We start from the raw sequence: 142247 nt of genomic DNA on the forward strand, positions 1-142247 counted from the left end.
AATCACCTGTGTTATTTGGTGCTGAGTTGTAAAGGTTGGAATATACCGCAGCCAAGTAAAGTCATGGAGTAATTAAAGGAAACAGGTGTATTTACTGCTTTTAATACTTTTTAAGGAATTCTCTTACTATTTCCTATGATGGTCGACTGAATTCATGTATTGCTTTTAAGTCAATGAATCAAGGAATTTTGCTATTTGGATATGGTCAGAAAATAATTGGATTTTTGGATTTAGCGTACTTGCATATAAATTCTATAAAAATGGGAGACTTCAAAAAGCTCTGGAAGAATGGAATTAAATGATGTGTTTCCATTAGAAATCCATGTCCTGTTTTTTTCATAATACTTATTTTTCATTAATTTCTGGGAGACTTCCCATAGGCATGAATTTCAACTTATATTTTACTTCAATTTTTACTAACTTTTTAAAAGTTTGTTAAGATTTATTCATGGAAAATAAATGAGGGCAATGTCAAATGAATTTGTGGTTGATCCCTCCCCTAAGTTGGAGGCTTAATCGATTAGTTTCATTTAAAAGCAAAAAACTGCTATATCACAAGTTCAAGAAAATATAGTGAAAGCTTCCATCTGCACTGATTTAGCAACTTTTAAATGGCATTGACCCAAATCCACAAGCAACTGAGGCCCTCGCAGTTAATATCGTTCCTGCCTGGGAGAACACCTGTTGAACAACAGAAGCCAGGAGACGTTAGAGTCCTTGATTGGAGGTCACAGAGCTCAGATTTTCCAAGCTTCAATCCATAGCTTTACTGTACTTAGTGAGAGCAGGGTCTGTGCCATCCTGCTGTTTCACTAACTTATGATTGCACAAAGACTGAAGTACATACAAAGAGAAACTTCTGTCTTGATGTAATAAAGACTCTCAGAAACTGATAGGCACAGTAGTCCTGGCTGGATACAAAACTGTGTGTAGCTTTGCTTTGGTGTAGGAGGGGAGTTGAGGAGTAGGTGAAACCAAAAGGCTAGGGAGTGGACTTCAGTGTGTTGTGTACCTAGTACTTACTGCTGTTCTGATACTGACAGGGACTGTTTAAAAACTCAGTGCACATTGTGTTCTCTAAAAGCTAGTTTGCAAAGAATTGATATTGAGATGGATGTTTAATATGCTATATTTGCTTTGAGAATGTCAGTACATAGTGAATGTTTATATAATCCTTGGGGAAGAACTTTGCCAGGAAGTCTGATCAATAAAGACAGCTAATATAAATAACCTAGATCATAGATTTGCAGATGTGTGTGTGTGTATGGGTGTATGGGTGTGTGTGTGTATTTTGGGGGTTGGGTAGAGAAATCAGAGAAAGATGGCTTCATTAATCAATTTTGACTATTTACACAGTTCAGATTAGAAATTGCTCCTTTTTTGTTGATGAAAAGAAACAATTTATGTTTTCTTCACTTTATCTCATGAAAGAGAAGGGAAATGTAGTCTGTTGCTTGTGTCTGCAGGCAGAGCCCCTACATTTAGAAAACAGGCCATGCTGAGTCCTCTCCCCTAATCTATATCTCATACACATCTACATTACCTTAGAATCTTGATCTTATAGTGCTCACCATATTTGTAATAGCTTAACTAATATTTTTTAAAAATATTTATTTATAATCATATATTTGTAAAGATTTATTTTATTTATTTGAAAGAGTTACAGAAATAGGTAGAGACACAGAAAAAGAGAGAGATCTTCCATCCACCAATTCATTCCTCAAATGGTTGCAATGGCTGGAGCAGGGCTGATCTGAAGGCAGGAGCCAGGAGCTTCTTCTGGATCTCCCACATGGGTGCAGGGACCCAAGGACTTGGCCATCTTCCACTGCTTTCCCAGGTGCATTAGCAGGGAGCTGAAAGAAAAGTGGAGCAGCTGGGACTCAAACTGACACCCATATGGGATGCTGGCATCTTAGGGGCAGCTTTACCTGCTACACCATAGTGCTGGCCCCAATCCATTTTCTTGATTAGGTGGCTCATTATGTGTTGTACACTAGCCTCGACCACCTCCACCACTGCCAGTGTAGAAAATGGTGGTGTCAGCTATTCAAACTTGTCTATGCAGAATTGGCTTCAAGCTTGCGTTATAACTGTGTTCTTGTGCCAAATTTCTGCTATCATTATCATTATTAGTGAGAACCAAACCATTTTATAAATACTAAGAAAGAACTGAAACTTCACTGTGTTTTTCCAGTGTGGTAAAATAATGAATTATTTAGATGGCTTAATATAAAGTATAGAATGAGTTTCCAAGCTTTGAATATGGTGCACTTTTTTATATTCCCACCATGAGAAAAAGTTCTGTAGATGCTGCGAGCTGAGGGGTTTTTTCTCCTCATTGTTTCTTCATGTTGTGAGCAAGAAGCCCAGTGTTTTATGCTCCCTTGCAGGCTGTGCAGCTGCAGATAATTAACACTATGTCTAGATCAGTGTTTCTGGCACCAATCGATGCTGCTGATATTAAAGAGAAAGATTTGGCATAATACAACAGAGAGGATAAGGCTCAAGAAGTTGTAGGACAAAACTAGCCATGTTAATTTCTGCTTCATTTACACTGAAGAAAAAAAAATCAATAAGGAAATGCTTTTGGCCTCCTAAGAAGGCATTGCACAACAAGAAATGATAATATTTATCTAAAATGCTTCTTATCAATGATAGGTACCAAAAGAAATGGTTCCAAAATATCTCATGTACTTTTTGTGATTCATATTTTGTAATAACCATATTAATTGAAAATTGAAATGTTTTTGTGGTTATTAACTGTGTAACTGTGTTATTTGCACTTCTATTGTTCTAATCTTGGAATATTTGAGGTGAGAAGAGTCAAACATGGGGGGTTTCCAAGATGGCGGAATAGCAACTGGACTGTCTGAATCACAAGGGGCAAAATTAATGTTTAAAAAGGGTTAAGGGGGCAGCACTGTGACATAGCAGGTAAAGATGCCACCTGCAGTGCCAGCATCCCATACGGGCTCTCGGATTCAAGTCCTGGCTGCTCCACTCCCAATCCAGCTCTCTGCTCTGGCCTGGGAAAACGGAAGATGGCCCAAGTCCTTGGGCCCCTGTACCCGTGTGGGAGACCCAAAAGAAGCTCCCAGCTCCTGGCTTCAGATCAGCCCTGCTCTGATCACTGCAGCCATTTTAGGAATGAACTGGCAGAAAATAGAGGAAGATACAAAAAAATGGAAAAATCTTCCATGTTGATGGATTGGAAGAATCAATATAATCAGATGTCCATGCTACAGAAAGCAATTTACAGATTCAATGTGATACCAAACAAAATACCAAGGGCATTCTTCTCAGGTATAGAAAAAACTTTGTTGAAATACGTATGGAAACACAGGAGACCCCCAAATAGCTAAAGCAATCTTATACAACAAAAACAAAGCCAGAGACAGCACACTACCAGATTTCAAGACATACTACACAGCAGTTATAATCAAATTAGCCTGGTATTGGTACAAAAATAGAAGGGTAGAAGAATGGAACAGAATAGAAACACCTGAAATCAATCCAAGCATCTACAAATTACTTATCTTTGACAAAGGAACTAAAATCAACCCCTGGGCAAGGACAGACTCTTCAACAAATGGTGCGGGGAAAACTGTATTGCCGTATGCAGAAGCATGAAGCAAGACCCCTACCTTACACCTTTCACCAAAATCCATTCAAAATGGATTGACTACCTAAATCTATGACCTGACACCATCAAATTATTAGAGAACATTGGGGAAACCCTACAAGACATTGGCATAGACAAAGAGTTCTTGTAAAGACTCCAGAGGCACAGACATCAAAGCCAGAGTCAACAAGTGGGATTATATCAAACTGAAAAGCTTCTGCACTGCAAAAGAAACAATCAGCAAGTGAAGAGACAGCCGACAGAATGGGAGAAAATATTTGCAAACTGTAAAATTGATAAAGGTTTAATAACCAGAATATACAAAGAGATCAAGATACTCAGCAACAATTAAACAAACAGCCCAATTAAGAAATGGGCAAGGCCGGTGCCGCGGCTTACTGGGCTAATCTTCTGCCTTGCGGCGCCGGCACACCGGATTCTAGTCCCGGTCGGGGCACTGGATTCTGTCCTGGTTGCCCCTCTTCCAGGCCAGCTCTCTGCTGTGGCCAGGGAGTGCAGTGGAGGATGGCCCAAGTACTTGGGCCCTACACCCCATGGGAGCCCAGGAGAAGTACCTGGCTCCTGCCTTTGGATCAGCGTGGTGCACTGGCTGCAGTGCACCGGCTGTGGCAGCCATTGGAGGGTGAACTAACGGCAAAGGAAGACCTTTCTCCCTGTCTCTCTCTCTCACTGTCCACTCTGCCTGTCAAAAAAAAAAAAAAAAAAAAAAAAAAAAAAAAAAAAAGAAAGAAAGAAAAGAAAGAAATGGGCAAAGGACTTAAACAGACATTTTTCAAAAGAGGAAATCCAAATGGCCAACAGATACATGAAAAAATGTTCAGGATCACTAGCCATCAGGGAAATGCAAGTCAAAACCATAATGAAGTTTCACCTCACTCCAGTTAAAGTGGCTTTCATACAGAAATCAACAAACAACAAATGCTTGTGAGGATGTGGAAGAAAAGGTACCCTAACCCACTGTTGGTGGGAATGTAAACTGGTCAAGCCATTATGGAATACAGAGTGGAGATATCTCAGAGATCTGAATATAGACCTTCCACATGACCCAGTCATCCCACTCCTGGGAATCTACCCAAGGGAAATTAAATCAGCATATAAAAGAGCTATCTGTACCACAATGTTTATTGCAGTTCAGTTCACAATAACAAAGACATGGAATCAAACCAAATACCCATCAACTCAAGAAATTATGGGCTATTTACACCATGGAATACTACACAGCAGAAAAAAAAACCTGAAGTTCAGTTATTTGCAAGAAAATGAATGAAACTGGAAAACATCACACTTAGTGAATATATATATAATATATATATAATATATATAATATCAAATTGTAATGAACTGTAATAGTTGGCCTTGATGTAGTATTTTATTTAAAGCTATGTCTTCCTTTTCTTAATTTTTTATTTTTTTTGAAGATCTTATTTATATGAAATTCAGGGAGGGCTGGAGGGAGGGAGAGAGAGGGGGAGAGAGAGAGAGAGAGAGAGAGAATCGCTATCGAGAGGTCTTCCATCTGCTGGTCTGCTACCCAATTGGCTGCAATGGGCAGGCCTGAGCGGATCTGAAGCCAGGAGCCAGGAGCCTCCCCGGGGTGTACCGCATGGGTGCAGGGGCCCAAGGATTTGGGCCCTCTTCTGCAGAGAGCTGCACCGGAAGTGGAGCAGCCGGGAATCGAACCGGCGCCCATGTGGATGCAGGCGCTGCGGGCGGTGGCTTTACCCGCTCCCCCACAGCGCCGGCCCCTCCTGGGAGCCTTTCCCCGTGGGATCCAGCTGTCTGCTGCCATGCCTGGGAAAGCAGAGGGAGACGGCCCAAGGACTCAGGCCCCTGAACCCAGAGTGGAGCACCGGATACAGTCCCGGGCTTCTGCTTCGGCCTGGCCCGGTCCCGGCCTTAGTAGCCACCTGGGGGTTGAACCCCCAGAGGGACGATCCGTGAGAGAGAGCAAGAGGCAAGAGGGCTCGCGATGCCCGGTGCTCTGCTTCTCTCCCCAAGCGGCTCCAACGGCCAGCGCCGGGCCAGGCAGAAGCCAGGAGGCTTGACCTCCATTCAGGGCGCCCAGGAGGCCGGGAGGCGTGGTCCCTGGGTCACAGGCTGGAGAGGCCGCCCCGCCTGCAGCCCTGGGGCTTCAGACGCTGGACGCGGCAGGCAGCGCGCAGGTGCGTCTGGTGGCGCCACGGCGGCCACCCGTGGGGAGTGCGCCTGCGCCCGGCGCTGTGACCCGGAAGTGACCCCTTGTGCCCCGGAAGTGGCCCCTTGTGGCCCGCGGCGCTCAGGTAGGAGTCCTCGCGGGTCCCGTCCGCTGCTGCCGGAGAGCCCGCGCGAGCCGTCGGGAGCCGTCCTGGACGCTGCCGGCGGAGCCTGCGGGAGACCCAGCGCCCCCGGGGTCAGGCCGGGCTCAGAGAGGCTGCGGCCCGAGGCTGCCGCGCCGTTTCCCGGGCGCGGTTCTCTTCTTCGGCCCTTCGTGGAAGCAGCGGCCTTCGCGGGCCCCTGTGCCGCCAGCAGACCGGGCCCCCTTGGCGGTGAGTGATGCGGGGGCTGTTGGGGTTTCCCGCTGCGAGTCTTCGCGGCCGGCGTGCCTGTTGCTCTCGGGTCCCGAAGGCGCGGGTGGAGTCGTGGTCTTGCTGTGCGGACGGTCGGTCTGGAACTTTCCCCAGTGTGCGAGCAGCTGTGCCAGAGCAGAGGGGCTCCGTCTCCTCCTGGAGCGGCCCTGCGTTCCCGTCTGTTTGCGTTTTGATGGCCCAGCCGCCCTGCTCGAGACCCCCGAGACTGCTGACGGGGAGGAATAAGAGCGAAAACGCTCATCTGTTTCCTGGTCTAGGAGGACAGTTTCCGGTTAACTGGCATTTGGTGTGATGTTAGCGCTCTGTGGGTTTTCAGTGAGAGGCCATTGTCAAGCCGAGGTTTACCTTCTGTTCCTGATTTGATGATTCCTTTTTATTTTGATATCGCCAAAATGGTGGGAGTTTTTGTGAAATAGGTTTTCTGTGTCTATAGGGATACTTTGTGGGCTTTCCCCATGTTTATTCTGTTCTGTGATATATTGATTGTGTATGGTAGCCATCCTTGCATTCCTGGAGTTGCACCCAGCGTGCTAAGCTTTGGTTGTGCTTCAGGAGCGCGTTTGGTAATATTTTGTTAAGGAATGTGACAGCGCAGTCATGACAGATACGTATGTGCCGTTTTCTTTATGATGCATTTGTTTTGGATGTTGGGAAAATGTTGGTCCGAAGGGATGAGATGGAAGATTTTTCCCCTTCATCTCCTTTTTGGAAGGGTTTGCAAATCACGGGTTTTAACTATCCTTCCCACAGGAGTTCTGTGTTAATAGGCCAGGTGATGCATATAGTATCAAGTTCGATATAAACTCTAGTAGTTGGCCGTGATGTAGTATTTTATTTATAGCTATGTCTTCCTTTTTTTTTTTTTTTTATAAAGTTCTTATTTGTTTATTTGAAATTCAGAGTTACATGCAGAGAGAGAGAAAGAGAAAGTAAGTCTTTCATCTGCTGGTTCTCTCCAAATTAGCGCAATGATGGGAGCTGAGCAGATCCGGAGCCAGTATTCAGGAGCCAGGGGCCCGGTGGCAGGTTCTCAGAATGGAGCACCAGATAAAGTCCCTGGCTTCTGTTTCAGCCTGGCCCAGCCCTGGCCTTTGTAGCCACCTGGGAGGAGGGCGAACCACCAGATGGGCAATCACTGAGAGAGAGCAAGAGTGCTTGCGATGCCCCATGCACTGCTTCTCTCCCCAAGTGGCTTCAAAGGCCAGCACCGGGCCAGGCAGAAGCCAGGAGGCAAGAACTCCATTCAGGACTCCCAGGAGGGAAGGAGGCAGGATCCAAGTACCTGGGCCATCAGCGGCTGCCTCCCTGGTTCCCAACCTGGAGTAGCGGGATTGGACTCGGCTCTTGGGCACCCCACACTGGACGTAGCAGCATGCAGATGTGTCCCATGGCGCCATGGCAGCTGCCTGTGGGGAGTGAATTTGCGCCCTGCGCTGTGACCAGGAATTGTACCCGTAGGTACATCTCCTGCTCAGCCATCCTCAGATGGAAGTCTGCTCCTCATCTGTTCCTGCCCAAAAGCCTGTTCAAGTCTTGAGGAGCCGTCCTCGATGCTGCTGGCGGAGCCTGAGTGAGACCCAGTGCCTCCGGGGTCAGGCCTGAATCAGAGACACTGCAGCCCGGGACAGCCGCATCAGTTACCTTGCCCTTCTGGAAATGTGTAGGCGCGGTCCTCTTCTTGGGCAGCTTCCGGAAGTCTACCCCTCGGGCCTCGGCTCCTGTTCCAGAGGAGCAGAAACGCTCTTTGGTGAGTTGGGCGCGATGGCCTTGCTGTCGTCACGGGGTAGGTGGGGCCTGGGGTGCAGATAGCAGGCAAGGGGTGTGCATGTGAGGGGTGGAGGGGAGAGGAGGAGGAGAGAGGCGGCCAAGGGAGATTCGGGAGGAGAGAGGAAGGGGGAGAAGGAAAAGGTGGCGTGAAGGTGGGGTGGCGTGGAAGGAAGGGGAAGGAAGGCGTGTGGGGCAGCGTCGAGGGAGGGCGAGTGTGACAGGAGTGCTGGTGGGCGGGTGGAGGCGGGGGTTGGGAGAGGAAGAACTTTTCCCACGGCCCGGGTTCCATTTTGGAGGTTTCCTGGCCCTGGCTGGAATCAGTCTTGGCCACGTCCGTGAGAAGCGGCCTTGACTCCCGGCCTCTCTTCTCTGGGTGGTTCTGAACCGTAATGTGTGTGCGGGAAAACTGGCCTGGGGCACTCGAATTAACTTGCACGTAATCCGGTGAATTTTCACAGACTGCACACAAGGACTAGAAAGCAGAAGCTTAGAGAAACCCCAGGAATCCCTTTGTGCTCTGTTCCAGCCTGTCCAAGGTTCTGACACCTCATGGTAAGTACTGGATTGTTTTTTCTTTTTAAAGACTGGTGTGAAAGGCAGAGTTACTGATGAGGCAGTGGTGGAGAGAGAGTCAGTGTATGGGTTCACACCCCAGGTGGCTACCATGTCCTGGGGCTGCGCCAGGCTGAAGCAGAAGCCAGGTACTTTATCCAGGACTCCAGTGTGGGTTCGGGTGCCCAAGTCCTTGGGCCTCTTGCTCTGCTTTCCTGGGCTTGTTAGCAGCCAGCTGGATCACGAGTGCAACAACCTGGGCATTTGGGGGTGGGGGCGGGCCGAGCCGTGGCAGAGTGGATGAAGCTGCTGCCTGAAGTAGCAGCATCCCATATGGGTGGTGGTTCAAGCCCCAGCACCTCCACTTCCGTCCCAGCACCTCCGCTTCCATTCCAGCTCTGCTGTGGCCCGGCCCAGCAGTAGAAGAGTACCCAAGTCCTTGGTCTCCTGCAACTGTTTGGGAATCCTGGAGGAAGCTGCAGGCTCCTGCTTCAAATCTGCTCAGGCTGAAAATGGAGAGAAGTGGAGAAAGTTTACAGGTGGCACTGATGGCTTGATGGAAATGAAGGCGTGAGAATGATGCTAGGGTTTGACTTGAGCTGCTGGTGAAATGGTGGGTCAGTTATTGCAGGGGAAGATAGGGGGCCAGAGCAAGAGGTTTCATGGGGAAATCAGCAGTTTGGTTTTGATACATTGAGTTTCCTGTGTGTGTGGTTGTGGTTGTGTAAGGACAGATGTTGATGGAATGGTATGACTTTTTATTTTAGACGATTGGGATAGATTTAAATCCAGAGTGAATTTCTGGGAGCAGCTATTGCAGTTATGTAGGTGACACGATGAGACTCTGAACTGGGACAGTGGCTGTGCAGGGGGAGGATGTGCAAGGTCTGTGTGAAATAGGACCAGTTGGCCTTAGTGACATCAGTTGTAGCTACTGGTACAACTTAAGCAATTGAACTTAGGTAACATTGGTGGTTCAGGATAACTCTTAGTTCTAATGCTTGGTGATTAGTGGTGCCGGCCTGTCAGGAGAAGGAAGAAGGGAGTGAGTGAGCTCAGCCCAGGAGGTGTGGAGTTTTCCGCCTGTGGGCTCTCACAGGGAAGACACCTGGCAGCCTGCCTGGGCTGTGAGCATGGAAAGGGAGACTCACTGCTCCTAGGATGTCAGATGTGTGTATGATTGCTTTGGAACCTTAAGAGTTGCTGGTTTAGCTTCAGACTTAGTAATCTGGGGTTGCATTGAGAAAAACAGCATTGAAAGAAATGCTCCCAAAGGAAATTAGATATTGCATTCTAGGATCACAAAACAGTTAGTGCTTTATGATCCACTTGTTCTGCAATCTTCTACTCTAAAGAAATAAAAATGCAAACAAACATTCACGTGCAAAGATGTTTAAAGTCACCTTAGTTGTAATGAAGAATGGGATAAATGCACAGAAGGTAATCCTCCGTGTTAGCATGCTCATTCTAGTGAAGGGGTTATGGTGGCTTTTATCCTCTCCTTTTTGAATGATTGTGATTTACAGTTTTTCAAACCTGAGCATGTCTTCCTTTCTGATGAGGGAGGAAAAATGAAGTTAGGAATAATATATACATGGAAAAGAATAATATATAAGTAAGTAGCAAATTCTGCTGCATCCATAGAGTAAAATGTTAGAAAGCTATTTAGTTTTTTAAGATTGTATGGATGTAAGTAGGTATGTATGTATTTGAGAGGCAGAGTTACAGACAGTGAGAGGGAGAGACAGAGAGAAAGGCCTTCCGTCTGGTGGTTCACTCCCCAAATGGCCACAACGGCTGGAGCTGTGCCGATCTGAAGCCAGGAGCCAGGAGCTTCTTCCTGTCTCCGGCATGACTGCAGGGGCCCAAGGACTTGAGCCATCTTCCCCTGCTTTCCCAGGCCATAGCAGAGAGCTGGATTGGAAGAGGAGCAGCTGGGACTAGAACCGGCGCCCACATGGGATGCAGGCGCTGCAGGCAGAGGATTAACCCACCCACCCACAACGGCAGCCCCGAAAGCTATTTCTTTTGTTATGAAAAGTTTTTAAGTAGGTGGGTAAATGCTTATAAAGTGTTAAGGATCACCTCTTAGTTGAGCCTGTGATTATATGAGCATATACGTCTTCTGTTGGCAAGCTGGCATCAAAAGGGGTTTTCGTGGGATTGATTTTGAATACTTGTTTTCTTATTTTCCAAAATAGTTTTAAATACATTTATTTTCCTTTTTCTTTTTTAATAGATTTTTTGACCTCTTTTAACTTGAAAAATTTTGTTCTATTCCTGTTGATGCTACCATTTGAGAAACTACACATATGCTCTACTGTACCAACATACACACATACTTTAGTTTTTCAACTTCTATTTAATAACTATAAATTTCCAAAGCACAATGTTTGGATTATAGCGGCTTTTCCCCCAGTAACATCCATCCCACCCGCAACCATCCCATCCCCCACTCCTTCTCCCGTCCCATTCTTCATCAAAATTCATTTGCAATTCTCTTCATGTATAGAAGATCAAATTAGTATATACTAAGTAAAGATTCCAACAGACTGCACCCACACAGACACACAAAGTATAGAGTACTGTTTGAGCAGTAGTTTTAGCATTCATTCACAGAGTACAACACATTAAGGACAGAGATGTTACATGGGGAGTAAGTGCACAGTGACTCCTGTTGTTGATTTAACAATGGACACTCTTATTGATGACGTCAGTAATCACCAGAGGTTCTTGTCATGAGCTGCCAAGGCTATGGAAGTTCCTCTGGAGTTCACCAACTCTGATCTTCTTTAGACAAGGCCAGAGTCAAAGTGGAAGTTCTCTCCTCCCTTCAGAGAAAAGTACCTCCTTCTTTGCTGGCCTGTTCTTTCCTCTGGGATCTCACTCACAGCGTTCTTAAATTTAGGTCATTTTTTTCTTTTGCCAGAGTGTCTTGACTTCCCATGCCTGAAATACTCTCATGGGCTTTTTAGCCAGATCCGAATGCCTTAGGGGCTGATTCGGAGGCCAGAGTGCTGTTTAGGGCTTTGGCCATTCTATGAGTCTGCTGTGTATCCTGCTTCCCATGTTGGATTGTTTTCTCCTTTTTAATTCTATCAGTTAGTAGAAGCAGACAGTAGACTTGTTTATGTGATCCCTTTGACATTTAATCCTCTCATTATGATCACTTATGAACTGAAACTGATCACTTTAGACTAGTAAGATGGCATTGGTACATGCCACATTGATGGGATTGAATTGGAATCCCCTGGCACGTTTCTAGCTCTACCATTAAGGGTAAGTCTGAGTGAGCATGTGCCGAACTGTACATCTCCTCCCTCTCTTATTCCCACTCTTATATTTAACAGGGATCACTTTTCAGTTGAATTTAAACACCTAAGAATAATTGTGTGTAAATTAAAGAGTTCAGCCAATGGTAATAAGTAGAACAAACAAATACTAAAAGGAATAAAGTAGTAAGGTGTTCCTGGACAGTCAGGACAAGGGCTGATCAAGTCATTGTTTCTCATCTGAGATATTTCTATCACCAAACATTTTCTACCAGTGATATTCAACCTTTTTTTTTTTTTAAGATGTATTTATTTATTCATGTGAAAGGCAGAATTACAGAGAGGCAGAGGCAGACAGAGAGGTCTTCCATCTGCTGGTTCACTCCCCAGATGGCCACAATGGTCAGAGCTATGCCGATTCAAAGGCGGGAGCCAGGACCTTCTGGGTCTCCCATGTGGGTGCAGGGGACCAAGGACTTGAGCCATCTTTTGCTGCTTTCCCAGGCCACAGTAGAGAGCTGGATCGGAAGTGGGGCATATGGGATTCGAACCAGCACCCATATGGGATGCCGATGCTGCAGGTGGCAGCTGTATCTGCTACGCCACAGCGCCAGCCCCTCAACCTCTATCGTTTTTACCTTCAGCTTTTGGAACGTTTTCGGCCGTCATTACTTCCAATATTGCCCCTGTTCCTTCCTTTCTTCTAGTATTCCTGCTTTGTGTGTGTCATACCTTTGTAATTGTCCCATAATCTTAGGCATTCCATTAGCGTTTTCCCCATTTCTTTCTTTGGCTTTTAGTTGAGGAAGTTTTTATTGATACACACCCGCTCACGGATTGTCTTCTCTCTAGTGTCTAGTCTGATAATGAGCCCCTCCAAGACATTCTTCGTTTCTGTCTCAGTGGTTGTTTTGATCTGGCGGCCCCTTTTGATTCTTTGAGAGTTTCCATCTATCTGTTTGCATTATTCATGTGGTTCTGTATATCGTCCAATTTTTCTATTACAGTTGTTTTAATAACCCAGTCAGACAGCTCCAGAATCTTTGCCGTGGTAGGGCCTGGTTTTGATGCTTGCTTTGTCTCTTCAGACTGCATTTTTCTTGCTTTAACTTTTTTTTTTTTTTTTCTGAAAGCTGGACACAATGTATCAGGTAATAGAAAGCAAAGTAAGCAGGTCACTTAGTGTGAGGTTTATGTTCCTCTGGGTGGGAGTTAGGCTATTTAATGTTTGCTTTGCTGTAGGTATCAGAGGTTTCATTTTCCTTTTGGGCCTTTATTTTGGTGTCTCACACTCTTTTTTGGGGTTTCCCTAGAAATTGCTTCTTAAATAGAACCTGTGTCTGGTATAGATCTGGAGCCCGGGTGATGTGCTAAAGTATTGAAGGAAGAAAGCATGTATAATCTTAGGATTGAATATTTGGTTTCATTGGCCTTCACCCCTAGCCTGTAGCTTTCACAATACTTTTCTAGCCTTTTTCTTTGCTCTTTTATCCCCTGTGTAAGACAGCAAGTCTTCAGGGGCAGGAGTTGGTTAATTGCCCTTCCTCAAGGTCGATTAGGCTCTAAGGTAGAGTGGTCTCCTTGTTCTCAAGTGGAGAACATATAGGCAGGGCTATTTCAAAATGATGGCCTTTCCTCTCCCCTGCGGTCTGTATATGTATGTGTGGTGTACATGGCCCGTAATTTCTTTCTTCAGTCTTCAGGAGAGCGGCATTTTGGTTTATTGCCTATCTTTGCTGTTGTGAAATGAGCTGCAGTAAATATGACTCTTCCATATGCTGATTTCCTTTCCCTTGCGTATATTCCCCGGGGTGGAACGGCTGGTTTGTCTATATTCAGGTTTCTGAGGTTTCTCATACTGTCTCCCACAGTGGCTATACCAGTTTACATTCCCACCAACAGCGGAGCAGGCCGCCTTTCCCCCCCCCCCCGACATCCTCAAGGCTGTTGTAGTATTGCTGTGCATTTCCCTGATGGCTAGTAACCCTGAGCATTTTTGCATGTGTTTGTTGGCCATTTGGATTTCCTTTCTTGAACCATGCCTGCGGAAGTCCTTGGCCCGTTTCTTGAGTGGGTGGTTTGTTTTGCTGCTGTTGAGTTTCTTGAAAACCTCTGGTAGTGAATCCTTTACCAGCTGCATACTTTGCAGATAATTTCTCCCATTCTGTTAGTTGCCTCTGCGCTTTGCCGAGTGTTTTGCTTGCAGTGCAGAAGCTTCTCAATTTGGTTTTTTGCTTTTTGCCCTCTTCTATTCCTTTCTTTAATCTGTTGTGATTCTCAGATAGTGGACATCCTTGGTTGAAATGGTCCCCAGAGCCTGTATTTTCTTTGTAGCTATGTGGACGGGATTGGTCCTAGACGTTCTTTCTGAGCTACGGCACTGTCTGCGTATACAAAGGCTGTTGATTTTCTATCCTGCCACTTTACCAAACTCTACTCTGAGTTTCGATAGTCTCTCAGTGGAGTCGTGTGGATCTCCTCTGTATGGAATCATGTCCTCTGCCAATAGTGATAGTTTGACTTCCTCCCTCCCAATTTGTATCTAAGGTTGAGAAAGGAGAGAAAAAGTACCAACGTGATAACGTGCACGTAGAAAATGCCAAGAGGGACCTCAGACGCTACATTTACGTATTCTATCGTGCTTTGTGGAAGACACGGTTTGTCCTAGTTCAAGCATGCTCCATCCATTAAATGCAGGCCTAGACTGTGGAGGGCGGAGGTTGGGGAGCAGACCTGTGTTCAGTGGAGAACTCTGTAGATCACAGGTGTCTCAAGTCCCTGTGCGAGTGGGTACCCAAGTGTCTGAATAAATAAACTACATTGATTTCCTCATGCGTAAGTCATAGATAATACCACACGGAACGTTTCTAAGGTAGAAGAGAAAGAATGGGTACCAACACTTTTTTTTTTTTTTTTTGGACAGGCAGAGTGGACAGTGAGAGAGAGACAGAGAGAAAGGTCTTCCTTTGCCATTGGTTCACCCTCCAGTGGCCGCCGCTGATCCAAAGGCAGGAGCCAGGTACTTATCCTGGTCTCCCATGCGGGTGCAGGGCCCAAGGACTCGGGCCATCCTCTACTGCACTCCTGGGCCATAGCAGAGAGCTGGCCTGGAAGAGGGAGCAACCGGGACAGAATCCGGCACCCTGACCGGGACTAGAACCTGGTGTGCTGGCGCCACTAGGTGGAGGATTAGCCTAGTGAGCTGCGTTGCCTGCCACCAACACCTTTTCTAAGAGTGAGTTAAATTCCTTTTCAAATTCTATGTTAATAGGGTAGGTAATGTATATAATATCAAATTGTAATGAACTGTAGTAGTTGGCCTTGATGTAGTATTTTATTTATAGCTATGTCTTCCTTTTCTTAATTTATTTTTTTGAAGATCTTATTTATATGAAAATCAGGGAGGGAGGTAGGGAGGGAGAGGGAGAGGGAGAGGGGGAGGGAGAGAGAGAGAGAGAGAGAATCGCTATCGAGAGGTCTTCCATCTGCTGGTCTGCTACCCAATTGGCTGCAATGGGCAGGGCTGAGCGGATCTGAAGCCAGGAGCCAAGAGCCTTCCCGGGGTGTACCGCATGGGTGCAGGGGCCCAAGGATTTGTCCCTCTTCTGCAGAGAGCTGCGCCGCGGAAGTGGAGCAGCCGGGAATCGAACCGGCGCCCATGTGGATGCAGGCGCTGCGGGCGGTGGCTTTACCCGCTCCCCCACAGCGCCGGCCCCTCCTGGGAGCCTTTCCCCGTGGGATCTAGCTATCTGCTGCCATGCCTGGGAAAGCAGAGGGAGACGGCCCAAGGACTCAGGCCCCTGAACCCAGAGTGGAGCACCGGATACAGTCCCGGGCTTCTGCTTCGGCCTGGCCCGGTCCCGGCCTTAGTAGCCACCTGGGGGTTGAACCCCCAGAGGGACGATCCGTGAGAGAGAGCAAGAGGCAAGAGGGCTCGCGATGCCCGGTGCTCTGCTTCTCTCCCCAAGCGGCTCCAACGGCCAGCGCCGGGCCAGGCAGAAGCCAGGAGGCTTGACCTCCATTCAGGGCGCCCAGGAGGCCGGGAGGCGTGGTCCCTGGGTCACAGGCTGGAGAGGCCGCCCCGCCTGCAGCCCTGGGGCTTCAGACGCTGGACGCGGCAGGCAGCGCGCAGGTGCGTCTGGTGGCGCCACGGCGGCCACCCGTGGGGAGTGCGCCTGCGCCCGGCGCTGTGACCCGGAAGTGACCCCTTGTGCCCCGGAAGTGGCCCCTTGTGGCCCGCGGCGCTCAGGTAGGAGTCCTCGCGGGTCCCGTCCGCTGCTGCCGGAGAGCCCGCGCGAGCCGTCGGGAGCCGTCCTGGACGCTGCCGGCGGAGCCTGCGGGAGACCCAGCGCCCCCGGGGTCAGGCCGGGCTCAGAGAGGCTGCGGCCCGAGGCTGCCGCGCCGTTTCCCGGGCGCGGTTCTCTTCTTCGGCCCCTCGTGGAAGCAGCGGCCTTCGCGGGCCCCTGTGCCGCCCGCCAGCAGACCGTGCCCCCTTGGCGGTGAGTGATGCGGGGGCTGTTGGGGTTTCCCGCTGCGAGTCTTCGCGGCCGGCGTGCCTGTTGCTCTCAGGTCCTGAAGGCGCGGGTGGAGTCGCGTTCTTGCTGTGCGGACGGTCGGTCTGGAACTTTCCCCAGTGTGCGAGCAGCTGTGCCAGAGCAGAGGGGCCTCCGTCTCCTCCCGGAGCGGCCCCGCGTTTCCGTCTGTTTGCGTTTTGATGGCCCAGCCGCCCTGCTCGAGACCCCCGAGACTGCTGACGGGGAGGAATAAGAGCGAAAACGCTCGTCTGTTTCCTGGTCTAGGAGGACAGTTTCCGGTTAACTGGCATTTGGTGTGATGTTAGCGCTCTGTGGGTTTTCAGTGAGAGGCCATTGTCAAGCCGAGGTTTAGCTTCTGTTCCTGATTTGATGATTCCTTTTTATTTTGATATCGCCAAAATGGTGGGAGTTTTTGTGAAATAGGTTTTCTGTGTCTATAGGGATACTTTGTGGGCTTTCCCCATGTTTATTCTGTTCTGTGATATATTGATTGTGTATGGTAGCCATCCTTGCATTCCTGGAGTTGCACCCAGTATGCTAAGCTTTGGTTGTGCTTCAGGAGTGCGTTTGGTAATATTTTGTTGAGGAATGTGACAGCGCAGTCATGACAGATACGTATGTGCCGTTTTCTTTATGATGCATTTGTTTTGGATGTTGGGAAAATGTTGGTCCGAAGGGATGAGATGGAAGATTTTTCCCCTTCATCTCCTTTTTGGAAGGGTTTGCAAATCACGGGTTTTAACTATCCTTCCCACAGGAGTTCTGTGTTAATAGGCCAGGTGATGCATATAGTATCAAGTTTGATATAAACTCTAGTAGTTGGCCGTGATGTAGTATTTTATTTATAGCTATGTCTTCCCCCCCTTTTTTTTTATATAAAGTTCTTATTTGTTTATTTGAAATTCAGAGTTATATGCAGAGAGAGAGAGAGAGAAAGAGAAAGTAAGTCTTCCATCTGCTGGTCCTCTGCAAATTGGCTCAATGATGGGAGCTGAGCAGATCTGGAGCCAGTATTCAGGAGCCAGGGGCCCGGTGGCAGGTTCTCAGAATGGGGCACCAGATAAAGTCCCTGGCTTCTGTTTCAGCCTGGCCCAGCCTTGGCCTTTGTAGCCTCCTGGGAGGGGGGCGAACCACCAGATGGGCAATCACTGAGAGAGAGCAAGAGTGCTTGCGATGCCCCATGCACTGCTTCTCTCCCCAGGCGGCTTCAAAGGCCAGCGCTGGGCCAGGCAGAAGCCAGGAGGCAAGGACTCCATTCAGGACTCCCAGGAGGGAAGGAGGCAGGATCCAAGTACCTGGGCCATCAGCGGCTGCCTCCCTGGTTCCCAACCTGGAGTAGCGGGACTGGAATCGGCTCTTGGGCGCCCCACACTGGACGTAGCAGCATGCAGATGTGTCCCATGGCGCCATGGCAGCTGCCTGTGGGGAGTGAATTTGCGCCCTGTGCTGTGACCAGGAATTGTACCCGTAGGTACATCTCCTGCTCAGCCATCCTCAGATGGAAGTCTGCTCCTCATCTGTTCCTGCCCAAAAGCCTGTTCAAGTCTTGAGGAGCCGTCCTCGATGCTGCTGGTGGAGCCTGAGTGAGACCCAGTGCCTCCGGGATCAGGCCTGAATCAGAGACACTGCAGCCTGAGACAGCCGCATCAGTTACTTTGCCCTTGTGGAAATGTGTAGGCGCGGTCCTCTTCTTGGGCAGCTTCCGGAAGTCTACCCCTCGGGCCTCGGCTCCTGTTCCAGAGGAGCAGAAACGCTCTTTGTTTGGTGAGTTGGGCGCGATGACCTTCCGTCGTCGCGGGGTAGGTGGGGCCTGGGGTGCAGATAGCGGGCAAGGGGTGTGCATGTGAGGGGTGGAGGGGAGAGGAGGAGGAGAGAGGCGGCCAAGGGAGATTTGGGAGGAGAGAGGAAGGGGGGAGAAGGAAAAGGTGGCGTGAAGGTGGGGTGGCGGGGAAGGAAGGCGTCTGGGGCAGCGTCAAGGGAGGGCGAGTGTGACAGGAGTGCCGGTTGGCGGGTGGAGGCGGGGGTTGGGAGAGGAAGAACTTTTCCCACGGCCCGGGTTCCGTTTTGGGGGTTTCCTGGCCCTGGCCGGAATCAGTCTTGGCCGCGTCCGTGAGAAGCGGCCTTGACTCCTGGCCTCTCTTCTCTGGGTGGTTCTGAACCGTAATGTGTGTGCGGGAACACTGGCCTGGGGCACTCGAATCAACTCGAGGTGATCGTACTGCTGTGGCTTGAACCGACGTCTCTATGAGACTACCTGCCAAAGCAGTGTCTCCATCCTCAGCCTCTACCATGGGATCTACATCTCTGTTTGCATTGCCTCTTAGACACACACTTGAGTGTCCTGCAGGTACCGCAGACTTCCTGTTCCATTCAAACCTGCTCCACACATTGCACTGATCTCTGTATTGGCGGCTCCATCTGACTTGCCTTCCAAGTTGGCAAGCTTGGCAGCACCCTCTTTACCAGCATCTGTCTCCTAGTAGTCACCGAATCTATGTCAGTGGTGGCTCAGGTCCTACACAAGCCCTCAGGCCGAGGCTGCCTGCTGCCAAGTCTCATTGCTCTCCGGATTCTTTCTTCCAGGCTTTTCTGCTTCAGGCCTGCATACCACCTGCATTTCCCTAGAAAGCACAGGGGACTGTCTGATCTTTTCTCATCTCCTCTTGCATACTTTCAAAAGCCCTAATCCCTTAGGGGGGCATTCCAAGGCCTTGTTCTCAGGTCTGTTCACAGCTTCCTTTTCCAAGCTGCACAGCCCCTGCTTCTGTCATGCCAGACTTGCCACTGCTCTGCAGATAGGCAGCCACTACTTGATGTTCCTCAGTGTTTTCAGCTTGAGAAAGTCGTAGCCATGTTTCAAAATATCCAACTCAAGGGTCTTCCTTCTCTGTGATACTTTTCTCTCATCCTCCCAGGCAGGGATACGTTTCCAGAACTTGCATAACACACTGCTTATCTTCGTAAAGCGCTTAACCCATTTTATCAGCATGTATTTGCTAAATACCTGTATCTCATAGAAGACTGTGAGCTTGTCCAGGGCAGGCCTTTTCTCTCTGCTTTCATTCCTATAGTCCCTGGTACACAGTTGGTATTCAGCCTATGCAGAACTAACAATACACTCACTGGTGGGTGTTGGGACAGGAACTGATGGTTTATGAAGGGTCTGGTCTCAAGAACAAGGGCACGAGGGCCAAGGAAGGGGACAGCAACAGAATCAGCATTCTTGAAGCACTTTCACTTGTCAGGGTTCTTAGTGTACCATCGTCTCATTTCTAAATAACAGCACAAGGAGGGAAAGCAAGAGTTTTATTTAATTATACCACATTGTACTGTTTAATCCTCTTCAAAGCTCTGTGAGGAAGGCACTGCTGATCCCCTTTGAAATAGGAGGCTAAAGGAGGTGGGGACCTGCCCTAGGCCATATATCGAAAACAGTAAAGCCCCAGTTTAAAACCTGCTCTGCTGTGTCCCTCCTGGGGTTGGAACCCCAGGTTCCAGTAGTTCTAGAGGTGGCGTATCAGAGAGGTGTAGCTCATAAAAACCAGTGGTACTTTTCTTTTGGGCTTGTCTTTGTATGGAGCAGAACCACAGGGACTTGTCCTATGTTACTAAGGACCCTTCTTAATAACTCTGTGGCCTCATGCTGTGATTTGTTAATATAGGTCCTGTGTCCTGGTTCCCACCAGTGGTCATCTTTCTTTGAGCTATCGGAGGAGTCTGAGGTGGGCATCTTGCCACCCGGGGACTGGAACTGACTTTTGAGAGGGACCCTTAGGTATGAAAGGAGATTTGCTGGTAGGGTTAAGACCAGAGGGTTTGAGGGGTCCACAAGGTCCCTGGCGATTAATCTTTGTTTCTTATTTCTTTATTTCAAAGGAAGAGAGAAATATTTCATCCCTTAGTTTCCTTCCCTAGTGCCCACAACAGCTGGAACTGTATCTGAAGCCAGGGCCTGGGAACTCAATCCAAGTCTCCTATGTGAGTGGCAGGGATGGAAGTACTTGAGCCTTCACCTGCTGCCTCCCAGGGTGGATTAGCAGGAAGCTGGAATCAGGACTTCAGCCAGGACTTGATCCTGGGCACTCTAACATGGGCTGTGGGGATTCCAGCAGTAGCTTAGCCACTATACCAGAAGCCATTCCTTGATTAGTCTTCCGTTCCCTCCTTCACAGGGTGGCTGGCTGCTTGGGAGGGGTTTGCATCACCACTGCTAACAGGGCCTGCTGCATAATTTTGTGAGCGCCTTGTTCCTAAGGCAGGGATAAAGTGCCACTAAAGGTACTAAGTCATAAAGCTCTTTCCTTTCTCCCGCATACCTCCTTGGCTCAGCCTCATGTTCTTTGGACTCGCTTACAAACCGAGGATTTTGAGTCACCACCAGCAGAGGTTTACACCCAGTGAAGGCCCTTCTGAGTACCAGCGCTGTGTGATGGCTCCTTTGTGACCATGTAGGCTGCGCTCGTGAGGTTGGCCTTGGCTGCTGAGTATAACCCATTGGCTGTGACTGTATAAGATTACATTGTATTCCAACATAAGCGGTTGCTATTTTGTATGATAATTCTGATATTTCACCATTAAAGCAATGCTGCAGGGAGCAACGTGGATTATCCATACCAGAGCATTCCTGGAACTGTTTTGATGACTTGTGTTAGTTCAGAATCACTAGGTCTTTGCTAGCATTCTGCAGTAGGCAATGGCATTGCAGGCCAGCTCTCTCCCTAGCACAAGGCTAACCGCGTTGAAATTTACACAGGTGTTGAACAGATCTCCGCACCTGCAGTGTGGAAAAGACTAGAGCAGTGCCCTCTTGTGCCTGACTGCCCTTCTTTCTGCCTCTTTGCTTTGTACATTATTAAATGTGCTCTCAAACCACTAGGACTCACAGCTGAAAATAAAGTAGGTTGGTGGACAGTCACAGACAGCACTGTCCACTCACCAGGCCCGGGTTGTTTCTCCTTAAGCACTGTACCAGATGCCCTACTCCACCCATTAATAACTCTTGTCCTTTCCGAGTTGTTAGCTGTGTCATAAAATTTCTAGATTTCTGAGGGGTTTTGTAAATCTTAAAGTAGAAGATAAGAACTTTTGCTGCCAGTGTTTTGGCTTAGCTGGTAAAGACACCCCCCATGATACCAGCGTCCCATATGGACGCTGATTCAGATTCCCAGATCCACTTCCAATCCAGCTCTCTGCTAATGCACTTGGCAGGGCAGCACAAGATAGCCCCAGTGCTTGGGCTCCTGCACCCACGTGGGAAAGCCAGAAGAGGCTCCTGGCCATTGTGGCCATCTGGGGAGTGAACTAGTGTATGGAAGATCTCTCTCTTTCTCTTTTCTCTTTCTCTTTCTCTTTCTCTCCCTCTCTTTCTGTAACTGTGCCTTTAAAATAAATAAAATGTTTTTTTTTTTTTAAAAAAAGAACCTTTAACCATTCAAAGAAAGCCTCAAGTAGAAAGAAGAAGAATCTTGCAGACCCACAGTACTCACTGACCTAAAATCTTGCCTGAAATTCTTGTTGAAGTTTGCTGATATTTATAATTTCTGATGATTATAATTTCTGATGATCATCAGAAATGACACATACTGACTTGTGTGAAGTGAGCTAGTAGATATTCTTGGCCTGTGTAAAAGTCACGTCTGCTAGTTTTACAAGATGTAACTGCTACGCTCCTGAGCTACTCGAGAGCTGTTGGGTAGAGATGTTATTACTGGCAGAGTCGTCACACTGCACAGCCCCCGTGGGCATCGTTACGCCCTGTGACTGGCATTTCCAGGGCTAGTGCTGTGCACACTGGGGAGGCCTTACCCACAGGTGGTGTGGTGTCTGCACAATGTCTGCATGATGGTTCTCCCTCATTTGGATGGCTGGTAGGGTTCTGTTAGTACACAGCCCCTCAACTTGTGACTTTTCAAAATTGCTCAAGCACGCGTTTTTGAGTCACCTCGGAGGGGAACAGTTGGGGCCCTGGGGGATTGATTGCCCACTGTTCTGGAGACTAGAACAGACCTACCCTTGCCTCCTGGAACTTTCTCTGAGTTAGAAACCTCTTAGAGTTATTATAAATCCTTGAAATATTTTATTTCATGGTGTATCTTTAAGTAGAGGTATCTTAAATTAGTGCAGCAATCATAGACTTATTTTTATTATATTTTTATTAAGTAGGAGGGAGGAAAGCATTGTTGGTCAGCGCACATGGTGCTTAACGTGGAATCTGGAGGTGGAGATGGTGTTTTCTTACTTCAGAGTTTGTGATTTCCAACTCTTGCCAAGGGTAAACACTAGAATTAGGTCTAGGCTGTGGTTCTAGCTGGTATGCCTCTGTTTCAAATTTCATCTCGCTTCTGCTTGGCATCAAGATTTCCAGCTTTCCAAGGCTGGCCACAAATTCAAATCAAGTGTCTAAACCAGTAGTTAGAGGAAAAGATCCCGCAGTGGTAATGGTACTGCTAAATGAATTATTTGTTGTATATCAGACTCCTCATCACCTAGTTGAAATATCTTTGTGTTTTCTTGTTTTCTGCAATAAAAGTCATTCAGACTTACCGAAACTATACATTTGCATTCCTTCCACATGTGAGACAGTCTTTTTCTAAATCATTGGGCTTCTAAATTCCTGTGGGTAGGGGCTAGTGTTGTGCAGTGGGTCAAGCCACCACCCGTAATGCCAGCATCCCATACTTGTTTTCTTTCTGTAATCCAGTCGTTGAAAAACAAAACCACTCCCAATGCATGAGTCCTATAAAAGCAGTTTCACTTTATTTGAACACTCTAGGGAGAAAATCAGAGGAGTATGTACTGTACCTAAAGAGAAAAACTGTCAAATTTTAAATCGAATGGTGGAATAAATTCCATGGCAAAAGTGAAGCAAACAGCTGACCCGCGGCCCCACCGCACTGGAGCCTGGCCTCGCTGTCTACTTGGTACAGACAGCAGGAGCTCCGGAGAAGCCTGGAGCCACATCCCGTGTGCAAGCCTGTGTGGGCTTGGTCTTTGTTTTCTGATTGGTTGGTGCCTGAAGGGAATCCAATCAGAATTGACACATGCTGTCGAATACCGAGTTTATAAAAAGGGTGCTCAGTGTTGCTGTTTCCCTTTTCTCTTCTTAGCATCCAGTGTCGTGGAGTTCTTTGTTGGAACATGTGCTGAGCACTGGCGCCAAGCCTTCAAACAAGGAGGTGAGCAGCCAAGAGCAACACCTGCAGGAAGGGCTGGGCTGCTGGTGTCGGAGGAGTGGCAGTAGGTTCAACAGGACCCTCAGGTTTGTCCCTCCTCGCCTGGTGAGTCTTCTTGAAATGTTTGTGCATATCATATGCCGGCCCTGGCCACAGGCAGGGGACACTCGGGCCTTCAGGAGCCAGGGGAAAGGAAGGATAAATTGTGTATTATATTGTATGTTATAAATTGAATGCTGTATATTCAATTTGTATTATATATTATAAATTTCATGTCACATGTTCTAAATAGGCTTTACATTGTATATCGTAAAATGTGTATGTGCTCGGAGGTATCACATACGGTTCCAGAAGGAATGGGCCTACCTGGCTGAATTGTCATGCCAGGATGGGTGAACCAGCAGGTGAGTCATCTTCTGTCGGGTGGGCACTTACGATGCCCAGCGACTGCGTTAATTTCCAGGTTTCTTGTGTTATTTTCTGGATTTATAGTTCTGCTTGGTGGATAGGAGCTGAGAAAACGGATCTAGTCATCCAGAAAGGAAGTTCCTGCTCACAGGCTTTGACTCCTGTTTTTCCTAATTTGCTAAGCTAGTTTATCTCAGTTTACATGGAAGGTTCTGCAACACAGCAGTGATAGCATTGACTGGGAAACCCCCCAAAATGGTTGTATATCGATGTCATTGCCCCACTGAATTCTAATTCTGCCTCTGTGATATCCAGTGTTGCCCTAATTTTATGAAAAAGTTCTTTAGCAAGATATTGTTAGATCGTCTTAACGAATGCGGCTATATGGGGAGACATACGATGTAAACTTCACATATCCCAGTCATATTATTACATTAGCTAGGACTGTGGGGACTCTGTTTATCATCAGAGGCAAGTAGATCAGAGGATGGCACCGAAAGTTTGAGAAGGAAGCATTATTCCCTAAGTATATTTGTTGCAGGTATAAAACTATAAGGTTCTGAATAACTCAATACTGGTTCTTTTTATTTCTAAGTTAGATTTTGAAATATTGAAATCACTTGGATTATGATATTTTTCGGTCGGAGAGGAGAGGGGTATTGTTTCTGCACAGTATCCACAATGGTTGCCATGCCATTGGTTGTGAAACTTTGGTTGACGAAATGAAATCCCTGTTAGTCCGTGTGTTTAAACAACACAGAATTTGAGAATCCCTAGGTATTGTGTTTTGTGGTTTGGTTCTTATAGTATGTGGAGAATCGAGTCTTCCTTCCTGCTGGTTAGCATTCACTAGTGTTGACATCCAAGGATCATTCCTTGATTTTCATTTTAGGAGATGCTGAGCAGGGACTAATCGGTAACAACCCCTTGAGGCGAGTCATCATGGATGTTCCAGTTTCCTCATTATCCACTCTTGGTGTTCCTCTTAGTCCTGATTATTCAAATCCAGATGTTGAAATGACCCCATGTTCATTCTAAGTGTTTGTTCTCACTGGTCTTCTCATCCTAGACAGCCTCATCTCTGTACCGTGTTTCAGGAGGGTCTTGGCTTTTTCTCCCATCATTAGCTAGACCTGTTTATGTTGCCCACGGTTTTCTCATTTTGGCTATTTTCAAACTTGATTCCTTGATTCCATAATTCTTTTCCCTCACACACAACAAACCAGGAAAAATCTGTTCTCTTGTTTTCTCATGCTCCCAGTCCACACATGTTCTCTGATAACATTCACCAGGCATCTCAAAGGCTGGCTGGTCCCCACACCCTTCTGGAAGCCACATGAATATGTGATTCTTTGGCTTTTCGCTTTTGTGTCTCAATTCCGTCACCTTTTCCACACCTCTGCTCCTGTGACCACCATAAAACTTTATCATCTCCCATAAGCCTAGCCTCTCCCTAGGCTAGCAACTACTAGTGTACTACTAACAGGAAGTTAAAATTTAGAAACTTTCTGGGGAAGTTCCAAAATTAAAGTGGTTTACGCCAAACGTCTTAAGATGCTTTCCCTGTGTTTGACTAGAATCGTATCTATGGGGGGGGGGAAACTAGATGGAGTGTTCACCTCACACAATGCCTTTGTTTTGTTTGTGAGTTATGTATACCTCAGTAATTATGAATGGGAAAACTAAAACTGACTTGCAGTTCAATGTTGCAAATATTTGGGAGTTCTGTAGTGAGAGAACAGGCATGGAGTCCAGGAAATCCTTCAATGAATTGGTATATCTGTGGTTTTCAGAGTGCTACTTTAAAGACATTTAAATTATGTTAACATTTTCTTGCAGTGTCACTGGTCACCTACTGATGAAGCAGGCCCTGCATTTTCCATTCCATAGTTTAATTGGGCTAATTCACAACCTGCCTATAATAGTAGCTATGTTAAATGCACATAGGAATGTGCACACATTGGTGGGAGAATAGCACATAGTAATTTAGGATTCTCGTTTCACTTTTCACTTTCCTGGTTTCCTTCAGATACATTTCCTTTCATGTTGTATTTCTGAGTTTTCAGTTTGAGGGAGGTGGGGTGGGGCGACAATGCATTATGTTACTTGGATATTGTCTTAAATATTCTCTTGATGGAATTCCCGAATCTTTATTTTCAAGATATAAATCTCCTGAAATTTAGTTTAGTCAAGTTGTGAATGTTCTTTTTAAGGATTTATGTATTTGAAAGTCAGACTTCCACAGAGATAGAAGGAGAGGCAGAGAGAGAGAGAGGTCTTCCACCTGCTGGTTCACTCCCCAGTTGGCTGCAAGGGCCGGAACTGTGCCAGTGTGAAGCCAGGAGCCAGGAACCTCTTCTGGGTCTCCCACGTGGGTTCAGGGGCCCAAGGACTTGGGCCGTCTTTCACTGCTTTCCCAGGCCATAGCAGAGAGCTGGATTGGAAGTGGAGCAGCCGGGACTTGAACTGGTGCCCGTGTAGGATGCCAGCACTGCATTTGGTGGCCTCACCCGCTATGCCACAGTGCCAGCCCCAATCATGAATGTTTTAGCATCATTTCTGTCCCATGAAGCCTACCAAAACCCCACAATATTAACCTAAGTTCCTTAACTTTTATGATGCATTTTAAGTATAGGAACCTATTTTTGAATGCTTTATTTTTTCCAGCCTTTTCACAGTGTAACTGAGAAACAAAAATTCTATCTGTTCAAGGCACGTTCTCTGTGTTTCGATGTGAGTCTGATCTGCATATTGCATTTTCACACAAACCGTTCGACTCTCCTGGTACTTACAGTACACTATGAAAGGATTAGTACAATGAGGCCACTTAACAGATTTATCACTTTTACCGTGTTTTGTAACTTTTTCAAATTTTATTTCTTTATGTATTTTCCCAGACAACTTTTATTTAAGGTATACATACTTTATGCATTCAATAATTGCAGCTTTAGCAGCTGTATTTATTGGTAGCAGTAATTCTTCTACCGTACCTGCCCTCTCATTGACACTCCTATGCTTTTTTTTTTTTTTTTTGACAGGCAGAGTGGACAGTGACAGAGAGAGAGAGAGAGAGAGAAAGGTCTTCCTTTTGCCGTTGGTTCACCCTCCAATGGCCGCCGCGGCTGGCGTGCTGCGCTGATCCAATGGCAGGAGCCAGGTACTTCTCCTGGTCTCCCGTGGGGTGCAGGGCCCAAGCACTTGGGCCATCCTCCACTGCACTCCCTGGCCACAGCAGAGAGCTGGACTGGAAGAGGGGCAACCGGGACTAGAACCGGTGCCCATATAGGATGCCGGGCGTCGCAGGTGGAGGATTAACCTAGTGAGCCACGGTGCCGACCCCTGTACATTTCTTTTGAAAGGCAGGAAACAGAGAAAAGGGGAGAGAGGGATAAAGAGAGTAAGGCAGAGACAGACAGGGTGAGCGAGAGGATGAGGGATATCTCATCTCATGCATTATTTCCCTCCTCAGATGTCCTCAGTGGCAGGGCTCTGCCCCAGGTCTCCCACTTTGGCACTGGGGCCCACGTCCTTGGGTCATCTTCTAGTGCTTTCCCAGGCACGTTAGCGGGGAGGGGAATGGTAAGTGGAGCACTTGGGACCTGGTCTGGTGCTTACACGCGATGCTGGCAGTGCCGGTGGAGGCTCAGGCTTTTTTTTACACCCCAGCTCCAGCCCCATCACCATATGTTTGTATCGTTTGACTGCCCTCTCTTCAGTTTCATGCTCCCAGTTCATCACAGACACCATCCTGCTCTCTGACTGTGTTAGTTGGACGTTGTATATTCCACATGGAAGTGTGATCGTGTCATAGTGCTTATTTCTGTGTGTCTTGTTTCCCTCATGGTCATGTCCTATAGTTCCATACTTTTAGATCCATCTGTGACAAGTAGTAATATTTCCTTTCTTTTTAAGGTTTGGCGAGGATGCCACTGTGCGTGTATCCCATTTTTCCTTATGGGTCCATCAGCAAACATTTGGATTATTTCCATATCGTGGAATTGTGAATGATGCTGAAGTGATGTGGGGATGCGGACAGTTCATTGAGATGGTGATTTTCTTTTGGATTCATGGTCAATAAAGGTTGTTCCTTTTTAAATTGTATTTGAGGAACTTCCATATTGTTTTTCATAATGGACGGTACAGTGTACCTTCCCTCCAATAATGTGTGTTCGTTTTCTCTATGTTGTGCCCAATACTTGTTATCTTTTAGCTTTTTAACAGTAGCCATTTAACAGATAGGAGATAATAACCATTGTCATCTTGGTTTGCATTTTGCTGATGTTAGCAATGTTCAGAACTTTTTCACATACCCACTGGGTACATTGTATGTCTTTGCTGGAAAACATTGATTCAGTCCTTTGTCCCTTTTTAATTGTATTCTTTGCTTCTTAGTGGTGCACATTCCTTGTATTACTCCCTTGATCGCACATCTGGTTTGCTAACATTCTCTCCTATTCATTGGTTTGCCTTTTCATTTCATTGATCCTTGCTTTACTAGTTTGTTGTCGTTTCATTTCCTTATATTTGCTCATGTGCTTAATTGTTAACACATGAGCAACCACTCTTGAGGCTAATGTCAAGGATTTTTCTATTTTATAAGTTGTAAGGGTTCAGATCTTCTGTGTGGACTCTCAGTTCATTTTGAGTTGATTTTAATATGTGGTGTGACAGTGCCGTGCCACAGTTTCAGTTTTGGACATGTGGATAGCTAGGTTGCTTCTGCCTCAGATGTGGGCCCTTACGTCCAGTGACTGCATGTTTGGCAGCCCTGGTGGGCCAGGGTTCCCAGTGTCTTCCGTTGGATCCGTTTAACCAGATGCTGTGGCTGGAGTTGAGCAGGAGCTTGGCAGAAGCTGGCAGAAGCCAGGTTGGCCCGTACTGCTGGCTCGTGGTCTGAGTCCCGTGCCGCCGTCCTAGCTTCAGTGCTCTGATGTTCTGTTCTATCTGTGGTACTAGGTCCCCAGGTGACACTGGGCCTCATTGCACACTGGGGTTGTTAAGTGTACACTCAGCAGACCCGGGTACCCATATCTCAGGCAGAACCAAACTGAGTATCCACATACAGATATCTGAAGCTGTATTATGATGTGGCCCTTATGCCAGAGAAGACAGTGGGCTGGTTGAAGTAGGGAGGTTGTGGGAGGCACACATGGGGGCATGTGTGGTGATTGGGGAGTAGGAGACCATGCAGTGATGGGGTCAAGACAGGGGACTGTGGCCTCCTCCTCTGGAAGCCAGGGCTATATGAGGCTATGTCAGAGTTTTTTGAAGGATGGATGTTTGGCCTAGTGGGAAAGACAATGCTCAGGATACCAGTGGCAGCAATGATGGTTTAAGTAGTGGGATTCTTGCTACCACCTTGGAGACCATCTCCCAGCTCAGCCTGGGTCAGATCAGCCCTTGTGGGCATTTGGGTAATGAACTGCTAGACGGGTGGGTATCTTTCTCTCTTTGTCTCTCCCCCTCTCCCCTTTATTGTTTCTCTGTGTTTTGCTTTTGAAACCAGTTGCGATATTAAAACGAGGTGGAAAAAAGGGTTTACGGATGATGCTGTATCCTAGTGGCAGTAGATCATTGAGTCATTTCCTAAAGTCACACAGTGGGCTGTGTGTAGCTCACAGTAATCTCTGTTAGATCTTTTATTAGCAAACCAAGTACACGAGCTCAAGGCTCTAAGCGTAAAATAATGTCCAAAGAGAAATGTAGATTTGATCAGTACAAATTTTATATAAGTATTGAAATGTCACACTAGCCCATACATATGTACAACTCTTGTGGATTAAATGTAAGTAAAAATACCAACATGTTACTTGGTGTATAAGGTTAAGGGGTTTTAAATGATTAATGTCACAACTAATATTATGGTATTTGAAAAAGGTTAATCAATACAAAAACATAGCCTGTAAATGACTGAATGGTTCTTTCTTGATGTGCTCAGTCAAAAGGCTATTATGCTGCATTTTAAGTTGGTGATGAATATTTATTTTAGATTGTTTCCTTTAATTAAGAAAATGGTAGTATGTTTTCACGTGTATGTGAAATTGAATAGCATCAGAGCAATACAATGAATACGAGATAAGCTTTTTTTCATAATTGAGATTTTATTGGATTTTGAGAATCCCTACAGAGACATTTCAGTTTGTATACTATTCTTAACAAACCAAAAATTTAGAAAGTAAGGGCTTGTCATTCTCTTTAAATCTTTTATTATTTTTGAAATAGTGTATTTTTTTTAACTTGCCTCCTAAGAGCTTTATATTTCACTCATAAAGAGTTCAGCTAGTAAGGAAGAATATAGGCAAGGGCCATAAAAATTATCAAACAAACGAAGTCCCATCTTTAGGATCAGTTGTATACTCGAATTGATCACTTTTACTAGTAAGATGGCATTAAGTGTCAAAGGGATCACATAAATAAGACCAAGTGTCTGCTAATAGTAATAGAATTAAAAAGGAGAGAATGATCCAACATGGGAAGCAGGCCACACAGCAGACTCATAGAATGACAAATACCCTGAACAGCACTCTAGCTCAGAGTCAGCCGTTAAGGCATTCGGATCTGGCTAAAAAGCCCATGAGAGCATTCCAGGCATGGAAAGCTGAGACACTGTGGCAAAAAGTCACCCACATGAAAGATCTCTGGGAGTAAGATCCCAGGGGAAAGGAAGGGCTGTCAGAGCGGTCAGTACCTATCTCTGAAGGAAGGAGAGAACTTGCACTTTGATTATGGCCTTGTCTAAATCATGTTGGAGTTTGTGGACTCAAGAGGCTACCATAGCCTTGGCAGCTCATGACCAAGAGCCTAGGGTGCTCACTGATGTCAAATATAAGAGTGTCAGTTGTTACATCAACAACAGGTGTCGCTGTGCACGTGCTCCCCATGTAGGACCTGTGTCCTTAAAGTGTTGTACTATGAGAATTAATGGTAAAACTAGTCCTCAAACAGTACTTTCAACTTTGTGTGTCTGTGTGGGTGCAGTCTGTTGAAATCTTTACTTTGTATAGAGTTGATCTTCTGTATGTAAAGATAATTAAAAATGAATCTCAATGAAGAATGGGATGGAAGAGGGAGTAGGAGTTGGGATGGTTTGTGGGTGGGAGGGAGGGTATGGGGGGAAGAATGACTATAATCCAAAAGGTGTCCTTAAGAGATTTATATTTATTAAATCAGAGGTTTGTATAAAAATGTCAGCTACGCTCATACACAGTAAATTTTAAAACGATCATGAATTATTAAAATTATAGTAGCATATCATTCTTTTCTCTCTCTCTCTCTCTTTTTTTTTTTTTTTTTTTTTGACAGGCAGAGTGGATAGAGAGAGAGGAGAGAGAAAGGTCTTTCTTTTTGCTGTTGGTTCACCCTCCAGTGGCCGCCAGGGCCGTCACGCTGTGGCCGGTGCATCACGCTGATCCTGATCCGAAGCCAGGAGCCAGGTGCTTCTCCTGGTCTCCCATGCGGGTGCAGGGCCCAAGCACCCGGGCCATCCTCCACTGCACTCCTGGGCCATAGCAGAGAGCTGGCCTGGAAGAGGGGCAACCGGGACAGAATCTGGCGCCTGGACCGGGACTAGAACCCATGGTGTGCTGGCGCCTCAGGTGGAGGATTAGCCTATTGAGCCACGGCACCGGCCAGCATATCATTCTTAAGAATTTGTTTGACAAAGATATAAAAGAAAGTGTGACAAAACTGTATTTGCAGCAATACTGATACACACAGGCATTATTTTCTTTTTTGTATTTTTTGTTGTTTTCTCATTTTTTAAAAGAAAATTTTAGCTCCCATATATAAAGGAGAACATCTAATATTTGTCTTTCTGTGTCTGGATAATTTCACTGAGCGTGAAGTCCTTCAGTTGCAACGATTTTGATAGAAATAACAGCGTTTTAATTTTTTTATGGTTCTGTAATATTCAGTTCTACATATATGCATCCAGTTTTGCCAGCACCATTTACTGAATAGATTGTACTTTTTTCCAATGTATAGTCTGGGCACTTTCATGAAAAATCAGTTGGCTCTCCCTGTGTGGATTAATTAATTAATTAATTTTCCATGATCATGCTGCTTTGATTGCTATAGCTTTGTAGTAAGCTTTGAAGTGTGGTATTCTGACGTGTCCAATTTGATTTTTTTATTTTGCTAAGGATCATTTTGGCTGTTATTGATATTTTGTGATTTCTTATGGAATTTAGGATTATTTTCTCATTCTGTAAAAAAAATGTCATTGGTGTTTGATAGGAATTTCATTTAACTTGTAGGTTGCTTTATAGGTATTTTAATTATACTAATTCTTGCAATCCATGAGCAAGTTCTATTTTTTTCCATTTTGGGAGTCCTTGATGATTTATTTCTTCAATGTTTTAGAATTTTCATTGTAGATATCTTTTTACTTATTTGGGTACATTTATTCCTAAATGTTTTATTTTTGTCCCTATTATGTATGGGATTAATGTTTAAATTTCATTTTTGGCAAGTTGGTTATTAGAATATAAAGAAGCTACTGTATTTTGTATGTTGATTATGTAACCTGTGACTTTACTGAATTGGTTTTTCATCTTGAAGCATTTTTTGGTGGAGTGTTTAGATTTTTCCATGCACAACATCATGTATTCTACAATGTTGTTGAATTCAGTTATTGTTAATAGTTGTGTTGAGGAATATTTCATGTTATGAATATAAGAGCATGTCATAGAGGCTTAAAAGTTTACCTGTGGAAAATTTCTCTGTTGTTTGCCATGGGGGAATTAGAGTAGTACCTGGCAGACTTGTGGACTGACATTGCTGATGAAGTGCATGGGTTCACCCATTGGTTTATCACTGCTTTCTGTGCCCCCCCCCGACTCCCGGTGAGACAGTGAGGCTTCTTACAAGGTTGTGTGCTGAGTGTTGCTGTCCGCAGCATATAAGTAACATGATCTCATGGGATCATTTCAGACATTTGTACCTGCACCTGGGTGATGCAGAGTCTTGTGTGCTGTGAGATGGTGAGTCTGGCTGCACCAGATGACTGCCGGCTGCCCCTCACATGCTGCCAGGCACCACCCAGGACATGTAAGAAAGTAGTTGCCTCCTCTGCAACTGTCTCAGATGGTGAAGTTCCGTATCTCAGACACCAAGGAAGTCCACATAGAGGTACACACCTTGCTGTGGATGGAGACACAAAGCCTGCTCAAAGACTGGACAGGGACGCATTGAGAAGGGCAACCTTGCCGTGTTCCTGACAGGAAGTAGTCTATAAATCACCGGGCAACAGAGTTGGCAGCTGGCAGCTCTCACGGAACTACATCAAGATCCTGTCCGACTTGTCTGGAAAGCACAAACAGATGGCGTCATGTTTGCACAGAGGGTGACCATAAACTGTCCCTTTTTCTACTGCAGTGGGTGTCCAGAGCATGTTAAACACCACACTACAGAAGGAGCCTCTATATTTCCGTGTATGGCGTACAATTAAGAAAAAAAGAGAGCTACTGAGGCTGTTAGGCATTCTTCAGTGACTATGTGCAGCCCCCACTCCTGAATGGCAAAGCTGCCCGTAGGACAGTCCCATACAAGGTACCTTGGACCCAGTGGAATTATTTATTCACTTACTTAAGCGTTATTCATTGTTTCATTGAAAGACAAGAAGACAAATTTCCCATTGGCTGAATCACTCCACTTGAGTGGCAAGGGCCCAAATATCTGAGCCATCCTCTGTTGTTTCCCAGGGTATGCATAAGCAGGAACCTGGATTTGAATGCACGACCAGGTGTTGATCCTCTGTAATTACTCTGTAATGGGATGCTGGCACCAAAGATGATGTCTTTAATTGCCATGCCAAATACAATGTATTGATGCGTTTATATTCTAATTTATTAGAATGGCAGTGTGAGATAGAGAAAAATGTTTCCATCTGTTGGCCTCAACCCCGGAGCCTGCAAACATTATGGAAGGGCTAGGCCAAAGTTGGAAGCCAAGAGCTCCATCCACTTCTCTCACGGGGGTGGAAGAGACCTAAGTATCTGACCCAATGCCTGCTACCCATCAGAGTGTACATTAGCAGGAAACTGGACTGCAAGAAGATTGTACGGAAATCCAGGCACTCTGATATGGGGCGTTGATAACCCAAATGGCATCTTAACAACTCTGTCTCAGTTCCTTGGCTATTGTTATATTGTAATGATTTTTTATTTGGGAAAAAAAAAAAACATTATGGAGGGAGAGATATCGGGATATTGTCCAATCCACTACCTCGCTCTCCAAATGGCTGCATCAGCTACAGATTAGCCAAGGTGAAGCCAGGAGCAGGAACTCCATCTTCTTCTCCTACATGGGTTGCAGAGGCCTGAGATCTTCAGACAGGATCCACTGTCTTTCCTTGCACCTTAGGAGGAAGCTGGAGTGGAAGCATAGCAGCTGGGGCATGACCCAGCACTACAATATGAAATGGAAGCTTTGTTAGCTGACACCTTACCTGCAGTTCCACAACGTCAGCATTCCCGTCGGTATTTGTAAGAGCGGTCCCACCACAGGACCAAGCAAAATTTCTGGCCCTGTTGGCGTCCACTTCAGAAGTTAATCAAGCTATGCAAACGCTACGCACCCTGGGAAATAGCAAGGTGGACACGTAGAGTGTTCACAGCCAGAGTTTCGTTCAACATCTCCCTGCAGTCCAGTGCTATGTAATCGAATGTGGTGCTCTCTGACTTGCTCTGATCCATTGTGTACATGATGGGACCTATTCTGAGCATCAACAACAAAGCCAATGGCTTTGCAGGCTGCACTGCTGCCTACTGGCTCACTTCAGGCAAGTCTCATGAGTTTCTCCAGACCCTCTGGACACCACGGATGCCTTCTAGACAGAAGACCACCAGAGATTCAACAATGGTAGGCTTCTTCTGCACACGAAGGTAAGCTGTCATCACCAGGCAACTTTATGGATGGCAACCACCGTGTAGCAGGGTCACATTATAGAGCCTTGTGGATCATTGGGCACTAACTCCTACGGCATTGTGATCTTTCCCAGTAGAGTGCATCTGCCCAGCAATATTCATTGACAGACTATGGAGAGGACATGCCCTTGGGTCGACTGCCATGGCCATCATTAAGACAGGACCCAACCTCTTCCCATGAGTCCTTGTGTTGCTTTTGCCCACTGCTCAGCTGTCATTTCTGTTCCTTGGTATGGACAGCCTAACACTTCTGTTCTTCACCTAGATCAAGCCCAAGTCTTTTGTACTGATGTGGCATGCTTGCCTAGAGCCTGGACATTTACCACACACCTCCTTATATTGTCAGCACCCTAAAATAGCCACTCAGGCAAGACAAGTGGGGAATTGACATAGCTGTCCCTGACGTCTAGAAGTGTTGTCTGAAATACACTGAGTCACCTATTAACCCACTCATCAAGCACCTTCTCAAAGCTGGTGGATGGGATTGGAGGCATCCTGCAGATTACCACGACCTCAAGAAGGTCATGCCTCGCTTTGAATTTGCCTTACTTGACATTACCAGGCTGCCCCTGAGAATTTTGCCATTATTGGTGTGGCAAGCATTTTATTGTGTCCGGTGGAGATTTGGGGCCATTTACTTTTTAACTTGAAGGCCAACACTGCACCTTTCTGAGACTTCTGTGGGCTGCCTCTGGTCCCCCAGGGCTCGTGGTCTGTGTTAACAGGCTCTGGCTGGCCTTCAGTTGTCATCTAGCATCCATGTTGAGGACATTGTTTCAACTGATAATCAAGAGGAGGAGGAAAAATGGGCCTCAAACATCAGCATCTGACGACTTGTGCCAGTCAGTGTGGACCTTAGTCCCATAGGAGGTGAGAGCTTGCAACCTCAACTTTTTGGTGTACGTTTTGAAAAAGGAATTCAGAAAAATTCCTCAGCAAATCCCCATATAACTCCTTCTCCTCAGTGACTCCGTTTCAACCAAGGAAGCCCAGCACATTTTCACTTTGTGATAACACCAACATCCTCACCTCTGGTGAACCCTAAGACCCACCTATCTCACCAGTCACCCACAAGGCTGCACCTTGGCGGATAGTTTGTGGTTCTGAGGCTCACATGGGTAAAGGACTTGAACTTAGCTGTGAGCTTTTAGTGACACTACTGTTTGACTCACAGAGAGTTTGGACTACCTCACTCAGCATCATGAGCTGTGTCCTGGCCTCCAGCCACTGGGAATCTCAAGTTAGATGGAAGTGGGCAGAACGTGTGATCATCCTACTGGTCCTTGAGCAGCCCACCCTTACTCAAGGCCATCTTGAAATTCACATGTCCACCAATTCTTGGGACATCACCAATTGCTAGTGGCCTTTGTGTGGCCTCAAACTGGATAGTCCATACCCTTACATTGGAGTACCCCCTTTGGTGGGACACTGTTGATATCTGTGCTACGGGCCTAACCTCACTGACCAACTCTCAGCTATTTTGATTGCCAAAATTCTACTGCCTTTTAATGTAGCAAAACCGCACTATGTATTATCTGCATCCTTGCTTTCATAGTGGAGTCTCCCTGCCTTATATTATTTGGGACATCATAGGCCTGTCGACTTGGATTTCAGCTTGTAGCTTTCCTATTGTATCCAAGTCAGTTGTGGAAGTCCCCAAGGAATGCCTGCTGTGTAGACAAAACTGTCATTCCTCTTTGTTGCACGGTTGCACTTGGAGTGGTGATTATTCACATGCTACCTGGCAAGTGGATTTTATTGACCTGCTGTAGCAAATGGCACGTGCTTCCTGTTATGTAAGCCAACACCAGACTTCTCCTTGCTTCTTTCTTCATGGCTGAAAATGTCATCAGAGTCTAAGTACGTCATCCCTGGTGCATTACACATGGGACCAAAAGTATCTGAAATACTTAGTTCCTGTCCATTTGGTGTATACACAGCGATGGAGTTTCTAGTTCATGTGAAGGTTATGTTTTTTTTTTTTTTAATTTTGAAGTTAACAATAATTGTACCTACTTAAGGGCTGCTGTATGATGTTTTGGTACATGTCTGTAATGTGTCCTGATTAAAAATGGGGTGATCAGTATTTCCCTTTGTTTGTCAGTACTTATGATTGAAGTCTTGGGATTTCTTCTGTATGTTCATACAACACATACTCCGTTATCGTGAGCTATCCTCTCCATTATTCTGTGTAACATTAGGAAGTTATTTCTTTGATCTTACTCTGACTTGGTACCCATCATCCAAACTCCTTGCATTTTCCCTCCAACCTCTTACATCCTTTATTAATTATTATATATTCAGATTGATGTATTTTAAAGATTTATTTATTTTTATTTGAAAGGCAGAGCTGCAGAGAGAGGGAGAGACAGAGAGATGTTTTCCTTCTGCTCCTTCACTACCCAAATGGCTGCAACAGCTGCAGCAGAGCAAATTCAAAGCCAGGAGCCAGGAGCTTTTTGTGGGTCTCCCAAAGTGGATGTAGGGGCCCAAGCACTAGGACCACCTTCCATTGCTTTCTCAACCCATAACCAGAGAGCTGGTTCAGAAGAGGAGCAGCAGGGGTAAGAACCGGTGCCCACATGGGATTCTGGCACCACAGGCAGAGCCTTAACCTACCATGCCACAGCACTGGCCCCCGATTGTTTTTAGGTTGTGTTTGTGAGGGAGTGGGTACAGTATTTGTCTTTCTGTGTCTGGATTGTTTTCACTTACTTCCAGTTCCATACTTCTTGCTTCAAGTGACAGGACTTCATTCTTTTCAAATGGGCTGGATAGTATTCCATTTTGCATATATACAACAAACTCCTGACCACTTCGTCTGATGAACTCTCCGCTCATTTTGTTTGCCAAGATACTATTCCCTTTTAGTGAGACAGAAATGCAGTCTACTTTATCTGCATCCTTGCCCTCCTAGTGGGGACTGTGGTATGAGAATGAGTTTCTGCTCCCGAGCATATCTGATTTGGGGACATCTTATGCCTGTCAATTTGGATTTCTGATTGTGGTTTTCCTATTCCATCCAACCCAGTTGGAAAAGTCCCCCAGGAATGTCTGCTTTGCAGACAAAACTTAAATCATTCCTTTTTCTCCCACGGTGGCATTTGGAGAAGTGGTTACTCTCACATGCCGTTTGGCAGGTGGGTTTTATTGGTCTGCTGTTTCAAGAGGCAAGTGATTATCGTTGTTGATGGGCACACCAGATGCTCCTTGCTTTTTCCTTCATGGCTGAAAATGTGCTTCAGACATGGGACTGTAGATGTATGAACTGCTCCCTGGTGCTTCAGACACGGAGCTATAGATACACAGAACTACTTACACTTAGTTCCTTTCTGTGGGACATGTACCCAGTGGTGGTGTTGCTGGTGCACGGTATGGTTCTGTTTTCTGAAAATTTTGACATTAGCAATAATTTCACATACCTAGGGTCTACAGGATGATGTCTCGGTGCATGTCTGCACTGTGTCCTGTTGAAAAATGGGATAATCAGCATTTCCCTTTCTTTGTCACTATTTTATGACAGAAGGCCTGGAATTTCTTCTGTGTGTTCATGTAACATATACTAGGTTATTGTGAGCTAGTCTCCTCACTGTGCTGTGTAACGATAGGAACTTATTCCATTGATCCGACTCTGATATTGTGCCCCTCGTCGAAACTCCCTTCATCCGCCGCAGTGCCTGCCATCCTTTATTCATCATTATGCAGTCAGGTTCTTAGCTTGCGTATGTGAAGCGTGCACGTGTTACTTGTCTTTCTGTGTCTGGCCTTTTTCACTTAACATGATATCCTCCAGTTGCATACATTTTGCTGCAAAGGACAGGATTTCATTTTTAAATGGCTGAATAGTATTCCATTTGGTAGATACACAACAAATTCTTGATCTCTTTATCAGATGATGGATTCGTTGGTTGATTCCATAATTTGGCCGTTGTTAACAGTGCTGCAGTAATCATGGTGGAGCAGGTGTCTCTTAGATCCAGTGATTTCATGTCTTTTGGATGTATACAGAGTATTGAGATTGTCGAGTCATATGGCAGTGCTATTCTTAGTTTTTAAGAGATCTCCACGGTGTTTTCCTCAGTGCTTGTACTCATTTGGATTCCCACACTCAGTATAGGAGAGTTCTCCTTTCTCCATATCCTTGCTAGAATTTTTTACTTTTTCTTTTTGATAGGCATTCTAGCGTTATGAGGTGATATCTTTTTGGGGTTTTGATTTGCATTTCTTCTTTTAAAAAAAAAAAAGATTTACTTGAGAGGCAGAGTTACAGACAGAGAGGTAGGCACACAAAGGTCTTCCATACACTGGTTCAGTCCCCAGATGGCCACATTGGTGAGAGCTGAGCCCATCCAAAACCAGGAGCCAGGAGCTTCTTCCCAGGTGGTTGCAGGGACCCAAGCACTTTGGCCATCTTCCACTGCTTTCCCAGGCCATATGCAGAGAGCTGGATCAGAAGAACAGCCAGGACATGAACCAGTGCCCACATGGAACGCCAGCCCTGTGGGCGTAGGCTTAGCCTAGAATGCTGCAGTGTGGGCCCCTATTTTCATTTCTCTGATGGCTCGTAATAGTTTTTTTCATATATTTGTTGGTCATTTCCTTTTTTTTTTTTCTTTTGAGAATTGTCTTTTTAGGCCCCTTGTGCCCATTTCTTAACTGTATTGGATGCTTGATTTTGAATTTGTTGAGTTCCTGATATTCTGGCTATTAATCCTTTGTTGGATAAGTAAGTAGTTTGCAAGTATTTTATCCCTTTCCATTGGTGGTTTATTCACTCTGTTACTGTTTTCTTTGCTGTACAGAAGCTTCAGAGTTTGATCTAGTTTTACTTTTGCTACCTGAACTTCTGGGGTTTTAAACAAAAAGTCATTGCCTCTGCCTCTTTTAAGAGGTGTCTCCCTATGTTGTATTCCAGCAATTTCGTATTTTCGGGTCTTTGATCCATCTGAGTTGATTTTTATATGTTGTGAAAGACAGGCATTTAATTTCATTCTTCTATATATGTCTATCTAGTATTGTCAGCACCACTTATTGAAAAGACTTCGGGATTTTCATCAAAAAATCAGGTAGCTGTTATGTATGTATGTTTGTATTTATATATTTTTTTCTCTTTTCATTGATCTTTGTATCTATTTTCATGCCAGTTTCATCCTATTTTAGTTACTATAACTTTGTGAAATCAGGTATTGTTATGCCCCCAGGTGTGTATAGGATCACTTTGACTTCTCTGGGCCTTCTCTGGTTCCATATGAATGTTAGAAGCTTTTTTTCTGACGGTTTAAAGAATGTCATTGGTATTTGGATAGGACTTGCATTGAATCTGTAGATTTCCTAGGGAATATGAAGATTTTAATGTTAATTCTTCTAATTCATGAACAGGGGATGTCTTTACATTTTCATGTGTCTGACGATTTATTTCAGCAGTGCTTTATAATTTTATTGTGATCTTTCACTTATTTGGTTGTATTTATTACTAAATATTTAATTTTTGTAGCTATTATAAATTTAGGTTTCTTTTTTCCTGTTTCGTATTTTTTATTTAAAATATACAAATTTCATATACTTCATATATAGAGGTTCAGGAAGATGGTGATACTTTCCATTCAACTCTCCATCCCACCTCCACCCTCCTTCCTTTTCCCTCTCCTCTTCCCATGCTTACTTTTTACAAAGATCTTAAACTAACCTTTTCAGAGGATCATTATTGGTGTGTAAGAATGCAACTTTTTTTTTTTTTTTAACATTGATTTGGTATCCTGTGACTTATTGGTTTATCACTTCCAACATATTTTGACTGCGGTGTTTTAAGTTTTTCCGTCTAAAATCAGGTCTTCTGAAAAAACAGGTATTTTGATTTCCTCCTTCCCAATTTTCATCCTTTATTTCTTTACTTTACCTGAGTACTCTGGTGAGTACTTGAGATACTGTATTGACTAAGAATGGTCTATGTGGAGTTCTTATCTTGCTCCAAAACTCTGATGAAATATTTTCAGCTTTTTCCCATTCAGTATGATATTGGCTATTGTTTATCATTTAGCTTTGATAATTTTGAGCTATATTTCTCCTGTACCTTGTTAGTAGAATTTTTTTTTATCATTAAGGGATTTTGAATCTTGTGACAGGAGCATTCCCTTAATCTGTTGAGATGTTCATTTATTTTTTGTTGTTCGTTCTGCTGATGTGATTTCATTGATTTTTTTTTATAGATGCTAAACCACACTTGCATTCCTGTGATAAAACATACTTCTTCATATTACATGTTGTGTGTGTGTTTGTATATATGCATATATCATACATATGTGTATATATGTATATATCATACATATGTGTATATATATATCATACGTGTGTGTGTGTATATATATATATGGTATCTTTTTGATGCATTGTTGCATTCATCACGTTTGCAAAGCCTCACAGCCTAGAAAGTGGTTGAAATAAGAAAGCTTGAAATCACTACCCATGCTTTTTCAATCCCAGAAAATCCAAAACATTTTCCCTAGGCCACAGAGTGACAGACTATACTAAAGAAAATATTCAAAACCTAATTCCAGGGACTGGCACCGTGGTGTAGTAGGCTAAACCTCCACGTGCAGCACTGACATCCCATATGGGTACCAGTGCATGTCCTTCCTACTCCTATTCCAATCGAGCTCTCTGCTATGGCCTGGGAAAGCAGTAGAAGATGGCCCAAGTGCTTGAGCCCCTGCACCCATGTGGGAGACCCGGAGGAAGCTCCTGGATCCTGGATTCAATTCGGCCCACCTTTGGCAGTTGTGGCCATTTGGGGAGGGAAGCAGTGGATTTAAAACCTTTCTCTCTGTCTTTCCCACTCTTTGTCTATAACTCTCTCAATTAACTAAATAAATCTCCCCCCCCAAAAAAAAATTGCTTCCAATGACAGTAAACCTTTCTGTATAGATAGAACAATGTGAAATTCCTTCTGTATGGATAAGAATAAGTTGCATGGTCTAGTTTTGTATTCATTCAATAAATGTTCATATATTTCAAACTGAACCATTAAAAATTCATAAATTGGGAATTTAAGTCAAATGAATACAGTCTCATATAAATTTCAGCCTATCAATGGACTTCCTTGGATGCTGGAGACTGCCCCTCTGCACCTGGATTCTGGAATCCTTCAGGCGGGCACCCATCCTTCTCTTCTCTGACTTCTCTTTCTATTTACACTCCCCAGATCATTGAGATGATAAATAGCATAGGACTCAGGGGAGATTCTCTATCTCTCTGAATTTCACATGTCTCATCTGTAGAATTATTTTTAAGTTTTTTTTTTTTTTAAGGTGGAAGTAATTTAAAGTATAATACCATGATGTACACACTAGGTGCTCCAGAAATTAAAAAAAGTATGTTTACCTCAGGAAAATAAAATTAGGTTTAACTAGGAAACTGAACGTCAAAGAAGGAAAACAAATCATCACTGAACAACAGAACAGCCATTGTAGTTTTTTTGTTTATAAGCTGGGTCCCCTTTTTGTTTTTGAAATCCTTCTTGTGATTCAGCTGACCTTTCCTTTTTTTATTTTAAGGGTTTTATTTTATTTTCAGTTAGTCTTAACAGATTCAATATAGTTCATAGATACAGTTCTTGGGAATAATAGAGGAAGGAGGAGAATGGGTGGGAGAGTGGATGGGAAGAAGGGTAGGGTGGGAGGTATCACTATGTTCCTAAATTTGTATGTGTGAAATACATGAATTTTGTTTACCTTAAATGAAATCTAATGAAAATGTTAAGTGAACAAATGTCATGTATTTAATATATATGCAGACTTAGGAGCATAGTAATGTTTCTTCCTGGTCTCCCACATGGTGGGCATAGGGGCCAAAAAACCTGGGCCATTCTTTTCTGCTTTCCAAGGCACATTAGGAAGGAGCTGGATCAGAAGTGGAACAACTGCTACTCGAACCAGCACTCATATGGGGTGCCAGTGCTGCAAGTGGCAGCTTAACTCCCTACACCACAAAGCCAGGCCCAGTTCCCCTTTCATAGCAGCTGTCACAGTTACAGTTTTCCATTTTTAGTGGGGTGATTGCATAAATAACCATCTCCGGTGCTCTTCTCTAGCATCAGGGTGTTCATAATGCACCCGTCATCCAGTATTTTGTGTGGTATGAACACTGTGAGTTTTTTAAGAAAGATTTTGTTTAATGAATACAAATTTCATAGGTACATCTTTAGGAATATAGCAGTTCTTGCCCCCATACCCACCCTCCCACCCCCCAGTCTCATCCCACCTCCTGCTCCTTCGCCCATGCCATTCTTCATTAATACTAACTTTTACTTATCTTTATATACAGAAGCCCAACTCTATATTAAGTAAAGATTTCAACAGTTTACCCTAATGCACACACACGAAGTATAAAGTACTGTTTGAAGACAAGTTTTACAGTTAATTCTCATAGTACAACTCATTAAGGACAGAGGTCCTACATGGGGAGTAAGTGCACAGTGACTCCTGTAATGTTGATTTAACAGTTGACACTCGTATTGATGACATCAGTAATCACCCGAGGCTCTTGACATGAGCTGCCAAGGCTATGGAGGCATTTTGAGTCCACAGACTCTGGCAGTATTTAGACAAGGCCATAAGCAAAGTGGAAGTTCTCTCCTCCCTTCAAAGAAAAGCTCATCCTTCTTTGATGGTCTCTTCTTTACCCTGGAACCTCATTCACAGACATCCTTCATGGTGATCTTTTTTTTTTTTGCCACAGTATCTTGGTTTTCCATGCCTGAAATGCTCTCATGGGCCTTTCAGTCAGATCCAAATGCCTTAAGGGCTGATTCTGAGGTCGGAGTGCTGTTTAGGGCATTTGTCATTATGTGAGTCTGCTGTGTGGACTACTTTCCATGTTGGATCATTCTCTCCTTTTTAATTCTCTCTATTGTCATTAGCAGACACTTGGTCTTGTTTATGTGATTCCTTTGACACTTCATCCTATCTATATGATCAGTTACACACCTAATATGATCACTTTGATTAGTAAGGTGGCATTAGTACCACCCAGCTTCATGTGATTTGGAGTCCCATGGCAAGTTTTTAGCTTTACCCTTAGGGGTAAGTCCATGGGAACTTTTTGCTGAACTGTACATCTCTTCTCTTTCTTATTCCATTTCTTATTTTTTTTTAACTGGGATCTATTTTCAAATGGATTTAAACATCTATGATTAATTCTATGTTAAGTAAAGAGCTCAACCAGTGGCATTAAGTAGAAAAAGAGCATAGTGAAAACAATAAAAGCATAAACTATTTCTCGACAGTCAAGACAAGGGCTGTTCAAGTCATTGCTTCTCTTAGTGTCAATTTCACTTCTAGAGGTTTCCTTTTAGGTGTCCTGTAAGTTGTCACAGATCAGGGAGAAAGTGATATTTGTCCCTTTGGGACTGGCTTATTTCACTAAGTATGGTGTTTTCAAGATTCCTCCATTTTGTTTCAAATGATGGGATTTTTTTTTTTTACTGCAATGTAGTATTTCATAGAGTACATATCCGTTAATTTCTCTATGCAGTTTTCCATTGATTGGCATTTAGGTTAATTCCATGTCTTAGCTATTGTGAATTGAGCTGCAATAAACATGGAGATACAGATAGCTCTTTTGTGTGATGATTTCATTTCTCTTTGGTAACTTACAAGGAGTGGGATGGCTGGGTCATATGGTAGGAATATATTCAGACTTCTGAGGTTTCTCCAAAGTGTCTTCTATAGTGGTTTTCACCAGTTTGCATTCCCACCAACAGTGGATTAGGGTACCTTTTCCCCTACATCCTCACCAGCATTTCTTGTTTGCTGATTTCTGTATGTGAGCCATTCTAACCAGGGTGAGGCAAAACCTCATTGTGGTTTTGATTTGCAGTTCCCTGATGGTTAGTGATCCTAAACATTTTTTCATGTGTCTGTTAGCCATTTGGATTTCCTCTTTTGCAAAATGTTTGTTTAAGTCCTTGGCCCATCTCTTAACTGGGTTGTTTTTTGTTGTTATGGAGTTTCTTGATCTCTTTGTAGATTCTGGTTATTAATCCTTCTTAAATCATATAGTTTGCAAATAATTTCTCCCATTCCTTTGGTTGCCTCTACACTTTCCTGACTGTTTCTTTCGCCATACAGAAAGTTCTCAATTTGAAGTAATCTCATGTTTAATTTTGGCTTTGACTGCATGCACCTCTGGGGTATTTTCCAAGTACTCTTTGCTTGTGCCAATGTCTTGCAGGGTTTTTCCACTGTTCTCTAATAATTTGATGGTGTTGGGTCATAGATTTACATCTCCAATCCATGTTGAGTGGATTTTTGAGTAAGGGGATAAGGTAGGGGCCTTGCTTCATACTTCTGTGTATGGAAGTCGAGTTTTTCCAGCACCATTTCAGGAAGAGACTGTCCTTGCTCCTGGGATCGGTTTTTTGGCTCCTTAATCAAATATAAATTGGGTGTAGATGTGTAGATTGATTTCTGGTGTGTCTAGTCTGTGTGTTTCATTGTTCTATCCATCTGTTTTTGTACCAGTACCAGACTATTTTGATTATAACTGCCTTGGAGTATGTCTGGAAAACTGGTATGGTGATGCCTCTGGCTTTATTTTTGTTGTATAAGCTGACTTGAGCTATTCGAGGTCTCCTGTGTCTTCATATGCATTTCAGCATCATTTTTCTAGATCTGAGAAGATTGTCTTTGGTGTTTTGATCAGTATTGCATTGAATTTTTAAATTGATTTCAGAAGAATGGACATTTTGATGATATTGCCTCTACCAAACCATGAACATGGAAGGTTTTTCCATTTTTTGGTATCTTCTTCTATTTCTTTCTGTAATGTTTTGTTATTCTCATTGGAGAGATCTGTGACATCCTTGCTTATATTTATTCCAAAGTATTTGACTTTTTGTAGCTATTATGAATGGGTTCGATCTTAGAAGTTCTTTCTCAGCTGGAATTGTTTGTGTATACAAAGGCTGTTGATTTTTGTGTGTTGAATTTATATCCTGCTACTTTACCAAACTCTCCTATAAGTTCCAGTAGAGTCTTGGTGGCATTTTTTTGAATCCCCTACGTATAGAATGATGTCATCTGTAGCTAGGAAATTTTGATTTCCTCTTTTCTAATTGGTATCCGTTTGATTTCTTTTTCTTGCCTTAAGGCTCTGGCTGAAACTTCCAGGACTATATTGAGTAGCAGTGGTGAGAGTGGCCATCCCTGTCTGGTACTGTATCTCAGTGGGAATGCTTCCAAGTTTTGCCCAATTTGCTTAGAGTTTTCATCATGAATGGCTGTTGTATTTTATCAGATGCTTTCTCTGCATCTATTGAGATAGTCATATGGTTTTTGTCAGCATTTTTCTAATGTGATGTATCACATGGATTGATTTGTGAATGTTAAGCCATCCCTGCATACCAGGGATGAATCCCAGTTGGTCTGGGTGAGTGATCTTTCTGATGTTGGATTCAATTGGCTAGAAGTTGTTGAGGATTTTTGCATGTATGTTTTTCAGGGAAATTGGCCTGTAATTCTCTTTCTCTGTTGCATCTTTTTCAGGTTTAGGAATTAAGGTGGTGCTGGTTTTGTAGAATGAATTTGGGAGGATTCCCTCTCAACTGTTTTGAATAGCTTCAGAAGAATTGCAGTTAATTCTTCTTTAAATGTGTGGTAGAGTTCAGCAGTGCAGCCATCCAGTCCTGGGCTTTTCTTTGTGGGGAGGGCCTTTATTAATGATTCAACTTCTGTCTTGGTTACGAGTCTGTTTAAGTTTCCTATGTCTTCATGCCTCAATTTAGGTAGCTTATATGTGTCTAGGAATTTCTTCTACATTTCCCAGTTTGTTGGTATACAGCTCTTTGTAGTCATTTCTGAGGATTTTGTTTTATTTCTGTGGTGTGTGTTGTCCATTTCCTTTTTCATCTCTAATTTTATTGAATTGGGTCTTTTTTTTTTGGTTAGTTGGGCAATGGTGTGCCAGTTTTGTTTATTTTTTTAAAAAAATTAGCTCTTCGTTTTGCTGATCTTTTATATTTTTTAATTCAATTTTGTTGATTTCTCCTCTAATTTTTTTCTTGTTTCCTACTAGTTTTGGGTTTGGTTTACTGTTGTTTTTTCCAGATCCTTGAGATGCACGTAGCTCATTTATTTGGTGCTTTTCCAGTTTTGTGATTTCGGCAGCTATTGCTATAAACTTTGTTTTTAACACTGCTTTGCTATATCCCATAAGTTTTGATATGTTATGTTGTTGTCTTCCTTTGTTTCCAGAAATTTTTTGATTTCTCTGTTGACTTCTTGTTTGACCCACTGTTCATTCAGGAGCATGTTGTTCAGTCTCCATGTTTGTATATGCTCTAGAGATTCCTGAGTTGCTGATTTCCAGCTTCATTCCATTGTGGTCTTAGAAGACACATGGTATGATTTTGATTTTTTTGGAATTTGCTAAAACTTCCTTTATGGCCTCATATGTGGTCAGTCCTAGAGAAAGTTTCATGCACTGCTGATAAGAATGTGTATTCTGCGACTGTAGGGCGAAAAGTTTTCTAGATCTCTGTTAGGTCCATTTGGTGTATAGCGTCGATTAAATCTGCTCTTCTCCTGTTGATGTTCTTTCTGGTTGATCTGTCCATTGCTTAAAGTGGAGTAGTGAAGTTCCCCATTACTATTGCACTGGAGTCTAAGTCTCCCTTTAAATCCTTTAACATTTCTTTTAAATAGCCAGTTGCCCTGTGATTAGGTGCATATATATTTATAGTAGTTACATGTTCCTGTTGAATTGATCCCCTAATCATTACATAGTGCCCCCCCTCTTAAAGATTTATTTATTTGATAAAAGATCTGTCTGCACTTCAGTGTTTATTGCAGCTCAATTCACAATAGCTAAAACATGGAATCATCCTAAATGCCCATCAACAGTAGACTGGCTAAAGAAATATGGAATATGTACTCTATAGAATACTATACAGCAGTAAAAAATGAAATTTGGTCATTTGAAACAGAATGGAGGAATCTGGAAAACACCATACATAGTGAAATAAGCCAGTCCCAAAGGGACAAATATCATATGTTCTCCCTGATCAGTGACAACTAACTTAGCATCTAAAAGGAAATCTGTAGAAGTGAAATGGACACTATGAGAAACAATGACTTGATCAGTGCTTGTCCTGACTGTCAAGGAAAAACTTACTGTTTTATTCCCTTTAGTATTTTTTTTCTACTTAATACTATTGGTTGAACTCTTTCATTTACACACAAATATTCTTAGGTGTTTAAATTTAACTGAAAAGTGATCCCTGTTAAATATAAGAGTGGGAATAAGAGAGGGAAGAGATGTATAGTTTGGCACATGTTCTCTCAGACTTACCCCAATGGTAGAGCTAGAAATGTTCCATGGGATTCCCAATCAGTGCCATCAAGGTGGCATGTACCAATGCCATCTTACTAGCCAAAGTGATCAGTTTCAGTTCATAATTGATCAAAAAGATAGGATTAAATGTCAAAGGGACCACATAAACAAGACTAGTGTCATAAATAAGAGTGTCAATTGTTATATCAACAACAGGAGTCACTGTACACTTGCTCCCCATGTAGGATCTCTGTCCCTAATATGTTGTACTATGCAAATTAATGGTAAAACTAATCTTCAAACAGTACTATATACATTGTGTATCTGTGTAGGTGCAAACTGTTGAAATCTTAGTATATACCAAGTTGACCTTCTGTACATAAAAATAATTGAAAATGAATCTTGATGAAGAATGGGATAGGAGAGGGAGTGGGAGATGGGAGGAAGGTTATGGGGGGGAAAGCCGCTATAATCCAAAAGTTGTACTTTCAGAATTTATATTTATATTTAAAAATAAAAGTTTTTAAAAAAGAAAAAAGAAGATTGATTTATTTGAAAGAGTTACATAGAGAGAGGCAGAGGCAGAGAGAGAGAGATCGGGAGAGAGAGAGAGATCAGGAGAGAGCGGTCAGTCAGTCTTCCATCTGCTGGTTCACTCCCCAATTGGCTACAATGACTGGAGCTGCGCTGATGGACTTGGGCCACCTTTCTCCTGCTTTCCCAGGCCATAGCAGAGAGCTGGATTGGAAGTGGAGCAGCGAGGTTTCAAACCGGTGTCCATATGGGATGCTGGCGCTTCAGACCAGGGCGTTAACCCACTGTGCCACAGCACCAAGGCTATCCTTTGTCTCTTTCAACAGTTTTTGTGTTAAAGTCTATTTTGTCTAATATTAGGATGGCTACACTACCTCCTTTTGGATTCTGTTGGCATGGCATATCTTTTTCCACCCTTACACTTTCAGTCTGCATGCATCTTTCTTGATGAGATGTGAATCTTGTAGGCAGCAAATAGATGATTTTTTAAATCCATTCAGCCAGTCTGTGCCTTTTAATGGGGGAGTTGAGGCCATTTATATTCAAGGTGACTATTGATATGTAATCACTTTTTCCTGCCGTTTTTCCAAAAATATTCCCATTTTTTAGTTTGAATTTTCTTTGAGCTTTCACTGATTGATTTTCTTCCTTCACCTTCTTTCATAGTGATGACAGTGTTTCTGTGTGCGACTCATCCTTAAGCATTTTTTGTTGGGCTGGACAGGTGGCAACAGATTGTTTTAATTTCTCTTTGTTAGGGAAGATCTTTATTTCATTTTCATTCATAAATGAGATCTTTTTGCAGGGTATAATATTCTGGGATGACAGTTTTTTTCTCTTAAGACTTGGACTAAGTTTCACCATTCTCTCCTAGCTTGTAGGGTTTCTGATGAGATGTCTGCTGTGAGTCTAACTGGAGATTCTCTGAAAGTAATCTGGCGTTTCTCTCATGCATGTTTTAGAATCTTCTCTTTAGGTTTTACTGTGGTGAGTTTGATTACAGTGTGTTGTGGTGAGGGTATTTTTTGGCCATGTCTATTAGATTTCCTGTATGTTCCCTGTACTTGGATGTCTTTTTATCTCTCCAGACTAGGGAGGTTTCTGTTAATATTTCCCTAAAAAGGCTTTCTAATCCTTTCTCTCTCTCTCCATGCCTTCAGGAACTCCTAGAACCCAAATGTGTGTGTGTGTGTGTGTGTGTGTGTGTGTGTGTGTGTTTATAGTATCCTGTATATTCCCAACCGTGTTTTTTAGGTTTCTAATTTCCTCCTCTTGTCTTTGGTTTGACTGTATTCTTTCCTGTGCTTTGTCTTCTAAGTCTTATAGTCTTTCTTCTGCTTCACCAATTCTATTGTTAAGGCTCTCAGTTGCATTTTTGTATTTGTTCTGTTGAATTCTTCATTTCGTTTGGATTTCTCCTTCTGATCTCAATTTCATGGGAGAAATTTCCTTTCATATGCTGTATGGATTTCAGTAGTTTGTGCGTTTGCTTCTGATTATTTCTGTGTAATCTTATGATCAATTTTTTGAGCTCCGTTTCTTGCATTTCTTCCATCTCATCATCTTCACAATCTAGCATGGAAGCATTGTGTTTTTTTGGGGACTTCATGTTGTCTTCCTCCTTCTTGTTTCTTGAATTGCTGCATTTGTTGTTTGGCATTTGTGGAGATACTCATTGTTCTTTTTTTTTTTTTTTTCCTTTTTTGCTCTGGTGTGTTTTATATTTGTACTGTGACTGTGTAGATAAGTGGAATGTCTGCTTTTGAATCTCTATAGAGGCTTGTAGTGGATGTGGCCGGAGAGCTCTGTTCAGTTCTCCAGGGTTGAGGGCATGCCTATGTTGACACACCCAGGTTGGGCATGATAAATCTCGCTCTCTCTTTTTTATCAGAAGGGAAAGTTTTTCTGCTCAGCTGAGCTCCTCTCCTTAATGGAGTCCAGTACCTCAGCGCTAGCCCCAGTGGCTATAATATTCATCCACTCTGTCCCAAGGAGCACACAAAGGATCTGTGCAGTCCTCAGTGTAAGTTCAGATTCTCCAGCGATGTCTCTCTCCAGGTAACCAGGAAGCCCTGAGCGTGTGGAGTCTCCCAGTGTGAGTGCCCAGAGTCCCAGCCATGCTCCCTCCCACACTCCCTCAGTTTTTTTCACAGTCCCAGTAGAGAAGCCTCACATAGTCACAGGCTCCTATCCCCCTGTTAGTTCTCCCCACCAGTCAGGGTCTCCACTCAACTAGTTGCTGGGCATGGACACGAGCTGGCACAGCTGTTATAAATGTCCCTAATGGCACCTGCTCTATCGGCTTGTTACAGGATGCCATTGTAAAGTGATTGTCCTTTTTCATTTCCCTCCTCTAGTTTAGCCGGTACACTATCCCCCATGGGGTTCCAAGCTGGGTTCCCTCTAGGTTCTTCTTGCAGCTATTTTTGCCACTGGCTTGGGCTGCTGCAGTCTGGTCTCACCCCCACCCCCTTTCCAATGCTGGTGTGTAGGCTCTGCTGCTGGAGTCCTGAGCCTGGGCACCCACACTCTCTATGTCCACCATGTCCCTTTAATTTTGGTAGTGTTTCCTTTGCTGTTTTCTCCCTAACTCGTCTCTGAGACTATACTCTGTCCACTTTTTTTAAAGCCATCTTCTCCTGGGCTACTCCGCCATCTTGGAACCCAAGACCAAGTACTGTGAATGTGAAAACCAGAGCTTGGCCATGTATGGGGCAAGTTTTCTTGCTTTTGAAAGGAGATACAAAATAACAGTGGTGGAAATGTGCTGATGGTGGAATGTGGGGCATGAGAAGAGTGAACACAGAGTACCTGTGTTCAGTCCTGCCTCTGCCTCTGCTTCTAATGCAGTTTGCTGCTAATGCGCATTCTGAGAGGCATCCATTGTTGATTCAAATACTTGGACTCTGCCACCCTCCCAGGAGACTTGGCTGGAGATCCAGGCTTCTGAACTTGGCCAAGTGTAGCCACAGCTGCTGTGGGCATTTGGAGAGTGATCCTGCAGATGGAAAACCACTTTCTTTCCCTATAGATTTCAAAAATTAGAGATAATTGAACAATGTAAAGGAATATGTTGCTGTGTGTTATGGATTGGTTATCAAAGTATTCGGCTCAGGAACTGGTGGGAGTCACCTCATATATTAAAAGTGGTTGGGGTCAGGCTGGTGCCATGGCTCACTATCTAATCCTCTGCCTGCAGCACCAGCACCCGGGTTCTAGTCCTGGTTGGGGCGCCAGTCCAGTCCAGCTCTCTGCTGTGGCCCGGGAAGGCAGTGGAGGATGGCCCAAGTGCTTGGGCCCTGCACCCACGTGGGAGACCAGGAGGAAGCACCTGATCCTGGCTTCGGATCGACGCGGCGCACCAGCCGTAGCAGCCATTTGGGGGGTGAACCAACAGTAAAGGAAGACCTTTCTCTGTGTCTCTTTGACTGTTTAACTCTGCCTGTCCAAAAAAAAAGTGGTTGGGGTCCTTGAAAGATGGCACTTTGATATTGAGTGTGATCAGACTGTGATGATGAACGGTTTGGCAGGAATAAGAGTATCCTACTTTGGTAATTTCCTCCTAAATTTCCTTTTATTACCACACGAGTCCTAATTATTTGGAATTAGATTCATATGAAGTACCATTTGTTTCTCAGGTATGTTTTATGAGATATGAATTTTCTTCTGTAAACATTGCTTTGTCTCCTTTAGACTGGCAGAGGACAGTGCAGCAGCCAACACACAAAACTACAATTTGCACATGGCTAAAGTCCGTGGTTATCTTACAGCATCCTGGGCACTTGACATCCGTGAAGTGGGAATTGGGTCTCTGCAGCAGGTGCTGCTTCTTGCATTTCCTGTTCATTTCTGTAGAGAGATGGAGGAGCTCCTTTGCTTGAGGTGAGTTCACCTGGAGAGTCATCATGGCTAGAAAGGCTAGTGAGTCTGTCATTTATTTATCTAGGTAGGATACTTTTAACATAATTGCTTTTAGTCTATAGCATTGGATTTTGAACTTAACTATTCATATACGCGTGGTATACTAGATGGCCCATTTAATCAATTGTTCAGACACATTTTTACCTATAAAGGATGATTGCAGATGCTTTCCTAGATTGACATGTATCGTTATGATACTCATACTTCATTTAAATGTATGAAATTCCCAATATATTGTGTAAACTTCTGAAGGTCTCAGTCACCCTGGGTGGAGAATGCTCATGCTTCTATGAACATTATACTGTTGAGCATCATTCTAGACATACTTTGCTATGAAATCAGAGCATTCCTCTTAGTTACTTCGGGAGTCTTTGAATAACTCCGAAGATACTTTCAGTTGATTAGATAAGTGTTAATTTACATCCCCCTTCCTCTCCTAACAACAGTTTTAAAGTATGCATTATTTTGAAATAAAAAATGTTATTTGGGTTTTGCTTAACAAATGTTGGATTGCAGTGCTATTATACACCTTTAGTCTTTATGTATTTAAACACCATGCTTAATACATTGCCTTCATCAATAGTGTCATAAGGTTTATTCTTTCTGTTATCACCTATTTTTTCCAAGGTCACTTTAAAATAAATTTTAGAATGTCTATTCTAATCTCTATTCTAAATCTTATCCATTTGATAATATTTTACTATAATTTTTTTTATATTTTATTTTTTCAATTTTTTTTTAACAGGCAGAGTGGACAGTGAGAGGGAGAGAGAGAGAGAGAGAGAAGGGTTTTCCTTTACTGTTGGTTCACCCTCAGTGGCTGCTGCGGCCGCTGCACTGCGCTGATCCGAAGCCAGGAGCCAGGTGCTTCTCCTGGTCTCCCATGCGGGTGCAGGGCCCAAGCACCCGGGCCATCCTCCACTGCCTTCCTGGGCCACAGCAGAGAGCTGGCCTGGAAGAGGAGCAACCGGGACAGAATCCAGCGCCCAGACTGGGACTAGAACCTGGTGTGCCGGCGCCGCAGGCAGAGGATTAGCCTTTTGAGCCACAGCGCCGGCCAATATTTTACTATATTAATGTCTTAATAATAGATGTTGTCCTAAGGTCTTCATGTATGTAACTCATTTAATCTTCACCTTTATTAAGCAAATGCACATCCATTCATCAAAAATGACTTATTGAGCATCTGTGAGTGTGCAGAATACTGTGTGCCAAGTGCCAGGACGAATTCAGCAAGGTCCTGGCCTCTCTGGAACTTGAGATCTGAAAAGAGGAAAATACGTGACTGAGGATCATGCAGTAAGCAAACTGGTTCATTTAATTATGCATCTTTTTCTGTTTGTAATTATGCAAGATTGTGGTTTAACCGTAATTATAGCCAAATAATTATGGTATTAACCAAGATTACGGTTCTAATCCAATTGTGTGCTTTTTAAGAATAGAGGGGAATCTCTTGCATTCCTTCATCTCATAGTGCTAAACAAATAGATATCAATATGTAATGATGGTTACAGGAATGCTTTTATGAAACACCATAACCTGAGAGTTGTTGGAATTACCTAGTGGGATTTCAGGGGGCTAGAACAGATCACCCAACAAATGGAGTTTGCTGATAAGGGAATTACTCATACACAAATGGAAGTAGCGTTGATTAGGAGCAGTCAGACATCTAGGTTTCCAAATAGCCTCAGTGAGCTCTGTTAAGACTGAAACATTCAGTTGAACTCTAGGGCTGTTCAGTACCTCTAACACTTGAAACGTGGATTCGGAAGGAAAGCAGGCATGGTGTTTTAGTAAAACATGGAGATAAAAATTCTGGTAGTCTTTTTATGAAATATGTTAAAAAATTCTTCTAGAAAGCAGAGACTGCCTGAAACATTATATGTCAATTTGGTAAACAATGGCAATAATGAGATCTTCCCCAAAACACTCCATGACACTTTAAATGTCAGTCTTTCCTGTCTATATTTGGCAAAGCAATGATCTTATTATTACTACATATATGATTAATTATAGTAGTGCATCTAGAAGTGAAGTCCAGAAAGTAATGCCCTAGAATGAAATGTTGGTCTCAGTAGTAGGAGATGGCAACCAGTCTGTTGTTTCCAGCTCCTTCTGTAGCACCGGTTTTGCTTTAGCTGAGCCATTCACCTTTAAAACAGCCCAAACTGGGTTCAGAAAGGTAGCAAAAGGAATGACAGGAAAGGCTGAAAACCTGAGAGCAAGGGCAGCTTCTGGGTTCTCATTGCAAATGTGTGGACCCTGAAAATCGTTATGAAGTAAGGGAGCTATTGACGTTAGTGAGCTTGATCATTTCAGGAAAAGTGGCAATGAAAGCTCTGTATGCCTTTTCACATCATGAGGTGTTTCACTAGGCATTCTGTGAAATGACATTTTTAAAGGTTGACATGCATTTTGTTCATTCCCTGTCAGCTAGCATCTTTAGCACAAATTCTTAGAGCTTTATATCATCTATGTGTTGCTGTACACTCTTGTGGGGTTTTCAATGTCCTATTTTATTTATTTAGTTGAAATTTAGAATGACTAAGGACAGAGGGAGAGAGAGGGATGGAGAGAGAGAGAGAGAGAGAGAGAGAGAGAGATATGTATACCTCAAAACCAGTGGTTCACTACCCAAATATCTACAATAGACAGCACTGGACCAAGTCAGATCAAGATCCTAGAACTACGGCAGGGCTTCCCACGTAAGTAGCTAGGGGCCCAAGTCCTTGGACCATAGTCCATTGCTTTTCTAGGTTCTCTAGTAAGGGGCTAGATAGAAGGGCAGCTGGATCTCAAATCAGCATTCCAATATGGAGTGTGGCATCACAAGTGGTGGTGGACTAATCCACTGCAACATCAAGCAAACTTGTCTCAACCTCCTGTGCTGGGAGGCTTCCCTTATGTAGAAGACATTTAAACCAAACGCTGAGGAGTCACAGCTGACATCCACACATTGCTCTACACAGAAAATGCAGCATTCTAAGAGTGTGGTGGGCCGCTGGTCTGGATTAGCTATCACTCAGTTTTTCTTATCATAGGTAGAGGAATGAACACCTGTTGCAGTTGAGCCCATCAACATCAGAAGTTGAGACTTAAACCACACCTGAACTTTGAGTGAGATGCTTTTCCTAGTGTTGTCAATCTGAGAAGCCAGCCTCTATGGGAAAGCTTAAGCAGAGTATACTCACCCATGAAATTTGGATTTTGCTACATTCAAACAGAGAATATCAACAGTAAGTATTTTTTGTTCTGTCTGTTTACTTTTTGAAAGTCCGAGTGATGCACATATGCATACATATACACATATATGCACACACGGAGGGGATAGAGAAAGAGAGGTAGGTAGATAGGTAGATAGATAGAGATATCAAAAATCTGTTCCCTCCTCCAAATGCCTGCAACAGCTAGGTCTGGGCCAGGCTGAAAAAAAGGATCATGGATCTACCCCCGGGTCTCCCACATGGGTAGCAATGAGCCCAAGAGCTTGGGGCATGATCCATCAGTCTCACAGGTACGTTTGCAGGGAGCTGGATTGGAAGCAGAGCAGCTGGGACTTGTACCACCATTTTGACTTGGGCATCACAAATGGTGGCTTAACCCACTGTGACACCAGGCTGACTCAATGAGTGTTTTGTTTCTCATGCAAATTTGTAGATAGCTAGAGTGGGTCTCTTTCACAGTTCTCATTCTGCCATTGGAGGGCTAGTGGCTACCCTGGACTCTTAAGATTAACTCAGAATCATTCACACTACCTTTCGCCAACGTTTCCATATTTGCCATGTCTCATGGCCAAGCCAGAGAGTACAGTTGTCTCTCTGGTCCTTGAGGATCGGTTGCACTCACCTGTGGATAATAAATTCCAAAGATACTCACATTCCTTATGTATAATGGTATATTACTTCCATTTCATCTGGTCATATATTCCTGCATACTCTAGACCAACTCTGGATGACATTATAATATCTAGTACAGTGTAAATCGTTAACTATTTTGGGGGGAGGACTGACAAGAAAAAGAATCTTTACATGTTGTTATCTTTCACTTTACTTGGGTAGGCCAAAACTTTACCTTGTAGCCTGAAACTGTCAGAGACAATATTGTGTGAGTGAATGACCATGGGTAACGTTAAGTATTTGACCTGTTTTTGACCCAGTAGTTGTCATTTGCCAGCCTTGTAACAGATCACAATTTACTCTTGGGCACCACTATTGAAGACTCCCCCAGCTCAGAGAGTTGTTGATTTCTTTCAAGTTTAAGCTCTCTTGAAAAATATCATGATTTGTTTTCATCCATACCATCTCACGTTGGAGATTTCTCCAAATTTATGTCAATTCCATATTTTTCTAAACCACAGCTTGCCATTTCTTTGAGGTATTATCTGGGAGAATTTTGATCTGAAAACTTGGGCAGGAAGGTTTTTAAAAATGTAGTATTTTGCTTAGAGTGTATAAAAAGGCTCATAGTAGAACAAGGGTTCCACACCTGTCTTGTTAATCATTTTCTCACTATATAAACATACGTGCTGAACGGAAGCTGCCTTTATAATTAGAATGCAGTGAAGCTTCTTCTGATCATTATCACGACCCTGTTTTAAAATATAGGCTCAGAGACCATTAGCATCATAGGGTACATATTCCCACAGAGACATTTTTCCCTTCTGCTTCCATTTGCAATTTCATTTCAATTGTAGTGTTTAATATTTTCCCCATGTCTTGTATGTGAAAGAACAGAATGGTGGTAGAATGCTACGCTGTAACGCCTAAATTCCCAACCAGGTGTGACTAATGCTGTCATGTTTAAATTAAGATGAATTTCTTCAAGCTCACTAAGACTGTGATATTCAGCTTTTCGAGTAGGAAGTTCACATGGGGGATTTCTCAATTCAAGAATATTAACACACTGAGTAACACACTGCTTTGTTGTTTCTAGGTTCTTTATTTGAGTAATTTCATTTAATGTCATGCATTACTGAGGAAGCTGAACTGTGGGCTCGATGGGTATCCCAGTTGTGCTGTAGTTTGACATTTCCATGGTCCCTCCCTTCATTCCCCAGCCAAGGAAGTTCATCCTGTGGCTTCCCAACAGCACATCCAATAAAGTGTTTCTGAACCATTTTCTTTTCACCTTTTGCATCCTTTGAGCAATTGAGTGTCCAGGACACAGGAGATTCCCTTCACATGCTTTCAAAATTTACCCATGTCTGATTGTGTGATTTCTATTTACACTTTCCTCAGGTGTTCCACTATTAGATGATTGACTAAAGATTGGAAGGAAACAGAAGACAGAAGCCTTTATCTTAATCTTTCTTTGCTTAAAGAATCCATCAGGTAAGATCTGTGACTGGTGTGAAACTGAATTTTCTATCTACTCAGAAAAGTATTCAAATGAGCATCAGATCCAGAGAGTCCTTGAGGAATTTGAGGAATTCTGTTTTGATTACTTGTAAATAATCTGTGAAATATCTGAAATTGTATTTCAAGTAATTTTGTTCACTATCACCATAATAAGCATTTATGTTGGAATAACTGTAGAATGGATACTCTCCTCTCTCTTTCAGATTTTTTATTTATATTTTGTAAAATTGGAACAGTAGGGATCCTTCCATTCTGCATCATTGAAAGCCAGCAGTATTTGCTGGTGCCTGTTTTTAAAGTGTACATAGAAAAGCTACCTTGTGTCTATGAGTGTTGACAATTGTGTTCCAGTCTGGCCAAAACCTTGTGACCCAGCAATAAGATCATAATAAACCAGCTAGGTAGGAAAATGAGTTGACCTTCTGATAACCCAAGTCAACTTTTGTTACCATGTTACCTATTTTTGTCCTCTATCATTGGATCTATTTTTAAATAAGAGAAACATGGTGTATTTTCAGTTATTTGTATGAAATACATTTTCATCTATGTTTATTTGTGCCCTTTGCTATGCAACTTGTCTCCACAAAGGGACTTAACCAGATCAAAATCTTTTTTTTCAGTTGTCATTCATGTTCTGTGTTTGAAAGACAGAGAGGGTAACAAGTAGAGTTCTTCCATTTGCTGGTTCTTTGCTCAAGTTCCTGGAGTAGTGAGGGGGTAGATCAGGCTGATGCCAGGTTTAAAGAACTCAGCTCAGGTGTCCCACATTGGTGGCAGGGATCCAGGCACTTGAGCCAGCAGTCCTGCCTCCTAGAAGGAGTATATGTAGTAAGGTGGAATGGGCAGTTGATCTGGGACTTGATACTGGCACTGTGGTAGAAGATGCTGGCATCTTAACTGCTGAGCCAAACACCCGTTCTGAATCTATGTTGTCTTAGAATATTATCTGTGTACCCAAAACCCTGCAAGTATAAACTGGACAACCCCTAATCTAAGTCCATGCAAGAATACTATCTCAAACACCCTTGAAAACTGTCTGCATATGGATATACTTGCTGGAAGCCAAGAGGTAGGTGTGTATTTCTTTGTGATAAAGCAGCTCTTCTGATACCCAGCGAGCCCCAGAGGGGGAACCATCCAGCAGAGCGGCAGAGAAACCCTATCTAGACACTGAGAGAATACTTCCAGGGTTTCTGGAGTGCTGTTTGTGGGTCAGGCAGGCATCAGGGATTGAATTATCTTATTCCATGCTTTATCTCACACTTCATCACAACACTTTGAAAGTCATTATCTTCTTTTTACAGATATAAGAACTGAGATGCGGAAATATGAAGTAGTTTGCCAAAACTCAAACATCCATAATCTATCTCCAGTCCCAATTCCAAAGACCCTACTATTTTACCATCTGCCCTTGCCTCCCAGAGGTGAGGTGACAGGAGAGGGTCCCCCGCATCAGCACACAAGCTTAGCTGCAAGAAGAATAGAATGCTATGTACATCTCATTCCAAGTTGGAGAAGTGAAGACCAGGCAGTTACAATATTTGTGTATCCAATTGCCAGTCTACTCTATGAAGACATAAGGAATGGAGTAACTAACACCCTGCTCCCTCAGCACTGTTTCAATAGGCAGTATTGTGGCCGGCGCCGCGGCTCAATAGGCTAATCCTCCGCCTAGCGGCGCCGGCACACTGGGTTCTAGTCCCGGTCGGGGCGCCGGATTCTGTCCCGGTTGCCCCTCTTCCAGGCCAGCCCTCTGCTGTGGCCAGGGAGTGCAGTGGAGGATGGCCCAGGTGCTTGGGCCCTGCACCCGCATGGGAGACCAGGAAAAGCACCTGGCTCCTGGCTCCTGCCATCGGATCAGCGCGGTGCGCCGGCCGCAGCGCGCCGGCCGCGGCGGCCATTGGAGGGTGAACCAACGGCAAAGGAAGACCTTTCTCTCTGTCTCTCTCTCTCTCACTGTCCACTCTGCCTGTCAAAAAAAAAAAAATAGGCAGTATTGTGAGAAAATCTTTTTCGTGAGACGTTGCCTTGAGTAGTTTATGAGCCCAGGGTATTATAGTCATAGCATCACTACATTTCTTCCATCATGATTTTCTTCTCTCATTCCTTTATGCATTTTTGTAGCCAAATAGTGTGTTTAATTTGTGTTTACCGTATTATCCTATCCCCCTCTACTCTGTTTCAATCAACTTGAGAAACAGACATGGGAACTAGGAGATCTGATTTAATGTGTATGTTATCATCACCATTATTCATTTCTTTAGGAAGGCTGAGTAGGATATGCTTTATCGCTTTATCCTCCATTTTGTGATTTCTTTTGCTCATTTCTATAAACTATGGGAATGATGATTAATATTGGGAGCCTGATTTTCCACTGTGATGTTGGAACTCTGCCTTGAATGAAAAGATAGAGGACAGATGCAGCTAGAAGCAGCATTTCAGGGTGCACTTAGATATTTTACAATGGTTTTGATTTGTTCAAAAATGTTCTCAAATAGTATTCATTTTATGGACTTAGTTTTGTGACAGCACTTCCAATTTGGTGTTCCAGAATTGACTCATCTCAATGAAGTACCTGCCCTGTGCCATGGTCCTGAGAGGTAAAATATGACTTCCTATTCTTGCCAGCAGAGGGCAGCAAGGAACACTGGAGCAGGTGCTTGATATCAGCTACTGAGGATGTTTCCCTTGGTGGAGGCAAAGATGAGGGTGTTCAGAGGACCAACATGAGAAAGGATAATTACAGGGATTCAGGAGGGAGACCAGAACATATGGGGAGTGTAAGGGTTCTCCCAAGGGCTCATAACTGCCAGCACAAGTAGACATCTGGAGAGTCATTGATTATAACCTTTTCTTGGTATTGACTGCTATTCCCAGCCTGTCTGATGCCAAGGTGTGGCTGGCTGCCTAAGGTAACAGGCAACTAAAAGCATATCTGGGCACTAATACAGACTGGCTGCCTGTGAGTTATCAACAAGCTGCCCACAGAGGCCGAGGGGTCCAGAAGCAGCCCTGTGAGGGTGAAGGATGAATGGGTGTGAGGGCTCACCAAATCCAGCTGCAGAAGATACTGAGGCCCCGGGTACATGCCAGGAAGATGATTCTGCAAAATATATATACATGCATATGTATATAATACCAAGGATATTTTCCCCTTGTCTTGGGGGTGGGGGGTACTGCTTAGCTATGGAAACACTGTGTGATTTAGGACTTAGAGAGTTCTCACTTTACCAACTGTTAGGTATCTGGCCCCCAGTCACACAACTTCACTGAGCTTCAGTTTCTCCACCTGTCAAATGGAATTACTAATTTTTACCCCAGAAGCTGATGTTGAGGCAAGGGGAGGCTATATATAAACTACCTTGCAAGAAGCTTGACGTTTTGTCGTTGCTCAGTGGATTTGATTGCGTGACATATTCTCCCTCCTTTCTCTTTGGCCATGGACAAACATCCATGATAGTGTTCACTATTTTGGAAAATAATGTCTCCCTGTCTTTTCTAAGCAGCCTTGGTATTAAGCAAGAATTATTCTGTGAGTTAGCTTGCTAAATTTTCTATACTGTTATCCCATTTTATAGTTGCAGCAATCCTTTGAGGTGCACTATCATCTCTGTTGTGCAGGTGGAGACACTGAGACTCTTCTAGAATAACTCCTTTTACCAGCACCCTCTACATGGCGAATGCTGAAGGAGGGGGGGTTCAAAAACTACTTAGTTTGGTTGCAGCCCTCCTGCCAGTGTTGCTACAAAACCTTCTTTCCTGTGTAGATAGTTCATCACCATTTACTTTTTTAGAGGTTTAATTTATATATGTATGTATGTATGTATATATATTTGAGAAAAGCAACTTTGAAGAACCCAAGCATAGTGCATCCTTTGTGAGCACTTAGACATTACTATAGCTTATGAGACATAGATAACATCCTCCACTTAATACATTAAAATGAAGTAAATCTTTGCAAACAAGTTTTACTATTAACTCTCATAATCCAACAATTTGAGGACAGAGGTCCTGCATGGGAAGTTAATGCACAGTGACTCCTGTTGTTAATTTCACAATTAACACCCTTATGTGTGATGTGAGAGATCACCCATTTAAACACTTAAGGGGGGAAATTGAATAAAAGAATTTTGTGTTTGTGATATGTTAAAATAACCTTATAATTGACACAGCATCACATTGATACTATCTCTCCATTTGGTATGTAGGGCCGAAAGGTCAGTGTTCAATGACAGAAGTGAAAATAGACTGCTATGGTCAGAGTTCTTCCCCCACCCACCCAGTTCTCCTGTTGAAGCCCTTACCTCCTTCTCTTTGTGTGCCATGCAAGGACACAGTGTGAAGATGGTTGTCTATAAGCCAGGAAAAGAGGCTGAGTCAGTGGGGCCCCATGCTCTTGGACTTTTCAACCTCCAAAACCGTCAGACAAGTAAACTTCTTTCTTTGACACATTACCTAGCCTAAGGGGTTTTGCTACAAGAACAGAAAATGGGTGAATCATGTATTCATTTTAATGTTGTACATATTATTTTTGTATAAAAAATTATATAATTATACTAAAATATGCAAAGAAATAATATTGCACTATAGCTTTGAAATATATTGCCGCTTGGGCAAACTGGAGGGAAGGTTGCTGAAATCTCTCTGTGTTTCTTACAACTGCATGCAAATGAACCATCATCTCAGTTTAATTTTGAAGAATTGAATGATGGTGCCAAAATCTAGAAAACCACTATATCAGTTTGAGAGTTTGTCAGTTATGGCATGAGCCTTAGAACCTTGACATCACAATGATGGGTGATCTTGACTACTGCGGAACCCACAGTCTTCAGGGACTTGTTCATGGTCTCTGTTGAATAGTGTCAACAGAGTCTAGAGTTGTAACACATGGAAAGTAATGTTGTCAGAGCTTCTGGAAGTCATCCGCCAGTCCCCAGCGCAAGGTAGCCTTTTCCTGTACTACTTGTGATCATTTAAGCAGACTGGTCACCCCAGGAGGAGTTCTGTCCTGTTTTCCTTAAAACAGAGGAAGTAATTCCTGACTTTGGTGCTGGTTTCATGAGAAGCTACTTTTGTTCTTTGGTTTAGTGCTACTGAGCTCAAAAGAGCAGGCTTTGTACTGTCAGGGGAGACACTTCCTTGGCTTCATGGCAAAGAGTTTTCTCTGAAAAGATCTCGAAAGAGGCTGTCCTGTTTATGAAAGAGTTTTGTGTTCTGCTCAGTCTAACTGGTTTTACCTATTATGGCCACAGAGCCCCATTGGTACATGGTCCCAACTCAACCAGTTATATCTAAGCCTGGGTGATGTTAAGAAATGTTTGTGGATGTGTCCAGCATTATTTCATGTTGTCTAGCACTTCTCTCCCCTCGCCTCCCAATTTGAACACTAATTTAGATAAGATAGGAAGCATTTTACTAAGTGGGAATCAATGTATCCCTATTATGTAAATTGTCATGCTAACAGGGGACCACGTTACAATGACTTCTTTACCAATCGCTGTGTCATTTTGTTTTACATGTGATAGGCTGAAAATTGCCTTGTGTTCCCTCTTCTGAAACCATGTTGTAAGAGCTTGGTGAGTGACAGCTGTGGTGTCCATCTTAGTGTTCTTTACAGAGGGCAGTGTGGTAGTTGAATGGAAATACTCTTTAGAGATGTAAACTGCTTTAGAATATCAGGGGTATGTGATTTAATTTTCCTTTGAAAAGGCAGAAGACATGCCTGTTGCTTTTACTTAGAATGAATTAGCAGCAGATATGTATGGAGAACTTCACAGTTGAAGATTGCTTTCGATATTTTACTTTAACTTGCACTAAAACCAGGCAGATTGATACTATTGTTCCAGATTACATGTTCTCTTTTATGATACATGCTCCCTTTCATACACAGCCAGTTAGAAACAGTCAGACTTTGAAATTTTCAATAATCTTCAGTACTTTCTTTTTTTATTCTTAAAATCTATCTATTAAGGGATACAAATTTTCATAAGTGCAACTTTAGGAGTATAGTTATTCTTCTCACTATATCAGTCCTCCCACCCACACTCCCATGCCTCATCCCCCTCACTCTCCCCTTCCCAGTTCTATTCTCCATTAAGATTCATTTTCAATTAACTTTGTACATAGAAGACCAACTCTATATTAAGGAAAGATGTCAACAATTTTCACACATACACACACGCACACATATGCACATACACAAACTGTTTGAAAACTGGTTTTACAGTTAACTCTCAATACAACTCATTGAGGACAGAGGTCCTGCATGGGGAGTCAGTGCACAGTGACTTCTGCTGTTAATTTTTTTTTAACTTTTATTTAATGAATATAAATTTCCAAAGTACGATTTATGGATTACAATGGCTTCCCCCACATACCGTCCCTCCCACCCACTACCCTCCCCTTTCCCACTCCCTCTCCCCTTCCATTCACATCAAGATTCATTTTCGATTATCTTAATATACAGAAGATCAGCTTAGTATACATTAAGTAAGGATTTCAACAGTTTGCTCTCACACAGAAACATAAAGTGAAAAATAATAGATGATATTTTTTAAATGATGATGAAATCAGATCAGACCTATTGTCATGTTTAATCCCAGTGAGAGTCAAGTTGGGAGTTGATAATTTTTTTTTTTTTTTTACAGAGGATCAGTTTAGTATACATTAAGTAAAGATTTCAACAGTTTGCACCCCCATAAAAACACAAAGTGAAATATATTGTTTGAGTACTCGTACCAGGGGATTCCAATTCTGCTGTTAATTTAACAATGAACACTCTCATGGATGACGTCAGTGACCACCCGAGGCTCTTGAAATGAGCTGTCTAGGCTATGGAAGCCTTTTTTAATAGAAAACGTTTATTTCATAAATACAGATTTCAAAAGGAAAACTTTTGGATTATAGCGGTTTTTTCCCCTATGGACAAGGCCATAAGCAAAGTGGAAGTTCTCTCTTCCCTTTAGAGATAAGTGCACTCTTCTTTGATTGCCACTTTTTTCCACTGGGGTCTACAGAGATCGTTCGTGTAGACTATGTTTTTGCCACAGTGTCTTGGCTTTCCATGCCTGAAATGCTCTCACAGACTTTTGATCCTCAATACTGCCAAGTGCACACCAGCAGAATCTTTCGTATGCACATTTCTGCTAACTGTGTATTCCACAGAATTTCAGCTTTTTCTTTCTCATGCTCCTCAGACGTGTTGCAGCCTTCGCTTATTGCTGATTGCAAATCCGCATTCCAATTTTTAGATGCTTATGGCAATGGCACCTAGTTTCAGGAAGCAACATTCTTTTTGTTAAAATAATAGAGGTACAACAATGACCAGAAACGGAGAGATTGAAAACCACAGGAATTCCTTGTTACGGACCTGTAGGGCACAGGTTTATTTGGGATTCTCTGGGTCCACTTCATAGGGTCCTCTAAGCTTGGTCCACATGTTGGGAGATTGCTCTGGGCTAGGATCTGCTTCTGAGCTAATTCAGAACATTGTTTGAATCCCCTTACTTGTAGTTGAGGTACCTTCCTCCTCCAGCTGTCACCTGGGGGCTGACTACATCTAGTCTCATGTTTCTGTGTAGCTCCTGCCCATATGACAGATTCATTCTCCCTTGCCCTTCAACTCTTTCTGGCTTCCCCTTCTGTGCCATGTCCTGAGTCAGTGTAGATGATAATCTCTGATTTGGGGACCTCTTGGGGGTTAGTTTAGGCCTCCTAAACTAGGGAATGTACTCTCCCTATTTGAAGGTTCATCACATTCATTCTGTCTTCACAGTCTCTTTTTGCAGATAGCACAGTCATAGGCTGCAATCATTAGGGTGTGCGGCTTTTGGATGGGTTGTTTTAGAACCCTCTGTGTACCACAGACTTTGTGGAAAACATCCCTTCCATCATTCCACCAGCAGTTGTCCATGGTTACCAAGACCTCCGTGTTAGTAAGTCCAATGATGAGTCCTCAGTAACCACCTGCCTTACCTTCCATAGCGTTTGATGGGAGCGATGGCTCCCTTCTTGTTATCCTCTCAGTTCTCCACTTACCTGACACCTCTTGGTCTGAGCGGCTGTCTTCTTTGGCACGCCTGTAAGACGATACTTGCCCTAGATTCTCCCTTGGATGTGTTCCCTGTCCAACTCTCTCAGTGCCACCTGCTCTTTGAGACCTGTAAAACCTGAAACCCCATTGGCATCTGTAGTTGGAGAGCCTTGTCTGAGGAATTGAGATGACAGTTTTATCATGTGTCACTCCTAATGACCGGCATCAAACTAGTCTGTGACCATTGACTAGCTACTCTTTGGTGTTTGCTGTTGAGCAGGGACGATGATTTTCAAGAGGCTGGGACTTCAGAGGATGCAAGTGCTTCAAAGGGACGTGAACGAAGACTACTGGTGCACGGTCCGATAAAGTTAAGAACGGGTAATAAGAAAACAAAGCATCAGGCTTTTTTGTACAAGGACGTACTGAAAATCTCGAACATTCGGTAGGTGCATATGCTGCATGCTGTCCTGATCATCGTGAAATATATTGTCTCTAACAAAATTCATTTTCATGCACTCTTTCTCAGCAAGTAGCATGTTTTTACTTTGTTTTTGCCAGTGATTTCATTCTTCACTTATTAAACAAGTAGTCATGGAAGTTTTATTCTGTATTGTGCCCCTGTAGACAGTGGAATCAAGAATGGGAGAGACAGGGTTCCTCTCTCTCTCTCTCTCTTTGAACATTTATTTATTTATTTTAAAGGAAGAGTTAGAGAGAGGTAGAGGCAGTGAGAGAAAGAGAAGGGCGGGGGAGAAAGAGACACAGAGACAGAGACAGTCTTCCATCCGCTGGTTCACTCTCCAGATGGCAGCAAATGCCGAAGCTGCACCAGTTTGAAGCCAGGATCCAGGATCCAGGATGCAGGATCCAGGAGCTTCTTCCAGATCTTCCACATGGGTACAGGCGCCCAAGGACTTGGGCCATCTTCTAATGCTTTCCCAGGCCATAGCAGAGAGCTGTATTGGATGTTGAGCAGCCGGGACTTGAACTGGCACCCACATGGCATGCTGGCACTGCAGGCAGTGGCTCTACCTGCTACGCCACAGTGCTGGTCCCAGGATTCTTCTTTCTTGAGTCTTGCCTAGAGATGATCAAACTAAGAAAGAGACAATTGAAGATTGTAGTAATGTGCATCTGATAGTAGGAAATAAACAGTGCCATGTGGAGAGTGTCAGAGAAGAGTCCCACTAGGGTGCCTCTGTGAGATGCAACATTGAAACCATTCCTCTGGTGTGAGAAGCAGCCACCTGTTCTATAGACTGGGTGTCCCGATTTGCCTGGCTGAGGGGACTGCAGGCCATCGTGTATGCAGCTTGACCCTTTGGGAGCAGGGCTTCAGCAAGGCTGATGTTTCTGGAGCTCATTGTAATTGACCAGGTCAGAGGTGAGACTGAATAAGTGCTCAGGGTTCTGGTCACAGAGGATCTTGACAGATCCCAGTAAGGGGTTGAGAAATGCCTTTGAAGGGGTTTCCTTATGGAAATGGCCATATCAGGTAAATATTGTAGTATATCATTGTGGCTGCTGGGAGATAATGGATTGGAGAGCTGGCAGCAATATAGGAGGGAGACTATGTCCTGGAGATGATAACCCAGATCACTGATACCAAGGGCCCCAATTTGGGAGGGACAGTGAAAGCAAAAGGTACAGGAGGCAGATTTGGTGTGCCGGTTGGAGATAGACACAAGTGGTCACTCCCACTGTCAGCCTTGAACACAAATGCAACCAGTACACAGCCTGGAATAAGGCAACTGCTTAATACACGTGTGCAGGGAAGGAGTAGGCAGGAATAGACTGATCTGGACATCTGCTTATCTGCTCCACCTGTGTTTTCATAATTTATGAAATATTATATAAGACAAAGACTAGTTCCACAAACAAAATCTCACCAGGAAGTGAGTAAAGAAAAATAAAAGTTGCCAGTGCTGCCCTCCCCTTGGCTTCCAGTTCTGCCCTGTCCTAGAGCAGAGAAGCAAGACTCAGGCCCAGTTTTATAAAATGCAGTCTCATCTTAGTGACAATCATATGAGGTATGTTGGATCAGGGGTGTGTTAAGCGCAATCTGTGTGTTCAGGATATCTTGTACCTCCTCTTGCCTAATCCTTGCTTTCGCTATCTGAGATGGGTCTGTATTCTTGTTTTCCAACAGGCTCTGATGCTAAGAGAGCCCCAGTGGCTGCCTCAAGGTCACCACAGTAGTCGTGGGTCCATGATTTTTTTTTTTTTAAGATTTATTTTATTTATTTGAAAGTTAGAGAGAGATGTAGAGACAGAGAGAGAGGTCTTCCCTCCATTGGTTCACTCCGTAGATGGCCGCAACAGCCAGAGTTGTGCCGATCTGAAGCCAGGAGCCAGGAGCTTCTTCCGGGTCTCCCACATGGGTGCAGGGGCCCAAGGACTTGGGCCATCTTCTACTGCTATCTCAGGCCATAGCAGAGAGCTGGATTGGAAGAGTAGCAGCCGGAAGTAGAACTGGCGTCCATATGGGATTCCGGTGCTTCAGCAGGCCAGGGCTTTACCCACTGTGCCACAGCGCTGGTCCTGTGAGCCCATGTTTAAAACTAGATCTCTTTATTATAGTACCGGCTCTCACCCAGCTGCCTCAACACTTTGTATTCTTTTGGATCCCATGGCAGATTTTATGACAGTTTCATTTCAATCGCTTTAAATCATAGGGAGCCCTGTGGCCAAATCCCTGAACATCCTCCTTAAGGCTTAGAGCTCTTCACGTCTACCACTCACCTGAGAGTTAGATTTGTAAATGAACAAGGCAGCATGCCAGAGGGCGAAAGTGGGGTGGACCAAACCAGTACTGAGCAATATCACTGCTGAAGCTGCGATATTGTCACCTTGTGCTCTCTGCAGAAAAAAATGGGAGGTGTTTTCTTCCCTTATGGATAAGACGTTGAGCACTTGGACTAAGGTACATTTTGTTTTGTGCTTTTATTTTGGCTGCAGTCTGTAGGACACAGTATTTTTTTAAGCCAGAATCTGTGGGGCAGATGATCTGAACCAAATCTTAAGAAGGAAATTTGAGCTGGTGTCATGGCTCATCTGGCTAATCCTCCGCCGGCGGCGCCGGCACCCCGGGTTCTAGTCCCGGTTGGGGCACCCAATTCTGTCCTGGTTGCTCCTCTTCCAGTCCAGCTCTCTGCTGTGGCCCGGGAAGGCAGTGGAGGACGGCCCGGGTGCTTGGGCCCTGCACCCGCATGGGAGACCAGGAAGAAGCACCTGCTCCTGGCTTCGGATTGGCAGAGCACCGGCCATAGCAGCCATTTTGGGGATGAACCAACGGAAGGAAGACCTTTTTCTCTCTCTCACTGTCTAACTCTGCCTTTAAAAAAAAAAAAAAAAAAAAAAGGAAATTTGAAAGAAGCTGTCTTTAGAGAAGGAGTGGAGAGGGTCCCCCCACCCCGCCAGGATCATTTTGAATATTTATAGCACCTTTCACGGGCTGGAGAAAATCATCAACTTAAAAATTTAGCCTGTTACGGATTTATTGAATTTTGAATCCAGCTTGCAGTTAGTTGCCTTGGCAGTGCCAGCCTCAGTGACTTCACAGGCTTTGTACAGCCCAGGGACCAGACATTCACCATCCCAGCTTTCAAGATGCAAAATTTGTATAAGAATTAAGATTCAAAGGTATTTGTAATATCTGAAACTAAGGTTATTCCGAGATTATGTATGTATAGTCTATCTCTGTGAAGAAGAAAATTTTATAAATAATTCATCCATGATTTAATCTTTGTTCAACCCCTCAGCCACTCTGTTGAAGTCAATCAGATGTGCATGACCAGAGAGTGAGTGATTCTCTTAAGATGTAACACCTTTAAAATACAGAGTATGGCCTCAAGTCCATAGTCAGCATTCAGAAACAGACCAGTCCACCTGTTGCCACTGGCTGCCGTTAATCTTGTGTGTGTGGGCCCCTTGTGGGCCAGCCTTCACTGAGCACATGATTTTGTCCAGGTCCACCTGACTCTTGCCTGTGCTGTGCACTGAGAGGGAATAGATGGATGTGAGCTTTTCTTGGTTATGGAACATGGAGGATTGGGGTTTGCTCAGGAGAGGATGTGCTCTCATTACATTTAAGAAAAAAACATCTTGCTTGATGATCTTTTTAGGTACAGCAAAAATATTTACTACAAATATGTCATCCCTGTCAATGAAATATGGATTTCCAAATGCATTGTTGAGGAAGGTGATACCAGTGCCTCCAGGTGCCTGAATATTGGCTGGCCCATGGCGAATTATAGGGCCAAGTTCTTGTAAGTATCACTGCTGAGTCTTGTAATTTTACTTTGATATAGAAGGATATAACCCTTATTGCCTTTTCTAGCAAAGATAGAGAAATGCACCTAAATTTTCTTCCAAACTTGTTTTTTTTGGGGGGGGGGGATTGGTAAGCATTTTAATTTGACCCTATAATAATCTGCTGCCTCATGCTTTGACTTCCAGCCATGGCACTTGTATGACACATATTTTCCCCAAGAGGTTTTTATGTGCCAATATGTGTGGAGAGAATGAAATGGGAACTGTTGGAATGATTTGCTTTGGTCTGAAGCAATGGTTTTCCAAGGGCTCCATGAGCTACTTGGGGAGTGGGTATTTTGGATTAATAAAAATAGATTTGAGAGAGCAAGGCTCTGGGGCCCCTCTCCAATATCCTCCAGCCTCTAGGTCTAGGCTTTTGTGTGTTTCAACTAGTAGAGTAGATCAATTCAGCTTGAAAAAGTCCTTTTATTCTCCCAAAGTAATGACCTAAAGAAATAATACTTGATATACAAATTAAATTATATCCTGGGTTGCTAGAATTGCTATTTGGTGTCTTCAGTGATACGGCCACCTGAAACAAAGATTTGATTCATGCGATGTGGGTGAGTTTTCCAAGGCCCACTTTGAGGCTGGTATGAGGAAAGGAAACGGGGCTCCATTTCCTAGACATCTTGTGTGTCTGTTTTTGTGTACGCAGGTACCTTGCAACCTCTGCCTGCTGCTCTGAACAGGCACAAACCGAATGTCCTGTGTGTTTTTCACATAGACAGTTCATCCCAGGTGCTTGGTGCTCTTTTTTGCTCTCCTCCTCTCCTCACTCCCTCCAGGTCTGTCAGGTCATATTGAAGTTGATACAATGGAGATATATCCAAACTGTTAATCAACTCAGTTCTGTGATGGAACTGCTTGCAAATATTACTGAGAACAAAGCCATGCTTGTACCACTGTCTGCATGTCTTCTTTGCCATGACAAATTTTCTCCCTAGGTTCTCAGATTCTATTGCTTAATGTCTTCTTAATCTTGCAGGTGATAGGAAGCTGCCTATTTGTGGTGCCTTTGATGAGGAGTTCCACTAGACAGTTTTTTGAATGAGGGAGAAGCGTGGGCACGAGGTGGACATAGGCTATATTGGCTGTGAAGCTATGTAAACACATACAACACATTTACAACAATGCCCAGCACCGAGTACATTTGCTGTTGGCTGTTATCACTCTTATGCAAATTGGCATAAGTAACCCGTGGTGTTCAGGTCCATATGAAGGTGGAAAGCCAAGGAAATGTCCACTTTGCTGTGGAAGCATGTCCTGAGAAGGCATAGAAATGCCGCGTGGGTGAGCTCTCGCTGGTAGAAATAGGAAATGTGGCAGCCCCTGCAGAAAAACCTGTTGCTTCCGTGAGTTCAATGTAGGACGACTGAGCAGGACTGAGCAATTCCACTGTGGAATATAGGTCCAAGAAAAGTGTAAACATACATACACTCTGTTTGTTCCTAACTCTGACTTTTGGGCACAAATGTTCCTAGCAGTGTTGTTCATTAGAGCCAGAAGTTAGCAACAAATTACATGTTCATGACCTGATGAATGGATAGTTATGACATGGTGTAGGATCTGGGGGTGGTGGAGAATAGCGTGTGGCTGCTTACTAGAGATTAGGGTTTACTCTCGGGATAATGAAAATATTCATGAGCAAGGTATTACAGGTGCTGCCGGCACAGGACCCAGTCATATAAATGGTCAGTTTTATTTTCCATGTAGTCAATCACTCCCCAGCTGTTTTGAATGCTAGTAAATTATAAGCCCATGTATGTTTGCGACTGCAGATCTTTTTCACTTTGGATTTCAAATACATTAATGATGTAGCAGAAAGGATATAAAACATTAGTCACCAAACACTAGGTGCTTTGACATCCTTCAGCACATCATAGCACTAAAATAATTTTCTAGGTATTTATTTGACATCTGACAATTCTGCAGCCTCTGTGAAGTACAGTGGTATGGATTTCCCCCCTAAAGTGAGCCCAGAGCATTCCATTCACATGCCCAGTCTCTTCAGTGTGACATAATCTGATCATAATGCTTTTTCCATTTGAATAGCACTTCAAGCTACAGGAGCACTCTGAGGTTTAATGACCTCCACTTTCGATGGTGGATACTGAGACTCCTGTCAGTTCAGTGACTCCTGTGATCACTGAGCTAGCATCCCATAGTTGCAATCCAGGGTTTCATTTCAAGTCAGCTTCTCCTTCCCTTGAAGAACTCTTTCCCATCGCTGTAATGTTGCTGTACAAGAGCAGACTCCACCCAGAGCCCTTGTGTGAGAGGGCACTACTTACGCCTGAGTCCCCGTCACCCACACTTGCCTGCTGGTGTGTTTGTCTGCAATGGTAGTCTTAATCAGATGGAATTAGTCTTTTATGTAGCTTACTATTTTCTCTGACTTCTCTGCTTGCAGTTCGAAGACATTTATGGAAAAATGGGAACGTCTGCTGGACAGGTATTTCTCTAGCATACACATTTTGAATCTTTCGTTTGTGATAGCAGGCATAAATCTCTGCAAGCAGTGCCCCTACATGATTCCCACTTAAAAATGCTCTTCCCACTTGAAAATACTCTTAGATGATCTTGCAATCCTTGGTTTCTCTACATGTGCTGTAAGTCATGTTCCCTCATTCACATGAATGTTCTGTTCACTGTTGAAGTTCAAGATGTATCTTTCATCTTTCCCTCCATACAGCCTATGGATCAGAGCTAACAATATTCCCAATATGTATTAATTGTCTATAAATGTAGCTAGTACTGAGCTACTCAGTAGCTGAGTGGATCTACTCAGTGCTCTACTGAGTGAGTCTGAAAGCACCTGTTGCTTCCTACACTTGAAGCCATGAAGGCGGTCCAGATAGGAAAACGTTGAGGGGTGGATCTGCTGCCCAAACCACACATCAAGACACTCCCTGTTATTTTCCAGGCCATGCCGTCTTTCCCAGAATTATTTTCCTACTCATCTGGTTTTGTTGTTGTTCTTGTTTTGGCTTTTTAAAGATTTATTTATTTATCTGTTTGAGAGGTAGAGTTACAGAAAGAAGGAAAGGTGGAGGGTAAGCTCTTCCATCCACTGGTTCACTCCCCAAGTGGCCGCAATGGCTAGAGCTGGGCTGATCTGAAGCTAGGAGCCAGGAGCTTTTTCCTGGTCTACTGTGGAGCTACAGGGGCCCAGGCCTTGGGCCATCTTCTACTGCTTTCGCAGGCCATAGCCAGGAGCTGGATTGGAAGAGGAGCAGCCGGGCCTGGAACCGGTGCCCATATGGGCTGCCGGTGCCACAGGCGGTGATGTTACCTCGTATGCCACAGCGATGCCACTCCTCATCTTTTGACCTTGCTGAGAAGTTCTACAAATCTAAATCTAAATAATATAAAAGTTATTTATAGATGAATATAAATATTTATATCCTGTAAGTATGCTATAGATATCTGTGCACAGAAATGCATATGTATGTCTCTGTATCAGTATATGTATTAGCTACCTCAAACAAGAGTTTCGTGTGTGTGTGTGTGTGTATATATAGGTACGTATCAATGATGAGAAATATATAGAACATTTTGCCACATGAATTGATTTGAAGAGAAACATTAGCTAATTCATTAATTTTTGTTTCTTAATGATTTTGATTAGGTGTATAACTGAGTCGAAAGAGAAAGATCAAAAGCAGACGACAGTTCTACAGATAGAGTCAGATACCGTTAGCAACGTTCCTTATGTAAGTGTGTTTTGGACTCAACATTTTAAATTCCAATTTCCTGACTTTGACTGAAAGAGAGGTAGAGACAATGGGGATAGAGGTTTTAGGTAGAGAAACAGATAGAGATCAAGAAGTATGGGAAGAGGAACAATATAATGGAACAGAGGAGAGGAGAGAGGAGGGGATGAGAAGAAGAGGGAGGAGAGAGTGAGATTGGAGTGACAGAGAGAGATGGGAGAGTGAGAGTATTCCGAAGGGAACATGGAGAAATATATCTTCACCTACACATGCAATTTTTTTGTGTACATAAAAAAGTAAATGTTAGGTTATATGAAGCATTGGGAATCCACGATAACTCAGTGCTTATGCTTAGAAAGACTATTTCGTGTTAAATATCCACAGAGTTTCACATTTTCATAAAGTGTTTTTCCCAAGCCAGTATTCTGGGAATTAAATATTTCTGTTCATTTGTCACTACTTTCAAACAGTGTTTTTGTTTGTTCCCAGTTTTTCAATATTTATTTCATGTTAAAATATTTTTATTTATTTGGAAGGAATTTTAAAACCCTGAAATGTGTGAAAGAGTGATAGGACTATCACATCCAAATGTGCTGATTTGATGACATCTTGTCCTATTTTTGTTCCATAATTTATTTTCTCTGTCTGTCTCTTGATGTGTGTCTGGATATGCTTCTTTCTGAAGGCAGTTACATATGCTGCATGCCTTTATCTTCGAATACCTGTGTATTCCCAAGATCAAGATATAGTTTAGATAAACACCATACAGTCCTCACCTGGAAATGGAACATTGGTATAAATACTATTGCCACCTGTTGTTCATTTCATGTTCCAATTGATTGTTTGCTCTAGTAATGCTCCCTTTGTGGAACAGAATCCACTTTCTGAGTTAGGTGTTGCATTGAGCTGGTTACGTCCCACACCAAAGTCTGTCAGGATTGAATTAAACTTGGAGGGGTGAACCTTTGGAGAGATCGGTGTGTGTCTTCCTCATTTTTGTATGTTGTAGGGAAGAATATCTTCAGTTGGATCACATTTGATTTCTAAAATCATGACACACTAGCGCAGATCTTCATAACGGTGACCATGATAACACTGATACGCTATTTGACTTTTTTCTTTACAGCAGCTTCAGATCACAAAACATGGTATTCGCAGTGGAAAAAGCCTAGTCCAGCACAGCCATTTCCCAGCAGCTAATCAGAGCCAGGCATCTTTTATGAGCTGTTTTCCATAACCAGAGGAATTGCTTGAAGAAGTTGAAGTGGAGTTCTCCTGTAGGGAGGAGCACCCTTGTCTCAAGCTGCTTTGGTTTTAGTTATGGCAAATGGTTGCTCATCCTGGAATTTTTCAAAATCAATTTCATTTATGTATGGTTTTCATAAAATAATCATACCTAATGCTATTCATTCACACTTGAAAATCTGAGTTTTCTCTAATTTTCTCTTGATTTTATCTTACGGAAACTTGCCATTTCCTGTAGTAAAGTTCTGGTGCCAACCAATTTTCTAATTTGCTTTCATCCAAAAATGTGTAGATTTCAGCTTCACTTTAAAAAAAAAAAGATTTATTTATTTTATTTATTTGAAAATCAGACTTACACAGAGAGAGGAAATGCAGAGAGAGAGAGAGAGAGAGAGAGAGAGAGGGAGGGAGGGGTCTTACATCCGATGGTTCACCCCCCAATTGGCTGCAATGGCCAGAGCTGCACGGATCCGAAGCCAGGAGCCAGGAACTTTTTCCAGGTCTCCCACACAGGTGCAGGGGCCTAGGGACTTGGGCCATCCCACTGCTTTCCCAGGCCACAGAGGAGAGCTGGACTGGAAGCGGAGCAGCCAAGTCTTGAACCAGCGCCCATATGGGATGCCAGTACTTCAGGCCAGGGCATTCACCCACTGCACCACAGCGCCAGCCCCTCAGCTTCACTCTTGAAAGGCACTTTTGCTGAACCTGGAAAGAATATCCTAGCTAATATTTCTCTCTCTACGCCTTGCAGATATTCCACTGTGTTCTGGTCACGATGCTTTCTGATAGCTTGAGTGATCCATGGTGACTGTCTTATTTGCCTATTTTTGTGTCCCTGCTTTCAGGATCTGTGCTCCTTCTCTGACTTACAGTAATATGACCACAATGTGCCAAAACATGGCTTTCTTTGAATCTATTTTGTTTGATATTTTCTGAGTTCCTTTAATTTGTAACTTTTTAAAAAAGATTTATTTATTTACTTGAAAGTCAAATTACACAGAGGGAGAAGGAGAGGCGCGGAGAGAGAGAGAGGTCTTCCATCCACTGGTTCACTCCCCAGATGGCCGCAACGCCTGGAGGCACTGCAATCCGAAGCCAGGAGCCAGGAGCTTCCTCCGGGTCTCCCACGTGGGTACAGGGGCCCAAGGACTTGGGCCATCTTCTACTGCTTTCCCAGGCCACAGCAGAGAGCTGGATGGGAAGTGGAGCAGCCAGGACTTGAACTGGCACCCATATGGGATGCCGGCATACAGGCAGCGACCTTACCCGCTATGCCACAGCACCAGCCGCTAATTTGTAACTTTTTATTTTTGTCAAATTTGGGGAAATTTCACAGTGACTGCAAACATTTTTTCCTTCCTGTAGGCAGCAAATAGATGGGTTTTGTTTGTTAATCCATTCAGCCAGTCTGTGTCTTTTAACGGGGGATTTGAAGGCATTTAGATTGAAGATGACTATTAATAAGTAACTACTTTTCCCTGCCATTTTCCCAAAAATATTCCTGTTTTTTACGTTGAATTTCCTTTGAACTTTTACTGAGGGATTTTCTTCCTTTACCTTCTTTTGTAGTGATGACCATGTTTCTGTGTGCAACAAATCCTTAAGCATCTTTTGTGGGGCTGGACGGGTGGTGATAAATTCTTTGAATTTCTGTTTGTTATGGAAGGTCTTTATTTCACCTTCGTTCATAAATGAGATCTTTGCAGGTATGATATTGTTGGATGACATTTTTTTTCTTTTAAGCCTTGGAGTATATCTGGCCATTCTCTCCTAGCTTGTAGGGTTTCTGATGAGATGTCTGCTGTGAGTCTAACTGGAGATCCTCTAAAAGTACCATGACATTTCTCACATGCACATTTTAGAATCTTCTCCTTCTGTTTTACTGTGGTGAGTTTGATTACAATGTGGCATGATGAGGATATTTTCTGGTTATGTCTATTAGGAGTTTCATGTGCTTCCTTACTTGGATGTCCCTTTCTTTCTCCAAATTAGGAAAGTTTTCCGTTACTATTTCATTCAAAAGGCCTTCTAATCTTTTCTCTCTTTCCATGCCTTCAGGAACTTCTAGAACCTGTATGTTGGGTCACTTTATAGTATCTTGTAGATTTCCAACAGTGTTTTTTAGGTTTCTAATTTCCTCTTCTTGTGTTTGGTTTGACTGTATTCTTTCCTGTGCTTTGTCTCCTAAGTCTTATATTCTTTCTTCTTTTTTTTTTTTTCTACAGGCAGAGTGGGCAGTGAGACAGACAGAGAGAAAGGTCTTCCTTTGCCATTGGTTCACCCTCCAATGGCCGTTGCGGCCGGCACGCTGCAGCCAGCGCACCGCGCCGATCCGAAGGCTGGAGCCAGGTGCTTCTCCTGGTCTCCCTTGGGGTGCAGGGCCCAAGAACTTGGGCCATCCTCTACTGCACTCCCAGGCCACAGCAGAGAGCTGGCCTGGAAGAGGGGCAACCGGGACAGAATCCGGTGCCCCGACCAGGACTAGAACCTGGTGTGCTGGCGCCGCTAGGTGGAGGATTATCCTATTGAGCCGTGGTGCCGGCCCATATTCTTTCTTCTTCACTGATTATGTTGTTAAGGCTCCCCACTGCATTTTTAATTCATTTTATTATATTCTTCATTTCATTTTGATTTCCCTTTAAGGTCTCAATTTCATGGAGGAAATTTTATTTCATGTCCTGTACAGATTTCAGTAGTTTGTGCATTTGTGTCCGATAACTTCTGTGTAATCTTACGATCAATTTTTAAACTTCCATTTCCTACATTTCTTCTGCCTCAATGTATTCACAATCTACTGTTGAAGGGTTTTACTCTTTTCAGGGTGTCATGTCGTGTTCCTTATTCTTGTTTCTTGAATTGGTGGGTTTGTTGTTTGGCATGTGTGGAGATACTTGTTGGTTTCTTCCTTTTCTTCTTCTTCTTCTTCTTCTTCTTCTTCTTCTTCTTTTTTTTTTTTTTTTTTTTTTTTTTTTTTTTTTTGGTCTAGTGGATTTTATCTGTGTACTGTGGCTCTGTAGATAAGTGGAATGTCTACTTTAAGTGAATATCTAGCTTGTAGTGGGTGTGATCAGGGAGCTCTGTTCAGTTCTCCAGGGTTAAGGGCATGTCTGAGGTGATACACCCAGGTTTGGCACAGTAAATCTCTCTCTCTGTTTTTTATCAGAAGGGAAATTTTTTCTGCTCAGCTGAGCTCCTCTCCTTAATGGAGACCAGTGCCTTAGCGCTAGCCCCAGTGGCTATAATATTCATCCACTCTGTCGCAGGGAGCACACAAAGGATCTGTGCAGTCCTCAGTGTAAGTTTAGATTCTCCAGCGATGTCTCTCACCAGGTAACCAGGAAGCCCTGAGTCTCCCAGTGTGAGTGCCCAAAGTCCCAGCCTCACCGTGGATCCTGCCTCACACCCTCAGTTTTTTTCACAGTCCCAGTAGAGAAGCCTCACAAAGTCACAGGCTCCTATCCCCCTGTTAGTTCTTCCCACTAGTCAGGGGTCTCCACTCAACTAGTTGCTGGGCATGGACACGAGCTGGCACAGCTGTTACATATGTCCAAAATGGCACCTGCTCTATTGGCTTGTTACAGAATGGCATTGTAAAGTGATTGGGGAAAGAGAAATTGTGTCCATACTTTTTTTTCTCTTCTAGTTTGGAAAGTACACTTTCCTCGTTGGGGCTGCAAGCCAAGTTTTCTCTAGGCTCTCTTTGCAGCTTAATCACCAGTGCCTTGGACTACTGCTAGTACTGTCCGGTCTCACCTCACTTTCCAATGCCAGTGCGTAGGCTCTTGGCTGCTGGGCAGGCTCTCGGCTATTGGAGTCCCAAGTTGTGGGCATCCGTGCCATCCACAGGAGGTCCACCATGTCCCTCTAATTTTGGTAGAGTTTCCTCTGGCATTTTCTCCCCAACTCTTCCCTGAGACTACACTCTTTCCACTTTTTAAAAACTATCTTCTCCTGGACTAGGGCAGTAAGCTCTAATTTTTTCAATCATACCTTTCTTCCTTTTTCAGACTGACTGTTTCCAATTGATGTATTTTCAAATTCATTGTCTTCAATTTGCCATCTCACTTGTGCTTTTTAGTCCACCCACTGCATTGTTCTTTCAGATATTTTTCACAGCTAAAGTTCCCATTTTGAAATATCTTCTGTTTTTGTGCTGGGACAGCCTCTACTTTTTTTAATTTTTTTTTTTCATTTTCAGCACATTTGTTTTAATGTCTTGGAGCACATAGCTGCTTTTGTTGCATAATTTTCATATGAAACTCTTAGAGATCTGGTCACATTTCCCTGGCCGTTATATATGGAGTAACATCTCATATGGAAAAGAAATGAAACTCATTTCCATATTTTCTAATTATTGAATAGTTTAAGTTACATGCTTATAAGCAGCTCCATCTATGTGTTCATAGAGAGAACAGGACCAGAAAAGAAGGCCCATACCCTTGTACTGCTTATTTTGAATTTAATGATTTCCATATACCATGAAAATCCATTATGTTACAAACCAGATAAATTGGAAAAAGATGAGTAATCCTTCAAAAGAGTTTTTTTCCTTAAAAAATTCTGTGAAAGTGTTCATGTACAGTTTTAAAATTCTATGGGTATCTCAAAAAAGAACTCAGATGTCTAGAATTTTCAGCCTTGAATTCTGGGTTCATGGTCTCAATACATTTTGACAATGAAAATCTAAAAAGGGTGATCTGACTAGGAGAAGGTATTCCCTACATAGTGGTTTATGGAGCAAGAATGCCTGTGAGAGCCAGTTCTTACTCTCATTTGACGAGGACTGAATATATGGTATGCAAAGAAATCAATCTAAACATAAAAACACAACTCATCAAGAGAAGGAGAGAGACTGACTCCTTGTTGAACTATTCCCTGCATGATGGAAATAGTCTTTGGGTGTTGGGCTCTTTCTGAATTGAGGTTCTTTCTGTTTGGGCCTAAGCAGTTATATTTTTAGTATCATAACTCCTCTATTAGAAACATGTTAATTAATTGAAATTCTTTCTTCTGGCTTTGTGTTACGTAAAGTAATAAAAATCAGTTATCATTAAGGTTTGGTGCTTCATATGTATTTTGCTTTGTCATTACTCAAACTTTACCCTGAAACCAAGAGTTTCATAATTATGTAACCATATACTTTAACATTCTCCTGTATCAGCAGTTTTTTCTTCTTTTCCCTTTTACAGTCTGGAATTATAACAGTTACCAATTTAGACACAGTGAGTGACGTTATCCATATGGCACTACCAGTGCTAGGATTAAGTGTAAGTAATCTGAAAGATACTTTGAGTTAAATAACAACTTTGGTTTTTGAGATGAATGTATTTTCCCTTTGATCCAGATACATGCACACATGCTTACAGTGTATATTTGTAAAATACAGTTCCGGGCAAAGAGACCAATTGTAGGCAGCAATATATTTTGTCCCCAGAACCATGTGCACATGTGGGAATGGAAAACGTCGGAGATGTATTTGTCTATGTATGGGTATTGCTCTTCTGTTCCGATTTTAAATTTCATGTGAACTGAAAGCCATAATTTAATGAAATTGGAGTATAATTTCAGATTGCTATTGTCATGTATTTTATTTTTTTTGTGTGTATATATATAAATGTATATATATATATACACACAAAAATATCTTACATGCTTCCTAATAACCTTGTCTGTTGGATTGCTATTTCTGTATATTCTGGTTTCTCCAATCCCACACCTATCATCTCAGTGTACACAAACCTAATAGACATGTCTAGTTGAATTTTTTTTTTAATTTTTGAGGGTCGGAGAGGACAGAGATAGCAAGAGGGATGAAGACAGACACAGAGAGAGGAAGACACAGAAATACATAGAGAGGGTGCTCGCCTCTGTTGGTTCAATCTCTGGATGCCCACAGCACCTAAGGGTGGTCTGAAACTAAGGTCTGGATGCAGGAGTACGATTCAGGTACCCCACGTGGGTGGCAGGAACCCAGTTACTTGAGAATTCATAGCTGCTTCCCAGAATGCACATTAGCAGGGAGCTGGAATCAGGACCTAGAACTTGGATTGGAACCCAGCTATTGTGGCGTGAGTCTCAGGCATCTTCAAACCACCATGCTAAAATCTCACTCCTTATAAATTTGGACATGAAGAACACCTGCATAAAAGCTGTATGCCTTAGATGCTGATTCAGGGAATGATATATCTGGTGCCTCTAATAAATTATTAAAGAGCAAGATAAGAGTTGAATGAAAGCTTGCTCTTCGGGGAATGTGTGTGCACACCACATACATGTCTTTTTTAAAAACTTGTTTTATTTGAGAGACATAGACAGACAGAAGAGTTTATGTCTATGGTTTCACTCGACAAGTGCCTACAGCAGCAGTAGAGCTGATGGCTGGAGCTGAGAACTTAATCCAGGTCTCTTGTGTAGATGATAGAAAGCCAGCTAAATCCAGTAAAACACAGCATTCTTCAAAGAGACTGGAGATAGCTGAGAGTGGAATGATCAGGATTAGACTTACCTTTACTAGTGAAGTGGCATAAATATGATTCTTTATTCCTTAGGTCACTTGGCATAATAGCATTGTGATCCTTGTCAAAAGTCATATGGCATGAATCTGGGGTGTAGTCTTGGAGGCTCAGAAAGGGACCGAAGTTATTTCGGTCAGTCCTGTTAACTCGAATAGCGTTGGCACTGGTCCCAATTATTTTCTTGTTTGGAAATGTAGAAATGCTAAAGAAATACATCCTTGATCTGGCTAAAAAGTCCATGAGAGTTTCTCAGGCATGGAAAGCCAAGACACTGTGGCAAAAAAAATGACCTAAATGGAAGATCTCTGTGAGTGAGATCCCAGTGGAAAGAACAGGCCATCAAAGAAGGAGGCACCTTTCTCTGAAGGGAGGAGAGAACTTTCACTTTGACTCTGGCCTTGTCTAATAAGGCCGGAGTTTGTGAACCCAAGAGGTTTCCATAGCCTTGGCAGCTCATGACAAGAGCCTCGGGTGATTACTGACGTCATAAATAAGAGTGTCAACTGTTAAATCAATAATAGGAGTCACTGTGCACTTGCTGCCCATGTAGGATCTGTGTTTTTAATGTGTTGTACTATGTGAATGAATGGTAAGACTTATCTTCAAACAGTACTTTATGCTTTGTATGTCTGTGTGGGTACAAAGTGTTGAAATCTTTACTTAGTATATACTAAGTTGATCTTCTGTATATAAAGAGAATTAAAAATGAATCTTACTGAAGAGTTGGTTGGGAGAGGGAGTAGGAGATGGGATGGTTTGCGAGTGGGAGGGTGGTTATGGGGGGAAAATGCTTTCAAAATTTATATTTATTAAAGTTTTCTAAAAAACAAAAGAAATACATCCTTGAAGTATGCCCTGACAAAGACTTGTGATACTTAGTTCTTTTTGTCTCTAAGGGCTCAGAAATGGACTACCAGTTGTGGGTCTATTCAAACCAGAGAAAGACCTCTTACCCGCTCATCGGTAAGTGTCCAGCAAAATAAAAAATGAAATGTATTGCTTCAAAATGGTAACTATTAATTTCCAGACTATGCATTGTTAAGCTTAAATATCTTTACAAGGGAGAAAACAACCTCATGTAGTCAGTACTCATTTATAAAAGGAATTGCCAAGTGTATACTCTACCCTGGGTGCCTGACAACATATCTTCATACAGCAATTTAAGTTGTAGTTGGAAAAGAAACTGAAGTTTTATTCTCTGCTTTTCCATGTGGATAGCACAACTGTCTTGGAATAGTCCTTTTTTTTTTCTTTTTTTGTAATGAAATGAAAATGGGGTCGAATTTCATCTCTCCAAACATTTGATTGATGCCCATATACTGGTTTGTATTCCCCTTTCCATTTCTAGTCTCATAGGTAATCTCTATTTTTAAGTCTTGCAAAATCTGTCAGGTCTATGTCCAAGTATACCACTCTCCCTCCTCCTTCCTTTCTTATTCTTTCTTTTAAGTTTTATAATAACATACTTTCAGTTTACTTTAAAATCATATGCTTAACCCTCCACTAAGTAAAAAATTTACCAGTAGTAAGAAAGAACAACAACACTGTTCTAAATAGTAGAGGAACAGGTTATTATTTACAGACAAGGGCTTTAAACAATAATCACATCTCAAAATGTGAATTTTACTCATATACATTAAATTTTTGTACTCTATTTGGTACCACAGATCAAGGAAAGCATATGATATTTGTCTTTTGGGGACTGGCTTATTTAACTAAATATAATGGTTTTCCGATGCATCCATTTTCTTGCAAAAGACAGAATGTTGTTCTTTTTTGTGGTTGAATAGTATGTATATAGCACATTTTCTTTATCCAGTCATTGGTTGATGGACAGTTGGGTTGATTTTATATCCTAGCTATTGTGCAATTGAGCGACAATAAACATGGGGGTACAGATAACTCTTTCGTGCACTGATTTCCTTTCCCTTGGTAAATTCCCAGGTGTGGGATGGCTGGGTCACATGATAGGTGTATTTTCCTGTTTTTGAGGAATCTTCATACTGTGTTCCATAATGGCTGTATTAATCTACATTTCCACAGATGTGTATTAGGGTACCTTTTTCCTACGTCCTCACCAACATTTATTGTTTGTTGATTTCTGCATGAAAGCCAATTTAATTAAGGTAAGGTGAAACCTCATGGTGGTTTTGTTTGCATGTCTCTGGTAGCTAGTGATCCTGAGGATTTTTCTTGTGTCTCTTGGCCACGTGAATGTCCTCTTTTGAAAAATGCCTGTTCAAGTCCTTTGAGCATTTTGTAGCTGGGTTGCTTGTTTTGTTGTTGTTGAGTTTCTTGAGCTCTTTATAGATTCTGGATCTTAATCCTTTATCTGTTGTATAGTTTGCCAGTGTTTTATTCCATTCTGTCGGTTGCTTCTTCACTTTGTTGAGTGTTTCCTTTGTAGAAGCTTCTTACTTTGATGTAATCCCATTTGTGTATTTTTGCTTTGATCTCCTTGCTTCCAGGGTCTTTTTCAAGAGGTGTTTGCCTATGCCAGTGTCTTGCAGAGGTTCTCCAATGTTCTCTAGCAGTTTGATGGTATCATGTCATAGATTGAGATTCTTGATCCATTTTGAGTGGACTTTTGTATAGGGTATATAGGTATATAGGTAGGGTTCTTACCTCATACTTCTGCACATGTATATACAACTTTCCAGCACCATTTGTTGAAGATACTGACCATTCTGTAGGTATTGATTTTAGCTCATTTGTCCAAAGATTAGTTGGTTGTACATGTTGGATTGGTTTATGAAGATTCTATTCTGTTTCATTGATCTATGTATTTATTTTAGTGTCAGATCCAAGCTGTTTTGATTATAGTAGTATGCTTTTTTAAAAAAAGATTTATTTATTTATTTACTTATTTGAAAGTCAGAGTTTCACAGAGAGAGGAGGGGCAGAGAAAGAGAGAGATCTTCCATCCGATGGTTCACTCCCCAGTTGGCCACAACGGCCGGCGCTGTGCTGATCCAAAGCCAGGAGCCAGTAGCTTCTTCCAGGTCTCCTACGTGGGTGCAGGAGCCCAAGGACTTGGGCCATCTTCTGCTGCTTCTCCAGGCCATAGCAGAGAGCTGGATTGGAAGTGCAGCAGCGGGGTCTTGAACCGGCATCCATATGGGATTCCGGCACTTTAGGCCAGGGTGTTAACCCACTGCACCACAGTGCTGGCCCCTGTAGTATGCTTTTAAATCTAGTATTGTAATGCTCCCAGTTTTGCTTTTGTTGTTTAGTATTGTTTGAGCTTGTTGGGCTCTCTTGTTTTTCTGTATGAATTTTAGCATCATAGTCTCTAGATCTGAGGAGAATGCCTTTGGTATTTTCATTGGATCACATTGAATCTGTAAATTTCTTTCTTTCATATGGACATTATGATGATAAGTCTTCTGATCCATGAACATGGAAGATTTTTCCATTTTTGTCTGTTTTCTATTTCTTTAATGCTCAATAATTTTCATTGTAGAGATCTTTCACCTTCTTGGTTCAGTTTATTTCAAGGTGTTGACATTTTTGTAGCTATTGTGAATGGGACTGATCTTACCAGTTCTTTGTCAGGCTTGGCATTGTCTGGGTACACAAAGTCTATTACTTTTTTGCATTGATTTTATATCCTGCAACTTTACCAAGCTCTCTTATGAGTTCCAGTAGTCTTTTAGTGGAGTTTCTGGTTCCCCTGTGTTTATGAATGTGTGTGTGTGTGTGTGTGTGTGTGTGTATACATGCATGCATGTCATCTGCAAACACATATATATTTATTGTGAAATTATGTCAAGAAGTTATTTGAGCATGATTAAAAATTAAGATAATCACATTCAAACTCCTAAAAGGTTTTTTGATTAACAAACATGTACAGTTCAGCCATTCTTTTTGTTGAATTTTCTAGCACTTGATCTTGAGGTTGTTGATAAAAACATTATACTTCTCCTAAAATAGTTGTTGAATTAACCTATATAAAGAAGAAACCATTCATGAATCATCATGTGTTTCAGTGTCTCTCATAGAAACAAGCCCTGGAAAGGAAGGGAGGCATACTATTTGTCATAGACTTTGTAATATAATGCTGGTGATTTCTATGAAAATCAAACAGTATTACTTACCTGGGCAATCTTCCTATTCTTCTTTCAACAGTCATGTAAAGGAACTAATGTGTAATTTATAATGTTTTCAAGTCACTTACAAAATTTGAAAATAAAGTTTCTGTTCTTTCTGAATGTACTTTGTCAGTCTCAAAATTCAGGAATTGCTAAATACATCTGAGGACAAAAGCCAACCACCGATTTTATGATGTTTCTCCTTAATTTTGACATCTTTGTAACAAGATAGCAATAGAGGCCGGCGCCATGGCTCACTAGGCTAATCCTCCGCCTTGCGGTGCCGGCACAGCGGGTTCTAGTCCCGGTCAGGGCGCCGGATTCTGTCCCGGTTGCCCCTCTTCCAGGCCAGCTCTCTGCTGTGGCCAGGGAGTGCAGTGGAGGATGGCCCAAGTTCTTGGGCCCCGCACCCCATGGGAGACCAGGATAAGTACCTGGCTCCTGCCATCGGATCAGTGCGGTGCGCTAGCCGCAGCGCGCTGGCCACGGCGGCCATTGGAGGGTGAACCAATGGCAAAAAGGAAGACCTTCCTCTCTGTCTCTCTCTCTCTCTCACTGTCCACTCCGTCTGTCAAAAAATAAAAAAAAATTAAAATAAAGATAGAAGTAGAGTTAGTGTGCAAATCAAATACTGTAAATGAATTTATTGAGTAGATGGCATTTGTTTATGTAAAATGTTTTTTCTGGAGGATGATTTGGACCCGAACAATGGCATGCACTGTGACTGGCTCCAAGAAATCCTAAGAGTGTATCTGTCGTTGGTGACTCCTAGCGGTCATTATGGATGTGTGTTTAATATGCTCTCAGTTCCTGATCATCTTTTTCTGTCCTGGTTATGCCGATGGTTTGGTTTTGTTAATATTGCAGTTGTAGAAGCTTCTTTTACCATGAAAGAGACAAGTTGCTATAATTCTTGCTCTGAACAGGGTATTAATGTCCCATGAAATGGAAAATTTAACTAATATGTCAGAAATTGAATAAAGGGAGCTTTCACTTTGTTGTTGAAAAGAAAATCCCTTTGACAGCACAGAATCGTGAAAACATGTTCGAAGTTTAGTTTTTGAGAGGCAAAAATAGACACAGAATGTTAAATTGCTAGTTCTATCCTTAAAGGTCCACGAAGATTGGAGGTGTCCTAGGGCAAGGGCCAGGAGCCAGAAGGCAGGTCATCAGTCCAGTCTTGCACGTGAGTGGCAGGAACATCAGTGTTCAAGACAACAGCTCTGCATCTTAGGGTCTGATCTGCATTTGCAGAGAGCTTCAGTCAGGATCCATGATCAAGGACCAAACCAGGTGGTCCAATGTGGGACAGAGGTGTCTTCATGGACATCCCAATTGCTAATACCCACCAGGAGCAGAGGATCTTGAGAATTTCTTGGGTTGCCAGCAATTTAAAAATGAGAGAGGAAAGCAATGACATTACATGTACTCCGTGAACATCAGTTGGTAGGATGGCTCTGGGTCTCTAACACTCTGCAGCACTCCCTCAGCTAGTGAGCTGTGAGGGGCTCCCGAGAGGGCCAAAGTAGGAGGGAAGTGTAACAGCAGACCATGGCCCCAGTGCTCTTGAGAATCACAGGCTATAAAACTGACAGAGAAATGAAGTCTCTTTTCATGATCTAACATCGTGGGAGAGAGATTCTAGGTTACAGCAACTCATGACATATATGGCCCAATCATTTAAAAAATGCAGACCACTGATGTTTACTCATGTTTACTCATATGAGGACGTTAAAAATCTAGTTGGAGTCAAGGCAGATTTTAGCAGGCCTTCTACTTTACAACGGAAATAACAAGTCATCAGTGTGCAGTGCACTGAGGGATCTTGGTCTTCTAAGCTAGGCAATGGGCTACTACTTCTGTTTGCGTTGGAAAGGTCCTCTGCCTGGGTGCCTGCTTTATGCAGTGCCTCCCCAGAGAGAGCACACCTGATGCTCACTCCCAAGACACAGCTCTCTTCCTTGCAGAAGCCCCAGGAGAACTTGAGCTGTCCCCGGTGCTGTACCCACACTGACAACAAGGCATGTTTGATCATACCTGTCACCATCAGCCTGATGTGTATTGAGATTTTTCTCTGCCTAGGGCATGAGTGTCCATATGCTATCCAAGCAAGCTACCATCGAGCTGCCTTTCATAATCAGGAACCGGGGAAGTCCACCTCCGCCCTGAGCATGGAGGATCCCGTTCTGGAGATCTTGTCTGATGGAGGGATCCAGTTCGTGTTGAAGCCCAGGCACACGGCTAAAAGGCAGCGCCGGTGCGGTAAGTCTAATTTCCAGCAGGGTTCTGCTCTCTGCTCATCCATGCATTCCTGAGAAAAAAATTCATGACAGAGAGCTGTTCTCCATGAGGGAGGAGGTGTGCATAAGTACAGGGACCCAGTACTCACCAAGAACCAGGCTTAGAGAAACTGTTCAAAGTCAGAACCCATCTCACTTCCAGGAGGATTGTGGTGGTTCTTCTACATTAGAACTTTTGTCTCCTCTGGATACCCTGAGCATTTGCTCCATAAAATAATGCATGCACAAACTTATGTGTCTGTAGAGAGAAGTTTCTTGTGGCCTGGCATCATGGTACAGTGGGTTAAGCTGCATCCTGCAATCCACATCAGAGCATTGGCTTGAGTCCTGGCTCTCCCAGTTCGGATGAAGCTCGCTGGCTTTATCAGAATGTGCCTGGGAAGGAAGCAGAAAATGACCCAAATACCTGGGTCCTTTGTCTCGCATGTGGGAGACCCAGGTGGAGTTCTAATCTCCAGCCCTGTCCCTGGTTGTTGTGGCCATTTGAGAAAAAAACAGTGATGAAAGATGTCTTTCTCTGTGTGTTATTCTGTATTACAAATAAATCTTTACAATGAAGAGCATCATGTGTGAAGGCCTGGAAATGAAGACTAAGCATTCCAGAGGGTAACCCTGAACCTGGAGTGAGAGCAGGAAGTAATCAATGTACTGCATGCCTTAGACTTACCTTATATGGAAGATCTCCAGGATGGTGAGAAACTGTGGCATTGAATTTGGATCTCTTCTGGCTTGGGCTGAAGTGGCTAGGGGGTTGCTTCCTGAATTGATCTCTTCATTATGCCCACGGCATGCTGACTTCCTCCAGGCTTCAGATGCATATCTAGACCAGACATGGACTGAACAGTTACGATCAGGGATGTTTCAGCTTTTTGCTTTCCAGTCTCTCCCTACTTGTCAATATTCTTTTGAGAGACCTTTCTCTGAAGAACAGTTTTTAGTAAGGTGGGAAATATTGTGGCAAGAATATAATGATTTCCACTGTGAATGGTGTTCGTACTTTTCTTGTGAGGATATTCTGTGATTTATATAGCTTATAAATGTGTTTTTGGTTGTAATTTTGAGCATATAGCAATATTCTATAAATGTTGCTCCTATGCAAGATTGTGAATCTGAACTTTGTAAACATCCACAACCCCCATTTGGGCAAGAGAATGCCACCACCAGAAGTATCGCCAGGAGTGTCAGAAAGGCTCAGTGTTTTTGAAGTGAGCTTGTTGAATTATGCAACGTGTCTCATGGAAAATGGCTGCTGTTTCCATTGGTCACAGAAGCAGCATGCGCTCTCAGTAAATAATGTACCTTATGAAAGCCTCAGCTAAGCACCGAAAGTATTTTTGTTTGAGAAAGATTGTAATGGCACTCATCTCTCTCTGTTCCCATATGTTCTGGATGTATAGATTCATATCAAGGTATGGAGCATGATGCTTCATTGCTTAGCTGTGTGACAACTAAGTAGTGGATTATGTCCCAATAGATTTTTAAATAATGAAATCAGGTGAGTCCTAGGTGTACCAGGTTGCGCACGAGTTAAACCATGTATTCTTGCCTGTTTTAAAGAAAGAGTTGGATATGGTAGTATGTATGAGCAGCCTCCTGCATTTGAGATGGCATTTGCTTTTTTCTTGTCTCCTTTTAAAAGGTGGAATTTTGAATGCTTGGTGTTGGATTACTTTGTGACTGCATGCTATCTGGAGAGTACTAACTAACCAGAAAGAGAATGGAGATAAAGTTTACTTTAGGGTGAGGAAACTGATGTGTGGGATCCCTTACACCATTTGATTGTAAATGATTACAGAAGAAAGTAATTCTCTTCACGGTTGTGATGAGTTGTGTGCCATGCTGAGTAATACATTATATTAGTGCAATGAGGTGTAGATAGCATCATTCTTAAACAAGTTGAGTCAAAGGAAAGTCCAAAGAATTGAGTAACTGGACTGGCTGATGAAGTGGCACATCTTGGAGCCTATCCTGGCTTCCTCAGTGATATAGCACCATGAGGATTGCCCTCCCTTGTTTGTCTGATGGTGATGCATTCAGGGGCCCAGAAATGCCAAGAAGATGGCTGATGAATGATATTTGGGGAGGGGGCCGGTGCTGTGGCACAGCGGGTTAAAGCCCTGGCCTGAAGCGCAGCTGTCCCATATGGGCACCAGTTCTTGTCCCGGCTGCTCCTCTTCCGATCCAGCTCTGTGCTATGGCCTGGGAAAGCAGAAGAAGATGACCCAAGTCCTTGGGCCCCTGCACCCATGTGGGAGACCCAGAAAAAGCTCCTGGCTCCTGGCTTCGGGTCAGCATAGCTCTAGCCGTTGTGGCCATCTGGGGAGTGAACCAGTGGATGGAAGTCCTTTCTCTGTCTCTACCTCTCTCTGTAATTCTGTCAAAATTAATCTTAAAAAAAACAAAAAAACAAAAAAACAAAAACAGATTGTTTTTGGCAACTTCACCCATCTGTCTATCACACTGCACCTTGACTCCTCTGGTGCCTTTTATGATATTCAGCATAAATCGGTCATTTAAGAAGAAAAGTTTAGGTGCCTTCTTAAGAAAACGTGCACAGCTGAGCAGTAGATACTCCAAACTCATGTTTTCCTTGGTGATCCTCTTTTCTGTGGAAAATTCCTCTTTAGCGTTCAGTTGGCAGAGCTTGATGGGTAGCTAAAATATAGGCTGTATAGCTTGGCAGGGTGGCACAAGGAACAAGGCCCCACGGGATCCTGCCACTCATTTGGGAACGAAGTGAAGAAGGTGAAATCAAATCACCTGGGGAACAGGTTAAGCTTTGTAACCCTGAAGAGTGAGGGAGGTAGAGGCTGGTTGAGTGATATCAGGGAGCTTGTGTCATGAAGTGCAGATCTCTTTGATGGGAGTGAGTTGCTGGTGGTTGGGCATTCAGACTACCAAACAGGAAATCTCATAGGGAAAGGTGACTTAGCATGAAGTAGATTATGAGACTCCACTTAGTTTGAATGTCAACTGTATTTTTTTGCTTTTCAAATGAGTTCTGACACCTGACTCCACTGGGTAAACTTAAGAGGATGTGTATAACTCAATGTGAGGTGTCTCATTATGCAAAAAAATAAAAAGCAAAAACTGTAGGTAGCACTGCCAGAATTGAACCTGAGCAGCTTCCTCAAGTCTTTATATTTCATTTCTGGTTGATGAATTGATTGTTTGATTTGAGAGACCATCACACACATGCACAAGAGAAGGAGAGAGAGAGAGAGAAAAGAAGAGAAGAGTTGAGTTGAGTTTCCTATCCTCTGATTCACTCCCTAAATGTCAGCCGTGGCCATGGGCCAGGGACAGAACTGGAATCTGGTATTTACATCATGTCTCCTTTGTGACAGGCAGGACTAGAGCTGGAATTTGGGAACTTATTCCATGTTGTGCTTGTGAGAGGTAGGAACCCAAATTTGTTAGCCATGCATACTGCCTCAGAGGGCCTGCATTTGCAAGAAGCTGGAATTGGGAGCCAAAGATGGACATCAGGTCCAGATGCTCTGATATGAGCCTAGGGCATCTTAACAATTAGGCTAAACACCTGATTCTAACTGCCAGCTTATAGGAAATTGGGAAGAAAAGTTCATGAACGTCACGTGGATGGTACTAGCCAATTTCAGATCGTAAGCTCTTGTACACCACAAATGGATCAGTTTCTGTCTTTTCTAAGGCTGGAAACAGTCACCTGTCAAATGGAAAGGGTGGAAACAGAATCTGTCAATGATCCTCTACAGCTAATGGTCTCACTTTCTCCTCAGGCTTTCCCACAAGCTGTCTGTCTTGCTGGGGCATTACCAGAAGCCATAATGACCTGCCCCAGGACTCCCCTCCTGCTATTTCGGTGCCAACACTCCTGAGAGTGTCTGGTGTTGAGGACCTGACCCTCACACTCTGGGTAGGTATCATTTTGATCTTCTGAAGCCCTCCTCAGGAGTGAGCGTTCTGAGGGCTTGGTGTCATCATCCAAAAGTGTTTCAAATGAGGCCATCATTTGTCAGTCCCTGGCTTTGGCTGACATGCCTTCTTAATGTGACCTCAAAGAAGAACAGTCAGCTCAGTTATCGTGGTCTTACTTCAAAGGCAACAGGAGAAAGAACCGTTCCGTTTATTCTGCTGGTTTCAGCGATGTTACCCAGTCACCTGCTCACACACAGCAAAAGGAATGTTTCTGAATCTCTTGGAGTCGACATCCCCCCATGTTCCCCTTTTAGCCTCTTCCTTGAAGTGTTCCTTCATTTCCTTTTTGTCTAGATGACTCAAACTTAGAACTCAACGTCCCTCACTGTGGGCGTGGTTTGTATTTCAGATGATTAGATGGATCACCTGCCATTTATGTATCCTTCTATTATAAGAGAATGTGTCAGAGGAAAGCCACAGAACATGGCCTATGTTATTTCCCAGGAGGGCATTTAAGAGTTGGCACATTGATTGTCCAGCACATCTACATACACTATGCTAGATGTAGGGCATTTTTTGCGAGGTGGGGAGGAATGTATCAAGTTAGTTCCATGCTAGATGGTGCCCCAGCCCTTGCAGCATTCACAAGTTGAAGGAGTTGCTAGGATCCTCATCACTGTGACATCATTCATGGATAAAAGGAAAGCATGAGTAAGGTGATGTCCTATGCCCAAGGTCTCATGAAAAGTAAGGGACCTAATAGATGACAGATTCCTGGAGATACCTGACTGTGACACTCCTGTTCCCCTCTTGGCATGAAGATGAGGCAGAAGGACATGAAAGTCAACAAGTTTGGCAACAAGTGTGGCAACGAGATTTTCGTAGTTGGGAAAGGCCATCAGTACTAGGAAATAATGAGAACAGCATGGTAAAACAGGAGAGAGTGATTCACTAAAAGCTTGAAGCAGAGAAGTTTGGTGTACAAGTTTCATTCCTTGAAAAGGAAACTAGGTTAAAGCCAGCATTCAAAACAATTTAGTGGGTGGACACAGATCAGATGGATGGGTTGAACATATATTTAGAGACACTGAACAAAATTTTCTTCCCTCACTTCAGCTGCTGCTGTGTCAGTTCCCATACTCTTCTCTACAGGGGGCTAGCTTTTGTTCTGGGCTTGTGGATATGAAATGTCCTTTAATTAGCTTTCCTTTTTCTTTTCCACAGGAAGTGATTCGTATTATCAAGCAGAAAGGGCCAAAGACAGAGAATATTTTTCAAAAAGTTGGTGACATAAAGTCATTTATAGCCCTAAAGGAAAGATTTAACACAGGAGATAGAGGCGACTGGGGCAATGAATCGCCACTTGTGTTAGCAACACTGTTAAAGGTAGGGGGATTCTGGCATCATCTATGCACAATATGGAAGCTGTGTGATGGGTTTCATTCCTCGTGACATCTCAAGAAGAGCAGTAGGCCTAATCAGTTAAGCGTCTGAGAAACTGAAAAACACATCAGAAACTCCAGGTTGTAGGCAGCTACTCCCTTCATTGGACAGACTCTGCTTGTTAGATAGCTTTCCCAGTCTTCAGACTCCATGCTTGCTGTCCTCATCTGAATGCTCCATGTAGAATTATGCTAGCATAGTTATAATTGCCCAAGCATCTTCCAAATAAACCCTGGTTATTCATATAGAATTTTGGCCAGTACAAATCTCCTGCATTTGCCAGATTTGACAGTGTCTTCCTAATGACATCAGAGTTTCCCAAAGAAACTTTATTTGAAATTTTGAAAACCATTCTAGGTGTTTTCCACAATAAGCAAACATTGCTCTTAAAATGAATTAAAAATACATACAAATGCCAAGAAAATTCCATTCTTTTCATTGCCATTCTTTCCCCTGTCTCTTATGCCTTTGCTTCACACGTGGTGTCAGGACTCTGCTATTTGGAGCTGCCTTCATTTTGACTACTGTTGGCATCTTATGTTCATTTCCATTGTACTTAAGCCAATACTCCTAGTTATAGTTACATAGTAACGAGCCCCAGCACAAAGCTCAGCTTGTGAATCTGACTTTGAAAGTGTTGCAGCAGGCAAAGCTAGGTTAGAAGTTTTAAAATGTTGGGCCTGTGTTTGGCATAGCAGGGTATGCTGGGGGTTGGAATGCTGGCGTCGTATATCAGAGCCCCAATTCAAGTCCTGGCTGCTGTGCTGCTGATCCAGCATCCTGTTAATGCATCTGGGAAGGCAGTGGAAGATGGCCAAGGTACTGAGGTTCTTGCCTCCCATGTGAGAGGCAAGGATGATGCTCTTGGCTTCAACCAGGGTCTGAACTGGATATTGCAGCCATTCATTTATGTAGGATCTCTCTCTGTCTCTCTTCCTCATTCATGAACAGTGTGCGTGTATGTGCATGTGTGTCTCGCTCTCTGTGCCTCTGCCCATTGAGCACAGAATTCTCTTTTTTTATTTATTTGAAAGTCAGAATTACAGAGAGAGGAGAGGCAGAGAGAGAGAGAGAGAGAAGTCCTCCATGCGATGGTTCATTCCCCGATTGGCCGCAATGGCCAGAGCTGCAGCGATCTGAAGCCAGGAGCCAGGAGCCTCCTCTGGGTCTCCCACGTGGGTGCAGGGGCCCAAGGACTTGGGCCATCTTCCACTGCTTTCCCAGGCCATAGCAGAGAACCTGGCCGGAAGAGGAGCAGCCGGGCCTTGAACCGGCACCCATACCATATGGGATTCTGGCACTTCAGGCCAAGGCGTTAACCTGCTGCGAAACAGTGCCATCCCTGAGCAAAGAATTCTAAAATCCAAGGTGATGCAAAATACACATGTATTTCAAAATTGTATGGTAAAATCACAAGTATCCAGGTACATTTCTGTAAGGGAAAATTGAATTGTTGGTCATTTCAGCAGCTGTGAAACAAAAATCTGGCAATGCCGTAATCACTACAAAAAATATCCTTACATTCTTTGAAACGCTCAGTACACTTGCTCTTTCCTTACCCTCCATCAATGCTTGGCCACATGTTAAATGGTTACACTTCTGTAATGACTTCCGGGCCCACACGTACATCACTCAGATCATAAAAATATACACTAGGTTAGACAGTCACATGTTTGTGTTGTTTCTGTTGTACATGAAGTTGATGTCATTTTTCAACAAGATATAGTGGTTACCCCTCTGAGGACTTTGGAGTCTGATTTTTGATAAATACCATGGGAATCACCTGGAGAGTTGGTCCAGGCTAAACATAAATACAGTCATGGAGTTGGATTTGCCATTGAGCTCCCTAGAAGCAGAGGTGCAACAGCAAATCGTCTTCACATGATCTCCTTGGCTCACAGTGTGACTTCCACAACATGCCCCGTCTAGTCATCCTGCAGCACAGGGAAAGCCAAGAGAGGACACATACCCCACGTGCATGGAAGTAAGTACCCAGCAGACAAAGCTGCTCCTGAGCCATCCCAGACTTCCCCATCATTCAGAGCTCCACACATACTGGACATACTCCTTGGGAAACAGTCAAAGGCTGTAACTACAGTGGGAGAGTATTGGACGCCAGTGACATAGTCAGGGTATAAGAGGGCTTGGATTTTGTCCGTTTTCTTCACTGTTCTATCCCCAGTAGTCCAAACTGGATATGACATAAATGACTACTCAAGAACTACTAGAATGAGTGAGCAATGTCTGGATTATGAACACAACACTTACTGAGAGGCATTTCCTACACTCACTGCTATTGAAAAGTGTCATGGGCCATATAGTGAGACCAGTGGAAAGAAAGCTAGCAAGGGGATATGAACTGGAAATATAAATCCCACCATCTTCTGGTTATATTTGTAAAGAGTTGATCAATGAGCTAGTGAAAAGGAAAGTAGAATGAGGCTATTAGGAGAGTATTTTGCCCCAGGGAACAGACATAGTCAAAATGTCCAGTCCTTACTTCCTATTTTCTGTGAGTACATGTGTGTATATTTAGTTCATTTGGTTCGGAACCTTTGCTGCTAAGACTTAAAAGGATTAGTCTGAAATCAAAATGTGAAGTATGTATGTTTACATGTCCACAGTGCATAATATGATTTAGGATGACCCATAAGCAGATTTGTCAGTTTGTACTATTTTGCTAAAATATAGGCAAAGAAGACTATATAGATTTGTTTTATATATTTGAATGGCAGAGTGAAAGAGAGAGACACGTATGGGTCTGGCAATGTAGCGCAGTGCATTTACCTACTACCTGCAACACAGACAACCTGTATGTGCACTGATTTGAGTCCCAGCTGCTTGGTTCTGGATGAACTTACCACGAATGGACATGGGAAGGCAGCCAAAGATGGCCCAAATACTGTGGTCCCTGCCACTCACATAGCAGAGCTGGGTGGAGTTCCTGGCTTCCGGATTCAATGTGGACATTTGCAGAGTAAATTCGTGTATGGAAGATTCCTCTCTGTCTCTGTTTCCCTCACTGTCTCTCTGTTTCTTTCTCTCTCTCCTCTCTCCCTCTCTCCCTCTCTCCCTCTGTGTGTGTGTGTTTCAACTCCATCTTTTACATAAATAAATAAGCTTACAATGACACAAACACACACACATGCTCATACAGAGATGTCAATCTTCCACATGTTTTCTGAGTGGCCCAGGTTGGGCTGGGCCAACCTGAAGCCAGAACCGAAAACTTGTTTCAGGTCTCTGAAGTAGGGCAGAGCCCCAAGTACTTGGGCAGTTACCCACTGCTTTCTCGGGCACTTTAGCAATGTGCTGGATCAGAAGTAGAGCAGCCAGGAATTGAAGTGACCCTCTGATAAGAGTTGATGGCATCCCTGGCAGCAGATTAATCCACTATGCCATAATAACTACCCTCCAAAAGATGATTGAGACAATAAGATGAGGTTTTTCTTCCCTTCCAAAACTTCTCAGACTGTGTACACCTCTAGAGTAAGTCAGAAGAAATGGAAGCACCCGTTTCTGCATGTACACAATGGTGGGAATTAGAGGCCAAACTCTATGGAGGTCACAGTTTGAACGTCTAGAGAAAAAGCGGAGATTAAATGAAATATTGCAATTAAATGTTTTCTTTGTAATTTCTCAAGTCTATATTTGCCAACAAATTGATATAACTTCTTTTTTAATCTCTATAAGGAGTGTCTTCGAGCCTTTCCTGGCACTCTCTTTTCAACCGACCTCTATGATCAGTGGCTGGATGTTCTTGATAAAGGGAATGACGAGGAGGCCAGAGACATCCAGAGGTGATTCTATATAATTGGTACTGCATTCCAGACATGCCTCAGAAGGCAACCGACATAGTCTGAGAAAAAGATTTTCTGCTCTCGAGCATGAACCACTAGAAGAGTGCACATTGTGAAGAGGGTTCTTGTAGTCCCACACACCACAGCCAGAATCAGAAGACATGTAGACTCTACCATTGTCATTGAGTTCTTATTTCTCCCCAAATGTTATTATGGAGTTGTTGATATTGTACACATTCTGAATGTATGACATCGGTGGGGAGGAAGTCCGCTGGTGTCAGAGACATGCTACAAGAACAGTTGACCACTGGTCTGACCGTCATATTGTCAGAAGCAACTAAGTGCAGATCTCTGTGTGTGCTTATAGAATTGAAGTCAGTCAAGCGCTTTTGTATGTATTCATGCCCGGGATGTGTTTGTTCCATCACTGCTTTAGACTCTTGTCTTGAGGCAGCATTCTTGTACTATTACCTTTCAAAGAAGGGCAATGCTTTCAATTAATTGCTGTTGAATTTCCTCAGTAAGCTCTCACCTGAGAACATTCTGTAACACAACATCTGTTTTTAATATACCTGTGTTCAATTAGATATTTACAAAGTTATCCCAAATGAAAACACATTGTGATTTCAGCAAAAAAATCATAGGAATTTTTTTTAAGACTTACAGCTCCTTTTGTCTGTATTTTCATTGGATTATGTCAATGGCATTAAAACTACTGTATTTCCTTTTTTTTAATCTACAAATTCCTGAGGAAAATGACTTGTTATAAGACTGCATTTTTTTGTGTTTAGGCTTTTAGCCCATCTGCCCAGAACTAACACAGCTCTCATAAGACACTTGTTTTCATCATTATATGCAATCTCATGTAATGCATCATACAATCAGATGACTACATCAAAGTTAGCTTTGTGCATCACCCCGAGCCTTCTGTGTGTCTGGCGATCTACTTCAAGAAGCCCAGCCCTCGAAGATGAAATAAGGAGAAAGGTAATGAGTACCCTGTTTGTTTGTGTTGGAAAAGTGAAAGTCAGGATTTGCATTCTTGCCAAAGAAGCGAGTGATATCAAAATATTAGCCATTCAACTAGGCCACAAAATATGTTGGTCTTCTAATGAGAAATGTTTTTGGACAAGTTACATAGTATTCTTGGAAGTGTAACTGTCATTTATGAGATAAAACTGGTTCGTATGTGTTACTGTCAAGTGCAAATTTTTGTTAGAATCCAGAATTTCACATTTTTGTGATGTTCACGGTTCACATAGGACTTGTGACTCCTAAATAGGCCAAGTGGAAAAGAGCACCCCATGTTCATCCTTTTGTGTCACAGCTTTCCCTCGTGGAGTTTCTGATTGCAAGTTATCCCAGAATATTTGCAGTTGACCAGAAGTCTAAGAAGAGCTGTATGAAATCCAAAAGAAACATTGGAGAGAGTACCCGGCAAGTCATCGCCACTGCGGGGCAGAGTGCTGCCAGCCCAGGTGAGAGTTCCCTGAGGTGGGATCTTAGGGCCAGCGTGCCAGGTTCTCTGGGAGAATTTCACTCCTTTGCTAAGAACCAGACCGCAAGCCTGCCAGGTGTCACAGGAGAAGCTTGAGTGATGTCCTGTAGCTCAGGGCTAACCCCAAGAGTAATGCCACCCCTCCCATGACTCCACCTGCTCTGTCTTCACAAGGGTAGCACAGATCAGGAGGTTTTATGGTGTCCTGAGACCAAAGCACAGATAAGATGATGTACTTGACTTACCACGCCACTCTTGCAAATGATGTGTGCATCAGAGAGATCGTGTGTTGATCTAGTCTATGGAACCATTTTCTAACCAAATGTAAGTGTAGCCCTTACAAATGAGAGTGCCTCATGTGCTGAGGAAACGTGGACTTAAAGTAGTATGTGACTTCGCTGCTAAACATATTCAGATGAATGCACACTTTTTCATTATAGGTATTTATGATACAACTAGAAACAGTGTGTGCATAGACAAGTTCATTCTTTGAAATGCATTTCCACATACACTTCTGAATTACTCTCTCCCATATAATCAGTGTGTTCCTGTTGAAGCATCGGCGAGGCTTGGTACTCTGTGGTAGCTGACACATCCCAAGTCCCAGTGCTCTTTGAAACCCTTTGAAAGGGAATAGTGTTAGGGATGAACAGAAAAGACCTCATGTCATAGAGGCTTCTTGCCAGTGTTCCAAATTTGGTGCCTTCATGTACCAACGTGTCACCTTTGTATGTTGTGTACATAAATAGTACTCAAAGTTAAAAATAAAAACCTTAGAATAAATGAAAGATAGGGATTTGTTTTGCTCAAGAAAGTAGTACATCTATAAATCATTTTTTCATTAATTGTTCTTTCATAAACTTGTCTTCATGATGTCTCAGAAACTGCAAGACAATCTCCAATATGAGTCAATGATGTTATTCTATCCTTGGCTCCCTGTGGAAAACTAATGGGTACTTTTCCAAAGTACAAGATTCTTCATTTAAATGATTTCAAGGATTAAACCTCAAACTTTCAATTCAAAACAAGAATTGGTTTGATTCACAATGAGTATTCAACTTGGGCATCATTTTCTCAGAGACATACTTTGATATACTTAGTTTGATGATGTCTCAGAACTTAAAGAAACCCACATTGGGAGCAAATGATATTTACATTCCAAACAAATTCTTCTCCTGCAATCAGATACTGAAAAGTGACTGAAAATAGACTAACACTACTTTTGTTTTCTCGTCAATGGAAAAGATGACACTGTCACCGGAGTCTGAACCCATTAAAGGTATGGTGTCTGGCCAGAACTTTCCAAAGGAAAAAGAAGTCAAGCTTGAGCTTGTAAAGGGACCACCTGCGTCTTCTGTCCTCGCAATCTGAGTTACTGAAGAGTACCAAGAGCGTGCTTCCTTTAAATGTCCCTAAAATTCTTTTCACCTAACGCCAAAGGATAGTTTATAAAAGGTTTGCGCCTTGTTATCGATGTGCTTGAAATCTTCAGTTTCTTTCCTGGAAGGATAGAATTCCTTGGTAGAAAATTGCCCACGAGGCACCTACCCTAAGACAAACGTTTTGAATCCAGTTATTCTGTAACTGTCTCACAGTTGCAAAATTCAATCATTGATTTTCAAGATAGATTTTCAGTATTTCTGTCCTTATCCTTTTTGCGCCTCTTAAAGTAATTCTCATGTTTTGTATATAAGTGGAATTTAAATAAAAATAAAACACCTGAAATGAATTTAGAAAGGAATTTTCCTGTTCAAAATATTGAAATGGCCAATAGACAGGTGAACAGATGCTCAGGATCACTAGTCTGCAGGGAGATGCAAATCAAAGCCACAATGATTTTTCACTTCAGCCCAGTTAGATGGCTATCATCCAAAACTCAAAAAGCAATCAATGCTGGTGATGATGTGGGGAAAAGGTACCCTAACCCACTGCTTGTGGGAATGTAAACTAGTAGAACCATTATGGAAGACAGTATGGAGATTCCTCAGAAATCTGAAAATAGATCTACCATATGACTGATCCATTCCACTCCTGGGAATGAACCCAAAGAAAATGAAATCAGCATGTGAAGTGTCATCTGTACCCCCATGTTTATTGCAGCTGAATTCACAACAGCTAAGATGTGGAGTCAACCCAGATATCCATCAACTGATAATGGAATTAAGAAAATGTGGTATATACACACTGTGGAATACTCCTCAGCCATAAAAAGAAAAGAATGAAATCCTGTCTTTTGTATAGAAATGGATACAAGTGGGGACCATTAAGCCTAATGATACAAGCCAGTCCCTAAAAGACAAATATATTTATTTTCTCTGCTGTGTGGCAGGTGATGTAGAATACAAAAAATACTTAGGAATAAAATGGATACTTTGTGATATGATTGCTCTTCTTAGGCCTTGTGTATACTTGTGTGGAACTGTAGTCTTCCGACTTTGTTACTTGTTGAATATATGGTTAGTGATAAATTAAGCCTGTGACTATAGAGTGGACTGAAAGCTTTTCTTTGTAAAACTTAAAGGAAAAGTAGGGAAGAAAAGAGGGGGTTGAGAGAGTGAGAGGGGGAGGGGGGAATTATGATTCTCTTCTTAGAACTGTAGCTGTGAAATACACGAAATCTGTTCTCTTTATATTAGTAACAATTCTAAAAAATGATTCAATTTGTGCAGTGGGTTCTCATCGTATCTATTTTCCTTTTCTTCAGTCTAACACTCTCCCAACTGAGCTATTTTGGCTGCCCCCAGTACGTTTTCTTTTTCTTTTCTTCATGAGGTCTCTGAAACCTCAGGAAAATCCCCTGTATGAGTACATGAAGTTGAGATTTCAGAGTTGATTTTACTTGTATCTTACACTGAGATGAGTCTGTTTTCTGAACATATTCTAAGACAGCTTTAGATTTTTCCACAGTGGAATCAATAAAACCAACACGAGAATCGGATCCAATGTCAAAGAATGTGACTGACCCAAACCCTCCACTTGGCAAAAAGGCTAGGCCCGAGTTTCAGATTGGCCTGTGCGTGCCTTCTGAACCTTGTCTTCTGAGTTACTGAAGAGAACAATTGGTGTGGTTCCTAAGCATGTACTTGAATCTTCCTTGCACTGCCTTGAACGCCTGCTACAAACCAACTTGCCAAAATGTATAATTTTCCTAACTGGAATTGAACTCCTCCATTAATAACTCTCTTGCTAGAGAATGACCAGTGTGACTACCAAACTAAGGCAATGGTTTTGACTTCATATTTTTCTTGACTTGGCTTCCACGGGAACACTGACTATGCCGTTTGCCTTTATTTTTCTTGTGCTTATATTTTCTGGAAGGAAAATTACAGTTCAAAATGATATCCAAGGACAAACAGGAAACATGTAAGAGAATTTAGAATAGGAATCTTTTTTTCTTGAGCAAAAGGAAGTTCACACAGCATTTTCCCATAATGCATGTTTGCATGTATCTCCTTTCATGTGCTTGTATCGTATTTGGATTCAGAATAACTTCATTACCAGTTATCTGATGTTGAGAAGGGTCTGCTGTTGGAAAATGTACTATGATAGGTTTTGTTTTTCCTTCAACATGAAAGTTCACACTTCACTTGGAGTGTGGCACAGTGTAAGATGTGGTGACTGAACAAAATCGTCTACTGGCAAATAATGCCAAGCCCGAGCTGGCCAGGGCCCACATCTGTCTTTTGACCTCTGCATTCTGAACACTGGATGTGTTCAGTTAGCAGAATTACTTAGGATTTCATTTTATGTTCTCTGCCCATCTTTTAATGTGACATTAAGAGCTTCTTTTTCACAAATGTTTGAATGTGTGTTTCCTAACTAGCTTGACATCTTCAGTTTCTGCCTTGGAAGGGCAGATTCCCTTGAAAGAAAATTGCTGATGAGGCACAAACACTGAGACAACCATTTGCTTCTGCTGGAATCATGACTGCTTCACAATCGTACACCAAATCAGCACTCAATTTGCCGAGACTTTCATTTTCTGTATCCTCACACGTTTGCTACCTCAAATCGTAACTCCAAAGTTTGGTAGACTAGTGCTACTCAAATAAAAATAATATATCTGCAATGAATTTAGAAAATCTTTTGTTTAGCTCCAAAAGAATTCCGTCTTTGCATCTTGTACTCATGATATGTATTTCCCTCTCCTTTCCTTCACGAGGTCTCAGAAACCTCAAGGAAATCTCCATGATGATTGCCTGATGCTGGGGTGTTAAATCGTTGCCTTGACCTCTCATAGGGTCTGTTTTCCAAAGTTATCCCAAGACAACTGTAGATTTTTCTTCAATGGATTAAATAAAATCTACCTGAGAATTGGACCCAGTGTCTGGGAGTGTGACTGGCATAAACACTTCCTTCACTGGGCAAGGAGACCAAGACTAAGCATGGAATGAGCCCACCTATGTCATTTGTCCTCTGTCTTCTGAGTTACTGAAAATAACAGTTGTCAGGGTTTTTGAGGATTTTATCCCATCTTTCCTAAAATTCCTTGAAACCTCCTCAAGAACTAACTTGCCGAAATGGTTGAGCAACTTTCCTAACTTGGATTGAAGTCGTCTTTTGCTGTGCAGGAGGGATAAAATGCCTAGAGAGTGAGTCACCCTTGTTGTCTCTATGCCAAGACAGTGGGTTAGCAAAGTGGCACATTTTCCTTGGCTCTCACCGGGATACTGGCCATTTCCCTAATTACTGGATCTTTTCATTTCATCTATGCCTATCCTCTTATTTTTCTGAAAGGGGAAGGGCAATTCTTAGCACAGAAATGACCTGAGGAAGGGCCCATCTGTATAGAGTCACAGGAATTGGTTCCATAATCACTGGAATCATCAAGGCTTGCCAGTAGGACAAGGGGGAGGTCAACTTTGTCTCTCTCAGCACCAAGAACAAGGTCCTGGCTGTCACACTCTCTGGCAAGACTGAAATTGAACTCTCGGTGCACCAAAGATATACAGATAAAGAAACCCATATTCAGCTCAAGCCCAACTTCTATCCTTATGAACTGCAGCAGACTATACCACTGCAACACTCATAGACACAGTTACCATTGATGAACGTTGATGAACGCTGAGAGCCTAGACTCCTAGAGCAGCTTCACTCCAACACAAAGCAAAAATCCAAGTGCTAACCCTGCATTTGGCTAAACCATGAACTCTTTTCAATAAAAACTAATTCATAAAGAGGAGAAATGAAGAAACATTTCTATGCCCAGACATGCTGCTTTTCTCTGACAACTGAGATACTGAATTAGAGAGATGGCATGGTGGTTTTGCATTTTCACCTTTCATCCCTAAATGCTTGGAGCCATCCACCAAATACTGAATTTACCAATTATATGAGGGCAAGGCTAATGGCACTTGAGGTTTTCAGTTGCAGTGAAGGAGGGAAAAGATTAATTCACAGAGACTGTCACCAGGATCCCTACTAAGAAAGTGAACTGGGCATCATATTGTACTTTGTTGGCTCCCTAGCACAACAAATAGACTAATGATAGTTAAAAGAAATTTCATTACATCTGTGACTTACAGTGTTACCGCCTGAAAAGAGATGCACTAATTGAAACATGGAACGAGTGGGTTCCCCAATCCTGCCTAAGACATTTATATTTGTTTTCTATGGAGTTTGAAACCCAACATGACAATCATTTTTTTTTTTTGCTTCGGCTGGTCTCAGAACCCCGGGAAACGTGTCCACGAAGCATGGCTGTTGCCTGACGTGAAGTCATGGATTTGATCTCTGCTGCTGGAATGAGTGTGTTCTTAAAGCATGCCTAAACACTCTGAGATTTGTCTGACATGGAGTACATGAACCCAACATGAGCCTCAAAGAGTGCCCTGAATGGGACAGGCCCCAATCCTCCACTAGGGAAAAAGACCGGACCAAACAGCGGTGCGGCCACGCTTGCCTTCTGCCCTGTGAGTGAACACAGAGGAGATTGTGCAGCTGCATAAGAATTTCTCCCACATGGCGGGAGCGTCAACGAGGGAGTGACATGACTAAGCATGTGCTGAACATGGTTCATGAGAACTGGGGTTGGCAGTAGTGTCCTGCAGGGACCAGAGAATTCCTAGAGGTATACTCACGTAGCCCCTCAGAGGGGACTGTGGTCTGGGTGAAATAAGGTTCTTTGCTCCCACTGGAACACCAAGGTGGCACTTGCAAGTTCCTGCATCCTTTCACTTCACATGCTCTTTAACGTCCGATTTGTTGCAAAGTGATTCCTTCTCAAGAAATAAGTGCCTCTGCTCTCAAGCTGTGAAGGAACCTTGGATATGTGCCCAGGAAGGACGTGTCTTCTGGGAAAAGAGTGCCAGAATGCTAGTCAGGTTAACTGAGATTACAAATTGTACTTCCCATTACACCCAGAGCGTACATACACCACTGGTGCATGAGGGTCTCCACATGGCTTGAGCCCTTTAGACACTGTACAGGTGGCCAAACAAAATGGAGAGTAGGGTGAAATCAAACCATCAGCGAACCAACTACTCGACCCTGACACAGGCCCAAACCCACCCCCAATCCCGCTAGTTTCCCTGGGAAGAGAACCGTCCAGCAGGCCATGGCTGGACTGAGCCCGTGCAGGACATGGTGCTCAGTTGCCATCCTGGAGGGCCCAGAGGATTGCTCTGCCTGGTTTCCTAGGCGGAGGCAGGTGTGTTGTCGGCAAAGACCCTCACTCAGGCCAAGTGTGTGATGTCTCTTCTTCTTCCACAGACGCCGAGCCCGGCACCCGGGAACCTGTTCCGGACGTGCCGCTCCCAACCATGACTCCCAGCACCGAGGCTGACCACGACCACGGTAGGGGCCCGTGTGCCTTGTGTCCTCTGCCCCTGGGAGCCCGCTGGGCTGCCGGGGCTCCTTGAGCGAGAATGGGCTTTCCTATTGCCTCCGGGACCGGGAAGGTGTCGCCATGCGATTCCTTGTCCCGAAACGCTGGCCTGTGCTCTGGAGCTGCGGGGACGTCCTCGGGGCTCTGCCCGGGAAGGATGTGCTCCCTGGGGAGAGAGGGGCTGCGGTGCGAGTCAGGCGCTCCGAGACGGGGCCGTGTGTCCTCCCGGGTTCTCTGGTTGGCTGCACGCTGCCTGGGCCTGTCCGCAGGTTGTCCGTTTCTCTGCGTGGTGGTCTGCTAAGCCGTGCAGGAGGGGCGTAGGCTTCCCCGCCCCCCACGTCTGCTCCCGCCATGACCCCGGGGGTCTGCTGCAGCACTCCCGGCCCGCATGCCTGGCGTTGCCACGGAGGCTGCGAGTGCAGAAGCCTCATGGGACCCGGCGTGGAGTGCCCCACTGCCCCTGGTGGCCCAGTTTGCGCAGCGGACTTAGGCGCGGGCACGCTGGGCTCCGCGAGGATGGTGCTCTGTGCCTCTGCCTCTCCTGAGACGTCCTTGCCTTCCTCTTGGCGTTGGCTGGTCTCCGAGCTCCCAGGACAGCGTCCAGGAGGCGTGGCCGCTGCCTGAGGACAAGTCCTCGATGTGCCCTCTGACGCTGGCACGAGCGTGTTCTGGACCCGTGCCGTGCCCCCAGGCAGCTGGGGAGTTGTCTGCCGTGTAGTCCGGCGGGCCACCAGGAGAATCTGACCCAGTGTCCTGGATGGGCCAGTTCCCAGTCGTGCGCTCGTGGCCCAGACCAGACCCGGGCTGGTGTGTGGAGCCAGCCACGCGGGCCCGTCTGTCCTCCGTGCCCTGAGTGGGCGCAGATGAGAGAGGGCGCGGTTGCTCCGTCCGCTTTTCTCCCCTCTCGCCCCCGTGCGGGGAGCCGTCCAGCGGGGCCTGGCTGGACTGAGCCCGTGCCGGACACGGTGCTCAGTTGCCGTCCTGGAGGGCCCAGAGGATTGCTCGAGGTGTGCCCACCAGGCCCCTCCCCTGAGACAGGGGGCTGGCTGGGTGCCGTCAGGCTCTTTCTTGGCTGCCCCTGGAACCCGGAGGTGGCCCTTGCCTGGTTCCTGGATCCTTTCACTTCCCCTTCCTCGTCGCCTTGCCGTGTGGAAGGGAAGGGCCGCTCTTAGCCCGCCAGCCCTGGCCAAGGAGGGGAACCCACTTGGAGGGTGGGGTGGCACCAAGGCCTTGCGCGGCCCAACGCACAAGGGGGGACTGCGGGCCCTCGCCCTGGCCCCGGTGCCACCAGTTTCCCTTGGTCGGGATTCTTTGTGGCCTAGGCAGGCAGGCGCCCATGCTGTCTCCGCACTGACCTAGGCACCCACCCACATGAGGCGTCGGGAGGTGTGGGGCCGGGAGAACATTGCTCTGCCTGGTTTCCTAGGCGGAGGCAGGTGTGTTGTCGGCAAAGACCCTCACTCAGGCCAAGTGTGTGATGTCTCTTCTTCTTCCGCAGACGCCGAGCCCGGCACCCGGGAACCTGTTCCGGACGTGCCGCTCCCAACCATGACTCCCAGCACCGAGGCTGACCACGACCACGACCACGACCACGGTAGGGGCCCGTGTGCCTTGTGTCCTCTGCCCCTGGGAGCCCGCTGGGCTGCCGGGGCTCCTTGAGCGAGAACGGGCTTTCCTATTGCCTCCGGGACCGGGAAGGTGTCGCCATGCGATTCCTTGTCCCGAAACGCTGGCCTGTGCTCTGGAGCTGCGGGGACGTCCTCGGGGCTCTGCCCGGGAAGGATGTGCTCCCTGGGGAGAGAGGGGCCGCGGTGCGAGTCAGGCGCTCCGAGACGGGGCCGTGTGTCCTCCCGGGTTCTCTGGTTGGCTGCACGCTGCCTGGGCCTGTCCGCAGGTTGTCCGTTTCTCTGCGTGGTGGTCTGCTAAGCCGTGCGGGAGGGGCGTAGGCTTCCCCGCCCCCCACGTCTGCTCCCGCCATGACCCCGGGGGTCTGGTGCAGCACGCCCAGCCCGCATGCCTGGCGTTGCCACGGAGGCTGCGAGTGCAGAAGCCTCATGGGACCCGGCGTGGAGTGCCCCACTGCCCCTGGTGGCCCAGTGTGCGCAGCGGACTTAGGCGCGGGCACGCTGGGCTCCGCGAGGATGGTGCTCTGTGCCTCTGCCTCTCCTGAGACGTCCTTGCCTTCCTCTTGGCGTTGGCTGGTCTCCGAGCTCCCGGGACAGCGTCCAGGAGGCGTGGCCGCTGCCTGAGGACAAGTCCTCGATGTGCCCTCTGACGCTGGCACGAGCGTGTTCTGGACCCGTGCCGTGCCCCCAGGCAGCTGGGGAGTTGTCTGCCGTGTAGTCCGGCGGGCCACCAGGAGAATCTGACCCAGTGTCCTGGATGGGCCAGTTCCCAGTCGTGCGCTCGTGGCCCAGACCAGACCCGGGCTGGTGTGTGGAGCCAGCCACGCGGGCCCGTCTGTCCTCCGTGCCCTGAGTGGGCGCAGATGAGAGAGGGCGCGGTTGCTCCGTCCGCTTTTCTCCCCTCTCGCCCCCGTGCGGGGAGCCGTCCAGCGGGGCCTGGCTGGACTGAGCCCGTGCCGGACACGGTGCTCAGTTGCCGTCCTGGAGGGCCCAGAGGATTGCTCGAGGTGTGCCCACCAGGCCCCTCCCCTGAGACAGGGGGCTGGCTGGGTGCCGTCAGGCTCTTTCTTGGCTGCCCCTGGAACCCGGAGGTGGCCCTTGCCTGGTTCCTGGATCCTTTCACTTCCCCTTCCTCGTCGCCTTGCCGTGTGGAAGGGAAGGGCCGCTCTTAGCCCGCCAGCCCTGGCCAAGGAGGGGAACCCACTTGGAGGGTGGGGTGGCACCAAGGCCTTGCGCGGCCCAACGCACAAGGGGGGACGGCGGGCCCTCGCCCTGGCCCCGGTGCCACCAGTTTCCCTTGGTCGGGATTCTTTGTGGCCTAGGCAGGCAGGCGCCCATGCTGTCTCCGCACTGACCTAGGCACCCACCCACATGAGGCGTCGGGAGGTGTGGGGCCGGGAGAACATTTCTCTGCCTGGTTTCCTAGGCGGAGGCAGGTGTGTTGTCGGCAAAGACCCTCACTCAGGCCAAGTGTGTGATGTCTCTTCTTCTTCCGCAGACGCCGAGCCCGGCACCCGGGAACCTGTTCCGGACGTGCCGCTCCCAACCATGACTCCCAGCACCGAGGCTGACCACGACCACGACCACGACCACGGTAGGGGCCCGTGTGCCTTGTGTCCTCTGCCCCTGGGAGCCCGCTGGGCTGCCGGGGCTCCTTGAGCGAGAACGGGCTTTCCTATTGCCTCCGGGACCGGGAAGGTGTCGCCATGCGATTCCTTGTCCCGAAACGCTGGCCTGTGCTCTGGAGCTGCGGGGACGTCCTCGGGGCTCTGCCCGGGAAGGATGTGCTCCCTGGGGAGAGAGGGGCCGCGGTGCGAGTCAGGCGCTCCGAGACGGGGCCGTGTGTCCTCCCGGGTGCTCTGGTTGGCTGCACGCTGCCTGGGCCTGTCCGCAGGTTGTCCGTTTCTCTGCGTGGTGGTCTGCTAAGCCGTGCGGGAGGGGTGTAGGCCTCCCCGCCCCCCACGTCTGCTCCCGCCATGACCCCGGGGGTCTGGTGCAGCACGCCCAGCCCGCATGCCTGGCGTTGCCACGGAGGCTGCGAGTGCAGAAGCCTCATGGGACCCGGCGTGGAGTGCCCCACTGCCCCTGGTGGCCCAGTGTGCGCAGCGGACTTAGGCGCGGGCACGCTGGGCTCCGCGAGGATGGTGCTCTGTGCCTCTGCCTCTCCTGAGACGTCCTTGCCTTCCTCTTGGCGTTGGCTGGTCTCCGAGCTCCCGGGACAGCGTCCAGGAGGCGTGGCCGCTGCCTGAGGACAAGTCCTCGATGTGCCCTCTGACGCTGGCACGAGCGTGTTCTGGACCCGTGCCGTGCCCCCAGGCAGCTGGGGAGTTGTCTGCCGTGTAGTCCGGCGGGCCACCAGGAGAATCTGACCCAGTGTCCTGGATGGGCCAGTTCCCAGTCGTGCGCTCGTGGCCCAGACCAGACCCGGGCTGGTGTGTGGAGCCAGCCACGCGGGCCCGTCTGTCCTCCGTGCCCTGAGTGGGCGCAGATGAGAGAGGGCGCGGTTGCTCCGTCCGCTTTTCTCCCCTCTCGCCCCCGTGCGGGGAGCCGTCCAGCGGGGCCTGGCTGGACTGAGCCCGTGCCGGACACGGTGCTCAGTTGCCGTCCTGGAGGGCCCAGAGGATTGCTCGAGGTGTGCCCACCAGGCCCCTCCCCTGAGACAGGGGGCTGGCTGGGTGCCGTCAGGCTCTTTCTTGGCTGCCCCTGGAACCCGGAGGTGGCCCTTGCCTGGTTCCTGGATCCTTTCACTTCCCCTTCCTCGTCGCCTTGCCGTGTGGAAGGGAAGGGCCGCTCTTAGCCCGCCAGCCCTGGCCAAGGAGGGGAACCCACTTGGAGGGTGGGGTGGCACCAAGGCCTTGCGCGGCCCAACGCACAAGGGGGGACGGCGCGGCCTCGCCCTGGCCCCGGTGCCACCAGTTTCCCTTGGTCGGGATTCTTTGTGGCCTAGGCAGGCAGGCGCCCATGCTGTCTCCGCACTGACCTAGGCACCCACCCACATGAGGCGTCGGGAGGTGTGGGGCCGGGAGAACATTTCTCTGCCTGGTTTCCTAGGCGGAGGCAGGTGTGTTGTCGGCAAAGACCCTCACTCAGGCCAAGTGTGTGATGTCTCTTCTTCTTCCGCAGACGCCGAGCCCGGCACCCGGGAACCTGTTCCGGACGTGCCGCTCCCAACCATGACTCCCAGCACCGAGGCTGACCACGACCACGACCACGACCACGGTAGGGGCCCGTGTGCCTTGTGTCCTCTGCCCCTGGGAGCCCGCTGGGCTGCCGGGGCTCCTTGAGCGAGAACGGGCTTTCCTATTGCCTCCGGGACCGGGAAGGTGTCGCCATGCGATTCCTTGTCCCGAAACGCTGGCCTGTGCTCTGGAGCTGCGGGGACGTCCTCGGGGCTCTGCCCGGGAAGGATGTGCTCCCAGGGGAGAGAGGGGCCGCGGTGCGAGTCAGGCGCTCCGAGACGGGGCCGTGTGTCCTCCCGGGTGCTCTGGTTGGCTGCACGCTGCCTGGGCCTGTCCGCAGGTTGTCCGTTTCTCTGCGTGGTGGTCTGCTAAGCCGTGCGGGAGGGGCGTAGGCTTCCCCGCCCCCCACATCTGCTCCCGCCATGACCCCGGGGGTCTGGTGCAGCACGCCCAGCCCGCATGCCTGGCGTTGCCACGGAGGCTGCGAGTGCAGAAGCCTCATGGGACCCGGCGTGGAGTGCCCCACTGCCCCTGGTGGCCCAGTGTGCGCAGCGGACTTAGGCGCGGGCACGCTGGGCTCCGCGAGGATGGTGCTCTGTGCCTCTGCCTCTCCTGAGACGTCCTTGCCTTCCTCTTGGCGTTGGCTGGTCTCCGAGCTCCCGGGACAGCGTCCAGGAGGCGTGGCCGCTGCCTGAGGACAAGTCCTCGATGTGCCCTCTGACGCTGGCACGAGCGTGTTCTGGACCTGTGCCGTGCCCCCAGGCAGCTGGGGAGTTGTCTGCCGTGTAGTCCGGCGGGCCACCAGGAGAATCTGACCCAGTGTCCTGGATGGGCCAGTTCCCAGTCGTGCGCTCGTGGCCCAGACCAGACCCGGGCTGGTGTGTGGAGCCAGCCACGCGGGCCCGTCTGTCCTCCGTGCCCTGAGTGGGCGCAGATGAGAGAGGGCGCGGTTGCTCCGTCCGCTTTTCTCCCCTCTCGCCCCCGTGCGGGGAGCCGTCCAGCGGGGCCTGGCTGGACTGAGCCCGTGCCGGACACGGTGCTCAGTTGCCGTCCTGGAGGGCCCAGAGGATTGCTCGAGGTGTGCCCACCAGGCCCCTCCCCTGAGACAGGGGGCTGGCTGGGTGCCGTCAGGCTCTTTCTTGGCTGCCCCTGGAACCCGGAGGTGGCCCTTGCCTGGTTCCTGGATCCTTTCACTTCCCCTTCCTCGTCGCCTTGCCGTGTGGAAGGGAAGGGCCGCTCTTAGCCCGCCAGCCCTGGCCAAGGAGGGGAACCCACTTGGAGGGTGGGGTGGCACCAAGGCCTTGCGCGGCCCAACGCACAAGGGGGGACTGCGGGCCCTCGCCCTGGCCCCGGTGCCACCAGTTTCCCTTGGTCGGGATTCTTTGTGGCCTAGGCAGGCAGGCGCCCATGCTGTCTCCGCACTGACCTAGGCACCCACCCACATGAGGCGTCGGGAGGTGTGGGGCCGGGAGAACATTTCTCTGCCTGGTTTCCTAGGCGGAGGCAGGTGTGTTGTCGGCAAAGACCCAGGCCAAGTGTGTGATGTCTCTTCTTCTTCCGCAGACGCCGAGCCCGGCACCCGGGAACCTGTTCCGGACGTGCCGCTCCCAACCATGACTCCCAGCACCGAGGCTGACCACGACCACGACCACGACCACGGTAGGGGCCCGTGTGCCTTGTGTCCTCTGCCCCTGGGAGCCCGCTGGGCTGCCGGGGCTCCTTGAGCGAGAACGGGCTTTCCTATTGCCTCCGGGACCGGGAAGGTGTCGCCATGCGATTCCTTGTCCCGAAACGCTGGCCTGTGCTCTGGAGCTGCGGGGACGTCCTCGGGGCTCTGCCCGGGAAGGATGTGCTCCCTGGGGAGAGAGGGGCCGCGGTGCGAGTCAGGCGCTCCGAGACGGGGCCGTGTGTCCTCCCGGGTGCTCTGGTTGGCTGCACGCTGCCTGGGCCTGTCCGCAGGTTGTCCGTTTCTCTGCGTGGTGGTCTGCTAAGCCGTGCGGGAGGGGTGTAGGCCTCCCCGCCCCCCACGTCTGCTCCCGCCATGACCCCGGGGGTCTGGTGCAGCACGCCCAGCCCGCATGCCTGGCGTTGCCACGGAGGCTGCGAGTGCAGAAGCCTCATGGGACCCGGCGTGGAGTGCCCCACTGCCCCTGGTGGCCCAGTGTGCGCAGCGGACTTAGGCGCGGGCACGCTGGGCTCCGCGAGGATGGTGCTCTGTGCCTCTGCCTCTCCTGAGACGTCCTTGCCTTCCTCTTGGCGTTGGCTGGTCTCCGAGCTCCCGGGACAGCGTCCAGGAGGCGTGGCCGCTGCCTGAGGACAAGTCCTCGATGTGCCCTCTGACGCTGGCACGAGCGTGTTCTGGACCCGTGCCGTGCCCCCAGGCAGCTGGGGAGTTGTCTGCCGTGTAGTCCGGCGGGCCACCAGGAGAATCTGACCCAGTGTCCTGGATGGGCCAGTTCCCAGTCGTGCGCTCGTGGCCCAGACCAGACCCGGGCTGGTGTGTGGAGCCAGCCACGCGGGCCCGTCTGTCCTCCGTGCCCTGAGTGGGCGCAGATGAGAGAGGGCGCGGTTGCTCCGTCCACTTTTCTCCCCTCTCGCCCCCGTGCGGGGAGCCGTCCAGCGGGGCCTGGCTGGACTGAGCCCGTGCCGGACACGGTGCTCAGTTGCCGTCCTGGAGGGCCCAGAGGATTGCTCGAGGTGTGCCCACCAGGCCCCTCCCCTGAGACAGGGGGCTGGCTGGGTGCCGTCAGGCTCTTTCTTGGCTGCCCCTGGAACCCGGAGGTGGCCCTTGCCTGGTTCCTGGATCCTTTCACTTCCCCTTCCTCGTCGCCTTGCCGTGTGGAAGGGAAGGGCCGCTCTTAGCCCGCCAGCCCTGGCCAAGGAGGGGAACCCACTTGGAGGGTGGGGTGGCACCAAGGCCTTGCGCGGCCCAACGCACAAGGGGGGACTGCGGGCCCTCGCCCTGGCCCCGGTGCCACCAGTTTCCCTTGGTCGGGATTCTTTGTGGCCTAGGCAGGCAGGCGCCCATGCTGTCTCCGCACTGACCTAGGCACCCACCCACAGGAGGCGTCGGGAGGTGTGGGGCCGGGAGAACATTTCTCTGCCTGGTTTCCTAGGCGGAGGCAGGTGTGTTGTCGGCAAAGACCCTCACTCAGGCCAAGTGTGTGATGTCTCTTCTTCTTCCGCAGACGCCGAGCCCGGCACCCGGGAACCTGTTCCGGACGTGCCGCTCCCAACCATGACTCCCAGCACCGAGGCTGACCACGACCACGACCACGACCACGACCACGGTAGGGGCCCGTGTGCCTTGTGTCCTCTGCCCCTGGGAGCCCGCTGGGCTGCCGGGGCTCCTTGAGCGAGAACGGGCTTTCCTATTGCCTCCGGGACCGGGAAGGTGTCGCCATGCGATTCCTTGTCCCGAAACGCTGGCCTGTGCTCTGGAGCTGCGGGGACGTCCTCGGGGCTCTGCCCGGGAAGGATGTGCTCCCTGGGGAGAGAGGGGCCGCGGTGCGAGTCAGGCGCTCCGAGACGGGGCCGTGTGTCCTCCCGGGTGCTCTGGTTGGCTGCACGCTGCCTGGGCCTGTCCGCAGGTTGTCCGTTTCTCTGCGTGGTGGTCTGCTAAGCCGTGCGGGAGGGGCGTAGGCTTCCCCGCCCCCCACGTCTGCTCCCGCCATGACCCCGGGGGTCTGGTGCAGCACGCCCAGCCCGCATGCCTGGCGTTGCCACGGAGGCTGCGAGTGCAGAAGCCTCATGGGACCCGGCGTGGAGTGCCCCACTGCCCCTGGTGGCCCAGTGTGCGCAGCGGACTTAGGCGCGGGCACGCTGGGCTCCGCGAGGATGGTGCTCTGTGCCTCTGCCTCTCCTGAGACGTCCTTGCCTTCCTCTTGGCGTTGGCTGGTCTCCGAGCTCCCGGGACAGCGTCCAGGAGGCGTGGCCGCTGCCTGAGGACAAGTCCTCGATGTGCCCTCTGACGCTGGCACGAGCGTGTTCTGGACCCGTGCCGTGCCCCCAGGCAGCTGGGGAGTTATCTGCCGTGTAGTCCGGCGGGCCACCAGGAGAATCTGACCCAGTGTCCTGGATGGGCCAGTTCCCAGTCGTGCGCTCGTGGCCCAGACCAGACCCGGGCTGGTGTGTGGAGCCAGCCACGCGGGCCCGTCTGTCCTCCGTGCCCTGAGTGGGCGCAGATGAGAGAGGGCGCGGTTGCTCCGTCCGCTTTTCTCCCCTCTCGCCCCCGTGCGGGGAGCCGTCCAGCGGGGCCTGGCTGGACTGAGCCCGTGCCGGACACGGTGCTCAGTTGCCGTCCTGGAGGGCCCAGAGGATTGCTCGAGGTGTGCCCACCAGGCCCCTCCCCTGAGACAGGGGGCTGGCTGGGTGCCGTCAGGCTCTTTCTTGGCTGCCCCTGGAACCCGGAGGTGGCCCTTGCCTGGTTCCTGGATCCTTTCACTTCCCCTTCCTCGTCGCCTTGCCGTGTGGAAGGGAAGGGCCGCTCTTAGCCCGCCAGCCCTGGCCAAGGAGGGGAACCCACTTGGAGGGTGGGGTGGCACCAAGGCCTTGCGCGGCCCAACGCACAAGGGGGGACTGCGGGCCCTCGCCCTGGCCCCGGTGCCACCAGTTTCCCTTGGTCGGGATTCTTTGTGGCCTAGGCAGGCAGGCGCCCATGCTGTCTCCGCACTGACCTAGGCACCCACCCACAGGAGGCGTCGGGAGGTGTGGGGCCGGGAGAACATTTCTCTGCCTGGTTTCCTAGGCGGAGGCAGGTGTGTTGTCGGCAAAGACCCTCACTCAGGCCAAGTGTGTGATGTCTCTTCTTCTTCCGCAGACGCCGAGCCCGGCACCCGGGAACCTGTTCCGGACGTGCCGCTCCCAACCATGACTCCCAGCACCGAGGCTGACCACGACCACGACCACGACCACGGTAGGGGCCCGTGTGCCTTGTGTCCTCTGCCCCTGGGAGCCCGCTGGGCTGCCGGGCTCCTTGAGCGAGAACGGGCTTTCCTATTGCCTCCGGGACCGGGAAGGTGTCGCCATGCGATTCCTTGTCCCGAAACGCTGGCCTGTGCTCTGGAGCTGCGGGGACGTCCTCGGGGCTCTGCCCGGGAAGGATGTGCTCCCTGGGGAGAGAGGGGCCGCGGTGCGAGTCAGGCGCTCCGAGACGGGGCCGTGTGTCCTCCCGGGTGCTCTGGTTGGCTGCACGCTGCCTGGGCCTGTCCGCAGGTTGTCCGTTTCTCTGCGTGGTGGTCTGCTAAGCCGTGCGGGAGGGGCGTAGGCTTCCCCGCCCCCCACGTCTGCTCCCGCCATGACCCCGGGGGTCTGGTGCAGCACGCCCAGCCCGCATGCCTGGCGTTGCCACGGAGGCTGCGAGTGCAGAAGCCTCATGGGACCCGGCGTGGAGTGCCCCACTGCCCCTGGTGGCCCAGTGTGCGCAGCGGACTTAGGCGCGGGCACGCTGGGCTCCGCGAGGATGGTGCTCTGTGCCTCTGCCTCTCCTGAGACGTCCTTGCCTTCCTCTTGGCGTTGGCTGGTCTCCGAGCTCCCGGGACAGCGTCCAGGAGGCGTGGCCGCTGCCTGAGGACAAGTCCTCGATGTGCCCTCTGACGCTGGCACGAGCGTGTTCTGGACCCGTGCCGTGCCCCCAGGCAGCTGGGGAGTTGTCTGCCGTGTAGTCCGGCGGGCCACCAGGAGAATCTGACCCAGTGTCCTGGATGGGCCAGTTCCCAGTCGTGCGCTCGTGGCCCAGACCAGACCCGGGCTGGTGTGTGGAGCCAGCCACGCGGGCCCGTCTGTCCTCCGTGCCCTGAGTGGGCGCAGATGAGAGAGGGCGCGGTTGCTCCGTCCGCTTTTCTCCCCTCTCGCCCCCGTGCGGGGAGCCGTCCAGCGGGGCCTGGCTGGACTGAGCCCGTGCCGGACACGGTGCTCAGTTGCCGTCCTGGAGGGCCCAGAGGATTGCTCGAGGTGTGCCCACCAGGCCCCTCCCCTGAGACAGGGGGCTGGCTGGGTGCCGTCAGGCTCTTTCTTGGCTGCCCCTGGAACCCGGAGGTGGCCCTTGCCTGGTTCCTGGATCCTTTCACTTCCCCTTCCTCGTCGCCTTGCCGTGTGGAAGGGAAGGGCCGCTCTTAGCCCGCCAGCCCTGGCCAAGGAGGGGAACCCACTTGGAGGGTGGGGTGGCACCAAGGCCTTGCGCGGCCCAACGCACAAGGGGGGACGGCGCGGCCTCGCCCTGGCCCCGGTGCCACCAGTTTCCCTTGGTCGGGATTCTTTGTGGCCTAGGCAGGCAGGCGCCCATGCTGTCTCCGCACTGACCTAGGCACCCACCCACAGGAGGCGTCGGGAGGTGTGGGGCCGGGAGAACATTTCTCTGCCTGGTTTCCTAGGCGGAGGCAGGTGTGTTGTCGGCAAAGACCCTCACTCAGGCCAAGTGTGTGATGTCTCTTCTTCTTCCGCAGACGCCGAGCCCGGCACCCGGGAACCTGTTCCGGACGTGCCGCTCCCAACCATGACTCCCAGCACCGAGGCTGACCACGACCACGACCACGACCACGGTAGGGGCCCGTGTGCCTTGTGTCCTCTGCCCCTGGGAGCCCGCTGGGCTGCCGGGGCTCCTTGAGCGAGAACGGGCTTTCCTATTGCCTCCGGGACCGGGAAGGTGTCGCCATGCGATTCCTTGTCCCGAAACGCTGGCCTGTGCTCTGGAGCTGCGGGGACGTCCTCGGGGCTCTGCCCGGGAAGGATGTGCTCCCTGGGGAGAGAGGGGCCGCGGTGCGAGTCAGGCGCTCCGAGACGGGGCCGTGTGTCCTCCCGGGTGCTCTGGTTGGCTGCACGCTGCCTGGGCCTGTCCGCAGGTTGTCCGTTTCTCTGCGTGGTGGTCTGCTAAGCCGTGCGGGAGGGGCGTAGGCTTCCCCGCCCCCCACGTCTGCTCCCGCCATGACCCCGGGGGTCTGGTGCAGCACGCCCAGCCCGCATGCCTGGCGTTGCCACGGAGGCTGCGAGTGCAGAAGCCTCATGGGACCCGGCGTGGAGTGCCCCACTGCCCCTGGTGGCCCAGTGTGCGCAGCGGACTTAGGCGCGGGCACGCTGGGCTCCGCGAGGATGGTGCTCTGTGCCTCTGCCTCTCCTGAGACGTCCTTGCCTTCCTCTTGGCGTTGGCTGGTCTCCGAGCTCCCGGGACAGCGTCCAGGAGGCGTGGCCGCTGCCTGAGGACAAGTCCTCGATGTGCCCTCTGACGCTGGCACGAGCGTGTTCTGGACCCGTGCCGTGCCCCCAGGCAGCTGGGGAGTTGTCTGCCGTGTAGTCCGGCGGGCCACCAGGAGAATCTGACCCAGTGTCCTGGATGGGCCAGTTCCCAGTCGTGCGCTCGTGGCCCAGACCGGACCCGGGCTGGTGTGTGGAGCCAGCCACGCGGGCCCGTCTGTCCTCCGTGCCCTGAGTGGGCGCAGATGAGAGAGGGCGCGGTTGCTCCGTCCGCTTTTCTCCCCTCTCGCCCCCGTGCGGGGAGCCGTCCAGCGGGGCCTGGCTGGACTGAGCCCGTGCCGGACACGGTGCTCAGTTGCCGTCCTGGAGGGCCCAGAGGATTGCTCGAGGTGTGCCCACCAGGCCCCTCCCCTGAGACAGGGGGCTGGCTGGGTGCCGTCAGGCTCTTTCTTGGCTGCCCCTGCAACCCGGAGGTGGCCCTTGCCTGGTTCCTGGATCCTTTCACTTCCCCTTCCTCGTCGCCTTGCCGTGTGGAAGGGAAGGGCCGCTCTTAGCCCGCCAGCCCTGGCCAAGGAGGGGAACCCACTTGGAGGGTGGGGTGGCACCAAGGCCTTGCGCGGCCCAACGCACAAGGGGGGACTGCGGGCCCTCGCCCTGGCCCCGGTGCCACCAGTTTCCCTTGGTCGGGATTCTTTGTGGCCTAGGCAGGCAGGCGCCCATGCTGTCTCCGCACTGACCTAGGCACCCACCCACATGAGGCGTCGGGAGGTGTGGGGCCGGGAGAACATTTCTCTGCCTGGTTTCCTAGGCGGAGGCAGGTGTGTTGTCGGCAAAGACCCTCACTCAGGCCAAGTGTGTGATGTCTCTTCTTCTTCTGCAGACGCCGAGCCCGGCACCCGGGAACCTGTTCCGGACGTGCCGCTCCCAACCATGACTCCCAGCACCGAGGCTGACCACGACCACGACCACGACCACGACCACGACCACGACCACGGTAGGGGCCCGTGTGCCTTGTGTCCTCTGCCCCTGGGAGCCCGCTGGGCTGCCGGGGCTCCTTGAGCGAGAACGGGCTTTCCTATTGCCTCCGGGACCGGGAAGGTGTCGCCATGCGATTCCTTGTCCCGAAACGCTGGCCTGTGCTCTGGAGCTGCGGGGACGTCCTCGGGGCTCTGCCCGGGAAGGATGTGCTCCCTGGGGAGAGAGGGGCCGCGGTGCGAGTCAGGCGCTCCGAGACGGGGCCGTGTGTCCTCCCGGGTTCTCTGGTTGGCTGCACGCTGCCTGGGCCTGTCCGCAGGTTGTCCGTTTCTCTGCGTGGTGGTCTGCTAAGCCGTGCGGGAGGGGCGTAGGCTTCCCCGCCCCCCACGTCTGCTCCCGCCATGACCCCGGGGGTCTGGTGCAGCACGCCCAGCCCGCATGCCTGGCGTTGCCACGGAGGCTGCGAGTGCAGAAGCCTCATGGGACCCGGCGTGGAGTGCCCCACTGCCCCTGGTGGCCCAGTGTGCGCAGCGGACTTAGGCGCGGGCACGCTGGGCTCCGCGAGGATGGTGCTCTGTGCCTCTGCCTCTCCTGAGACGTCCTTGCCTTCCTCTTGGCGTTGGCTGGTCTCCGAGCTCCCGGGACAGCGTCCAGGAGGCGTGGCCGCTGCCTGAGGACAAGTCCTCGATGTGCCCTCTGACGCTGGCACGAGCGTGTTCTGGACCCGTGCCGTGCCCCCAGGCAGCTGGGGAGTTGTCTGCCGTGTAGTCCGGCGGGCCACCAGGAGAATCTGACCCAGTGTCCTGGATGGGCCAGTTCCCAGTCGTGCGCTCGTGGCCCAGACCAGACCCGGGCTGGTGTGTGGAGCCAGCCACGCGGGCCCGTCTGTCCTCCGTGCCCTGAGTGGGCGCAGATGAGAGAGGGCGCGGTTGCTCCGTCCGCTTTTCTCCCCTCTCGCCCCCGTGCGGGGAGCCGTCCAGCGGGGCCTGGCTGGACTGAGCCCGTGCCGGACACGGTGCTCAGTTGCCGTCCTGGAGGGCCCAGAGGATTGCTCGAGGTGTGCCCACCAGGCCCCTCCCCTGAGACAGGGGGCTGGCTGGGTGCCGTCAGGCTCTTTCTTGGCTGCCCCTGGAACCCGGAGGTGGCCCTTGCCTGGTTCCTGGATCCTTTCACTTCCCCTTCCTCGTCGCCTTGCCGTGTGGAAGGGAAGGGCCGCTCTTAGCCCGCCAGCCCTGGCCAAGGAGGGGAACCCACTTGGAGGGTGGGGTGGCACCAAGGCCTTGCGCGGCCCAACGCACAAGGGGGGACTGCGGGCCCTCGCCCTGGCCCCGGTGCCACCAGTTTCCCTTGGTCGGGATTCTTTGTGGCCTAGGCAGGCAGGCGCCCATGCTGTCTCCGCACTGACCTAGGCACCCACCCACATGAGGCGTCGGGAGGTGTGGGGCCGGGAGAACATTGCTCTGCCTGGTTTCCTAGGCGGAGGCAGGTGTGTTGTCGGCAAAGACCCTCACTCAGGCCAAGTGTGTGATGTCTCTTCTTCTTCCGCAGACGCCGAGCCCGGCACCCGGGAACCTGTTCCGGACGTGCCGCTCCCAACCATGACTCCCAGCACCGAGGCTGACCACGACCACGACCACGACCACGACCACGGTAGGGGCCCGTGTGCCTTGTGTCCTCTGCCCCTGGGAGCCCGCTGGGCTGCCGGGGCTCCTTGAGCGAGAACGGGCTTTCCTATTGCCTCCGGGACCGGGAAGGTGTCGCCATGCGATTCCTTGTCCCGAAACGCTGGCCTGTGCTCTGGAGCTGCGGGGACGTCCTCGGGGCTCTGCCCGGGAAGGATGTGCTCCCTGGGGAGAGAGGGGCCGCGGTGCGAGTCAGGCGCTCCGAGACGGGGCCGTGTGTCCTCCCGGGTGCTCTGGTTGGCTGCACGCTGCCTGGGCCTGTCCGCAGGTTGTCCGTTTCTCTGCGTGGTGGTCTGCTAAGCCGTGCGGGAGGGGCGTAGGCTTCCCCGCCCCCCACGTCTGCTCCCGCCATGACCCCGGGGGTCTGCTGCAGCACTCCCGGCCCGCATGCCTGGCGTTGCCACGGAGGCTGCGAGTGCAGAAGCCTCATGGGACCCGGCGTGGAGTGCCCCACTGCCCCTGGTGGCCCAGTGTGCGCAGCGGACTTAGGCGCGGGCACGCTGGGCTCCGCGAGGATGGTGCTCTGTGCCTCTGCCTCTCCTGAGATGTCCTTGCCTTCCTCTTGGCGTTGGCTGGTCTCCATGCTCCCGGGACAGCGTCCAGGAGGCGTGGCCGCTGCCTGAGGACAAGTCCTCGATGTGCCCTCTGACGCTGGCACGAGCGTGTTCTGGACCCGTGCCGTGCCCCCAGGCAGCTGGGGAGTTGTCTGCCGTGTAGTCCGGCGGGCCACCAGGAGAATCTGACCCAGTGTCCTGGATGGGCCAGTTCCCAGTCGTGCGCTCGTGGCCCAGACCAGACCCGGGCTGGTGTGTGGAGCCAGCCACGCGGGCCCGTCTGTCCTCCGTGCCCTGAGTGGGCGCAGATGAGAGAGGGCGCGGTTGCTCCGTCCGCTTTTCTCCCCTCTCGCCCCCGTGCGGGGAGCCGTCCAGCGGGGCCTGGCTGGACTGAGCCCGTGCCGGACACGGTGCTCAGTTGCCGTCCTGGAGGGCCCAGAGGATTGCTCGAGGTGTGCCCACCAGGCCCCTCCCCTGAGACAGGGGGCTGGCTGGGTGCCGTCAGGCTCTTTCTTGGCTGCCCCTGGAACCCGGAGGTGGCCCTTGCCTGGTTCCTGGATCCTTTCACTTCCCCTTCCTCGTCGCCTTGCCGTGTGGAAGGGAAGGGCCGCTCTTAGCCCGCCAGCCCTGGCCAAGGAGGGGAACCCACTTGGAGGGTGGGGTGGCACCAAGGCCTTGCGCGGCCCAACGCACAAGGGGGGACGGCGCGGCCTCGCCCTGGCCCCGGTTGCCACCAGTTTCCCTTGGTCGGGATTCTTTGTGGCCTAGGCAGGCAGGCGCCCATGCTGTCTCCGCACTGACCTAGGCACCCACCCACATGAGGCGTCGGGAGGTGTGGGGCCGGGAGAACATTTCTCTGCCTGGTTTCCTAGGCGGAGGCAGGTGTGTTGTCGGCAAAGACCCTCACTCAGGCCAAGTGTGTGATGTCTCTTCTTCTTCCGCAGACGCCGAGCCCGGCACCCGGGAACCTGTTCCGGACGTGCCGCTCCCAACCATGACTCCCAGCACCGAGGCTGACCACGACCACGACCACGACCACGACCACGACCACGACCACGGTAGGGGCCCGTGTGCCTTGTGTCCTCTGCCCCTGGGAGCCCGCTGGGCTGCCGGGGCTCCTTGAGCGAGAACGGGCTTTCCTATTGCCTCCGGGACCGGGAAGGTGTCGCCATGCGATTCCTTGTCCCGAAACGCTGGCCTGTGCTCTGGAGCTGCGGGGACGTCCTCGGGGCTCTGCCCGGGAAGGATGTGCTCCCTGGGGAGAGAGGGGCCGCGGTGCGAGTCAGGCGCTCCGAGACGGGGCCGTGTGTCCTCCCGGGTTCTCTGGTTGGCTGCACGCTGCCTGGGCCTGTCCGCAGGTTGTCCGTTTCTCTGAGTGGTGGTCTGCTAAGCCGTGCGGGAGGGGCGTAGGCTTCCCCGCCCCCCACGTCTGCTCCCGCCATGACCCCGGGGGTCTGGTGCAGCACGCCCAGCCCGCATGCCTGGCGTTGCCACGGAGGCTGCGAGTGCAGAAGCCTCATGGGACCCGGCGTGGAGTGCCCCACTGCCCCTGGTGGCCCAGTGTGCGCAGCGGACTTAGGCGCGGGCACGCTGGGCTCCGCGAGGATGGTGCTCTGTGCCTCTGCCTCTCCTGAGACGTCCTTGCCTTCCTCTTGGCGTTGGCTGGTCTCCGAGCTCCCGGGACAGCGTCCAGGAGGCGTGGCCGCTGCCTGAGGACAAGTCCTCGATGTGCCCTCTGACGCTGGCACGAGCGTGTTCTGGACCCGTGCCGTGCCCCCAGGCAGCTGGGGAGTTGTCTGCCGTGTAGTCCGGCGGGCCACCAGGAGAATCTGACCCAGTGTCCTGGATGGGCCAGTTCCCAGTCGTGCGCTCGTGGCCCAGACCAGACCCGGGCTGGTGTGTGGAGCCAGCCACGCGGGCCCGTCTGTCCTCCGTGCCCTGAGTGGGCGCAGATGAGAGAGGGCGCGGTTGCTCCGTCCGCTTTTCTCCCCTCTCGCCCCCGTGCGGGGAGCCGTCCAGCGGGGCCTGGCTGGACTGAGCCCGTGCCGGACACGGTGCTCAGTTGCCGTCCTGGAGGGCCCAGAGGATTGCTCGAGGTGTGCCCACCAGGCCCCTCCCCTGAGACAGGGGGCTGGCTGGGTGCCGTCAGGCTCTTTCTTGGCTGCCCCTGGAACCCGGAGGTGGCCCTTGCCTGGTTCCTGGATCCTTTCACTTCCCCTTCCTCGTCGCCTTGCCGTGTGGAAGGGAAGGGCCGCTCTTAGCCCGCCAGCCCTGGCCAAGGAGGGGAACCCACTTGGAGGGTGGGGTGGCACCAAGGCCTTGCGCGGCCCAACGCACAAGGGGGGACTGCGGGCCCTCGCCCTGGCCCCGGTGCCACCAGTTTCCCTTGGTCGGGATTCTTTGTGGCCTAGGCAGGCAGGCGCCCATGCTGTCTCCGCACTGACCTAGGCACCCACCCACATGAGGCGTCGGGAGGTGTGGGGCCGGGAGAACATTGCTCTGCCTGGTTTCCTAGGCGGAGGCAGGTGTGTTGTCGGCAAAGACCCTCACTCAGGCCAAGTGTGTGATGTCTCTTCTTCTTCCGCAGACGCCGAGCCCGGCACCCGGGAACCTGTTCCGGACGTGCCGCTCCCAACCATGACTCCCAGCACCGAGGCTGACCACGACCACGACCACGACCACGACCACGACCACGACCACGGTAGGGGCCCGTGTGCCTTGTGTCCTCTGCCCCTGGGAGCCCGCTGGGCTGCCGGGGCTCCTTGAGCGAGAACGGGCTTTCCTATTGCCTCCGGGACCGGGAAGGTGTCGCCATGCGATTCCTTGTCCCGAAACGCTGGCCTGTGCTCTGGAGCTGCGGGGACGTCCTCGGGGCTCTGCCCGGGAAGGATGTGCTCCCTGGGGAGAGAGGGGCCGCGGTGCGAGTCTGGCGCTCCGAGACGGGGCCGTGTGTCCTCCCGGGTTCTCTGGTTGGCTGCACGCTGCCTGGGCCTGTCCGCAGGTTGTCCGTTTCTCTGCGTGGTGGTCTGCTAAGCCGTGCGGGAGGGGCGTAGGCTTCCCCGCCCCCCACGTCTGCTCCCGCCATGACCCCGGGGGTCTGGTGCAGCACGCCCAGCCCGCATGCCTGGCGTTGCCACGGAGGCTGCGAGTGCAGAAGCCTCATGGGACCCGGCGTGGAGTGCCCCACTGCCCCGGTGGCCCAGTGTGCGCAGCGGACTTAGGCGCGGGCACGCTGGGCTCCGCGAGGATGGTGCTCTGTGCCTCTGCCTCTCCTGAGACGTCCTTGCCTTCCTCTTGGCGTTGGCTGGTCTCCGAGCTCCCGGGACAGCGTCCAGGAGGCGTGGCCGCTGCCTGAGGACAAGTCCTCGATGTGCCCTCTGACGCTGGCACGAGCGTGTTCTGGACCCGTGCCGTGCCCCCAGGCAGCTGGGGAGTTGTCTGCCGTGTAGTCCGGCGGGCCACCAGGAGAATCTGACCCAGTGTCCTGGATGGGCCAGTTCCCAGTCGTGCGCTCGTGGCCCAGACCAGACCCGGGCTGGTGTGTGGAGCCAGCCACGCGGGCCCGTCTGTCCTCCGTGCCCTGAGTGGGCGCAGATGAGAGAGGGCGCGGTTGCTCCGTCCGCTTTTCTCCCCTCTCGCCCCCGTGCGGGGAGCCGTCCAGCGGGGCCTGGCTGGACTGAGCCCGTGCCGGACACGGTGCTCAGTTGCCGTCCTGGAGGGCCCAGAGGATTGCTCGAGGTGTGCCCACCAGGCCCCTCCCCTGAGACAGGGGGCTGGCTGGGTGCCGTCAGGCTCTTTCTTGGCTGCCCCTGGAACCCGGAGGTGGCCCTTGCCTGGTTCCTGGATCCTTTCACTTCCCCTTCCTCGTCGCCTTGCCGTGTGGAAGGGAAGGGCCGCTCTTAGCCCGCCAGCCCTGGCCAAGGAGGGGAACCCACTTGGAGGGTGGGGTGGCACCAAGGCCTTGCGCGGCCCAACGCACAAGGGGGGACTGCGGGCCCTCGCCCTGGCCCCGGTGCCACCAGTTTCCCTTGGTCGGGATTCTTTGTGGCCTAGGCAGGCAGGCGCCCATGCTGTCTCCGCACTGACCTAGGCACCCACCCACATGAGGCGTCGGGAGGTGTGGGGCCGGGAGAACATTTCTCTGCCTGGTTTCCTAGGCGGAGGCAGGTGTGTTGTCGGCAAAGACCCTCACTCAGGCCAAGTGTGTGATGTCTCTTCTTCTTCCGCAGACGCCGAGCCCGGCACCCGGGAACCTGTTCCGGACGTGCCGCTCCCAACCATGACTCCCAGCACCGAGGCTGACCACGACCACGACCACGACCACGACCACGGTAGGGGCCCGTGTGCCTTGTGTCCTCTGCCCCTGGGAGCCCGCTGGGCTGCCGGGGCTCCTTGAGCGAGAACGGGCTTTCCTATTGCCTCCGGGACCGGGAAGGTGTCGCCATGCGATTCCTTGTCCCGAAACGCTGGCCTGTGCTCTGGAGCTGCGGGGACGTCCTCGGGGCTCTGCCCGGGAAGGATGTGCTCCCTGGGGAGAGAGGGGCCGCGGTGCGAGTCAGGCGCTCCGAGACGGGGCCGTGTGTCCTCCCGGGTGCTCTGGTTGGCTGCACGCTGCCTGGGCCTGTCCGCAGGTTGTCCGTTTCTCTGCGTGGTGGTCTGCTAAGCCGTGCGGGAGGGGCGTAGGCTTCCCCGCCCCCCACGTCTGCTCCCGCCATGACCCCGGGGGTCTGCTGCAGCACTCCCGGCCCGCATGCCTGGCGTTGCCACGGAGGCTGCGAGTGCAGAAGCCTCATGGGACCCGGCGTGGAGTGCCCCACTGCCCCTGGTGGCCCAGTGTGCGCAGCGGACTTAGGCGCGGGCACGCTGGGCTCCGCGAGGATGGTGCTCTGTGCCTCTGCCTCTCCTGAGATGTCCTTGCCTTCCTCTTGGCGTTGGCTGGTCTCCATGCTCCCGGGACAGCGTCCAGGAGGCGTGGCCGCTGCCTGAGGACAAGTCCTCGATGTGCCCTCTGACGCTGGCACGAGCGTGTTCTGGACCCGTGCCGTGCCCCCAGGCAGCTGGGGAGTTGTCTGCCGTGTAGTCCGGCGGGCCACCAGGAGAATCTGACCCAGTGTCCTGGATGGGCCAGTTCCCAGTCGTGCGCTCGTGGCCCAGACCAGACCCGGGCTGGTGTGTGGAGCCAGCCACGCGGGCCCGTCTGTCCTCCGTGCCCTGAGTGGGCGCAGATGAGAGAGGGCGCGGTTGCTCCGTCCGCTTTTCTCCCCTCTCGCCCCCGTGCGGGGAGCCGTCCAGCGGGGCCTGGCTGGACTGAGCCCGTGCCGGACACGGTGCTCAGTTGCCGTCCTGGAGGGCCCAGAGGATTGCTCGAGGTGTGCCCACCAGGCCCCTCCCCTGAGACAGGGGGCTGGCTGGGTGCCGTCAGGCTCTTTCTTGGCTGCCCCTGGAACCCGGAGGTGGCCCTTGCCTGGTTCCTGGATCCTTTCACTTCCCCTTCCTCGTCGCCTTGCCGTGTGGAAGGGAAGGGCCGCTCTTAGCCCGCCAGCCCTGGCCAAGGAGGGGAACCCACTTGGAGGGTGGGGTGGCACCAAGGCCTTGCGCGGCCCAACGCACAAGGGGGGACGGCGCGGCCTCGCCCTGGCCCCGGTTGCCACCAGTTTCCCTTGGTCGGGATTCTTTGTGGCCTAGGCAGGCAGGCGCCCATGCTGTCTCCGCACTGACCTAGGCACCCACCCACATGAGGCGTCGGGAGGTGTGGGGCCGGGAGAACATTTCTCTGCCTGGTTTCCTAGGCGGAGGCAGGTGTGTTGTCGGCAAAGACCCTCACTCAGGCCAAGTGTGTGATGTCTCTTCTTCTTCCGCAGACGCCGAGCCCGGCACCCGGGAACCTGTTCCGGACGTGCCGCTCCCAACCATGACTCCCAGCACCGAGGCTGACCACGACCACGACCACGACCACGACCACGGTAGGGGCCCGTGTGCCTTGTGTCCTCTGCCCCTGGGAGCCCGCTGGGCTGCCGGGGCTCCTTGAGCGAGAACGGGCTTTCCTATTGCCTCCGGGACCGGGAAGGTGTCGCCATGCGATTCCTTGTCCCGAAACGCTGGCCTGTGCTCTGGAGCTGCGGGGACGTCCTCGGGGCTCTGCCCGGGAAGGATGTGCTCCCTGGGGAGAGAGGGGCCGCGGTGCGAGTCAGGCGCTCCGAGACGGGGCCGTGTGTCCTCCCGGGTTCTCTGGTTGGCTGCACGCTGCCTGGGCCTGTCCGCAGGTTGTCCGTTTCTCTGCGTGGTGGTCTGCTAAGCCGTGCGGGAGGGGCGTAGGCTTCCCCGCCCCCCACGTCTGCTCCCGCCATGACCCCGGGGGTCTGGTGCAGCACTCCCGGCCCGCATGCCTGGCGTTGCCACGGAGGCTGCGAGTGCAGAAGCCTCATGGGACCCGGCGTGGAGTGCCCCACTGCCCCGGTGGCCCAGTGTGCGCAGCGGACTTAGGCGCGGGCACGCTGGGCTCCGCGAGGATGGTGCTCTGTGCCTCTGCCTCTCCTGAGACGTCCTTGCCTTCCTCTTGGCGTTGGCTGGTCTCCGAGCTCCCGGGACAGCGTCCAGGAGGCGTGGCCGCTGCCTGAGGACAAGTCCTCGATGTGCCCTCTGACGCTGGCACGAGCGTGTTCTGGACCCGTGCCGTGCCCCCAGGCAGCTGGGGAGTTGTCTGCCGTGTAGTCCGGCGGGCCACCAGGAGAATCTGACCCAGTGTCCTGGATGGGCCAGTTCCCAGTCGTGCGCTCGTGGCCCAGACCAGACCCGGGCTGGTGTGTGGAGCCAGCCACGCGGGCCCGTCTGTCCTCCGTGCCCTGAGTGGGCGCAGATGAGAGAGGGCGCGGTTGCTCCGTCCGCTTTTCTCCCCTCTCGCCCCCGTGCGGGGAGCCGTCCAGCGGGGCCTGGCTGGACTGAGCCCGTGCCGGACACGGTGCTCAGTTGCCGTCCTGGAGGGCCCAGAGGATTGCTCGAGGTGTGCCCACCAGGCCCCTCCCCTGAGACAGGGGGCTGGCTGGGTGCCGTCAGGCTCTTTCTTGGCTGCCCCTGCAACCCGGAGGTGGCCCTTGCCTGGTTCCTGGATCCTTTCACTTCCCCTTCCTCGTCGCCTTGCCGTGTGGAAGGGAAGGGCCGCTCTTAGCCCGCCAGCCCTGGCCAAGGAGGGGAACCCACTTGGACGGTGGGGTGGCACCAAGGCCTTGCGCGGCCCAACGCACAAGGGGGGACGGCGCGGCCTCGCCCTGGCCCCGGTGCCACCAGTTTCCCTTGGTCGGGATTCTTTGTGGCCTAGGCAGGCAGGCGCCCATGCTGTCTCCGCACTGACCTAGGCACCCACCCACATGAGGCGTCGGGAGGTGTGGGGCCGGGAGAACATTGCTCTGCCTGGTTTCCTAGGCGGAGGCAGGTGTGTTGTCGGCAAAGACCCTCACTCAGGCCAAGTGTGTGATGTCTCTTCTTCTTCCGCAGACGCCGAGCCCGGCACCCGGGAACCTGTTCCGGACGTGCCGCTCCCAACCATGACTCCCAGCACCGAGGCTGACCACGACCACGACCACGACCACGACCACGACCACGGTAGGGGCCCGTGTGCCTTGTGTCCTCTGCCCCTGGGAGCCCGCTGGGCTGCCGGGGCTCCTTGAGCGAGAACGGGCTTTCCTATTGCCTCCGGGACCGGGAAGGTGTCGCCATGCGATTCCTTGTCCCGAAACGCTGGCCTGTGCTCTGGAGCTGCGGGGACGTCCTCGGGGCTCTGCCCGGGAAGGATGTGCTCCCTGGGGAGAGAGGGGCCGCGGTGCGAGTCAGGCGCTCCGAGACGGGGCCGTGTGTCCTCCCGGGTTCTCTGGTTGGCTGCACGCTGCCTGGGCCTGTCCGCAGGTTGTCCGTTTCTCTGCGTGGTGGTCTGCTAAGCCGTGCGGGAGGGGCGTAGGCTTCCCCGCCCCCCACGTCTGCTCCCGCCATGACCCCGGGGGTCTGGTGCAGCACTCCCGGCCCGCATGCCTGGCGTTGCCACGGAGGCTGCGAGTGCAGAAGCCTCATGGGACCCGGCGTGGAGTGCCCCACTGCCCCGGTGGCCCAGTGTGCGCAGCGGACTTAGGCGCGGGCACGCTGGGCTCCGCGAGGATGGTGCTCTGTGCCTCTGCCTCTCCTGAGACGTCCTTGCCTTCCTCTTGGCGTTGGCTGGTCTCCGAGCTCCCGGGACAGCGTCCAGGAGGCGTGGCCGCTGCCTGAGGACAAGTCCTCGATGTGCCCTCTGACGCTGGCACGAGCGTGTTCTGGACCCGTGCCGTGCCCCCAGGCAGCTGGGGAGTTGTCTGCCGTGTAGTCCGGCGGGCCACCAGGAGAATCTGACCCAGTGTCCTGGATGGGCCAGTTCCCAGTCGTGCGCTCGTGGCCCAGACCAGACCCGGGCTGGTGTGTGGAGCCAGCCACGCGGGCCCGTCTGTCCTCCGTGCCCTGAGTGGGCGCAGATGAGAGAGGGCGCGGTTGCTCCGTCCGCTTTTCTCCCCTCTCGCCCCCGTGCGGGGAGCCGTCCAGCGGGGCCTGGCTGGACTGAGCCCGTGCCGGACACGGTGCTCAGTTGCCGTCCTGGAGGGCCCAGAGGATTGCTCGAGGTGTGCCCACCAGGCCCCTCCCCTGAGACAGGGGGCTGGCTGGGTGCCGTCAGGCTCTTTCTTGGCTGCCCCTGGAACCCGGAGGTGGCCCTTGCCTGGTTCCTGGATCCTTTCACTTCCCCTTCCTCGTCGCCTTGCCGTGTGGAAGGGAAGGGCCGCTCTTAGCCCGCCAGCCCTGGCCAAGGAGGGGAACCCACTTGGAGGGTGGGGTGGCACCAAGGCCTTGCGCGGCCCAACGCACAAGGGGGGACGGCGGGCCCTCGCCCTGGCCCCGGTGCCACCAGTTTCCCTTGGTCGGGATTCTTTGTGGCCTAGGCAGGCAGGCGCCCATGCTGTCTCCGCACTGACCTAGGCACCCACCCACAGGAGGCGTCGGGAGGTGTGGGGCCGGGAGAACATTTCTCTGCCTGGTTTCCTAGGCGGAGGCAGGTGTGTTGTCGGCAAAGACCCTCACTCAGGCCAAGTGTGTGATGTCTCTTCTTCTTCCGCAGACGCCGAGCCCGGCACCCGGGAACCTGTTCCGGACGTGCCGCTCCCAACCATGACTCCCAGCACCGAGGCTGACCACGACCACGACCACGACCACGACCACGGTAGGGGCCCGTGTGCCTTGTGTCCTCTGCCCCTGGGAGCCCGCTGGGCTGCCGGGGCTCCTTGAGCGAGAACGGGCTTTCCTATTGCCTCCGGGACCGGGAAGGTGTCGCCATGCGATTCCTTGTCCCGAAACGCTGGCCTGTGCTCTGGAGCTGCGGGGACGTCCTCGGGGCTCTGCCCGGGAAGGATGTGCTCCCTGGGGAGAGAGGGGCCGCGGTGCGAGTCAGGCGCTCCGAGACGGGGCCGTGTGTCCTCCCGGGTGCTCTGGTTGGCTGCACGCTGCCTGGGCCTGTCCGCAGGTTGTCCGTTTCTCTGCGTGGTGGTCTGCTAAGCCGTGCGGGAGGGGTGTAGGCCTCCCCGCCCCCCACGTCTGCTCCCGCCATGACCCCGGGGGTCTGGTGCAGCACGCCCAGCCCGCATGCCTGGCGTTGCCACGGAGGCTGCGAGTGCAGAAGCCTCATGGGACCCGGCGTGGAGTGCCCCACTGCCCCTGGTGGCCCAGTGTGCGCAGCGGACTTAGGCGCGGGCACGCTGGGCTCCGCGAGGATGGTGCTCTGTGCCTCTGCCTCTCCTGAGATGTCCTTGCCTTCCTCTTGGCGTTGGCTGGTCTCCGAGCTCCCGGGACAGCGTCCAGGAGGCGTGGCCGCTGCCTGAGGACAAGTCCTCGATGTGCCCTCTGACGCTGGCACGAGCGTGTTCTGGACCCGTGCCGTGCCCCCAGGCAGCTGGGGAGTTGTCTGCCGTGTAGTCCGGCGGGCCACCAGGAGAATCTGACCCAGTGTCCTGGATGGGCCAGTTCCCAGTCGTGCGCTCGTGGCCCAGACCAGACCCGGGCTGGTGTGTGGAGCCAGCCACGCGGGCCCGTCTGTCCTCCGTGCCCTGAGTGGGCGCAGATGAGAGAGGGCGCGGTTGCTCCGTCCGCTTTTCTCCCCTCTCGCCCCCGTGCGGGGAGCCGTCCAGCGGGGCCTGGCTGGACTGAGCCCGTGCCGGACACGGTGCTCAGTTGCCGTCCTGGAGGGCCCAGAGGATTGCTCGAGGTGTGCCCACCAGGCCCCTCCCCTGAGACAGGGGGCTGGCTGGGTGCCGTCAGGCTCTTTCTTGGCTGCCCCTGGAACCCGGAGGTGGCCCTTGCCTGGTTCCTGGATCCTTTCACTTCCCCTTCCTCGTCGCCTTGCCGTGTGGAAGGGAAGGGCCGCTCTTAGCCCGCCAGCCCTGGCCAAGGAGGGGAACCCACTTGGAGGGTGGGGTGGCACCAAGGCCTTGCGCGGCCCAACGCACAAGGGGGGACTGCGGGCCCTCGCCCTGGCCCCGGTGCCACCAGTTTCCCTTGGTCGGGATTCTTTGTGGCCTAGGCAGGCAGGCGCCCATGCTGTCTCCGCACTGACCTAGGCACCCACCCACATGAGGCGTCGGGAGGTGTGGGGCCGGGAGAACATTGCTCTGCCTGGTTTCCTAGGCGGAGGCAGGTGTGTTGTCGGCAAAGACCCTCACTCAGGCCAAGTGTGTGATGTCTCTTCTTCTTCCGCAGACGCCGAGCCCGGCACCCGGGAACCTGTTCCGGACGTGCCGCTCCCAACCATGACTCCCAGCACCGAGGCTGACCACGACCACGACCACGACCACGACCACGACCACGGTAGGGGCCCGTGTGCCTTGTGTCCTCTGCCCCTGGGAGCCCGCTGGGCTGCCGGGGCTCCTTGAGCGAGAACGGGCTTTCCTATTGCCTCCGGGACCGGGAAGGTGTCGCCATGCGATTCCTTGTCCCGAAACGCTGGCCTGTGCTCTGGAGCTGCGGGGACGTCCTCGGGGCTCTGCCCGGGAAGGATGTGCTCCCTGGGGAGAGAGGGGCCGCGGTGCGAGTCAGGCGCTCCGAGACGGGGCCGTGTGTCCTCCCGGGTTCTCTGGTTGGCTGCACGCTGCCTGGGCCTGTCCGCAGGTTGTCCGTTTCTCTGCGTGGTGGTCTGCTAAGCCGTGCGGGAGGGGCGTAGGCTTCCCCGCCCCCCACGTCTGCTCCCGCCATGACCCCGGGGGTCTGGTGCGGCACGCCCAGCCCGCATGCCTGGCGTTGCCACGGAGGCTGCGAGTGCAGAAGCCTCATGGGACCCGGCGTGGAGTGCCCCACTGCCCCGGTGGCCCAGTGTGCGCAGCGGACTTAGGCGCGGGCACGCTGGGCTCCGCGAGGATGGTGCTCTGTGCCTCTGCCTCTCCTGAGACGTCCTTGCCTTCCTCTTGGCGTTGGCTGGTCTCCGAGCTCCCGGGACAGCGTCCAGGAGGCGTGGCCGCTGCCTGAGGACAAGTCCTCGATGTGCCCTCTGACGCTGGCACGAGCGTGTTCTGGACCCGTGCCGTGCCCCCAGGCAGCTGGGGAGTTGTCTGCCGTGTAGTCCGGCGGGCCACCAGGAGAATCTGACCCAGTGTCCTGGATGGGCCAGTTCCCAGTCGTGCGCTCGTGGCCCAGACCAGACCCGGGCTGGTGTGTGGAGCCAGCCACGCGGGCCCGTCTGTCCTCCGTGCCCTGAGTGGGCGCAGATGAGAGAGGGCGCGGTTGCTCCGTCCGCTTTTCTCCCCTCTCGCCCCCGTGCGGGGAGCCGTCCAGCGGGGCCTGGCTGGACTGAGCCCGTGCCGGACACGGTGCTCAGTTGCCGTCCTGGAGGGCCCAGAGGATTGCTCGAGGTGTGCCCACCAGGCCCCTCCCCTGAGACAGGGGGCTGGCTGGGTGCCGTCAGGCTCTTTCTTGGCTGCCCCTGGAACCCGGAGGTGGCCCTTGCCTGGTTCCTGGATCCTTTCACTTCCCCTTCCTCGTCGCCTTGCCGTGTGGAAGGGAAGGGCCGCTCTTAGCCCGCCAGCCCTGGCCAAGGAGGGGAACCCACTTGGAGGGTGGGGTGGCACCAAGGCCTTGCGCGGCCCAACGCACAAGGGGGGACGGCGCGGCCTCGCCCTGGCCCCGGTGCCACCAGTTTCCCTTGGTCGGGATTCTTTGTGGCCTAGGCAGGCAGGCGCCCATGCTGTCTCCGCACTGACCTAGGCACCCACCCACATGAGGCGTCGGGAGGTGTGGGGCCGGGAGAACATTTCTCTGCCTGGTTTCCTAGGCGGAGGCAGGTGTGTTGTCGGCAAAGACCCTCACTCAGGCCAAGTGTGTGATGTCTCTTCTTCTTCCGCAGACGCCGAGCCCGGCACCCGGGAACCTGTTCCGGACGTGCCGCTCCCAACCATGACTCCCAGCACCGAGGCTGACCACGACCACGACCACGACCACGACCACGACCACGGTAGGGGCCCGTGTGCCTTGTGTCCTCTGCCCCTGGGAGCCCGCTGGGCTGCCGGGGCTCCTTGAGCGAGAACGGGCTTTCCTATTGCCTCCGGGACCGGGAAGGTGTCGCCATGCGATTCCTTGTCCCGAAACGCTGGCCTGTGCTCTGGAGCTGCGGGGACGTCCTCGGGGCTCTGCCCGGGAAGGATGTGCTCCCTGGGGAGAGAGGGGCCGCGGTGCGAGTCAGGCGCTCCGAGACGGGGCCGTGTGTCCTCCCGGGTTCTCTGGTTGGCTGCACGCTGCCTGGGCCTGTCCGCAGGTTGTCCGTTTCTCTGCGTGGTGGTCTGCTAAGCCGTGCGGGAGGGGCGTAGGCTTCCCCGCCCCCCACGTCTGCTCCCGCCATGACCCCGGGGGTCTGGTGCAGCACGCCCAGCCCGCATGCCTGGCGTCGCCACGGAGGCTGCGAGTGCAGAAGCCTCATGGGACCCGGCGTGGAGTGCCCCACTGCCCCTGGTGGCCCAGTGTGCGCAGCGGACTTAGGCGCGGGCACGCTGGGCTCCGCGAGGATGGTGCTCTGTGCCTCTGCCTCTCCTGAGACGTCCTTGCCTTCCTCTTGGCGTTGGCTGGTCTCCGAGCTCCCGGGACAGCGTCCAGGAGGCGTGGCCGCTGCCTGAGGACAAGTCCTCGATGTGCCCTCTGACGCTGGCACGAGCGTGTTCTGGACCCGTGCCGTGCCCCCAGGCAGCTGGGGAGTTGTCTGCCGTGTAGTCCGGCGGGCCACCAGGAGAATCTGACCCAGTGTCCTGGATGGGCCAGTTCCCAGTCGTGCGCTCGTGGCCCAGACCAGACCCGGGCTGGTGTGTGGAGCCAGCCACGCGGGCCCGTCTGTCCTCCGTGCCCTGAGTGGGCGCAGATGAGAGAGGGCGCGGTTGCTCCGTCCGCTTTTCTCCCCTCTCGCCCCCGTGCGGGGAGCCGTCCAGCGGGGCCTGGCTGGACTGAGCCCGTGCCGGACACGGTGCTCAGTTGCCGTCCTGGAGGGCCCAGAGGATTGCTCGAGGTGTGCCCACCAGGCCCCTCCCCTGAGACAGGGGGCTGGCTGGGTGCCGTCAGGCTCTTTCTTGGCTGCCCCTGGAACCCGGAGGTGGCCCTTGCCTGGTTCCTGGATCCTTTCACTTCCCCTTCCTCGTCGCCTTGCCGTGTGGAAGGGAAGGGCCGCTCTTAGCCCGCCAGCCCTGGCCAAGGAGGGGAACCCACTTGGAGGGTGGGGTGGCACCAAGGCCTTGCGCGGCCCAACGCACAAGGGGGGACTGCGGGCCCTCGCCCTGGCCCCGGTGCCACCAGTTTCCCTTGGTCGGGATTCTTTGTGGCCTAGGCAGGCAGGCGCCCATGCTGTCTCCGCACTGACCTAGGCACCCACCCACAGGAGGCGTCGGGAGGTGTGGGGCCGGGAGAACATTTCTCTGCCTGGTTTCCTAGGCGGAGGCAGGTGTGTTGTCGGCAAAGACCCTCACTCAGGCCAAGTGTGTGATGTCTCTTCTTCTTCCGCAGACGCCGAGCCCGGCACCCGGGAACCTGTTCCGGACGTGCCGCTCCCAACCATGACTCCCAGCACCGAGGCTGACCACAACCACGACCACGACCACGACCACGACCACGGTAGGGGCCCGTGTGCCTTGTGTCCTCTGCCCCTGGGAGCCCGCTGGGCTGCCGGGGCTCCTTGAGCGAGAACGGGCTTTCCTATTGCCTCCGGGACCGGGAAGGTGTCGCCATGCGATTCCTTGTCCCGAAACGCTGGCCTGTGCTCTGGAGCTGCGGGGACGTCCTCGGGGCTCTGCCCGGGAAGGATGTGCTCCCTGGGGAGAGAGGGGCCGCGGTGCGAGTCAGGCGCTCCGAGACGGGGCCGTGTGTCCTCCCGGGTGCTCTGGTTGGCTGCACGCTGCCTGGGCCTGTCCGCAGGTTGTCCGTTTCTCTGCGTGGTGGTCTGCTAAGCCGTGCGGGAGGGGTGTAGGCCTCCCCGCCCCCCACGTCTGCTCCCGCCATGACCCCGGGGGTCTGGTGCAGCACGCCCAGCCCGCATGCCTGGCGTTGCCACGGAGGCTGCGAGTGCAGAAGCCTCATGGGACCCGGCGTGGAGTGCCCCACTGCCCCTGGTGGCCCAGTGTGCGCAGCGGACTTAGGCGCGGGCACGCTGGGCTCCGCGAGGATGGTGCTCTGTGCCTCTGCCTCTCCTGAGATGTCCTTGCCTTCCTCTTGGCGTTGGCTGGTCTCCGAGCTCCCGGGACAGCGTCCAGGAGGCGTGGCCGCTGCCTGAGGACAAGTCCTCGATGTGCCCTCTGACGCTGGCACGAGCGTGTTCTGGACCCGTGCCGTGCCCCCAGGCAGCTGGGGAGTTGTCTGCCGTGTAGTCCGGCGGGCCACCAGGAGAATCTGACCCAGTGTCCTGGATGGGCCAGTTCCCAGTCGTGCGCTCGTGGCCCAGACCAGACCCGGGCTGGTGTGTGGAGCCAGCCACGCGGGCCCGTCTGTCCTCCGTGCCCTGAGTGGGCGCAGATGAGAGAGGGCGCGGTTGCTCCGTCCGCTTTTCTCCCCTCTCGCCCCCGTGCGGGGAGCCGTCCAGCGGGGCCTGGCTGGACTGAGCCCGTGCCGGACACGGTGCTCAGTTGCCGTCCTGGAGGGCCCAGAGGATTGCTCGAGGTGTGCCCACCAGGCCCCTCCCCTGAGACAGGGGGCTGGCTGGGTGCCGTCAGGCTCTTTCTTGGCTGCCCCTGGAACCCGGAGGTGGCCCTTGCCTGGTTCCTGGATCCTTTCACTTCCCCTTCCTCGTCGCCTTGCCGTGTGGAAGGGAAGGGCCGCTCTTAGCCCGCCAGCCCTGGCCAAGGAGGGGAACCCACTTGGAGGGTGGGGTGGCACCAAGGCCTTGCGCGGCCCAACGCACAAGGGGGGACGGCGGGCCCTCGCCCTGGCCCCGGTGCCACCAGTTTCCCTTGGTCGGGATTCTTTGTGGCCTAGGCAGGCAGGCGCCCATGCTGTCTCCGCACTGACCTAGGCACCCACCCACATGAGGCGTCGGGAGGTGTGGGGCCGGGAGAACATTGCTCTGCCTGGTTTCCTAGGCGGAGGCAGGTGTGTTGTCGGCAAAGACCCTCACTCAGGCCAAGTGTGTGATGTCTCTTCTTCTTCCGCAGACGCCGAGCCCGGCACCCGGGAACCTGTTCCGGACGTGCCGCTCCCAACCATGACTCCCAGCACCGAGGCTGACCACGACCACGACCACGACCACGACCACGACCACGGTAGGGGCCCGTGTGCCTTGTGTCCTCTGCCCCTGGGAGCCCGCTGGGCTGCCGGGGCTCCTTGAGCGAGAACGGGCTTTCCTATTGCCTCCGGGACCGGGAAGGTGTCGCCATGCGATTCCTTGTCCCGAAACGCTGGCCTGTGCTCTGGAGCTGCGGGGACGTCCTCGGGGCTCTGCCCGGGAAGGATGTGCTCCCTGGGGAGAGAGGGGCCGCGGTGCGAGTCAGGCGCTCCGAGACGGGGCCGTGTGTCCTCCCGGGTTCTCTGGTTGGCTGCACGCTGCCTGGGCCTGTCCGCAGGTTGTCCGTTTCTCTGCGTGGTGGTCTGCTAAGCCGTGCGGGAGGGGCGTAGGCTTCCCCGCCCCCCACGTCTGCTCCCGCCATGACCCCGGGGGTCTGGTGCGGCACGCCCAGCCCGCATGCCTGGCGTTGCCACGGAGGCTGCGAGTGCAGAAGCCTCATGGGACCCGGCGTGGAGTGCCCCACTGCCCCGGTGGCCCAGTGTGCGCAGCGGACTTAGGCGCGGGCACGCTGGGCTCCGCGAGGATGGTGCTCTGTGCCTCTGCCTCTCCTGAGACGTCCTTGCCTTCCTCTTGGCGTTGGCTGGTCTCCGAGCTCCCGGGACAGCGTCCAGGAGGCGTGGCCGCTGCCTGAGGACAAGTCCTCGATGTGCCCTCTGACGCTGGCACGAGCGTGTTCTGGACCCGTGCCGTGCCCCCAGGCAGCTGGGGAGTTGTCTGCCGTGTAGTCCGGCGGGCCACCAGGAGAATCTGACCCAGTGTCCTGGATGGGCCAGTTCCCAGTCGTGCGCTCGTGGCCCAGACCAGACCCGGGCTGGTGTGTGGAGCCAGCCACGCGGGCCCGTCTGTCCTCCGTGCCCTGAGTGGGCGCAGATGAGAGAGGGCGCGGTTGCTCCGTCCGCTTTTCTCCCCTCTCGCCCCCGTGCGGGGAGCCGTCCAGCGGGGCCTGGCTGGACTGAGCCCGTGCCGGACACGGTGCTCAGTTGCCGTCCTGGAGGGCCCAGAGGATTGCTCGAGGTGTGCCCACCAGGCCCCTCCCCTGAGACAGGGGGCTGGCTGGGTGCCGTCAGGCTCTTTCTTGGCTGCCCCTGGAACCCGGAGGTGGCCCTTGCCTGGTTCCTGGATCCTTTCACTTCCCCTTCCTCGTCGCCTTGCCGTGTGGAAGGGAAGGGCCGCTCTTAGCCCGCCAGCCCTGGCCAAGGAGGGGAACCCACTTGGAGGGTGGGGTGGCACCAAGGCCTTGCGCGGCCCAACGCACAAGGGGGGACGGCGCGGCCTCGCCCTGGCCCCGGTGCCACCAGTTTCCCTTGGTCGGGATTCTTTGTGGCCTAGGCAGGCAGGCGCCCATGCTGTCTCCGCACTGACCTAGGCACCCACCCACATGAGGCGTCGGGAGGTGTGGGGCCGGGAGAACATTTCTCTGCCTGGTTTCCTAGGCGGAGGCAGGTGTGTTGTCGGCAAAGACCCTCACTCAGGCCAAGTGTGTGATGTCTCTTCTTCTTCCGCAGACGCCGAGCCCGGCACCCGGGAACCTGTTCCGGACGTGCCGCTCCCAACCATGACTCCCAGCACCGAGGCTGACCACGACCACGACCACGACCACGGTAGGGGCCCGTGTGCCTTGTGTCCTCTGCCCCTGGGAGCCCGCTGGGCTGCCGGGGCTCCTTGAGCGAGAACGGGCTTTCCTATTGCCTCCGGGACCGGGAAGGTGTCGCCATGCGATTCCTTGTCCCGAAACGCTGGCCTGTGCTCTGGAGCTGCGGGGACGTCCTCGGGGCTCTGCCCGGGAAGGATGTGCTCCCTGGGGAGAGAGGGGCCGCGGTGCGAGTCAGGCGCTCCGAGACGGGGCCGTGTGTCCTCCCGGGTTCTCTGGTTGGCTGCACGCTGCCTGGGCCTGTCCGCAGGTTGTCCGTTTCTCTGCGTGGTGGTCTGCTAAGCCGTGCGGGAGGGGCGTAGGCTTCCCCGCCCCCCACGTCTGCTCCCGCCATGACCCCGGGGGTCTGGTGCAGCACGCCCAGCCCGCATGCCTGGCGTCGCCACGGAGGCTGCGAGTGCAGAAGCCTCATGGGACCCGGCGTGGAGTGCCCCACTGCCCCTGGTGGCCCAGTGTGCGCAGCGGACTTAGGCGCGGGCACGCTGGGCTCCGCGAGGATGGTGCTCTGTGCCTCTGCCTCTCCTGAGACGTCCTTGCCTTCCTCTTGGCGTTGGCTGGTCTCCGAGCTCCCGGGACAGCGTCCAGGAGGCGTGGCCGCTGCCTGAGGACAAGTCCTCGATGTGCCCTCTGACGCTGGCACGAGCGTGTTCTGGACCCGTGCCGTGCCCCCAGGCAGCTGGGGAGTTGTCTGCCGTGTAGTCCGGCGGGCCACCAGGAGAATCTGACCCAGTGTCCTGGATGGGCCAGTTCCCAGTCGTGCGCTCGTGGCCCAGACCAGACCCGGGCTGGTGTGTGGAGCCAGCCACGCGGGCCCGTCTGTCCTCCGTGCCCTGAGTGGGCGCAGATGAGAGAGGGCGCGCTTGCTCCGTCCGCTTTTCTCCCCTCTCGCCCCCGTGCGGGGAGCCGTCCAGCGGGGCCTGGCTGGACTGAGCCCGTGCCGGACACGGTGCTCAGTTGCCGTCCTGGAGGGCCCAGAGGATTGCTCGAGGTGTGCCCACCAGGCCCCTCCCCTGAGACAGGGGGCTGGCTGGGTGCCGTCAGGCTCTTTCTTGGCTGCCCCTGGAACCCGGAGGTGGCCCTTGCCTGGTTCCTGGATCCTTTCACTTCCCCTTCCTCGTCGCCTTGCCGTGTGGAAGGGAAGGGCCGCTCTTAGCCCGCCAGCCCTGGCCAAGGAGGGGAACCCACTTGGAGGGTGGGGTGGCACCAAGGCCTTGCGCGGCCCAACGCACAAGGGGGGACGGCGCGGCCTCGCCCTGGCCCCGGTGCCACCAGTTTCCCTTGGTCGGGATTCTTTGTGGCCTAGGCAGGCAGGCGCCCATGCTGTCTCCGCACTGACCTAGGCACCCACCCACATGAGGCGTCGGGAGGTGTGGGGCCGGGAGAACATTTCTCTGCCTGGTTTCCTAGGCGGAGGCAGGTGTGTTGTCGGCAAAGACCCTCACTCAGGCCAAGTGTGTGATGTCTCTTCTTCTTCCGCAGACGCCGAGCCCGGCACCCGGGAACCTGTTCCGGACGTGCCGCTCCCAACCATGACTCCCAGCACCGAGGCTGACCACGACCACGACCACGACCACGACCACGACCACGACCACGGTAGGGGCCCGTGTGCCTTGTGTCCTCTGCCCCTGGGAGCCCGCTGGGCTGCCGGGGCTCCTTGAGCGAGAACGGGCTTTCCTATTGCCTCCGGGACCGGGAAGGTGTCGCCATGCGATTCCTTGTCCCGAAACGCTGGCCTGTGCTCTGGAGCTGCGGGGACGTCCTCGGGGCTCTGCCCGGGAAGGATGTGCTCCCTGGGGAGAGAGGGGCCGCGGTGCGAGTCAGGCGCTCCGAGACGGGGCCGTGTGTCCTCCCGGGTTCTCTGGTTGGCTGCACGCTGCCTGGGCCTGTCCGCAGGTTGTCCGTTTCTCTGCGTGGTGGTCTGCTAAGCCGTGCGGGAGGGGCGTAGGCTTCCCCGCCCCCCACGTCTGCTCCCGCCATGACCCCGGGGGTCTGGTGCAGCACGCCCAGCCCGCATGCCTGGCGTTGCCACGGAGGCTGCGAGTGCAGAAGCCTCATGGGACCCGGCGTGGAGTGCCCCACTGCCCCTGGTGGCCCAGTGTGCGCAGCGGACTTAGGCGCGGGCACGCTGGGCTCCGCGAGGATGGTGCTCTGTGCCTCTGCCTCTCCTGAGACGTCCTTGCCTTCCTCTTGGCGTTGGCTGGTCTCCGAGCTCCCGGGACAGCGTCCAGGAGGCGTGGCCGCTGCCTGAGGACAAGTCCTCGATGTGCCCTCTGACGCTGGCACGAGCGTGTTCTGGACCCGTGCCGTGCCCCCAGGCAGCTGGGGAGTTGTCTGCCGTGTAGTCCGGCGGGCCACCAGGAGAATCTGACCCAGTGTCCTGGATGGGCCAGTTCCCAGTCGTGCGCTCGTGGCCCAGACCAGACCCGGGCTGGTGTGTGGAGCCAGCCACGCGGGCCCGTCTGTCCTCCGTGCCCTGAGTGGGCGCAGATGAGAGAGGGCGCGGTTGCTCCGTCCGCTTTTCTCCCCTCTCGCCCCCGTGCGGGGAGCCGTCCAGCGGGGCCTGGCTGGACTGAGCCCGTGCCGGACACGGTGCTCAGTTGCCGTCCTGGAGGGCCCAGAGGATTGCTCGAGGTGTGCCCACCAGGCCCCTCCCCTGAGACAGGGGGCTGGCTGGGTGCCGTCAGGCTCTTTCTTGGCTGCCCCTGCAACCCGGAGGTGGCCCTTGCCTGGTTCCTGGATCCTTTCACTTCCCCTTCCTCGTCGCCTTGCCGTGTGGAAGGGAAGGGCCGCTCTTAGCCCGCCAGCCCTGGCCAAGGAGGGGAACCCACTTGGAGGGTGGGGTGGCACCAAGGCCTTGCGCGGCCCAACGCACAAGGGGGGACTGCGGGCCCTCGCCCTGGCCCCGGTGCCACCAGTTTCCCTTGGTCGGGATTCTTTGTGGCCTAGGCAGGCAGGCGCCCATGCTGTCTCCGCACTGACCTAGGCACCCACCCACATGAGGCGTCGGGAGGTGTGGGGCCGGGAGAACATTGCTCTGCCTGGTTTCCTAGGCGGAGGCAGGTGTGTTGTCGGCAAAGACCCTCACTCAGGCCAAGTGTGTGATGTCTCTTCTTCTTCCGCAGACGCCGAGCCCGGCACCCGGGAACCTGTTCCGGACGTGCCGCTCCCAACCATGACTCCCAGCACCGAGGCTGACCACGACCACGACCACGACCACGGTAGGGGCCCGTGTGCCTTGTGTCCTCTGCCCCTGGGAGCCCGCTGGGCTGCCGGGGCTCCTTGAGCGAGAACGGGCTTTCCTATTGCCTCCGGGACCGGGAAGGTGTCGCCATGCGATTCCTTGTCCCGAAACGCTGGCCTGTGCTCTGGAGCTGCGGGGACGTCCTCGGGGCTCTGCCCGGGAAGGATGTGCTCCCTGGGGAGAGAGGGGCCGCGGTGCGAGTCAGGCGCTCCGAGACGGGGCCGTGTGTCCTCCCGGGTGCTCTGGTTGGCTGCACGCTGCCTGGGCCTGTCCGCAGGTTGTCCGTTTCTCTGCGTGGTGGTCTGCTAAGCCGTGCGGGAGGGGTGTAGGCCTCCCCGCCCCCCACGTCTGCTCCCGCCATGACCCCGGGGGTCTGGTGCAGCACGCCCAGCCCGCATGCCTGGCGTTGCCACGGAGGCTGCGAGTGCAGAAGCCTCATGGGACCCGGCGTGGAGTGCCCCACTGCCCCTGGTGGCCCAGTGTGCGCAGCGGACTTAGGCGCGGGCACGCTGGGCTCCGCGAGGATGGTGCTCTGTGCCTCTGCCTCTCCTGAGATGTCCTTGCCTTCCTCTTGGCGTTGGCTGGTCTCCGAGCTCCCGGGACAGCGTCCAGGAGGCGTGGCCGCTGCCTGAGGACAAGTCCTCGATGTGCCCTCTGACGCTGGCACGAGCGTGTTCTGGACCCGTGCCGT

At 49.6% G+C, this 142247-nt stretch overlaps 1 protein-coding gene across 31 annotated transcripts; it reads left to right on the plus strand.

Moving 5' to 3' along the window:
• Positions 1 to 5887: 5887 nt before the first annotated feature.
• Positions 5888 to 105383, plus strand: LOC138843577 (rho GTPase-activating protein 20). 31 transcript variants are annotated; one of them, XM_089301903.1, is made up of 23 exons: positions 5888 to 6171; positions 7672 to 7960; positions 8439 to 8532; positions 17811 to 18103; positions 23446 to 23616; positions 52398 to 52586; positions 53772 to 53924; positions 55667 to 55861; positions 57863 to 57955; positions 60534 to 60582; positions 66295 to 66459; positions 70142 to 70285; positions 72745 to 72786; positions 73963 to 74047; positions 76280 to 76420; positions 80482 to 80559; positions 82704 to 82770; positions 87981 to 88160; positions 91957 to 92093; positions 93320 to 93481; positions 97232 to 97338; positions 98130 to 98325; positions 98666 to 99682. In XM_089301903.1, the coding sequence occupies exons 12-23, from the start codon at positions 70260 to 70262 to the stop codon at positions 98930 to 98932; spliced, it is 1488 nt and encodes a 495-aa protein (XP_089158029.1). In that variant the 5' UTR covers positions 5888 to 6171; positions 7672 to 7960; positions 8439 to 8532; positions 17811 to 18103; positions 23446 to 23616; positions 52398 to 52586; positions 53772 to 53924; positions 55667 to 55861; positions 57863 to 57955; positions 60534 to 60582; positions 66295 to 66459; positions 70142 to 70259; the 3' UTR covers positions 98933 to 99682. The 31 variants fall into 31 exon arrangements, 26 of the variants coding, with proteins under 26 accessions (XP_089158029.1, XP_089158034.1, XP_089158030.1 ...); XM_089301908.1 differs by having other exon boundaries at positions 52475 to 52586; XM_089301904.1 differs by having other exon boundaries at positions 23446 to 23597.
• The last annotated feature ends 36864 nt before the right edge of the window (positions 105384 to 142247 follow it).

The sequence above is a fragment of the Oryctolagus cuniculus genome, chromosome 8 (genome assembly GCF_051225735.1).
Source record: "Oryctolagus cuniculus isolate XC-2025 breed Fujian yellow rabbit chromosome 8, ASM5122573v1, whole genome shotgun sequence".
NCBI classification, from domain to species: domain Eukaryota; kingdom Metazoa; phylum Chordata; class Mammalia; order Lagomorpha; family Leporidae; genus Oryctolagus; species Oryctolagus cuniculus.

Coding starts and splice junctions, on each gene's coding strand:
- LOC138843577 (XM_089301903.1), top strand. CDS start 70,260: ATGGCGAATTATAGGGCCAAGTTCTT. Junction 80,560..82,703: donor TACCAGTGCTAGGATTAAGT/GTAAGTAATCTG, acceptor TTTGTCTCTAAG/GGCTCAGAAATGGACTACCA. Junction 82,771..87,980: donor GACCTCTTACCCGCTCATCG/GTAAGTGTCCAG, acceptor TTCTCTGCCTAG/GGCATGAGTGTCCATATGCT.